Raw genomic sequence first — 141,771 nt, forward strand, 5'->3', positions numbered from 1 at the left:
AGTCAGCCTCTAGTGAGAAGGGTCCAGCCGCACCTGTAACACACTTAGTTCATCTGCCCCAGTGGAGAAAATGATCCAAATCACATGAGAGACGTGCAGCTAAACCAGGCCTTTCCTGGTGGAGAGAAGGCAGAAGGGGAGACTCCAAGTACAAAGCCCTTGGAGTTGGTGCTTGGTAGCGAGCAGGGAGAGGCGAAAAGGGAGCCCAGGGATGGGGAAAGCTGAGCGCTGAGGGTGAACTGAACAGCAGACAGACTAAGAGGAAAGGGCAGGAGTGGAAGACTCTGTGTTTGTTTTAGCCTTGAGTGGGTTTTTTCTAATGAATGATTTAGCTGGAGGGCCGTGTCACTGCAGCAGCCAGGCCAGGCTGGCAGGTCAGGAGATCTGATCTGAATGAGGAGAGACAGAGGCGGCCGCTAGGTAGGCAGTGCTGGACGGGGACAGGGTAGGCAGTGCTGTGCAAGCCTATCGTTACCCCTTTCTGATCTGAGTGGCTAGTCAGGGCCCCGGGGATGTTCCAGTTGGGAGTAGAAACTGACAGTGGACTCCAGTAGTTTCTCTGAGGCAGCCTTCTTTATTTACAAGGAATATATGAAGTCCTGTCTCTGCGAACACAGGGCCGAGCATCTTGGCTTATAGCCCCAAGCTGCTTCAGCCAGCACCAGACCCAGCTGCCCTCTCCCTAGCTTCTTCCAGGATCATGCAGTCTAAAAGACAAGGTGGGACGACACAATCAAATGGGCCGGGCAGAGTTGGCGCGACGAGACAACAAATACGTTGAGATGTGCACATTTTTTAGTCAGCCTGTTGTAGTGACGCTAGCCATCCATCTTGTCTTAATTCAGGCCCTGATCCTGAATGAGCTCCACACTGATTGACCCCTGCACTCCCATAGACTCCGTAGACTGCGGTGGGGTTCCGCCCACGGAGATGGCAGGATTGGGACAACCGGTTACAAGCTCTTCAGGGCAAGGATGGTCTCTGATTGTGTTTGTGCCCAGGACAATGAGGCACCTGAGTGGATTCTCTGGAAAACGAATAGTAAGTGTCAACCAGTATTGAACAGTCTGACTAAAGATGCGTCCCAGCTGAGTTGCTCAACTTTCACTTTGTTCTTGGTACATGCGATCTCATAATCTCTCTAGTTCCACAGTCATCCATAGTCTTCCAGGAAAAACAAGATCTGAAATTCGAATGTTTAACACAAGCAGTCTTTTTAATTAACACCCCCACCCCAAGATCTTCTTTCTATATCATAAAAAAGAGCTACAAACGCAGTGTTTTCCCTTTATAGATTTCCCATCTAGGAAAAACTGGCAAGGAGGTTGTGTAGTGGCTAGTTCTTCTGTTTGCCTTGTGACTTTTTGACATCGTATAACCCATCTTTCGGTGCTGGCTCAGTCCCTGTATGATGTGTATATGGGAGAGAGATACCTCGCGGTCTTTGGACAGATCCAAAGCTTCTGTCACCTGCACTCACTTCGCGGTGTTGCTGGTAGTTCACCCCTCCTGGTGTGCTAAAGAAAAAAGCTACTTTGACGATGCCTCCAGTGAGACAAGGGGATAACCACACTGAGGCCGTGGGCACCGGACAGGAACTCAGAAATCATTCAAACCCACCCATGCAAACAAATTAAAACAAGAACTATAAACTCCTTGTAAAGATTTGACCACAGACACCTAGACAATCAGTAAAAATACCCACTGGTTAAAATGATTAGAGATATGCATATTGCTTTTGAACGACTAAAGGATATGCTGGCAAGTGTACCTGGTCATGCTTTGAGCAGGGGGTTGGACTAGATGATCTCCTGAGGTCCCTTCCAACCCTAATATTCTATGATTCTATGTGACACCCCCTGGATGTTCCTAAACAAAAGTGTCTCCCCCCATCAGTTCTGTCTGCCCCCAATGTCTCAGGTATCCAGGTGGTGCGCATGGAGAGACGTTCCTGGCCTGTAAGGAAATGCTGTTAAAAACACACTTTGTTATACTGGGAATTTGCAAGCAGGTCCCCCCCGGGGATTGCTGGAGCAGGACTAACTGTTTGCCCACTTCTGGGATGGTGCTGACAGTCGTTAAAGCTTGGAACCCACGAGCTCAGTGGCAAGGAGGTCGGGTCTCTGGATCTCATATCCTGGATCTGGTGTGGGCTGGCTGCAGGGCAAGCAGACTGCAGGCAGTGGCAGAGGAGCCAGGCTGTCTCCTGTTCCTGGCAGGCTGGCGGCAGGAGGGAAAGCTTGTCCTCTCCTGAGGCATTTTTTGCAGGCTGAGGTTCCAGCAGGCCTGTTGCTGGGCCTGGAAGTGCTGTGCAGGAAGGAAAGAGGGAGACCTCCTCTCCTTTCCACTCCCCGGCTGGTCTCTCCCAGATAGGGGGAAAAGCTGGACTATTCACAGCTTCCCTCTGCTTTCCCAAGCACCTGGGGCTCTGCACAAGGCCAGAGACTGCCTGTCTGTCTTCTGCCCTTTCCTTGGGGGCAACAGGGTGATGGGGAGTGGGGGAGTGTCACATCCCCCTCCAGTTCACTTCTGCTGCCAGAGAAATCACCAGAACAAGGCTCTGTTGTAGACCCCACGGGGGCCCCAAAGGCATGTCTGTTCCCTTCGGGCACCGTCCTCTTGCTCCAGGAGTGGGGGCTACAATTGTAGGATGCAGCTTAAAAATACCCATAACATCCCCTCTCTGTAAGCTAGCACCTAGAGTATGTTATGTCCCGTGACAACTCTCACTCCACTGAGATCCTTGCAGAGTTTAAACATGAGAGTGAGTGGCATCCATCACACCAAGTGTCCTTGACCTTGAGTCACCGAAAGTTGTGCCCTTGTTAATACCAATCTCTCCAAGGCTCGTTCTCAGACAGAGCAATCACTCCGTAAATATGACATGATGGGTTCCCACTCACTTTCCCTCTCAGTTTCAACCAAGCTACGTTTACTCTTTCCTAAAATGATTTTTCTAGCTGGCCACTGCTGCAAACTCCACCTGAAACCCTGACCATGTCCTTCCCCCTTCATCTATCAGCAGGAAGGAAGACTTTGCTGCATGGGGAATGAGGCAGAGTAGAATCCAGTTTAGTCACCTGTAGCTGGGTTGGCTCAGCAGGGTTTTGTTTGTGTCACTAAGTGAGCAGATGGGAGTGTAAGTCACATGTTTGAGCCAGATTTCATTTTCAGTTACACCATAACCTAGAGTGACTCAGTTGACATCCACAGACAATCAATGCACAGGGACTTCACGGAAGCAATGATCTTGGTAGTTATGCGGAGTCAGTGCAGGGAAATACCACTGCACTCAGCATGCTGAATTCTGGTCTCATGCCGAGTTTATGCCAGTGCACTCTTATTGGCTTGATGGAGTTAGACCTGATTTACGCTGGTGCAAAGAAGACCAGAATCAACCCCGATCAAGTTACTTCATATTTACACTGATGCACAATAACCGCGATCAGAATGAGGCTTGCAGAGAGCAGAAAGAGGACGTTTTAATTGCATTCACGTCTCTGACATCAATGGAGCTATGACAAATTACCCCAGCTCAGGTTCTGACCAAAAGTATCTAGTGGCATTTAGTTCCTCTCTGAGTTTTTTTGGCCGTGGATAGCGTTTTACTAGTGACCATGATGATCTCCTGCAGGAAACATGCTCACCTTGCACTGCACGTGCCAGATGGACATGTCTGCGGACCTATGGGCAGGATAGGCCTGGAAAGATTGTCTTGCATGCTGACTGTGCTGGCATTGCCTCTGACAATTAGCATGCCCCGAAGGGAGAGAGAGATTCTGGATGCCTTACAGGCACTTTACAGCCAGAAACATGATGCCCAAAATTTGGGGGACACACTGTGGTTTCCAGGAATAATACCCTGGCAGGCACGTTCTGATTTCAATACCTGGCCATCCTGTACAGTGAGACACTGGAGAAAACTTTGGCTTCTCTATGTAATGAGGGGAAACTAAGCGCTAATGGTGCTGCAGCCTTAATACCATGAAGCTTGATTGCTGTAATGCTCTCTCAGCTGGAGCTCACAGCAGGGACTCTCCTCGGCTTGAGCTACCATGACCAGTAATCAGCCCCCTCCCCGCATTTGATGCTGACTGCTGAGGAGGAGATGGATTGGCTTAGAGCTGGCCCTGTTTCTTATGGCCTTTCCTGGTGTAGGAAGGACCTCCTAGGGGACGTCCACTGAGCGTCCCAGCCCAGTTTGACAGTCTGGGGCTCACACTAGTGCTCTAAAAAGAGCTGTGTGAAAAGACCATGCTTTGACGTTGTGACTCGGAGTGGGGCTCGGCTGTCTGTAGCCGCGGTGGGCTTCAGAGCCCGAGCTGCAACCTCAAAGCACTGTCTACACAGCTATTTTTAGAGCACCAGCAGGAGCTCCACAATCCCAAGGCTGTCGACCCAGGCTGGGAGACTTGCTGCCACGGGCCGTGTAGATGTACCCCTAGAGCCTTGGCTCGACGGCCCAAGCACCACCTGCTATTTAAGGATCCTCATGTAACTCCTCTAGGCTGGAAGGCGGGTTTTTGTTCTGCTCTCTGATGACCCCCTCAAGAGGGGCTGTGAGGCAACCGTCCGTCCGCTGGGTCATGGTGTACGCGCAAGACGTGTAGCCAGGCGTGTGATGAATCCACGTGTGACTGACAAGCCCCATTCAAGAGCAACGCTGCTTGTTACAAGTTTCCCAGATCCAGGTATGGTCTGAGTTGTCCAAAATTACAGCATGTGGCTTTCTTCTTTCTCGCTTGGCTTCCATCCTCCCCGGCTGACCAGGATTCAGTGCGCTCCTCACAGCTTTCCACATTGGCTTCGTATCATTTCTACACACATTGTGATACCGCCATAAAGGGTGACCCTGCTTTCTAGAGCCGTCACGAACCTCACTGTGCAAAATATCCTTAGGGATACAGTCTCCTTCCATTCTTCTGACATGACCAAGCCCTCCTCTTCTTACTAAGAGGGTATTAGCTTAATAAAGGGTCTGATCCTGCTAAATTACTATCCACTAAGACTGAGCTAAATCAGGGCCAGATGCTGAGCTCAGCTACACTGATGTCATTTCAGTTGGATCGCTACGGATGGAAACTAAATTTACACCAGATCGGAATTTGATTTTACTCAAGCTAAACTCCCAATGAGCAAAAGACTAAGAAAAAATGAAGGGTCAGATGAACTGCCCAACACTCCAAAAAAACCAAAGAAAGGAATTAATAATAATGCCTTAGGTAGGAGGTTAGATGTGCGATTGTCCTGTGGGATTGTCCGGGATATGCTGTCATTTGTAGATATGTTATTTCTCAATACATTTATAAAGCCACTAATTATCACCGGAGCTATTTGCTGACGGTTCTGAAGTAGCTCCATAATGAAGAGGAAGCCCATGTATTTGTTAGCCTATGGAAAATAATTGCCTGTCACTTAACCAAACATCCTTTGCCCCGAAACACTTGCTCTTTAGCACTTTTTTAGCTGCACTTCTTGAAATGCCACTTGCAATTTCCATACCCTCAAAGGTCTCTTTCTCTGCTGCCGTGACGTGAGCTGAAAATTATACTCCTCAAGAGGAGACAAAATGTCCTGCCAGTTTTGCTGCTGTGAAAGGAGAGCAAATAATAATAAACATAGTTGTATTGGTTTAGCAAGACTGCACAGGGACAGATCCACTGAAGTCAGTAGAGTCGTGTTGATTTACACCACTCCCGTGCCGGCCCTGTAGCATTTGTGGCAATGTCTCACACCGTCGCACTAGGTGATGGTAGTTACATTACCCCCTCGCATGCTAGCTCTGTTAAACTTTTACTGATTCCGGTGCCTGTGGCATTAACACGGATCACCATCCTCAGCCTCTGTTGATGCGGGGCGGGGCCCACACCTTTGCTCAGGTAATTGACTCAGATGGTAATTTAATGTCAAGGCAAGCCAAGGAACGTGAGATAAATACTACCGCCGGACAAAGCCAACCTGTCAGATGTCCCAGGTTAAGGTTCGCTGCTCAGTGTGTACACAGTAAGCCGTCTTTCTGGATGGGTGGCTTGGAATGGATTGGCAACGGGGATGTAAACACTCAGAGCCGAAGCAAATGCGGAGCAAAACAAGTTCCTGTCACACGCCCGGTGCTGGAGGAGGAGGGAAACTGGATTGCCTCATGGGCGTGCCACTGTTTTGCCGTGCCTCCCTCAGGGCACTCCGCCTCTGCATCAGGAACCAAAAGGAAACTGAGGTTATGGGAATACACAGTCCCAGAAGGAAACCCACAACAGACTGGCGCAAGGTATTGTACACTTTTGAGGCATATTAACAATTACCAGAATTCTTCTCTGGCTCAAGAAGGAACTTTATGCACCACAATGCTATTGTCTTTGCGCCTTGTGCTCCCCTGTTAACTAGGGTGACCAGACAGCAAATGTGAAAAATCGGGACGGGGTGGAGGGTAATAGGAAAAAGACCCAAAAATCAGGACTGTCCCTATAAAATCGGGACATCTGGTCACCCTGCCTGTTAACAGTGTAGGGTAATAGACAGGCCAATGTAAATCAGTGTAGCAATGCTGATGTCAACTGAGAGCTGCCAGTTTTCACCAGTGGAGGGTCTCAGCCCTGCATATGTAATTGACAGTCATTATACTTCAGTGAGTTGGAATCTTTTGTGGCTGAAAAGCCTCTTTTGGATAATAGATTTGGTTGATGGTTTGTTTATTTTTGTTTTGTTTTGTTTTTTGGGGGGTGGGGGGGGGCTTTTCCTAGGAAGCCTTATACAAATGAGGCTTATTGGGGAAAAGTAATTGATTAGCAGCCTGCATTTCCAAGAAAACTATCCTCAAAGCTCTAAGGGATCTTGAGGTGTTAGCATATTGGCACAGAGTGGGGTAGCTGTGAGTCAGCCCATGGTGTAATGGGGATTGGATGGAGGGGGCCAGACAGAGCACAGATCTGAAGAACTAGAGTGCTGCCAAAAATGGCTCCTTGTAGGGAGGAGAAGAGCAGGCAAGCACTGCCTTGGCACGGCTCAGCTCCCCGGCAAGAAACACTTCCTCGAAACAAGCAACGGACCCATTTGCAATCAGATGGAACGCATTTCAAATAGCAACCTGGCATTTCAATAGAAGAGCATAGATGCCAAGGGTGTGTTCTCGTTCTTCAGGGAGGGCTCCTTCCAGAGCTGAGGGTCCCCGCAGGGGGTTAGCAAGCCTGGCCTTGCATCCCATTCCCTGAGCCAGCAGACTGCCATTTGTAATGTTCGGCTTGGGAAAAGCCTGCCCTGCTCTAGGGCTCTGTGAGTGTGTGAGTGGGCTACTTTTAGAGACGGTCACACCTGTAATGGAGCAACAGAGGAACCTTTCTTTTTAGCAAAGGGCTGATCCTGAGAAGTGCTGAGCAGCTGAGCCCCACTCTGGACCATTCCTGAACTCTGTTGATTTGGGGGAGACTCTTGTTTTTATTTTGTGGTTTCTGTAGTGCCTTGCAGCCCTGCTCATGTGCTAGGCGCTGTAGGTACAGAATTTAATTCAATGGAAGCTGCAGCTGCTTGGCATGTCTCCAGATTAGGCGCTTATGCCCAGCATAAGATAAATGGATCCAAATCTCACGCACAAGCGTGCACTACAGTTGCCTGCCAGGGCCAGGAAGGAAATCCACCCACTTGGTCGATTGTCTAGCGTTGCCCAGTTAGCAAAGTGCATTCTGGAGCTGGAATGCTGTGTATTCAATGGGTATTGGGGCCAGGATACTGGCTTTCAGTGGCCTGCTTGGCCGTAGCCAAGTCTGTGTGCCTGAAGACTACAGTCACCGTCCAGCCCTGGTATCCTCAGGCACAACTGTGCCAAAGCCAATTGAATGGTATCTGCTTATGTCCAGGCTGGATTTTGCCCTATGTGCTGAGAGGCTGGTTCTTTGGCGTTTAGAGCCACCCAGAGTGCCGGGATCATTGTTACTCACCTGGGGAGTCTGAGACAGGGTTTCTAAGGAGCGTGTGCACGTGTGTGTGTGAATGTGCCTGGAATGCATGTGCCCACTGCGCAATGTGCAGACTCAAGCAGGGGCTCTGCATTCAGGGGTGCACAAAAGTGTGCAGGCTCTATTGAGAATCCAAGCCTCTGTAGCAGTCTCTCTAGAGTCCGTGGCAGAGCCCGAACCCGGGGACTTCAGCACAAGACTCTTCTGTCTGCCATAAGGGAGCAGCTGCACAGTCAGGAATTCTTCAACAAACATCTGTTAGTTGGAAAAGGGGCAATTTGTCGGAACAGAATCTTTTCCTCAGCAAGGTCAGCTGATTTTTTTTCAAGTTTCAAAATTGTTTTAAAACATCCCCCTTTGAAACCAAAAATTTCATTTTTAGGATCCAAAATGAGTTTTTTTTTTCACAGTGAAATTTAATTTATAGTAAAAAAAAAATGGAAAAGGCTGAAATGGGAATTAAACACTTGGATTGAGATTTTGCGGGTTTTTGTTTCGGGATGGGAAACACTTTGAAATATTGAAAATTCTCCTGGGACAGGAACAGCATCTCCTGCTGCACTCTCCATTACTGGGCCGGAGCCATAGACCCTTCTCATTCTATGCAGGCAAACCCCCCGCTGGGGTAGGGTAAGTTACAGGTCATCTTTGCTGCTGGGAGGGAAGCTTCCAAATCTGGAATAGAAACCAACTGGATCTCTTATTATTAAAACCTGCTGGGGACTGAGCCCCTGAAAACAAGGGCTGAGTCTCTTTGGGCTACAACCCCCCATTAGTGTGTGAGCTCTGGCAACGCGCCTGACCCAGCACTCTGCCATTTTATCCAAATCCCCCTGACCAGTCACAACCCAGACATGGGTTAGGTGGTATCCGTGTTACATGACTTTGGGAGGAGGAGAAGTAGCCACCGGAGACTGGACTGACAGAGCAGCTTGGAGATCTTTGAACACTGGCATTTCGGTCATGGAGCTAATTGGAGGTGCCGGCGTTCAAGCCGGGGTGCACTGCTCCAGTGCCACTCCCTTCTGACGTAAATGCAGCCTCTATACACTATGGGTTAGTCCAGACATAGCTACAGTGATGCAACCTCCCCTGCCCATCTTGTGCAGACAAGACCTTATTCTTAGCCAGTGAGGTGCTAGGGAAGAGGTTTTGTTGCACTTTGAATCACCGCAGTGAAAATCTTCTGTGCAAGTGTAACCCACTCTCGAGTGCATGTTACCTGATGGCCCCTCTGTGCCTCATTTGCAGAGTCTGTTACTGCTCTCCTTCGAGTGGCTTGGCTCTTTAGCTCAAGCTGTAGCAGCTCACACTGAGGCTCGGGAGGTCCCTGGGTCGCTCCATGATGTGTCCGCCAAGAAGGTGGCCCGGCTGTCTCACCATCCCATGATGGCCTAGAGACTTCCCCATTGTGAAAAATCAAGCCAACATCTATGATAATGTGAGAGTGACCCACCCAGCAATTTACTCCCACAGCTTTATGGTCTCACACTCCAGGAGCTCCCAGCCCTCTTTGCTTCCTCCCTCCACTTCGAACCAACAGCTCCGGGCAGGTCTTAAAGGGCTTCAGATACACTCCTTATTTCTCCCTCCATGCCTACAGCTGGTGAAACTGAGGCAACCCATGTAAGTGACTCCTCCTTTGTCAGCGGCACAGCATGTTAGGAATCAGGACTGCTGAGGGCTGGTTTCCTGCTGTCGCCACTAGCCCTGCTCCCTCACCTTCATTCTCCTTGTATTGTTTGAGCAGCAGGCAGGCTGCAGCAGATGTTTCAGGGCAGTTCCAGAAGCTGGAGGATCTTTGAATGTGTTGGATTCCTTTTGTTCCTTTCCCCAGCGGAGAGGGCTACCCTGAAGGCAATGGGAGCAGGAGCCAGATCCTGCTTGGCTTGAGATTGACAGGATACAGGGCTGCACACCCATGAATGCAGAAGTCCTGCATGCCTGCCAGAGTCCTGAGATGCACCAGGTGGCCAGTGGCACTGACAGGATGTAGTGAAAGAACTGGAGATACCAGCTTGCCACACCTTAGAGCAATTACAGCTCCCTGACAAACCCAGGGTGATCTATGCCTGCTCCCCCTACCAACGCCCAGAGACAGCTGCTTTCCCAGGTTCATTCCCCAGATCTTTGCAAGTCAGGCGAGTTAACTCCGTCAGTGCCAAATATGTACGTGACAGGCTCCCTAGATAAGGCAATACTAATGCTACTCCCTCTGCCTTGCTATCCGCATTTAATTCCTGTTGATGGGAATGGAATTTAGAAGCTCATATTGAGTGGTCCGGGGTCGCTATGTGCTGTTTGATTTGACGTCAGGTAGCAGAATGCAATAATAATTAAGAGCTTATATTTATATATATATAGCAATTTTCCTTCTGAAAGATCAGGAGGCACCTTGCAAACTGTACAGAAATCACCTGAATAATAAAATGTCGTCATAATACTTTTCCTGCTGCTGAAATGCAGCTAGTTCTGACGTGGAACACTGCAGCTTTTGGCAAAACATAAAAACAGCACGCCGCAGTTTAAGGCAGGAAAGAAGGCTGAATCCCAAACCTAATTTGTACTGCAAGCAGGGAAAAGTAAACATGCAAATTGGCCAGGACGTATGGCCCTGCTGTGGAGAACAGTGCCAGGGGATCTTTAATGACTGCAGGTAGTTAGGCCCTCAGGTTTGTGTCTCATTAACTTGGGTGAATTTGCCAACAAGACTCTGCTCATAAAGGGCCTGGAAGAAATTTGTTTACCGTATCTAAATAACAGGTGCTGGACTCTCATTCAATTGAGCTTTCTGTTCTCTTCTTTGTGCACCAGGCGGCACTGTGCCATGTATGAATACGTGCTGGCGGCGCTCGGGTACGTTTTTGTTTCACCTTCCAGTTATTTTAAAAAAGAAGTTGATGGGGTTTGTGGGTTTGGTTTTTTTTTTAATGCTAAATGTAGGTCCTGGACCCATATGTCGCTGTGTCACCACCCAGGAGCCTCCCAAGGTAAGCGCCTCCCTGCCAGAGCCCGCTCCCCGACCCCCCTGCCCCACCTCTGAGCCCCCTCCCACACCCAAACTCCCTCCCAGAGCCTGCACCCCACATCCCTCCTGCACCCCAACCCCCTGCCACAGCCCGGGGCCCCCTCCCACACCCAAACTCCCTCCCAGAGCCTGCACCCCTGCAAACAACCGCAGCATGTTTGGGTTTGTGTGATTAGACAATTGGCAACCCTAGTCGGAACAGGCCCTGTACAATTTATTCTTTGTATTGTGATGGCACCTCAGAGTGCAGAAAGTTGGTCCCTGCCCCAATCTAAGTATGTTGTGGGAAGATCTAGTCCCAGCATGTTGTAGGTTCAATTATATTTCCCCAGCCCATATTCTCACAGTGATTCCTGTTTGGTACCCATCAAAATAAACGTGATGTCCTAAGCCCATTTATTTGTTAATTTGAGGTTTTTCAAGTCCCTTTAATCCTGATTCCCTGAACTCGCTTATCTGAGCCACCTTCCAAACCCTGTGAGGGTTTGCCCATCCTTAGCTTGGCAGATTACGAGGCAGGGCTGAGATGACTGACTCAGTACAGGATGCCTATGCATGCTGCAGACGGGGATCCATCAATTGCCAGTGTGCCAACAGTGTTATCTGCCACCCTGTGTTTCTCAATTTCCCCCACTGACACTCTTCTAACCCTGTTAATTATTAAAGGAGAATAATGAAGGTAAACGTGCATCAAAGTCCAGTGTGAGAGAGAGACAATCAGCTGTTCATTTGCAGCCATGAGCCAGCCCACCCCGGCCACCACAGAGCCACCTGGCCAGCCTGGACAGAGGAACTTTGCCTTCGAGGTTGTGGACATCGTGGTTGTCATCGTTTATTTTGTCTTCGTCCTTGCCGTTGGGATATGGGTGAGTCCAGGAGCTCAATGATTTGTTTTCATTAGGGGACAGAAGACAGGCAGGGTGTGTAATCAGCTATGCGTGCAAAGATATCTGCTTATAATCAGCCTGCTTTTTGATTTGTAAATAGCACGTATGCAGGGCCAGACAGTAGCAGGCCTTGACTGGCATGCTAGGGGGTTGAGAGTAGGAACATTTCCACCACACTCACGTGCAGCACTTATTCCATTCCTTGCAATGCCCTGAACAGCACTGAGGGAATTGCTAAGTATCCCATAATGCACTGGGGAGAAGGGGTGAGGCTCCCCGTGGAATGGCTGCAGAAAGGCGAGCTGGGAGACTTTCCTGGCCTAAGAGGGCAAATGAAGAGAAAAGGACAGAATCGGGCATTGGAAAATTTGGAAAGACGATTATTATTTGATCCCTATTTTCTGTGACCCAGCCTATTTGGAAGAGTGGCCTAGCAGCCTGGCTGGGAAGTTGTTTTGTTCTCCTAACATGGGCACTCACTGGGAGGTTGTTAAATGGATTCAGAAGCCCCATCACCCAGTCAGAGGGCAGCTTCTATCCAAGCCAGGCAGCCAACATACATAGGAATGGGGAGAAGGAAAATGGAAGAGCGAGGCCATCCCTCCGCACCCCCAGTCTCCGGTGCCCCATTCATCTGCTGCAAGCATGGACCAAAGCTTTTGACTCCTCCAAGCAGCAGGGCTGCTCCGTATTCTGGGTACCAAGATGCAGATGAGAGTGCTGCACAAATCGGAGCGGCGCAACAACTCACAGCTGGTTGGTAACTTCCGGGTACAATGTCCTGACAAACCGAGAGGCCTTCCGACTTGCAAAGTAACAACCAGGCCCCCGGATCAGAAACCAGAGAGGCTTGTTAGCTCAGCATAGGGTTACTAATGAGCTAACAAGAAACGCTCCCCTTCTCACCGGCCAGAAGCGCTGGCTGGGAACATGCAGGGGGCAAGCTGTGTGTTTCTCCCATGCAATGGGAAGCTCAGGAAGGACTGGTCCTCCTAAGGCTCTGTTCCACTCATAGTTCCCCCTAGAATGGGGCATCTCTTCGCTGCCCCGGTGCAATCCCATGTGCACACTGTGGTACGCAGTCTGGGGTCTCCGACAAGGTGAGCGCTCTGACGTCCCAGGAACGGGTGGGCTACAGCCCGAGGTTTCACCCCACTGGCCTTGCTGGAGCACGGTGCATTATTTCCCTGTTTTAACTATTGTTGCTGCACCTTGAGCGTCTGCAAAATGGTTTATCGAATCCTCCAGAAAGCATTGGATAGCCTGGATACGGGGAGTTAGCCAAGTCTAGCAGCAGCTGGGAGGGCAGAACTGGGATGACTCCCAGCATGTTGCTGGCAGGACGGATGGAGAGCGGGGCCGGTGTGATGGGCGGGAACCCGTGGGGGGAAAGGACTTAATTTTTTTTCTGTTTTTCAGTCATCCATACGGGCAAGCCGGGGGACAGTTGGAGGGTATTTCCTGGCTGGACGGTCCATGACATGGTTGCCAGTGAGTCTGATGCTTCCACTTGTTACTTAAAAATTGGGTTTCAAGCAAATCCAGGTACCTGATAGAAAGGTCTGGGGACAGGCACAGCAAGGCAGTACCCAACCCACACAGCTCTACCCAGGAGCCTAAGCCCTGAGCTACAGAGACTCCTACCTGGAGGAAACAGACAGTTCAATCTCCCTGGTCTTTTCAGTTCTTAGCTTTTTTGCTCAGGTCAGAGGCAATGGGTTACCTGGTGCTGTGGCTTCTATGATGCAGCCCCACCTGCCCATTCGGAGCTGGATTTAGATCCTCCCCCTGTTCCCAACTCATTTCACATACAGCTGCAGAACAGCCATGGGAGCATTAAATGACTCAGGTCTGCACAATGCCGTAAAAATCACGTAGAGACGACAAAGAAAACAATCGTATGGCAGAGCCCTTTGCCTCTACCCTCCCTGGGTGGGGGAAAGTCTCCGCTATTGACTGTGTGAGGACTAAAACTCGGCTCCAAACCACAAAAATATAAATCTTCAAAATGATTCATGCGAAAGGAATAAAGCTCTTAAAGGGCACGCTTTCGTGGGAGCGAAAGTCACACCTAAAAATAATGTAAAAGTTTTAAAAGAATAAAGGTGTCACAGGAATAAATAGCCTTCTCCTCCAATTGCAAAATATACAGCCATATCTCTCTCCCGTGAGTCGCTGGTAACGGAATACAGTTTTCAACCAAAAACTTCTTTCTCTGTATACACAGTGCCCATAAATCCTCTAGGCTAAGTTTTCAACCTCTTCTGTCGGAGAGGTGTACATATATATAACAGCTGTTATTGCTTTAATGTGCCTGGTGCTCCAATTTCTCCCAGGTGACATTTAGGGAAAAGCATAGGGGGTGTTTCTGTAACTAGAGCGTGGAAGGTTTAAAAGATGTTGAAAGGAAACTGGCTTTTCCCAGGATCCCTACTCTTCTTATTTTTCATTGCGGCTGGTGGCTGGGCTACTCCAGGAGGGAATATGGCCGAGTGGTTAGAACACATGATTGGGTGCTTTGGGGGCTGGCTTCCAGTCTTGGCTCTCCTACTGATTCACTATCTGGCAAGTTGCTTAGGTCAAAAGCAGCCTCTGAGTTTGCCTGCTTCTGTTTTCCGGGCCCAACTTGAGATACTTTGGGCTTGATTCTCAGAGGCGCTGAGTCCAGTTATGACTGTTTTAGCATTGACGCCTGAGGAAACATATGATGCAATATGGGAAGAGGTCTGCTCTGCTGCTGAAGGTGCCATCGTCGGACCACTTGTGATAACTGAAGTAGCCTGGCACTCTTTGCAGGAGTTGGGAGGTTAATCCCAGCATCCCAGCAAAATTCCAGTTTTGGTGGCAACATTCTGGCAACTTCATAGTTTCAGCTTCGAGCTATAACACCCTAACAGGTTTGGTCATGAGAGACGGTCTCTAAGGCAGGCCTCTCATGTGATACCACAGCAGCTGAGGCGCCAATAGCCCCTCCAGTTTAACCAAAAGGGTTGACAAACAGCATTTCCAACTAATGACCCCCCCAACTTTGGAACTAATTTCCCCTCTTGATCTGACAGAGCCCATATGTGTGTACAGTATTTCTGTCCCATAGCCAACAGCCTGAAGGGGGAAGAAAAATGGCAAACAACCCAAAGAGAGGCTCCTGAATCCAGATTAAGGCATTTAAATCAACGTGGCCGACCTTTTTCAGAGCCTTAGAGGCCCTGAAGTTCCCATTCACTGAGGTCCCTTCCAACTCTGATATTCTATGATTCTGTGACTGTGGTGAGAGCTTCAGGTACCCTGACGGTCACGTCTCATTTATTTAGATGTCTAAATATGACCTTAGGAGCCTGATGGTAGGCAGCCAGATTTGAAGATTTTGGCCTATAGCTTTTGTTCCTTTTCACCAATATAAATCAGGAGTAACTCCTCTGAAGTCTGGAGTCCTCTCTGTGTGAAAACCACCCTCCGTGAACGCAGTCAGGCCTACTGAAGCTGCCTTTCCTCTATCACTGATTTCCCTCCCCCGCTCCCCGGTGTATCTCCATTGAGTTTGATGAAGTTACTCATGATTTTACATTAGTGTGTAACACAGGGCATGATCCCTCTCCCACTGAAGTTTTTCCTCCATTGACTTTAATGGGAGCTGGAGTGGGGTCTGAGGATAAACCAGGGATGAGCAAACTACAGCCCGCCGGCCACATCCGCCCCTCCAGCCAATTTAATCTGGCCCTCGAGTTCCCGCTGGGGAGCAGGGTCTGGGGTTTGCCCCACTCCAGACAGGAGCAGGGTCGGGGGCTGCTCCCGGAAGCAACAGCATGTCCCCCCTCCGACTCCTACGCATAGGGGCAGCCAGGGGGCTCCACACACTGCCCCCGCCCCAAGTACAACTCCCAGTGGCTGGTCAACATAGCCAATCAGAGCTGTGGGGGCCGCGCCTGCAGACAGAGCAGTGCACAGAGCTGCCTGGCCGTGCATCCGCATAGGAGCCGGAGGGGGGACATGCTGCTGCTTCTTGGAGCTGCTTGAGATAAGCGCCGCCCAGAGCCTGCACCCCCGGCCGTGCCCCCAACCCCCTGCCCCAGCCCTGATCCCCCTCCTGTGCCCTGAATTCATCAGTCCCAGCCTGGAGCACCCTCCTGCACCCCAAATCCCTCATCCCCAGCCCCCCCCAGAGCCTGCACCTCCAGCCAGAGCCCTCACCCCCTGCTGCACCCTAACCCCAATTTCGTGAGCATTTATGGCCCGCCATATAATTTCCATACCCAGATATGGCCCTCGGGCCAAAAAGTTTGCCCACCCCTGGGATAAGCCATAGAGTAAATACAGTGGTGACAGGGGCCAAATGGGCACCCTCCCCATGGTGGGCTGTGGAACCCACAGACAACTATTTCTATTGCTTCAAGGTTATTTTTCTGGGAGCATCTGTGTCTTAATTTAATAATTGGAGATGTACCTATCTCCTAGAACTGGAAAGGACCTTGAAAGGTCATTGAGTCCAGCCCCCTGCCTTCACTAGCAGGACCAAGTACTGATTTTTGCTCCAGATCCCTAAGTGGCCCCATCAAGGATTGAACTCACAACCTTGGGTTTAGTAGGCCAATGCTCAAGCTACTAAGCTATTCCTCCCTTTCCTGTGAGTTGGACACAGGCACTACCAGAATAAACAATAAGGCCACTGTCTCAGTGCTCTACACCTTCTGCGTTTCGTACATCTGTGTCCGATACAGTCGGATGTGTGTCTTAGAGAAGGTATTTACATTTCTTGGGAGTCAATATATTTACTCAAGATATGATTTCACATTACCGCAGTCAGCCTTTTAATCAGCAGTTTACTGTATGGAGAAGTAGGGCTGGTAGCAGTGTTAATTCTGACCACAGCTTCCAGCTTCATGCAATATTAATATTTTTGCTTTCTCGGAAGGTGAGAAGCAGGTCAAACTCCATTACTCTTTGCTCAGAGCTCAGCAGTGGCATATTAGGAATTTGCTCTTCAGACAAGGTGTGGTTGGAAAGTGAACTTTCCGTAGGAGGGAAGCCAAAGCATTGGTAACACATGTCTAGATTCATCCCTGGTGTATATCCATTGATGTCAGTGGCCACCTGGGATGAATTTGGCCTGTGTAGAGGTGTGGCAAATCTTTGTCCCAAAGGAGAGTGATACGTAAAGCCAGAGGTATTTTATCCTGTGGGAAGAGCAGTGTACCTTGCTTTCATCTAGTTAAGAGATCACTGGACCACACTAGGGGCAGTGTTAAAATTAACCCGAGGCGTTAGCATTTTCCAGACTGCAGCAGTTTTCCATCCGTATGTGTTTGAACCCACATTTCTGCATGGGCTGCAGCCTTCCCAGGCTCACACGTTCTTTAAGATACATGCAACATTCTTTCCATGCAAGTGTTTCTTGAACAGCTCAAGGTCCAGGCTTGGAGTGTAAATATTTGCCTATAGAAAGGCACTGGATTCGCTCAGGTTATAAATGCAAAAGTCCTTTTTTTCTTTTTGCATGTCTTCACTTCCTGGCTACCCCAGAGGGAATGCTGGCATGATAACTACTCAGGGAGCAATTGTCCCCATTGAAATCAGTGAGAGTTTTGCCGTTCACTTCGGTGTAGACAGGATTTCACCTCCATTCCTACTTGGTCAGAAGTCAATTGGAGTTTTCCTGAGGAAAAACTAAGGCCCAGATGATCCTCAGCTGCCCCATAGATGGAGAGCACACTCTGGTTGAGGCTCCCCGCCATTCTTTCAACCACCTCCTTGGTGCCATCTCCTCCTTTCCCCCATCCTAGACCCTGCAATGGCCTCTGCGTGGGTTTGGGGACCATGGAGGGACAGGGTGGAGATGGAGGGGACCTGTGGAGAGGTTACATATAATGTCATCCCTCCAGCCCGCTGGAGTTTAAGGCTGAAGCTGTGTCTTTGCACTTCATGGAATACCCGTAGATTAGAATAAGCCATAAAGAGGCTCCACAGTAAGTTACATGTTTACAATACATAAATTTAAAAGGAAACAAGTGCTTGTTTCAAACAGGCCCCATCCTGAATCTGTGCTCGGAGCGTATCCATCTATTTTCCTATGTAACTGCTATGGTATCTCTCACTGGCGTATCTGAGCTCCTCAGAATTCATGAAGACAACTCTGCAGTGGTGTCTGTCAAAGGGGAAACTCCCACTGAAGTCAATGACTGAATGAAAACTGACCGGATGAGGGCTGGCACCAGGGGGCAGACTCACATAGGTTAGATTACTTTAATAAGTCAAAACACGGTATCCTTTTAAAAAAAAATCCACCAGACAACAGCCTCGGACGTGACAGCAGGACAGGCCATAGGGAAGTGCTTTATGTTGCTTAGAAACTACTTGCAATAGCTCTCTGCATTCTCTTTCTGTGCCTTGTGTTTCAGATTGGAGCCTCCCTGATGTCAAGCAATGTGGGCAGCGGCTTGTTCATCGGTCTAGCAGGCACAGGAGCAGCTGGGGGCCTCGCCGTCGGGGGCTTTGAGTGGAATGTAAGAATCCAGGCTGCCCTGGGGTTACAGTTTACAAGGGGACGGGGTGTGGGTTCCATGACTCTGTTATTAACAGTATTGTCAACCCCCCCAGTGCTCACAACTCCTGAATCAAGCCCCCTAAAAATCACGAGATTGTCTTGAAAATCATGAGATTTAAAATATGTACATGTGGTGGTTCTTTTTCTTTACCTGCTGCTTACTGGACCTTCAGGTCACATTTTAAGGCTGTGCTCTGCAGCCATAAAGATTAGAAACTGTGTTTTTAGAAAATGAAAGTTGAGAATCTCAAATAGTAACAGGATTCCAGGACCTGGGGCTTTAGAGAAAACAATACATCTTGGAAAAGTAGGGTTGCCAACGTATTTCAAAATAAGTGTTCTTAGCACCCCGTTCCCACCCTTCCTCCTGATATTATTATTTATTGTTATTTTAATTAATAATAAACAGTACTTGCCTACATTTGCCAGGGGTATTTATGCCTGCTTTTTGCAGCGCTCAGCAACTCCCGATCTTGTACAGAGATGAAAAAATAAGGGACATCCCTTGTAATAAGGTAGTAGTCCTCAACCAGGGGTCCAGAGCCCCCTGGGGGGGCATGAGCAGGTTTTAGGGGGCTGCCAAGCAGGGCCGGTATTAGACTCACTGGGGCCCAGGGCAGAAAGCGAAAGCCCCAAGATACAGGGCTGAAGTCTGGGCCCCCGCTGAAGTCCGGGGCTCCTCAAAGCCTGAGCATCTTAGTTTCGTGGGGTCCCCTGTGGTGTGGGGCCTCAGGCAATTGCCCTGCTTGCTAACCCAGAACACTGGCCCTGGCTTGTATATGCAGAAAAACAGTTGTGGCACAGGTGAGCTGTGGCCTTTTAATAGCATGTTTGGGGGGTGGGGAGGGCTCAGAAAGAAAAAGGTTGCAAACCCCTGTAATAAGGGACTGTGGGCAACCCTACACACAAGACTCACCGTAAAGCCACAAGAGCCAGCAACACTGTAATAACATTTCAGGTTCCAAAATGTGTGTTTCTGTGTTCAACAACTTAGTGTGAACTGGGGCCTATTGAAATCAGTTGGAGGTTAGCCGCTGACCCTTCTAGGAGCATGAACACTAGGTGTAGCACGTACAGCTCAAGAGGCATTACTAGCTGCACTGGGTAGAAGTGAATCTGGTGCTAGTTTTCCTGCAATACACATCCATCTGATAACTCAAAATCTCTGCTGTCCCATTCCAAGACCTCCCTTGAGTGGAGCCTGGTAATGGTGCCTATTTATCCCCAAGGGGCAAGTAGGAATCCATCCAAGCTCAATTTTCTTGCATATATTTTCACTGCAGCTGGTATTTTCAAGGTGCCTATGGGAGTTGAGATTTGGGTCCCGTTGCCAATTCCAATTTGCACTAACAAGCCCTTTCAGCAGAACATGGAGCCTACATGCAGCCCATGCGCCATCAGACATATTGATATATTTTTATGATCACGGAGAGCAAATGTGACTCCATCAGTTTTAACATCTCCATTTTGGCCTGGGCTGGATTTTGGAGCAGCAGAGTGTGATGGGAGAGAGAACTTTAAACTCCCGAAAGACACTTCATGCAAAAGAAATGATCCATTTCATGCTGGATCTGCATTGCCACTTGTTTTACCATGTGCAGGTGCAAATCCAGTTCAATCACACAGGCAGTTGTCCAAGACTCTATCAGAGTCTTCCTGTTGCTTCTATTTCTGCTGTGCAGAGAGATTCTGTTCATTCAGCATCCTCATAGAATCATAGAATATCAGGGTTAGAAGGGACCTCAGGAGGTATCTAGTCCAACCCCCTGCTCAAAGCAGGATCAATCCCCTCGTCTGCTACCCTAGTCATACTGTCCTGCAAAAATCATGAGATGCTCGAAGGCTTCTCCGGAGCCAAGAGCCTGAAGGTCAGTTAGACCCTGATCCTCAAAGGTATTTAGGCTCCTAACTTCCTGGGCCTTAGATCCTTGGCACGAATGGCAATGCCGCTGGTACCAAAGGTCAGCAAATACTACATCTCCTTTTATAGACCTAGTGCAATGAAGTGGAATTTTGCCAAAGAGGCAAGGAAGTGGAACAGAATCTGACATCCTATAAAAAAGAGAGAGATGAGAGATCTCCAAAGGCTTGTCACGGTACTGACAGCAGTGTTCATCCTGTTCTCATTCACCCATCTTCCACCTGGTCTTCCAACCATAACCCCCAAGTCCCAGGATTTTCCTGTCTGTATGGCAGAGCAATACTCTGCTTTAGAGATCCCATATTCCCATGCTGTCTGATACTGTCCATGGCATGTACAGAGAATTTCCAATGTGCAGAGTCTATCGCATGTTTTTAATTATGGCCTTTTCTTTTCCTTCCTCCCCATTGCCAGGCTACCTGGGCGCTGCTGGCCCTCGGCTGGATTTTTGTGCCTGTTTACATTGCTGCAGGAGTTGTCACAATGCCCGAGTACCTGAAGAAGAGATTTGGAGGACAGAGGATTCAAATCTACATGTCCGTACTGTCCCTCATTCTCTATATATTCACCAAGATATCAGTATGTATCCCATTGGAAAGCAACATTGTGTCTACACAATGTAGCCAGACACAGAGTAATCACTCTATGAACCTTACAGTAACGTGACAAATAATTAAGGAACATATTATGCACCATAAATGCCCTCTTGCCTCCCCCTACTCCTCTCCATGTATCAGACAAGATCTTCAGCTGGTGTAAATTGGCTTAGCTCCATTGACTTCCATGTACACCATCTGATGATCTGATCCATTGCATCTCGTGTTGATTAAATTCTTTGCAAAAATAATCTTAGCATAATAGCATTTCTATGATTATTTTCTTTACTGAAATTTCTAATGTTAAGAATTGTATTTTAAGGAAACAACTAGTGTTATCTCTAGTCCCTCCACCTTCACGAATTGCTTCTATTGTTTCAATCTGTAAGATGAATGGGAAATGTATTCCACCTTAAGGCAAAGCACAGCGTTCTTAAAGCATTGTTAGTTGCAAGCCAGTAGCATTATATGGCACATGAAGAAATGTCAGCTTCTGATGATTTGAATGCTGCAAAGAAAGGAGCGTATTATCTGCTCAGTGTATTAATGGGAGTTACCTGTGTGCCCAGAGGGAGAATTATGGTGCAAAGTCTTAGGCACAGGAGATATTCATTACCCAGGGGACTAACTAGTTCAAGGGACTGATCATAAAATCATAGAATATCAGGGTTGGAAGGGACATCAGGAGGTCATCTAGTCCAACCCCCTGCTCAAAGCAGGACCAATCCCCAACTAAATCATCCCAGCCAGGGCTTTGTCAAGCTGGGCCTTAAAAACCTCTAAGGAAGGAGATTCCACCACCTCCCTAGGTAACCCATTCCAGTGCTTCATCACCCTCCTAGCGAAAAAGTTTTTCCTAATATCCAACCTAAACCTCCCCCACTGCAACTTGATAATGGGAACTACAGTCTTTTGTCTCTAAGCCAATATCTCTAAGGGCTGGTCTACACTGGGGAGGTGAGGGGAGATCGATCTAAGATACGCAACTTCAGCTACGCTATCCACATAGCTGAAGTCAAAGTATCTTAGTTCGACTTACCTGGCCGTCCTCACGGTGGCAAGTCAACTGCCACGGCTCCCCCGTCGACTCCGCTTACTCCTCCTGCCGAGGTGGAGTACGGGCATCAATTCGGGGATTGATTTATCGTGTCTAGATGAGACGCGATAAATCGATCCCCGATAGATCAATTACTACCCGCCGATCCGGCGGGTAGTGTAGACGTGGCCGAAGTTTACTTCCAGCCCACATCTGTAGTGACTAAGGCCTGGATCCTCACAGATCCTTCCACCAGTGGAAGTTTGCAGCCTTAATACCTTTGAGGATCTGGGCCCAAATGCCTTTCTGGCATGATGACTTCTGGTCAGCTTCTGTGAGAGGAGTTGCTGGCACAGGAGGGTACCAGATATTGGGAGGGAGGGAGCCTACAGCTACTCAAGACTCAGCACAGCTACAAGGTGGCTCTTGGGGAAGCAGCATTTTTCAGTGCATTTCGGTTCAGTGGTCTGTGCTTAGTATTCACTGCTTATTCTCAGCGACCTCTCTTCTCAGGCTAATTCATACGCGTCTGACAGGTGTGTCTGGTTTAGCTTATTGGCCTCGGAGGTGTTTTCTCTAAGGTAACACCTTTGTTTTCAGAGTGCGTATTTAATGGCTGGCTCGACAGCAGGAGGTTTGGTTATGAGGGGGATTTTTCACGCTGCAGTTCCTGCTGGAAAGTAGGTTAATAACTTTGCTGCTCAGTTTCATAATCCTCCTGGCTTGCCAGGAAGAGCGGAGAGCTGAGTGAGTGATGGGGTCAAAGTGTGTGGATGCAGTTCTCTTTATATTTCCTGCTGGGAGGACAAAGCTCATACTCCATTATGTACAAGAGGCTCTTCACTCCCCCCGCCCGCCCCCCCGGGCTGTAAAGATCACGAGGTCTAATGGAAGCTGGATTTTAGGGAGATGATTTGGGGGCAGAGAGGAACACTGTCTTTACCACTCCATTCTGTCTCGCTTTCCCATGGACCGTGTCTGCATCTTTCCACATCCCAGGTTTACAGATTTCTTTTGGGTTGATTAATACAGAACGAAACGTCCCCACTTGTGATGTGCCACCTTCTGTATTTACAATGGATCCACCTCAATTTTAATGCTGCTTTTTTTTTTTCAGTCTGGCCTCGTTTACTATCCCCCTCAACAAAGTAAAACCCAGGGAGCTTCTGCAGCTCTAGGTCAGATCTGCAACCTGCATAAATAGGCCTAATGTTATTGAAGTTGTTAGAGCAACCCTGATCTGCACCAGTGAGGAGCTGGCTAGGGTCCATTTTCAGATAGCCAGGTGGAAGCACAAGACATTGGCCACTCACTCACGGTCTTTCCAGCTGATAGTCCATCACTCTGACCATTAGGGCATGTAGTATCCAAAGCCCAGAGTGATACCAAGATGTTCTGCTTTAACAGATGCCAATGACCCCATCTACTAGAAAAGTGAGCTCGGACTAACCATTCACAACACTCACAGTGCTTGGGACCCTCCCTTGTTTCCCAGTGACTCGTGCTCTTGTCTGTGCATTCATCTCATTCCCCTTTCCAATGTCAGGAGCCTTTTCCCGCTGAGAGCACTGGGAGTTCTGACCCTGCCTGAATGAGGTGCCAATCACTTACATCCCTGGCAGGCTGCTCTAAGCTGTGCTGTAATGGCTTCTGCAAGCTACTGCAGGGATATAGAGTTGCTGATGGACAGGCCTACTTGATCTCACCCCAGAAGGCCCCCTCCACGCTAGGGGTATTAACCTGATGGGGAGGGTTTATGCGTATCTGGGGCCTGGCACACGGAGCCACAGTGCAACACCGAATCAGGCCCCATGCGCTCCACAGCCCAGTGCACCTTTTTGATCCTATTGTGTCTGTCCTTTTCCCCTCTGCCTCCCCCTCCCTCGCTTTCATAGCATCCTCCCTTCTGGTTGCCCATCTAATGGGTTTTGAGCCTTCCAGTGGGCTGGAGCTTATGTCAGAGACGTGCTAATAAATGCAACCCACTAGAGACTCAAATTCTCCTTGCTCTTATTCCAGACAGATATTTTCTCTGGAGCGCTCTTCATCCAAGTCTCCCTGGGCTGGAACCTTTACCTGTCCACCGTGATCTTGCTAGCCGTGACAGCTGTCTACACTATAGCTGGTAATGATACTGCCTTAAAAGCAGCACCCGAATCTGGAGTCTGGCAAAGACTCGCTTCCCCCAATGCATTTTACTTCTCTGCATTCTGGGCCCAAAGCTCATTGAAGTTAATGGAAAGAATTCCATTGACTTTGAGCTTCGGGTCGGGCTCCCTAGTAATGGAGCATCTGAGCAAAATACTAGGTGGGACAGATAGTTAAGCATAAGGGTTTCACACACGCGGTAGGACATTTTGAGTGGCCCGTTCCATAATGCAATCTACTTCTCTGGTAGAGTGTCCTTGTTTAGAGAAGGTGGTTTAAGCAGGTTTTGGTGTATATCCTGGATTTTCTCTTCAGAGCAAATTCTGTGATAGCTGAGTGCCTGGCTGTAGACAACAGATTGATTGACTTGTCTGGGGTAGTTGCTGGATCTGTGGAGGTAACCGTGGGGATCTGTGGGTTTTTGGTATATAGTCTTTTGTGGGGTTCCATTTTTAACTAAACATGGACTTAACAGAGAGACTAGTTGTATGGCTTTTTACAACAATTTGTAACACACCCTACTGCCTGCTAACCCTGAAGTGCCCACTTCATTTTAAGCAGTTTTCTATGGCACGTGTGAAACCTTTATGCTTAACAATCCGTCCCACCTTGTATTTAGCTTGGACTCTCTGGTTACCTTCTCCAGACCTGAGGAAGAGCTCTGAGAAGCTCGAAAGCGTGTCCCTTCCACCAACAGAAGTTGGGTGGATATTACCTCACCCATTTGGCTCTCTCTTACTCTGTGGTTTGCCGTTCTCCCTACAGGTGGTTTAACCGCTGTGATGTACACAGATGTGCTGCAGACTGTGATCATGGTACTTGGGGCTTCGGTTCTCGCCTTTATAGGTAAGAGGAACAAGGGACTGTGTTACCTACAACCTGAGTCAAACAAGGTTCGAGATGTTGGGCAGTTGGAGCATTTTTCCCTCTTTCAACAGAGGCCCGTAATTTAATATTAATAACAGGATTCACAGCTACATTTGGCATCTGTCCCCATAAGCCAAGCTAGTTCCCCTCTTCCTTGTTTATTCCAAAGTGCTTATTTTAGTTGTGCAAGGTGCTGAACGCCTTTTGCTGCCTTTGGGAGTTGACGGAGCAGCTTGCTGGATCAGCTCCTAAGAGTCAAACTCTGCTCTGCCCGTAACTCCTTTGAGTTTCAGCCGCCTCTACTGCTTTCCTCCAGTGGAGTTACTCTGGATTTACAAGGGAATCATTGGGAACAAAAACAGACCCTTAGCACTTTGCTCTAAGCCTGCCTGCCAAACAGTAATCCAAATGCTGTCTCTTGTGGTTTCATGTTTTCCTGCCGAGGCTCTTCCAGAGGGTTTTGATCAGCAACTCTGGGTGCTAGTGGCACTTTCTTGCCACTAGAACCCAGTAATGGTAATGAACCAGAACCCTGGTAATGATGCCACTGCTAAGGGAATTCTGTGGTGCTGGTGCTGTCTCACCCAGAATGCACTGCTGGGTGCAGAATTACACAGATCCCATTAGCATCCCAGCGTTTCTGGGTGCAATCCTGCTACCCCCAGCACACACACCAACTGGGCCACCAAAATCTAGGTGAGAGGACAGCAAGGAAGAGAGGAGGGGGGAAAAAACAAGAAGGAGAGAGAATAAGATGGATGAATGACCTTGTAGCAGGGCATCAAACCTAAACCACTGGCTGCTTCCTTCTCAGGGTTTGAAAAAGTCGGCTGGTTTGAAGGACTTAAAGAGAAATACAGCACCATGATCCCCAGTGTCATAGTCCCAAACACCACCTGTCACCTCCCACGCGCCGACGCCTTCCACATGCTCAGGAACCCTGTCACGGGGGACATTCCTTGGCCTGGCCTTATCTTCGGCCTCTCTGTGCTGGCTACTTGGTGTTGGTGCACGGATCAGGTAAAGTCTCTTTTCTCTTTCTCTCTCTCCCCTTCCGCCTTTTATCCCAGGATCTTCCTTTCCAGGCTGCTGCACTGCTCGAAAAGTCAGTGAAATGATGAATGTGTGTGTCCATCTGTCTGTCTTTGCGGGGTGGGGGCACCGCCTCTGCTGACTGGAATAGACCAGACCTGCTCATTCTTTCCACAGCTCCTGTTGCAGTTCAATGCTTCTTAGTATTGGGGGTGGGGGGCTTGTTTTGATGCTGGGGAGCAGCAGGGTGTGATGTTTTCCCCTATGTGCACAGCTGGCTTGTGAGCAAGGGGGGTCTCTTTATGGAGGTAGGCAGTTCTGAAGCCTCGTTCGGAAAGCCAGGAGGTCTGTGTTCTGTTCCCGGCTCGGCCAATGATACAGCACGTGACTCCATGCAAGTCGCTTAAATCTCATCTATAACCCACATTTTTTAAATTCCTTCACACAAGGTGTGGTGGAAGCCCGAAGCATTGCACAGCGGCAGATCACCGCCAACGTGCAGCCCTTCATCTGGTCACCAGCTAGGAGCCTAGTGTGAAATGTACTGAGCAAATACAAAACCCTAGGGTGGGCTCAGAGCACAGAGAAATGGGCCTCTTCTTGAGACAGCCCGGCTCTCAGTGTTCAAAGGTGGGAAATTCAGGTCTGCTCACCGCAATCCAGTGGGGGATTTTTAACAAAATGCCGTGTTCTTTTTCATTGCCTACTCTGAGCTCTTGTCTCATGGTGCTGAGTGCATTGTTGAGCAGCGGCTGCGTTTCACCCTAGAGGTGGCTGCACTGCAGTGGTGGAAGTGATGCCTGTAAAGGGCAAGGGAAAATTTCCCCACTGCAGTCAGACCCTCGCTGGTGTCAGCAAGAGTGACCCATGCAACAGAGATCTGCAGTGCTCAGAGAGGAGAAATTTATCATAGGCTTGCACAGTGCTATGGGATCCGTTGAGATGAAAGTATCCTGCATTAGATGATGGGTCTGTTTTCTCTTTCCATTTTTATACTGACTGCAGGTTATAGTCCAAAGGTCTCTCTCTGCCAAGAACCTCTCCCATGCCAAGGGTGGATCGGTGCTGGCGGGTTATTTGAAAATGCTCTCTATGTTTTTCATTGTCATGCCTGGTATGATCAGCAGAGCTCTTTACCCAGGTAAGCTGTTGTTCCGTACAGTTGGACTGTTCATGGATTGTGAATACAATTTCCTTGCGTCAGTGCAGACCTGCCAGAGCTCAGCAGTCTCGCCCCAGGGTTTATCTCCATACAGAGCTACTGGCAATTCAGATGGAGCTTCCCAGCCCCTGACTCCACTTCTAGGTTTGGGGTGCTGCTTTAGGACATCTGTGGCAGAAGCCATTGGGACAGTTGCAAGGGACAGGTGTCAGAATATCATCTTGTGGACACTGCATGTATCTAATAGGAGACAAAAGGGAGTAGGCTAGAGAGAGAAACATGGAGACGTAGGGTATGTTTAGACTGCACCCTAAGCCCAGGCTCTGACTCAGGTTTGAGCCCAACTTTCCCTTCCATCCACACAGAAATCTGTCTGACTCAGGTCAGCAAGTACTCAAGACCCGGGTCCTATAAACCTGCTAGGGGGGTGGATCAGAGCCCAAATCCTGCTGTGACTTGGGTCCTAGCCCTGTCATTTTGCAGTGTGGCGGCAGGCCAAGCCACAAACCCAAGCCAGAAGGTCTGCATAGTGCATTATGGACGTGTCAGCACACCCAGCAACGGCAAGCCCAGGTGTACAATGCAGTGTGGGTGCTCTAGCATGGGCTTGAAAACACCGAGTCCACAAGCCCAGGTCCCACAGACCTGAGTTTACAGTGCAATGTAGACAGACGCATACAGACTCGAGGGGTGGGTCTTTCGAGTCAGACATGGAATCTGGTTTGTTCCGTTATGACGTTGATGTAATAGTAAAAATATTTCACCTGAGACACCCCTCTTCCCGCAGCTTTGTCATGGGTTCTGCACAGAGCCGGCTTTATGAAGGGTGGGGCCCAATTTGAATACCTGGTGGTGGTCCAGGGCTTCAGCAGGGCTTTGGCGGCTGGGGGTCTGCTCTGGGTCTTCCATGGCACCGAAAGACCCCCCGCCGCCGAAATGCCACCGAAGACCCCCGGAGCGGGGCCCCCGCCACCGAAATGCCACCGAAGCCGCCAGGTATTCAAATCAGGCCCCGCCCTTCATAAAGCCGGACTGCGGCCGGGTAAGTAAACAAAAAAATGTAAAAGGTGCCTAAGGCACGGGGCTCTCTTAGGCACAGGGACCGATTCAGGGGAATTGGGCTAATCGGCCTAAAGCCGGCCCTGGTTCTGCACGGTAGGCAACTGCCAGGCTGAGATTCTGCTTGTGGAAAGAAGCAAGATCTCCTCTCCTCTCCGCCACCCAGAGCGAGCTGTGTTAGACCCAGCTGAGTCCTCAGAGTCTCACTGTTGCTTCGGATCAGATTGCTGTGAATGTGCTGTGATTATGCACTAGGTGCGGCGGGAGCCAAGCAGGGCTGCAGTGCTTGTTTCCTCTGTCCCCCTCTAGTGATGGCTGGGCCACAGAGGGAGCTGGGTGAGCCTGCTGCAGCCTTAGCTAACAGCACTGGCTCTTTTAGCACAGGCAGTCAAGACTCATGCGTTTAGAACCTGAGGTCCCAGGTTCAATCCTAGCTGCCACTGACCCATCTAGGGGTGAAGCGTTCCATCTGCTCTGAACCAAGTTTGCAGTGCGTCATCACGAGGCTCCACCTTTATTTGCAGACCCGAAATGTTCTTTGGCTCCCATTGCGATAGCTTGGAAAACTGTGTTCTTGCTGTTTTGCTGCCTTATATTACATATATAAGATATCAAGAATCAATTCCTTTAAGACAGTTTCCAATAGCTGGAGTAGATATGCCACAAAGGAGTTTTAAGCTGGCTGGTTCGGTTTCTAATCTTTCCTCTCTGCTACAGATGAAGTGGGATGTGTGGACCCGAAAGTCTGTGAAACCGTCTGCGGAGCTAAAGTGGGTTGTTCTAACATTGCCTATCCTAAGCTTGTAATGGGACTCATGCCTGTAGGTGAGATAGCTGTATTCTTAGGGGTGTGGTCTTGTACTAGCACTGAACAGCTGTGTCCTCAGAATGGAGTGGCCTTTGGAGCTATCCATATGAGGAACTAATGTCCTGCAACTATCAGTTGGATTGGTAAACAAATTAAAAGATAGCAAAGTTTTCTTTCCATTATGTAGCAGGCAAGTGTGTGTGTGTTTGATAAAGAGATGGATAAATAGAAGTAGCCGCTCTGAATGGAAAAGTATTTGCTATGGCAAAATATCAAAAGAAACCAAAAAACCCAACATATTTTTCAAAAAATGTTATGGAAATTTTCCAATTTTTCAGCCAAAGTTTTTAGTTTTCACGTTTTTAATTGAAACAGTAAAATTCTAAAGAAAAAAATGTTCCTGGAGAATTTTTATTTTGAAACAAGGACATTTGGGGGGAGGGGGGAAGAATTTGACCTTAAATGTTGACTAGCTCTAAAAAAGTCGAGATGGTCCCAGACCAGAGCGGCAGATCCAAAGAGCTCTCTGGACTCTGTTTACATTCATATGCAGCACACGGTGCAAGCGCTAAAAGACCAATGATCTGAACCAACTTTTCCTGTTGGTTTCCCAGGACTCCGGGGTTTGATGATAGCTGTGATGATGGCAGCCCTGATGAGTTCCCTCACCTCGATCTTCAACAGCAGCAGCACGCTCTTCGCCATAGATATCTGGCAGCGGCTCCGCAAGAAAGCCACAGAGCAGGAGCTCATGATTGTTGGCAGGTCCTCTCACTTCCTTATGGCTTCACTGAGCATTTTCGGCTGAGACTATTTGTTGTCGTTATTTTGATGGCAGGTCTTAAACTCTCCAAAATGTCCCATCTGGACTCTAGGATTCATAGATTCCAAGGCCAGGAGGGACCACTGTGTTCATCTCATCTGATCTCAGAGAACTGCCCTGAATCAATTCTTGTTTGAACTAGAGCATATCTTTTAGAGGGAGGGGAAAAACAGGTGAAATTAACATGGATTTTAATGAAAAAAGTAAAACCTGAGATGAGTTATGTTTCCTAACTTTAACTGGAGTAGATTCAGTTACATAGACAGGCTCAATTTGCCACTGACCTGGAGAGATTATTTCTTCTGTGTTCTCTAACTTTGTCATAGACGCCTGTCCTAAGCAGAGTCCATAGTGAAATCACGGCACCCTCTATTGACAGACTCCAATACTGCATTACACCAAGGTTGTAAAACAGTTCCCTTCCCACTAACACTGTTAATAATAATCTGCACTTCTGTAGAGCCTTTTATCTGAGGTCACACATATTAAGTAAGCTTCAAAACATCCCTGTGAGTTAGGTGAAGGATAGAGAGGGGTGAAAGCATCAGCTGTTCAATAGTACACAGCAATACGGCACACCGGCTCAAGGCAGAAATGGAGGAGGATATTGAATGCCGCTGAAACTTCGGTGGGAATTTTATTAAGTAGGAAGTAGTGACTTAGTTGGAGTTTGGTGACGGCACTAAAGACTTCTACTCTTCTAAAAGGTGGCCGAGGGATTTTAATGATCACAAGTTGTCAGGGTCTCTGTCTCATCCAAGAGACAGTGCTTCCGGCAGTTCCCACTAAAAACATGATTCAGCTAGCCCTGAGATTGCCACGCACAGAGCCACCTGCACCACTTCTTGCAGCGCTCTGGATTCTCCTTGGATCTCGCCCATTCAGGTCCTTACAAGGCCCCACACAGCTTAATTTGAGCACTCTGACCAGATCTCAGCGAAGGGTTGTTATCTTAGGAGAGTGAAATTTACTTCCTGCCTGGTTGCAAGGAGAAGCCTGTCCTAGATTTCACTTCAGATGAGGAATTCCCTCAAGGTGCACAATGGTTTTCCCTAGAATTCATTGAAAACACAAGGACGTGTCTCTTGATTGGGGATTGCATTTCCAGGTGGATTCTGAAACATGCAGAGCTAATACTCTTTGTTCCAATCTCCGGTTTTCCAGAGTGTTTGTTCTCATCCTCATTGTCATCAGTATTCTCTGGATTCCCATCATTCAGATGTCCAACAGCGGCCAGCTCTTTGACTACATTCAGTCCATAACCAGTTATCTGGCCCCACCAATTACTGCCCTCTTCATCCTGGCAATCTTCTGCAAGAGGATTAATGAGCCCGTAAGTAAGGAATCAGTGACTGGGCCGGTATGAATAGTAGTACCACCTCAGGGTGTGTGTGTGTGTGTGTGTGTTCTTAGTAAACATTCAAGTGGATTATTGCATACCACTATCTGGGAAAATTAGAAATCAGAGGCATTAGAACTGGCTCCAGTTGTTTGGGACTAACAATAAAATGATTTTAAACAGGAAATTTCACAGGACAGGAAGGTTGGGGGACTGGGACTGGTCTATGGAACCTTTCATCTCCAGGTCACCCGATCAAACCCAGCCCAGCAAAGCTGTGACCATCACAAAGTGGCTTAGTGGCATGAGTTAGTGGGCCTTACCCCTGTTTCTGTTGGATGGGTGTCAGCTTCGCCGAAACCATCACAACTGGGGCAAATTGGCAGCCTCAGCAGAGGGGCTATGGAAACTCAACTGGTTTCACACTCCTAGAAGTGGTCCCTCTAGGTCGGTGAGGGGCAAACGTGCACTCCCACTGTCTGTGCTGTAACTGCTCTATGTACAGAGAGGGCCTCAGGCCCAGGTACCCAGGTTCCTAACTTCCATAGCTTTGAGGATCTGGCCTTAGTCTCTAGGAGACAGATCCTCAGCTGGTGTAACTTGTTTTGGCTCCATTGAAGTCTGTCCATCCAACACCTTCCATTAGCTCGAAATTCATGTATAAAACACCTATCACGTTTGGCTTCCCTCCAGTCCAACATGCAGAGGTGGAGACTCAGACTTCTATCATTCCCCTGCATCTCTCTGTGCCCTCTTCTTTCCTCTGCCAGCGAGAAGGGGGAGCATCACTGGGGCTGTTTAATCCCATTGTTTTGAACCTTCCACTGGACCCTGGTTCTGCTCCTGACACAGGCTCAGCCTTTGAGGCAGGAGCAACCCTATAAGGGATTTCTGACCCTATTTCAGAACCTAGCTCAGGGTCCCAATTATTTCTGGAAAATCAGACCTTTTTGCTAGACCCCTTGAAAACAAAGTGGCAGTGAAAATGAACCCCACTCCCTTTTCCAGTAATAAAGGTAATAATTGGAGATATACCTATCTCCTAGAACTGAAAGGGACCTTGAAAGGTCATTGAGTCCAGCCTGCTGCCTTCACTAGCAAGCCCAAGTACTGATTTTGCCCCAGATCCCTAAGTGGCCCCCTCAAGAACTGAACTCACAACTCGGGGTTTAACAGGCCAATGCTCAAACCACTGAGCTATCTCTCCCCCACCCCATATACAGCTCAAACAGTCTTTCTAACCTTTCTTATGGATCTGTCTCTCCCCATTTCTGGTGTGGCCAGAAACAAATGTCTCCCCCCTGGGAAGGACTACAGAGTCTTCAGAGGGCTTTTACCCCTGTCTTTGAAGCATGTGGGGTGGCCATTATCTGAGACACGCCGTTGGACTAGATGGACCAATAGGTCCCAATCCTGCAATGAGATGAACCTCAGTGGAACCTTTTGCTCATTGAGAGCCTCACTGAAATCAATGGAAGGACCTTAGCTCAGTCAGGTCTGATGTGTCTGTCTTGCAGTTAGAAGGGTGGGAATGAGTAGATTACAAGTTCTGAGGGCCATTAAAGGTATCTAGCATGAATGAATTCCCGTCCCTCGCTGTCCTGCTCTGTTGACTCCATCCTGGAGAGAAGGGACCATTCCCAGAAAAAGACTATACCCGCCCTCACAGATGTTTTCAATGATCCCTCACTTCCTTATGCGTCTCTTCCCATGTTTTCTTTGCAGGGTGCTTTCTGGGGCCTCATGTTCGGGCTGGTAGTAGGTGGCATTCGAATGATCATGGAGTTTTCCTATGGTGTGCCATCCTGTGGCGAGGAGGACCCAAGACCAGCTGTGCTAAAGGATGTGCACTACCTGTACTTTGCCCTCATTCTCTGCGTGCTCACGGGCATCGTCATTACCCTAATTAGTCTCTGCACCCCACCAATCCCAGAGGAAAAGGTAAGCAGCTCTCCAGTTCAAACCTTTCAAGCCCCTTCCCATCATAGGGTCCAAGAGGACTCCCTGATCTGTACGGCCCTGTCTCTCCTCTTGCTGAGATCTCAGGGCCTATAATGCACGTCTACAAAGAAGCGCCTTTCCCAAGCCCTTCTGTTTTCCAGGGCTCAGAGTGTTAACGCTGCTTGAGACTCAGTGAACTATTGAAATGGAGTGTGAGTTCCCATGCTGTGTGTACAGCTCTGCACACACACACACCACAGCACATCATATCTGGGAGAGAAGGAAAAGAAGTGTGTGTGGGGGGATCATATTGCAGTGTGTTGTTGAGAAGGAATTAAATGGATCTAATTGAAGCTTCTGTCCTATTTCAGCAAAGCCCCCATCAGTCTTGCAAGCAAACAAGATTAATATCTTTGCAACACTGGCATTTAGAGAAATAACATTCCATCCCAATGTGATCTCAATTACATTTAACAACATAGTGTCATGGTACAGAAGAAAGCAACTTTCTTTTACTTACTGTATTAAAACAGAACTGTGCATAAAGGTTAAGGTTTTATTGAGTGTCAGCTTAAAGAGCTACTGTCAAGTAGTTTAGGGTCTAAGGAGGTTTGGTTTACTGAGTGGTTGCATAAAAACTGGGGGCAGGAAAAGGAAAAAACCTTCAGGTGCAACCATGTCCCATGAGTGTTTTTTTTAAAAGAGCTTCCGAACGGGGTATGGGATACACCTCTACCCCAATATAACGCGACCCGATATAACACGAAATGGGATAAAACGCGGTAAAGCAGCGCTCCCGGGGGGGCAGGGCTGCGCGCTCTGGCAGATCAAAGCAAGTTCAATATAACGCGGTTTCACCTATAACACGGTAAGATATCGGGGAAGAGGTGTATATAGATTCTCTGGGTGACATGTAGCCCTGGTGTATCTCTGTTGACTTCAATGGAGGGAATAGGTTTAAATCCAAGTGATTGAAATCACCAACATTACTCGTGATTTAAATCAGCGGGCAGGAAACTTTGATTTAAATCATCACTTTTATTTGAGTCTTGCATTTATATGATTTAGTTATTTTCGTATTGATTCTCATTGGTTGATAACCATTAAAACATGTCGATTTGCAACTACATATAACCTTTTCATGAAATTTGATTCTTTTTGCTAACCAGGAAGATGCACCAAACTTACACAAGCTGTGATTATGTCATGTGACATTGACCACCGTGACATTTTCTGCCCTGGGGCTGGAGCTCCCACCCAGCCCCCAAACTGGTGGGAGGACCCACAGCTGCCCAGCCATGGCCCATAAATCATAGAATCATAGAAGATTAGGGTATCAGGAGGTATCTAGTCCAATCCCCTGCTCAAAGCAGGACCAACCCCAACTAAATCATCCCAGCCAGGGCTTTGTCAAGCCTGACCTTAAAAACCTCTAAGGAAGGAGATTCCACCACCTCCCTAGGGAACCCATTGCACTGCTTCACCACCCTCCTAGTGAAATAGTTTTTGCTAATATCCACCCTAGACCTCCCCCACTGCAACTTGAGACCATCACTCCTTGTTCTGTCATCTGCCACCATTGAGAACAGTCTAGATCCATCCTCTTTGGAACCCCACTGCAGGTAGTTGAAGGCTGCTGTCAAATCCCGCCTCATTCTTCTCTTCTGCAGATTAAATAAGCTGGCCAGGGCCAGCGGCTGGGGGACCCTGCAGCTGCCCAGGCAAGGGGACTCAGCAGAAGCCCAGGTCCAGGGGCAGGGGAACCCCAGAGCCCCCAGGCACCGCATGGGTGGGGGACCTGGGAGCCCCAGTAGCAGTGGGTGCTGAACCCACCTCTCCCTTTTGTCAGGGATCTTTTTAGTGAAAGTCAGGGACAGGTCACGGGCTGCCGTTAATTTTTATGCCCCCAGCCTGGCATGGGTTTGAACCAATAACCTTGTGATAAAAGTGCTTTATATCTCTTTATCAGGCCCAACCCAGCTAGTATCATTGGGAGGCAGTGTGAGCCATTAGTGAGAGCTCTCGCTGGGATTCAGACCCCCCCCAGAATTTTATTCCAGATGCTGAAATGGGCAACTCATGTCTCAGCTCTGTGCCTCAGTTTCTCCAGCTATAAAATGGGGATAATGCTACTCAGCTCCTTTGTAAAATGCATCGAGATCTACTGAGGAAAACTGCCAGATAAGAGCTAGGAATTATTATTATCCTGTCAAATGAACTAAACAAGAAATGCCACCACCAAGTCCAGGCAAAAGACTGACGGGCCAGACCCTCAGCGGGTGCACATTGGCATAGCTGCATTGACTTAAAATACTAAGACCAGCTTTTCAGTGGAGCGATGCCGATTTACACCAGTGGAGAATGTAACCCAGACGTCTTCAATGACTCAATGCTTTATACATAGAAGGGGAAATAGCCATTTGTAGCTGATGTTAGACAGGGCTGCCCGGGGGGGGGGCAATTTGCCCCAGGCCCTGGGCCCCACAGGGGCCCCCACAAGAATATAGTATTCTATAGTATTGGAACTTTTTTTTAATGGAAGGGGCCCCCGAAATTGCTTTGCCCCAGGGCCCCTGAATCCTCTGGGCGGCCCTGATGTTAGAGTGGTGCAGTTAATGTGCTGAGCTTTAAATGAATTACAATCCAAGAACTGCCAGCAGTAGCGTTTCTCCCTGCTGTTTTGGACGCTCGCCCATCTCTGTGGGTGATTGATGCTGTGCTGGGAAACAAATATGCAAAGAATTTGTTTGGTATGCTCCAGAGTTCATATGTCTTCATTGTAGGCAGTCCATATTGTGTCACGCCGTCCTTGAAAACCTTGCAAAAGAGCTTACAATTAAATTTGAGGCTGTGAAGCTGAAATGCAACTGTCAGGTGCCAGATGGCATTTTGGAACAGAAGGATTTATTCTCACTTTGCCTAGTTCTCTCAAAGTCCCTCGGGCAAGGAGTACGGGGGGAGGGGGGCCGCAGAGGGAAAGGAAGTGGTATAGTAACATGGCAACTGTTCTGCAGATGAACCAGGTCACCTGGGCTGATCGCCTGCTACGCTCCCAGGGCCTGTGCTTGTCTTGAGGCCTAGTGCACTAGGAACTTCAACTGTCCTGCTGCAGAGAGTCAGATTAATACATGAGGTGGCTTGTTTTCCAAATTGCTGAGTTCCCACCGTGCCAGGTGCACCCAATGGGAGCTGGAAATGCTCCTCTCCTCGAAAATCAGACCTTCAAAGCGTGCAGAGGAGACAAAGGCGCAGACTAAAGTCTGGGATCCAAATTCGCCCAGGCTGGAGGTGTTCCAAATAGACCACCGGAGAGAGAGATCCATAGGAGAACACGCTATCGCCCACTTGTTAGGGCACTCGCTTGGGAGACCTGGATTCAGGTCCCTGCTCTACCTCTGGCAGAGGAAAGATTTGAAGGCAGGTCTCCCCTATCCTGGGTAAGTGAGTTAACCACTGGGCCATTGGGTATAAGGCAGGCACCACCACCTCGTCCTCGTTGTTCGTGAGAGAGGCCTGACCTGGCTTAGGATTCACAACTGTGAACCTTCGTGGAGTTAGGCACCTAAGTGGAGAGAGGCGCCTCCTGGTAGGCGCCTAACTCCCTTCAGTCAGGCCCCTCTCCTAAGCATTTCCTGTTGGCTAGCTTAGGCAGCTTCCAGTGCTGCATTAGCGAAGCTGGGGTGGGAACGGGGCAGCAGCCGCTGCCGCACTGAGCATCTTGGCACCTTTTTAATTTTTACTCACCCGGCAGCGCTCCGGGTCTTCGGCGGCACTTCGGCGGTGGGCCCTCACTAGCTCCGGGTGTCTTCAGCGGCACTGAAGGAAATGCCGCCAAAGACCCGCGGAGCGAGTGACGGGCCCGCCGCCGATGACCCGGAGCGCCGCCGGGTGAGTAAAAGCACCACCCCGTCACTAAAAGTGGGTGGTGCCTTTTTTTAAGGCTCCTCCTGTTCCCGCCACCTGGCGACGCCACTGCAGCGCTGGCTTTTGTGAATCCCATTCTTAGGCACCTAACGCCCTCCGTGCCTTGTGTGGGGAGCCTGGGCCCCTAACGTGGGGCTGCAGCTCCCACTAGGGGGCAGGGGGCCTCAAAGTGAGGCACTGCAACACTGAATCTGGGTCCGCTGAATGGATCTGGACCCTGCTCTTTGTGCACTTGCCATGATAATAAAGCAAAGTGCTCATTGTAGATCTACTGATTCATGCACTGCTTCCAATCAGAAATACCACCTGCCTTCAGCGGCTGCATTCCAGCTCTTCTGCTACATCCAGTCCATTGAGTCAAATACTGTCCAAAGGCACACGGAAAAAACAACTGCTAACTTTCCCCCGTCAGCAGTTGTTTTGCTTACTCCAAAATAGCTGTCCTGTTAGCCATGAGCTCCCTTTAGTAACTCCCTGCCGACTGAGCTTAATGAGCTCACAGCTCACGAGATATGCCATGGCTGTGTCCTTGGTTTGTCAGTGTTGAAGGCAGGCTGCTGCAGCTGTAGTTTTTAGGCCATTGCTGGGTGGGGAGGACACACGATAAGGCTTCTCCCCAACATGCCAGCCCGTCGACAAGCTCCTGAATGTAAAGGTGAGAGGTGGAGGGGGATTTGGAGCACAAGGTTGCAGGGGACGGCATTTCACGGCAACTCAGCTGAAGCTGAAAGGGAAGATTTTCAAGGTGCCTAATTCCAAATGACTGTCCATGGGAGTTAGGCACTGAACTCCCATTAGTGACTTTGTAACTCTTGCCCCTTAAAAACTTGACTTCTGAAAGTAAAGGGTTTTTTTGGGGGGAGAACCTTGAGTATCTGGGCTCTGCTCTGTAACTCTCCCTTCCTTCCCCTCTCTGCTGAACTGAGTTTATCCCCTTCCCAAAATTTGAGAATCACATTTCTCAAGTGTTCAGCACCAGCAGCTCTCCACTAAGCTCCGGCTTCATTTAGGCAGGGAGGTAAAGGTCAGGAGTGAAATCTTGACGTCAAGGGCAAAACTTCTCTTGACTTCAGCAGGGCCAGCATTTCTCACACGCACCCACCCTCCATCCCAGGCTTTCAAAAGAGGCATCCAGCATAACCAGAGCTCTGCCAAAGGTAGGCGCTGAACTTCACGGATTTCAATTAAAGTTAGGAACCTACCTTTGAGGATCTGGGCCTTAGCTCCCAAATTCATTTGAAAATCTGGCCATATTATGAGGCCTAAATTGGAATGGGCCTCTTTTGAAAATCAGCAATGAGTTCTGAGCTCTTAGGAAAATTCTGGCCTTAATACATTAATTCCTGGACAAACATTATGCACAAGCAGCCATTTGTGTTTGAGGAGGGAGTGGGGATGATGGGCTCTGCATAGTTTCTTGAATTCTTTTGTGCTCAGTAACTTTGCAACATTCTGGTGACATTTCCTAAGCGATTTTTTTTTTTTTAAATCCTCAATAAAGATGAGGATCATCAAATAAAGTAATTTAGCAAAATGTGACAAGAAAGATTAGCCTTGCCTGATGCTCACCTTGGTTGAAAATGATTTAAATAAAGCTATAAATCTTCTGGAACATGTTGTATCAGTTGGAAATTGCCAGCTAGACTTTGCGTGTTTAAAAAAAATCTACATTTAAACTGGTGAGCCTGTGGGTGCGACTCAGTGGAGAACTTAATTTCCATGGCGGCAGAGAGGAGAAATCTGCTGTTGGGAGAAATGAGCTGGAGCAGGCTGGCAGAAGTGTTGGTCTGAGGGGTGTGGTTGGCCAGTGTCAGCTGTTCCTGGTGGCTTCTGTTCCCCTCACAAACACATGGGAATTCAGGCCAGCATTAACTTAGCCACCTCACGCTCAATAATGTGACGTGGGACGGGATGCCAGAGGAAAGCAGCAATTCCCTCCCCCCAGCACCTCAGGACAGAATGGGAAGGAAATTGCAAGTGCAAACACCAACATTTCCCACCGCCAGCTGGGAATAGGCTGTGTAGGGTATGACCATATCAACCACAGTGTGTTAGTAGTTATGGATCCAGGTCCATTAACATCCTAGCCCAGTTCAAGGCCACAGTGTGCACTTCCCTGGCAGGGCCAGGCTTTTGGACTCTTGTGCTTACACACCACACAGGAGCCAGGCGTCGCGTCTCTTGCTACTAGCTCAGTGTTTTGGCCCATCCTGGCATGGCCGTGTGCTTCGAAAGGGAGGGTGAATGAGAGCGCATGTTTCTGGAGTCAGCAGCTGCTCTGCTCCTTGCAGAGGACGAAGAAGGCCACCCAGACCTGCCGAAAGCCAGCGAGAAATGAGGCATTGGCAAGGCCTAGGCTGTGAGTGTAAAACCTCCCAGCTTTTAATAAAAAGGAGAGGTGCGCAGACAGAGCAGCTGGCTCTGTTGGAAGCAAGAGATTCCTTTGCTGAATGTCACTTTTGTTCGTGCCAAGTCAATGGACATGCAAAGTGCCAGGCCAAGACGCTGCTCTGTAAAGTTACAATGATGATGCAGATTTTGCCTTTATCTGCAACTGATTCCTATTGGCTAGTAGCACTTTTCCAGAACTTAGCACAAAATGCCAGGGTGCCTTGCATCCCGGGTGCATACTGGGCCTGGGTGGGTGCCACAGACAGGTAGGGAAGAGAGGGCTCCTCCACACCAGGTTGTCAAAGAGCAGTTGCAGCATCCTCTGTGATGCCAACACTGTCATCCTTTTGCTGGGGCATGGCCAGTGGACCTGTAGAGTGCCAGGTCCCTGGCCCTGCTGCCTAGTGGCAGATATGGCAATTTCCTACAATGTTGCTGGGAGATGTGACTGTCTTACATTGGTGTATCGTTGTGGGCCAGGGACTGTATATAATGCCAAGGAAGGCAGGTGACCACAGTTCTTGCAGGAAGAGAGAGAGAGCGAGAGAGAGTGTTTGTGTGTGTGTGTGTGTGTGTGAGAGAGAGAGAGAGAGAGACACGCTCTCAACTGGGCAAGTTCACACAGGTTGTATCACCTCCAGAGACAGATACCTCCTGCTGGGGAAGTTCACCTGTACTAGTTCAAACCGGATTGTCCAGAGGCCAACAGACCTGTGGCTAAATAGCCAGCATTTAAACGGCCACAGGTCCTGCTGTCTGATCCAGCAAATGGACCTTTTGTCCAAGGACAGGAGAACCCCAAATCCTTAAGGAAGGGTTGGAAGCACTGACACCTGCCGGGGCTTGGAGTGGGGGAGCCAATCGCGCATCGGTTTTCTAGCATGCGTGTAGGGTCTTTTGTTGTTTCTAATATGAGTTCTCTGTAATGCTTTCACCTTGAGAATAAAATCTGCTTGCTTAGAAAAGGCTACGTGGCAATTTATAACTGTGGGCATGTATGCTGCCCGTAAGCCTTCGAAGAGCAAGCTAAGTGCAGACGCTGGCCCGGTTTGCTAGTGTTGCTTGCTGGGAATAGTGCAGTGTAGACAAGAAACTGTGCAGCTTGGAAAAGTCCCGATCAGGAGGGAGAGACAGAGACACGCAGGTCTCTGCCCAAGAGAGGTGATGGTGAGGGAGCCGGGTGCGCTTGCTGGACCATGAGGGATACAGGTGAAGTTACCCTGAACTGTGCCACCTAGGCTGCAACATTATAATCTGCCTTGCATAAGGGACAGCGCGTAGCCTTAGCAGAGAGTGGTGTGGTTCAGGCAGTCCCACTTCCTCCCCCGTGCTGTCCCCTTGCTCTGGGGGAGGAGTGCACATAGCCAGCAAGAAAGAGGGGGAGGCCAGGGCTGGCCCCACTCCCTCCACCCCCATCCCAGCAGGGCGTATTGCGGCTGGGGGGTCACAATCCATGCAGGGATCTGAGGGACTTTCTCTCCTGTGTGCCCCCAAAAGGGCTGGAACAATCTAACCCTGAATGAACATGATGTTGTCAAGGTCTGGCTTGGCCCAGGGCCCTGGGTGTGGGAGGGGTTGAAGGTCCTGTCTCTGCCATGCCCTAGCCCGCCTTTGTTGGTTGTTCCTTTGCTATAACCTTGAATTTCTGGACCTTTGTGCCTAGGATTTGGGCTTGGTTCCTTTGATGGTGTTTCACTGTGAAGTGTCATTCCATAGCAGCAGGAGTGAGGTTCTGGATACTAACGTTGTCCCTTTGCAGCTCCATGGCGAGCCATCTGTTTGTGTGAGTGCACTGGAAGCCTGCTTCATCAGCAGCTAATAACCTGTGATGTAGACCGTGATTTGGCAGATTGCAAGGGGAAATCAGCAACTTAATTAATTAAAGGTGACTATTTCCCCGGCTTTAACTGGACCATATTTTTTAGGGAAGGGAGTGTGTGAGAAGGGGGCACTATATATGACTACAAAGCATACTGGCCCTGCCTGCAACGTTAACACATACAGCTTTCGGGCCCCCAATCCAGAGCTCTGCCTGCACTGATCCTGTAATTTCCCAAAGAGAGGAGCCGTCACACAGAGGTGTGCTAATCTGCAGACGATTAAACTGGCACCAGCCAACGGAAAATACAAGAACTGTTGAAAAGAAAGCACCACAGATTTTTGTGAAGTCAAACCGTCCCCATTCTAATCACGGCTCCCGTTTCCAGCCGCGTCACCAACACTGGTCTTGGTCTACGAACTGACAGCTCTTTAAATTGCTTTCCCTGTTTGTTTTGCATCGCTGCATCCAGCTGGCTAGCCTGACCTGGTGGACTAGACACAGCAAAGCTCCACCAATTGACCTGGTGAGCTACAAGAGCGAGTCGGCGGAGGTAAATCCTTCAGTGGGCGAGAGTGATGGGGATGAGCCGACGTGGGAGAACACGGATTCAGGGAGCAAAGAACATGGAGGTAGGTTAGCTGGGTCTTCCCAATATGTGCATGTGTGGGTGTGAGGGACCTGGTCCAAGGACCTCCGGCAGCCTTCCAATGACTTCAATGGCATCTGGCCCATGGATCTAACGATACTACGTTTGTGGAGGTGATAGCTACGTGCTAAATTAATTTATCTTTGACCACCGTACCTGCACTCTGCCTGCTACCCCGTCCCCCCTTGGGTTTATTCTAACATTCCAACCCTCTGTATAGTGCCAGAGAGCTGCCATTTAAAACCAGAAAACAAACCAACTTTCCAGAGAAATGTTTCCTCCGTCGCCCCCAAATGTGGAATTTCCTTCTCCCACATGGCCCCAGCCAGGTTCAGCAACAGCATTTTTAGACTTTAAAAATATCCCAGCTTTAACTGCCTCCATCGGCCAGGCAAGCTGGCTGCAGAAACTTCCCAGCAGATCCTGAGATATACCAGCGGTGGCGGGCAGATAAGCACCACGATAGACCAACCAAGCACCTGCTTTTAAGTCCTAGAGGGCCTGAGATATGGCCTTTAAAGTCAGGACATTTTTAGATGTAGACAAGCTATTTTAGGTAATTTGTTGAAGTTTTTGGGGTGCCGGGACTTGGGCCACCAGGCTTCATCTGTGAGGGCCCATGGCCCCCCTGAAATAGCTCACGTCCCCCCCCCAGTTGAGAACTGCTGAGCTAGACCATCCCAGACAGGTGTTTGTCTAACTTGCTGTTAAAAGCCTCCAATGATAGAGATTCCACAAGGTAATTTGTTCCAGTGCTTAACCAACTACTTAGCTTAAATAGCTCTTCACTCTCCCTGGTATGTACAGCCAGTAATCACAGTCCCTTTCAGTCTTCTTTTTGCTAGGCTGTAAAAGCCAAGCTTTTTCAGTCCCTTCTCATAAGATAGATCCTCCATTTCCCTCATCATCCTAGTAGCTCTTCTCTGCACCTGTGCCAGCTTGAATGAGTCTTTCTTGAACATGGGTGACCAGAATGATGCACAGCATTCCAAATGAGGTCGTACCAGTGCCTTGTACAATGGCATTAACCCTGCCCTGTCTCTCCTGGAAATGCCTCGCCTGGTACATCCTAGGATTGCATTGGTCTTTTTTGCACCTGCATCGCATTAGTGGCTCATAGTCATCCTGTGATCAACCCCCATACCCAGGTCGTTCTTCTCCTCTATCACTTCCAACTGATGAGCTCCTAGTTTATATCAGCAATTCTTATTATTAGACCCTATCTTTGCACTTTGTACTATTGAATTTCATCCTGTTTCTGTTACTCAAGCCTTCAAGGTCATCCCGATCCTCCTAATATTCCGATCTGCCTCTGTATTGACAAGGCCTCCCAAATGTATCAGCAAATTCCTTTAGCACACGTCTAATTATTAGTTTATTAGAAAGAAAATAGCGCCCCCGCCCCTTCTCAGCATGGTCAGTGGTCTCCTTTGGAAAACCATCCAAAATTTCAGGTGCACGTTTTGAACCTAACCCTCCTGAGTCCACAAAACTGGAGAGCTCGCAAGATGGGAACGCACTCGTGAGATTTTCTACATCTCCTTAGTCTAGACTGGCCATGCTTGAATTCAACACAGCCTCAGAATGAAGAGGTGAGAAACAACAACAAAAGTTTTCCTCCATTTTTTTTTTAAATGGAGGCAGTTGGGATTCAAGTTTAGTGTAGCTGCTCAGGCTGCTGCTGTTGTTTCTTATCAATTCTTATTATACCTGACCCAGCTCATCTTTTTATAGCCTGACGGCATGGTAATTTGGTAATTAGCAATGATGGGGAAGGAAATGCAGAACAGCTTATATAACAGTTTAATGAGGTTTTGGTAACATGTTTTTTCAAGCTTTTATGACATGCTACCTTTCAAAGCGTGGAAGGAACAGCCAGTGACAATTAAAAGACATAATGCACACAGCGCTTCACTCCTGCTAAACAAGCCATGAGTTCTGTGTCAGCGACCATGAAATCCGACAAGTTTTGTGGAAGTTGGGCGGTGGAGAAATAAGAAGGGTTTTTATTCATTAAGCAATAAATGCTTCATATGTCAATGAACTGGGATGATTTAACCTCTTTGGAGGACAGATTTTCTTTGTCTTTTTTAGTTACATTTTAAGAATGCCTGGCTGAAGAGAGGCAGATTAGATTTGGGGCCTGAGTGCAGGGCTGGGATCCAGGGACATCTCAGTCCTAAATTGTAGCTGGGACACTGATTTGGGACAACTATTTTCCAAAGTGACCACTGGTTTTGGGTGCTCACCTTGAGATTCGTTATGCCTGATTGTCCAAGTAGCTGAGTGCCTGTAGCGCCTGGTCAGCTTCTGGGAGATATGGGAGCTTCTGGAAATGGTTCAAGCGGCGCATCCAAAATCGTAGGTGCAGAAAATCAGCAGCCACTGTGGTAAATCACCTAACCTCTTTGTAGCTCAGTTTCTGTACAACGTTATGCTCACTTGGCTACCTCCAGCCAGGGGCAAGGACTGATTCATGCTTGCTCAGCACCTGGAACATGTCAAGTGCTACTAATGTAACTTGCTCTTTTAAATGTTTTTTCATCTGGGTTTCAGCTAGCTTAGTTGTGCTGTGAGGGTGGCCTGGGCCATGCTGGTTAACCAGCTTACCGGTTCGTTTCCTCTGCAGCACTAACAAGGAGGTCTGGCGTTTGCTCTGTGCTCTTAGAAGAGAGCAACTTTTGAACCACACTCACGGTCATTTTTGGACTATTAATTCCTCTGGTTGGGGTGAATCCTTTAATGCAGAGCCAGGGGTGCTGGAATGTCCCTAAAAGTGGGGGCGGGGTCCATAGACACCTGAACTGTGGCCCCACCTCCTTACGCTGCCCCTTCCCCCCCGGGTCCCCACCCTCACGTTGCCCCTTCCATAGAGGCCCGGCCTTCACACCACCCCTTCCCTCAAGGCCCTGCCCTCACCCGGCCCCTTCCCCCTGTGGCCCCACACTCGTGTCACCCATTCCCCCAAGACCCCACCCTCTTGCCACCTCTTTCTCCCAAGTTCCCGCCCTCACCCTGCCCCGTCCTCCTGAGGCCCCACCCTTTTCCCCAAGACCCCGCCCTCTTGCCACCTCTTTCTCCTGAGGTCCCGCCCTCATGCCGCCCATTCCCCGCGAACCTCGCCCCCACTCCTCTCCACCCCCTGCCCCTGTCGCTCGCATTTACGGCTAGTAAAAAGTGGACGGGCATAGCCCCTGCGCAGAGCCATTCCTGAGCTGCAGCCAGTGGTTCCTGGACCTACCCTCAACTGAGAGGGTGAAGCCTTCCCTTCCATTGAGGATGTGGCTCAGTGTGGCTGGTTTTCACCCCGTACACCTCAAGCAGTAGTGCTGCATGGGAGATGTGAAGACAGGTGACACGGTGTATTTACGGCATGGGACAGGGGTGAGGCAAGCGGAATGCCCCAGCGTTTAGAATATGGGACTAATTCCCCCTCTGTCTGTATTTCCTGCAGCAGGGAGCCCTCCTTGCTGGAGGAAGTTATACTTCTGGTTCTGCGGGATCTCCAGCAGCCCGGGACCCACACTGACCAAGGAAGAGAAAGCAGTCCTGGAAAGGAAACTCACCAGCATTGTGGAAAAGCCCCTCTCAAAGACTGTTTGCAACATTAATGCTATAATCCTGCTAGCTATTAACGTCTTTCTGTGGGGATACTTCGGCTGATACTTGGGCTGGTTTGGCTTTGATTTAGAATATCGCAGTAATGCTTAGAGACGTCCAGCAGGTCAGGGCCACATTGTTCTAGGTGCCGTGCATACAGCACCTGGAATTCCCTGCCCCAAAGAGCTCACAATCTCGAAGACCAAACCTAGCGGGCAGGGCTAGCATAGTATTTACCAGAGAGGGTTTTTAGCAGGTAAAATCATGTTTTTTTTGTCACCTAGGGAAAAATTAGTTAGCCCCAGTTTACAACATTTTCTATTTTTTAAATTGTTTTATCATCCCCCATCACACTTAGTTGTAGTTACATATTCAAATTGCATTACATAGTCAAATAAGGCACTAGATTAGGAGATTAATTTAGGGATGTACAAATAAACAAGTCAAATTTCAGTGACCATAATACTAATATATGTAATTATAATAGGGTCAGAATGTCTGTAAACAACTTAGTTTGGTATTTTCTCCAGGAAGTTATATAGGCCATGACTCCTTTCAGTTTTCAACATTATATACCCCAAAGTCAAAACCATTCAGTAATAATAACACAGAGTTGTAGCCATGAAACATTAAGCAATCAGAAGCATGCAACCCTGTGGACAACCTGAACCTTTTCTCAGTTTTGAATGGATGTAGCCAAAGTCTGAAAAGATTCATGCTATGCTTGCTGAATTTGCACCACCAGTTCTGTGAAGTCAGAGGGAATCTCAGCCTTCTTCAGATTTTTTCCACCATGTTAAAGTGGAAACTTTTTCCTTGATAGCGGATGAAAATATCCATTTTGGTTACAGTGAGTCTTCTGTGTAAAATGCAAGTAAATATGGCAGAAAGTCAGGATTTTTGCTCAGCAGCTCCTGCTTGCAATTTCTTCTTGTTCCAATGACACATTTCTTGCCTGCGTATTTTGGATGCAGGAGGTCGGCCAACATTTGTAATTGCCTCAGGAACTCTCTTGGGTACGTCTGTTTTATGTGGGGCAAGATCTTCATTTATCAGTAAATCCAACCATCCGTCTCATGCACCAGTATGTCAAGTGCCACAGAAACTGAATTGAATCGACTGATCAAGTTATTTGCTTCTCAGTAAATCCTTTACTCATTAATTACACTGAACACTCGATCTTTAAATTCCGCCTCTTGATCACTCATAATCCTGAGCTAACGGGGCCAATTTTTGAACATACGTTTCCAGGCATGTTGTTTGACTGTTCCATTGTGAGTTACCAGGGACTTGGGGGTTTACAGAACTTGACAGTCTTAACCAGGCTCCAGGTGATTACGAAAATACTTTTGTAAATCGACCACAGGTTTCATCAAAGCACTCGGCGTAAGGGCTTGTCCAACTAGATTGAGCCAATGTGATGCACATCCATACGTAGCCAACGTGTGGTTATCTTGTTCCAAATCACTGCCCATACTTGGCATTGTTTTCTCACTGTCTGCCGAGTAGCTCTTAACACAACCGTACCGTTCATTGCTAATGCCTTGGCTTCTTTTGTCCGTGTAGCACAATACTTTCCAGTCTTCTTATTGCTTCTAGTATCAACTGCTGATACACAAGCCACAGTTAGCTATCAATGGGACAATGTGCACGTTACGCCAGCCACCTTGTATTAATGGCCCCGCTTTTCCATATCTTGTTGTGTGCTTCCACCTTTAAGCCATCAGTAACTGCATCTAAGCGTTTACCTGCCTTGTAGCCTGGCCTTAGACAGCTGATCAGTGCTTGAAAAAATTGGCTGTTCAGTAACTGAAAAGGGAATATTACAGCCATAGAACAGTTCTGCAGTTTTCAGGGCTACCTTTTGTTTCAGGTCTGGCTTTTTTTTTTTTTTGTGTGTGTGTGCCAAACAGATGCATGTGTGATTGAAAAAAACGTGACACTTCCTCCTCATTGTCTTTGGCTGTGGAGCTGCCTTTCTCTTGCTGCTCTTGGCAATGGCAATGTAGTATTATCAGTTCCTTCTGTGGTTAGATGTTGATAGATGTTTGGCTGTGCGTGTGTGGTCCCTCTGTGTGCCGCCCCAGCCTCGTGCAGACAGCTGGCATGGCTGACCTCGAGCGAACAGCCCAATGACCACAAGATCCGTTAAAGGATGAAGGCACCCTGGACCACTAATACATGTATGCCCATAACAATGGACCAGCTCAGTGAACGGCAGGACTTTCCATTCCTGTGCCAGACAAAAATATGCCGTCTGAGAGACATCTTTATACCCTGATACAAACAAGTTACATACTGCCCTTGTGACATAGTTAGTTACTGCCCCCTGACGTGGCAGATTTTACCCATTACCTTTAGTTCAATCAAAACATCTCTGTTATGTACTGTCATCCTGACCTTATCTTTTGGGAGGGGGTCAGTGTGTGCCTATTATCCTTGGGGAATGTTTTTGTACCATCCTTGATATCGGGATGTGTTTGCATGAGTTCGCTGTGACTGGCACTTCTTAGGAATGTGTATTTCTACAATATCAGCCCTTTTCTTGCCAGATTCTGAGAGCAGGTCCTCATACCGGGCCTCTATCGCAGGCTCTCTTCCTACTACACATACAGCCCCAGAGGCTGATTCTAATACTCACCTATAGTGTGGGGCAATGAATGTGTCAGCCTGATGTGAGTTACAGTATGGGGCTCTCAGCCAGCTGGTATTATGGGGCTTCCGGGGAGGGGGCTTGTCTGGGGCTGCGTCATTACTTAATTACCAACACGTCCTATTGGCAATAATGATGCTTTAAAAATTAAGAGGGCTTTTAGAGTGTCTGTTTCCTGCTGCTGTCAGCACTGGGTTAGTGAATGAAGCGACTTATCTGGTCTCGCCTCGCAGCTAAACATTCTGCAACCAGTGTGATATAACCAGACCCCGGGCCAATCCTCAGCCTGACAGTCTCCTGAGCTGCCATACTTATCACAGGCAGGTGGCCTAGGCTTTTCATATGAAAATGAGCATATTTCTCTGCAGCTGGTGAGCCAGTGTGCGATGCTTGCTCTGTGGAATGGGCACACAGGGACTTTGCCGCTCACTGGGTGCCTGCACAGCCAGAATGCCAACGGGGGAATCAGGACCATCCGCTCTGGGACTCATCGAGCATTGTGATGTCCTCCTAGCGGCTGAGTGCCAGTTCCGCCTCTGCGCCAGGTCTCTGTGTTAGGGCCAGGGATGCCACCACTGGTGCCAATAAGCCCGTGCTATCCCTCTCAGTCGTACTAGGCGCTGGATGGAACATGCCATCCTTACTCATGTCAGCATTACCATGCAATGGTGTCTTGTCTTTCCTACCTTATCTGGTTTCTCTGGGGCTGGTACATAGAGTACCGGCCCTAGCATGAGCTCAGACAAAGGCAAGGTAACAGGGCCGGGATTCAGATATGACCACATAAGGAGTCAACGATGAATGTAGAAAGACTTTTACAAACCTGTCACACGCTCTCTTACACTGCACAGAACAATTCCCAAGCATGGCTTTCACTGGGGGTCATGATTATTAAGTGGGAATAAATACGATTGGGAAGCAATAGAGGTTCTCAGCCTCACCACAAGCCCAGGTGACATTCCGACACGGAGGAGTTCTGCCTCTCAGAACATCGTACGTCCAAGAAAACAGAGATGCTTTTACGCTGTGACAGATGAAGACGTATGAGCACTTACACTTCCGGGGCAGGCACTGGTGGGCGCTTTTTGTGCTCGACACGTCGGGGCTAGCACACAGGACAGTGTCTTTGCGAATACTGAGATCTGAGCTATTTTTACCTAGGCGCTGGTAGCTCAACTGGTGCAAATTGGTAACGCTCCTCTACCATCAAAAGAGCTATGTGGATTTACACCAGTCATGGATCTGGCCCAAGCAGTTGTGGTTTTGCAGCATGGTGCCCAGATGAAGCCGGTGGGTGCTTCAGAAACACTTTAACAGAGAACTGCTCCAGGATAGAGAATAATACAATTGGACCTTTGTATGTAACATGTTCACAGGGCAGAGGCAAGGGGTAATGGTGAAAAAAGGAGAGATGGAAAATACACACAGATCCACCCACGAATGGGTAAAGCTGTTATCTTCCATGCCAGCATTTCTCACAGAATAACTTGTCTGCATTGCAAGGCCTCGTACCTCCTTGTTGCCTGTGATAAACGGCAATATCCTAACAAGACTGCATTGCATTCAGAATTGTAATTGATACACAAGTCCATTGGCAGCAGACATTATTAATGATGCCAATGCGTATTTTCTTATTTATCGTCCCGCCTAGGCTTGTGTCTATCAGCAAATGATTAGCATTCATTTTCCTGACAAATCTATCAAGATCATTCATGATTGTGCAGCAAAGAGCGTCTTTTAAACAAAGATTAATGACTTGGCGGTTTGGCTGGCTGGCTGGCTAAGCAAAAGGAAATGAAATTAACAATGAACCCTACAAACATGTCATCACTTTAATTTACCAGAAAATATTTTAAAATGTACGCTATGATAGGCACATTTTTTAAATAAAAAAAGGAAACTCCATAAATTTTAAGGAGATGGCCAGCAAGTTAGCAAACATGGAGCCATCTTTACTGTAGTTCTTTACCTAGATTTTCTAAGAGCCAGAAAGATCTCCTCCCATGGCTCTCCCCTTAAGTCACTCTACACAGACAATCTTACGAAGAACTTTGGGATGAACTCTGGCAAGGGGGTGACAGATGAGGATCAAAAAAGCATTTAATGAAGCCAACCAGAGCTCAAAGCCCTTTGCATCACTGGGGTGCCACAAAGGAGCCAGCATCCGGCTGTAAGTGGCCATCAGAAAAGTCCCTGACACAGAGGAAGGGCGTGCTGGTGCGAAGCCGCTGGAGGCATCAGGATCATGTCAGGAAAGGGAGGGACAAGGTGGGGGAGAGAGGGGCTGTGGCAAGGAGAATCCCACCCCGGCTATCCTCCAATAGCCTACTAGAGGCTCTACAACGAAAGGAAGTACAATGCAGCTGGATTAGTGTTTTCATTTTCCTTTCCTCCACGTTCTCTTTTAGATCGCTGAGATGAAAGGTTAAAAAACTTTGGCCAGCCAATTCGTGTGAGGCCAGCTCCTGCAAACACACATGCTTCAAGTCCCAGTGGAGGCTTACTTATATGCTTGAATGCTAAACACATATATGTGGGGCTTTTTTTTTTTAAATGGTGCCCAAGTAAGGACTCTAGGATTTGGGTCATAAAAGACCCACATGACCAATCAAACCAAATGTTTCCTGGCTTACAGGAAGGACTAGTGTAATTACAAATCCAGTTCCTCTCTGATGTCATCACAAAATGGCTGCACATTAGCAGCTCCCATGGGAACATGAGCATATGCAAATATTATTATTTAGCACTTATGTGGTGCTTTATCTCGCCAAATCACTGTACCAGCGGTGCAGCTAAGGCATAGGGTTGCTAACGTGGTAGTATTTAAAAAACAGACACTCCAGCACGGGTGCTGGAACCTCCCCTGCTCCATCGCTTCCCCCGAGGCTCCACTCCTACCCTGCCTATCCCCCCAAAACCCCTCCCCTGCCCCCCTGCTTCCCCCTGAGACCCCAACCCCCCCACCTTCCCCCCCCAGCCCCACTGCCTCCCTGAGGCCCCAACCCACCCCCACCTATTCCCCTCCCAAAGCCCCACCGCCGGGTACCAGCGTAGGAAGCAGGTGCTTGGGGCAGCCAATTGAAAGGGGCAGCACGTCCGGATCTTCGGAGGCAATTCGGTGGCAGGTCCCTCATTCCTCCTTGAGCTGCCGCCGAAGAGGAAGAGAGGAAGGACCCGCCGCCCAAGTGCCGCCGCTGGTTTTTTTTTGTTTGTTTTTTTTTTGCCGCTTGGAGCGGCAGAAAAGCTGGAGCCGGCCCTGCCCACCGCCTCCCCAAGCCCCTGCCTCTGCCCCAGCCCCACTGCTTTGCCAGAGCCCCTGTCCCAATCCACTCCTCTTCCTTCCTCTCTCGCCCGTTGCTCGCTACTTTTCCCCTGCCTCCCCCCACCCACGCCCAAGTCAGGAGGGACTTGCCTGCAGAGCCAGGCCTGGGAGCTGAAGCCACCCAACGAAGGTAAGAGGTGACCCCGGCTGAGTAGGGGCTGGCCTGGGTGATGACCTCGGCGCCTCCCGGCTGCCCCCACCTGCAGTAACCGGACTTTGAGTAGCTGGTCAGTAGAGCGCACCAGACACTGTCAGGTCCCCTTTTTATGCAGACTTTCCAGTCGAAAACCAGGCACCCGGCCACCCTCCTAAGACAGCCATGGGATCTGACTAGTAAAGGGAGAGGTGAGAAGAATCAGGGCAGATACATACACTAGAAAGAGCCCCTGCCCCTACAAGCGTTCAGCCTAGCCCAGGCAGACAACGGGTGGGAAAGGAAGCAGCGAGTGAAGACTGCCAGCTGGGAAGAGACCTGGTGTTTTTCCTACTCCACTGCCCCCGTCAGCAGAAAGCCCTTCAAACGAAAACACCCCAAGCTTTGGCCCCAGTGTAAAATCTCTGGCCCAGGAGATTAGATGCTCGAGAGCCAGCCAAGCACAGCAGGAGACTCTGATCTGCTGTGGCTTTCTCCATTGGGCCCCACTGACGTTAACAGCGAAACACCTGCTGGCATGTGTGCTGAGAACATCACACCCTGGTGTGATCTCACTCTTCCTCGCATGCATTTGTTTTTAGGATTTGGAGGGTGGGGGCTGTCTGTGGGTTTTGGTTCATGCTGGAGGAGGTGGGTGCTTTTGCTTTGCTAGTCAGTTGGTAACAGTCTGATAACTGATGTGGATTAGAGAAGGGATTTTCAACCGCTCTGCTGTCCAAGCAGGAAGCCGGCCCGCACTGGGCTAGGTGAGATGGGGATTCCCAGGGGATGGGGCGGCTGAGATCGCCTGGGTTTGTTTATGGGCATGACCCGAGACAATTAAGGCGAGATGCGAGGACAGCCAGCTGGGTCTTTTCGGCCTTCGAGGGGGGAGGTGCATGCTGCCAAATACAACTGTGTCCGTGGGCCTTTTCCCTGCCAACGCAGGCTTGCCCTCGGTAGATCAGTTGCGCAGCTGTGCCTAGAAACTTCAGGGTCCCAGCAATGGGGCTTCCACCACTGCCCGTCTGCCTAGTCCCCTTTCTAACAGCTCTTCACCGTGGGAAGTTTTTCCTGATTCTGCACCTGCCCTTTCCGTCTGATCGTGGCTGCGTCTCAGCTACACAAGGACATGAGGAACTTTACTCACACAAGTAGTCCCCTATAACCATCTGTGCCTGTGTCTTCAGGATTGGGCCCTTAAGTCAACCCTATTACTAGCTTTAACAATGCTCCATCCTTGCTGTCCCTGCCCTGAAGGCAGGCGGGGAACTGCTCTCATCCTCGCCGTGGAAAGCAAACTCTTTGGCACGGGCCTGCGTATTCCGTGCTAGCACCTCAGGGGTTTGGTTAAAACAATTTTGTATTATGTATTGGCAAGTGTGTCTCATCCAGAAAATAATAGAAATCCAGCCTTCCTTGTGGGTATGCACCTTAGCTCACTGAGCCGCCTGGTTAGCAGCACTATCGTAAACCCAAGTCAAAAAAATAGGGTTTTTTTTGCTGACCTCCAGCTGCTGCAGTTGCAAAGCGATTACATGGTCGCAAGAGGCGTTCGGCCTGTGCTTTGCTGTAGCGCAGAAGGCCAGCAACACACACACCAGCTCAGCTGGCTGGCGTTTAACAGGCCATTTCATCTCTACAGCACGACACATACGCGTCCATCTTCAAGGGAAAGCTAAAAAAACACCAACCCATCCTTGCCCGGCTACAGAACAAAAAAGAAAAGCTGATCTAGACCCACCAGCAGACCTTGAGGGCCAGTCCTGGATGTGGCTGCAACCGCAGCGAGCCAAGAGGCTTAAAAATACCAGCAATCATGTGCGTCAGTTACTGCGGTATCATAATGTGGTAGGCTGAAAATGACAGAGCATCACGTCAGGTGCAGAGTTAAGGGTGGTTGTCCGGCTTAACAGCGCACCCGTTATACAGCTAAATATTTGAGCTGCTTGAAAAATTAACCTGAACGCAGTTCCCCATAATACATTATTTTAACTCATCATTTGCTGTTTTGCAGAGCGTCAAGTATTGGTGCATTTCACATTTTAGAGGGGACAAGGCCCTGCTTCACCACTGGTTTTTCCTCTCTGGGCCCCGCTGTGTGTCCATCACTCGCCAAGGAGTCTAAGGCAATAGAGGTTGCAGCTATGAGCATTCTGTAAGCAGACTTGTTAAAGCTTCTAGAATGCAATAGCTTTTGCAATATTGCTAATAGCCTCCTTAATACCAGCCTACAGCAGCAATCAAGGGCACTGCCTACTATACATTTCATGAAGGTCAGCTCCTTAGATTGGCCCTGCTCTGCACCAAAGAAGTTATAAGACTCTGAAAATGTTGTTAGCAGCTCATTGAAATACTGAAACCAATAGAACTGTGGCTGTATTAGACTATTAAGGCTGCTGGTTCAGATTTTCAAAATAACTCAGTACGGTGGGTGCCAAAGTCTTTGGAAAATCTGCTCCAATTGTAAGTACAAAGTATTTGAAATTCTGTCCCCCGCTGAAGAAGCTACAGTTGTCATGTTGCATAATCCCTATTGAGAAAACAAAAAGTTCCCATCTCACTTTAACTAGTCTGTGCAGAAATGGATCACGCAACATGCAATCAGGAGCCAAATACGAAATCTGAGCAGTGATAAACAGTGCCGGAGGGCACAATTTGCCCACTTGCAGAGGCTCAGAGGTGTCTGCACTGTTCAGAACCTACTCGAGCGAGACTCAAGTGGTGCTGCCTGCAAGGACAGGGAGGAATTTCATCCTAGAGAGTGTGCATGTGCGTTTCAGGCTGCAGTCATCTGTAAGTGACTGGTTTTAGGGTAGTAAAAACATCATGTGATTGAGGTGGCAGTGGCCAACTCAAGCCAGTATATGAATGAACAAAAAAGTACAGTTTGCATCTTCCCCTTAACTTGACTGTTATCCACACAGAAAAACCCCTTGTGGGTGGCTGGCTGACACACACGTGAGCATTACGCAGATCTTGAATAAGTTCACCGTGTTACCCGTTAACAAGGTATCCATAGTGTGGACACGGCGCTGCAGCAACCCCTGAGGCGGTCCTCCAATGCCTTCCCAGGTTTCCTACGGCCCCCACAACCCTATGGTATTTTCTTGTTAACTAACTGCTCCCTGCTGCTTGACGGGAAGCCATCCACCACTACATATAGGCCTGTTCTTCTCAGTGTCCAGTCCTCATGCAGCTTCCATGCATCAACTAGACTCATCCATCCCTGGTACAGAACTCCTTTTTTTTTGGAGAATGCCCCTGCTCCACTGTGACAGCTCAAGCATGATGCCAGATGGCCAGGACCGGAAACCACGGTACTTGTGGGTCTCTGGAGCAATGCAAGCAGGGCCCATGGTTTCAGGAGCAAGAACCAAAATGCCAGCCTGTATGATACTTCACATAAACTGCCTGAGCACAGGCTCCATCAAACAGGCCCTCAGCGCCAGGAGAAAAACAAAGGGATTAAGATGGCAGTGGATCCCAAGCTGGAGCATGCCAAGCCAGAACTAGCTTATCTGAGGCATTGCCAGGATCATGCCATTTCCACCCAGGTTCCCCAGAAGGGCCAGACAAGTTCGCTCACAATACACTGCAAAAGTATTCACAGAGAGGCACAGTTTATTGAAGTGCTACGAACCAAGGGATGTGTCCCCAGCTACCTTAGTGCCCCATGAAAGCAAACAGAGCACCGCTATGGGCACAAGACATTTCAGCAGTCTATCTCCTGCAGCAGTCGGCTATTACCCTGTAGTGTGGCCACAGCCTCGCCTGGTTGGCCAATATGAGGACTAACGCAACAGTAGAGTCTGCAATGTGGTCACTCCCTCGATGTTAGGGGCAGATTCTTCTGACCACCTTCTGGAATTGGCACAAAGACGGCTTATTTTGAAGAGAAACGTGTAATTTTTATTGCATCCGTTAAAAAAAAAACAGCATTGTTGAAAATGTTCACATGTGAGTTGCACGAGGCACATTCAATTTAGTAGGAGAGACTCAGACTTGTCTCAGTGCGAGAGTTCACATCAGTTTGAAGAAAAAAATTCCGCTGGAAGCACGGGCAAGTAACAGTGTCACTTTTTTCATTAACCTATAGCCACTGTCTCTGTAGGTGTGCAGCCATAAGTAAGATTACTGCTATAATTTTGTCTGGTCCCCCGGGAAAAAGGTTTCGAGAACTTTAAAGGTTACTAAACAAGACTTAAACTGGAGGTAGTTTCAGTTTACATTCAGATTTCAAAATTCAAATCACAGCTAGACCCACATCAAAGCAGAAACATCAGTAGTTTAGCTTTGTTCTTAGATGCTGTAAAACCTACAACCGCCATAAATCAGATTCCCTCATACAGAAGAGCTGAATGCCAAGTCAACAAGCTTTTTAAAAAGCTTATTCTTCAGGAAAGAGTATGGCAATAGAGTCCATGGGGTAGATTCTTCTGTCACTTATGCAAGCTCTACCCGGGTGTATCTCCATTGGCTTCAGTGGAATTAGTCCTGACTTACATCACTGTAAACAGGATCAGAATCAGAGTGGGCTTCCACTGAAGCCCCCTTTATACCATCTGAACAGAGGGGAAGCACTTTTTCAAAGCCAATGCTCCCTACGCTTGCTGCTTTGTAACATCACTGAATCTTGGGAGATGGGGCTTGATATTTGGCTCCTCTTATCTGATTATGTTATGCAGAAGCTAAAATGCTTGGGTCAATTTCTAAAGGCCAGAATTAAACAGAATAGAGCAAGAAAGCTCATCAGTGGATGTAACTTATGGATTCACAGCCTGTAAGAGCGGTAAGCCAAGGTTGTATGGTGGGAATGGATTGCTTATCAAGTGGAAGATGAAGGTTTTCTTACAGGATGAGACAATCGAACCCATGGGGATGAAGGACCGTTCTCCAGTTGCAGACATTTAATGGGGAAATGTAGCTTTCATGAAGACAGAAGACACCAAAGCAACGCCTCATACCTTTACCCATGTGCTGCAAAACTCAGCTTTTGTACTTTTACGTCATTATTCAATGACAAGTGTCATTTTCTTTGGGTACAAGTAGTATCTTCATCTCCAGCATTTAATTTCTGATGCAACATTGGGCTGCACTGGAACATTAGTATATTTTATATACTCTGCACAAGCCACAATTAAATGAAATCCTCATACAATTTTTTTTTATTTTGATTGGCCAGGTTACCATAAATTATTTATAATGCAAGTCACTAGAGTATAATTCAGGGTTTTCTTTCCCCTGCTATTTTATTTCCTGACAAGTTTTACAAAAGAGAAGAATGGAATCTAGCTTAGTTGCACTACATCCAAGATGCTGCCTACACAAATGCCAGAGAGAGACGCTAAATGAACCCCAGAACATATGGCGCTCTGCTGACAGAGCTCAGAAACTGGTTCTGCATGAGCAACACGTAACATCTTGAAACGTACGAGACATATGTGTTTTAGGAAGAAGATTGAAGTGTTTCATAATAAAACAGGACAAAGTGAAATACAAGCGCTGTATAAAATTTTAATTAAAAACTGGTTTTACCCTTCAATGTGCATATACAATATGCTTCACAGATGGATTTCATATTTAAGTATTATCCAAACCAAAAACGTAAATGAGACAAATAAAGCCTTCAAAAAATGGCACAGAGGCTAAAATGTATGTAAATACTCCATGATTGTGGTGAAAACAAGGCAGGCAGGGAAAGCAACCTTCTGTCAAGTGTTTACTACTGGAGTGCTGAATGAACCAGTTCACAGAGCTATCGCCTTTGAAAGAACACATTGAGCTCAAAGTCCAAAAAATTCCAGTTGGTTTAATGATCTAAACATACGCATCCAATCTACAGAAGTTCGGTGAACTGGATATTGCCTGTGTTACTTTCAAGCGATTTATTTAAATGACTATTTTATAAACCCCTCATCCGTGGCATCTGGGTGCGTTGATGCATATGGAAAGCAACACATTAAACTGCCCCCAACAGACTGAACAAAGATCTCCTTCTTTTGTGTCACCCCAACCCATTCTAAGAAAAACCTCCCCAGCAATTCCACAGAGTTAAGTAAAAGCCTGACCAAAGAACAGCACCCCACCCTATGCCCTAAAAGGTGGCAAACTCTGAGGAACAAAGAGAGAAAGTTGTAAAATCAAAGACTCTCCAAAACATGTCGGCCTCTAGACCTAAAAGCTTTCAAAGCTAGGGACCATAGCAAGAGTAGCTCAGCTGATAGCAGCCATCATAATGGAGCATCGTGGGGAAAGTGGTTTCAGATGGCTAGGTGTCACAGCTCTGTTAGATCAAAACCAACCATCCTGACTAGATGGGAATCCACAGCAGAAAGCTTGCATGACCTCTGAAGTTGATATGCCAAAGGTAAGGTTTAATTTTCTGGATGAAAACCTGTAGGAAATGTATCCTGGATTTCAGAATAGTTTTCCCTCACAAAGCAAGCACATGAAACTACAAGGGTGGTAGGTGATTAGAGTGCGTTTGTTATGGGACATAGGACTTGGTCTAAAAAGGCTTCCCTCTTTACTGCATCATCTCCATCAGTGAGGTAGTTAATTCAAGTCATCCCCAAAGGCTGGCTTCTAGTGGTTTTATTGCTGTAGAAGAGCTTGGTCACTGACTTCTAAAGTTTCAGGGTTTTCCCCATAAACTTTTTAGAGAAAAAAAAGTCAAAAGTCCTTGTCACACTCCACAGCTAATTCCAACTTTTAAATCTTCTCAATAATAATCTCTGATAAAATTTTTTGCCAGTGGCCTCAGTATATAAATACAATCATTTAATAGAAAGTCTTTGGATCACGTGAAGTCTAACAACTGTCTTAATTAAGACCGTATGAGTTTACTTGCCCGACTAAGAGAGTGATAAAATTTGTTTTGAACGGTTCAATGTTGCTAAAATAACATCAAGTTTAGGATTTAGGAAGACGAAGATTATATAGTGACAGAATGACTCGCCACTTTCCACTCTAGGTGCAAGGCACATTTTGACCTTGACTCTACTAAGATAAATGAATAGCACAGCATACGTATGCATACATATATACACATAGATGAAGTATAAGAACCTGTATAGAGTAGAAGAGACTCCAGTAGGAACAATGCAGGATTAGACATGCAGGATCAAAACCTAAACCAATGAGGTTGGCTAGGATTTTTATTATAATGATTAGACTCTAAGCCACAAGCTGTCAGAGTTGTATATTCTCTTTCTCAATGGACTCAGCCAGATTTAACATCAGGCTCCCATCTCAACAAGAATAGTGCTTGTTTAATTTTGAGAGTTACATGATTAAAAAAGTAAGAAATTGGGAAATCTACAGTAAAGCCCTTTTTATTGAATAGGAGATGGGACTTGGTGAGGTTCCCCCCGCCTCCCCGTAATAAATCACTTCTGTAACAAATTCTATCTCAGGATCTTTAAGCACTTTTCTCTGTGTAGGAGAGGTATAGTCTCCCTATTTTATGGATAGGGCAACAAAGGCACAAGGAGGTGAATTACTCTGCCACAGACTTCCCGAGTCTTCTTGCTCCCAGTTCTATAACCTAACCACAAGGAGAGATTACTCACCTTGTGCAGTGTCTGGAGTTTTTGGAGATGGAGCACCCCGGGGACACATTTCAGGTCCGAATGCGCTCTGTGCCTTTATCGGAGAAGCGCCCGTTCATCCTACGCATGCACCCTGTGACCGAGCCTATATATGGCTAAGTGGGCAACTGCCTTCTGTACTACAAAGTCCCACAAAGGAAACTCTGAAGCAGGAGGGCGATTAGTGGAGCTCTCATAGGGGACACACATTTCAAAGAACTCTAGTTACTGCACATGGTGAGTAACTTCTTCTCCTTCATTGAGTAGTGTCTTATGGATGCTCCACTTCAGGTGACTTCCTAGCCGCAACCCATTAAGGAAGCAGAAGGTTCATAACAGAGTCCAGCACTGAAGAAAGGACTGGGTTGTCTACTGTAGCATCTGATCTTACAGCATGACCCAAAGCATAATGGTTGGGAAAAGCAAGTATTGAGGTCCACATTGCAGCGCTGCAGATTTCCACAACTGTAACGACCTCCAGCAGGGCTACAGTTGTAGACTGTGACTGAGTAGAATGTGCAGTCACTTGTAGGGGAGGTGCCAAACTGTAACAGGTAAGAAAACATTAAGAGATCCATTTAGAGAGTCGCTGCATGGAGATGGTGGATCCCCTAGGCCTGTCTGCAATAACGGCAAAAGTCTAGGGGAACCATGGTTCATGGTTCAGTTTTGTCCAAGTAAAAGGTCAATGCCCTTTTAACATCTCGTGTATGGAAGGTAGCTTTGGGTATTGTCTTATGCAGCTTAGGAAAAAACTGGAAGGTGAATAGTCTGGTTAATGTGAAACTCAGAAGAAACCTTAGGTAAAAGTTTTGGATGGGGTTGTAATGATACCTTGTCCCTGAAGAACACAGTAAATGGAGGGCCTGCCATTAGAGCCCCAATCTCCCCAACCCTTCGAGCAAAAGTGATGGCCACCAAAAAGGACATCTTCATAGGCAAATGTAACAGAGAGCATGTAGCTAGTGGCTCAAAGGGCTGTTTCATGAGACAGTTAAGGACAAGACTGAGATCCTAAAGCAGAACAGATCTTTAATTTACAGAAAAAGTTTCATAAGACCTTTCAGGAACCTCCTTGTGGTTAGATATGTGAAAAATGAGAAACCTTCTACTGGTGAGTGGAAAGTTGTTATTAATTCTAAGTGAACCTTGATGGAACTCTCAGATAGATCTGATATCTTCAGTTCCAACAGGTAAGTACAAGACTGTGGAAAGAGATGACTGGACAGGTGAGTGATGAAAGTGGTTACATCAAAGATGATATCTTCTCCATTTCTGGAGATAAGTGCATCTTGTAGATTTTTTCCTGCTACTTAACAGTACAGGTTGTACTCCTGATGGACAGGACACCTCTAACCCCAAGAATCATTGAGGAACCGTGCCTGGAGTTGCAGAACATTCAGATTGGGGTGAAGTGTTTGACCTGCATTTTGAGATAATAGTTGAGAATTGAGGGCAAGAGGTGAGTTCGATGAGGTAAGGAAGCCAAACTTGCCTTGGCCAAGTTGGTGCAATCAAAATGTCCCTGGCTTGGTCCTGCTTGATCATGCTGAAAACCTTTAAAAGCAGTGGAATCAGTGGATAAGCATCAATAAGACCTTTTGTTCATGTAATGAGAAAGGTGGTTGCTAGAGATAAAGGCTTGAGTCCTCCTCTGGAGCAGATTTTTTTGCACTCCGTGTTGGCTGCAGTGGTGCAAAAGTCAACCTCTTGAAACCCTCAAATTAGGAATATTTTGTAGAGACTCAAGTCCAATTCCCATTCACAATTTAGGGTAAAATGTCTGCTGACATCATTTGCCACGGTGTTTTGTATACCTGGGAAGTAAGAAGCTGAAATAGCTGGTTGACTATTTACCAATTCCAAATCTTTATTGCTTCGGTGCAGAGCGAGAGGGAACACGCTCCCCAATGACAAATAATATAATACATACAAGAGATGTTGTCCATCATGATCTTGATTGACTTGTTTTTGATTAGGGGAAGAAAGTGGCGGCAAACATTTCTGACCGCCCTCAATTCTAGTAGATTGATGTGCAAGCACTGTTCTTGTTGTGACCGTTTGCCTTGGGACACATGAGGACTCAAATGTGCTCTCCAGCCCAAGAGAGAAGAGTCCGATGTTATGACCATAGGAGGATGCTGGATGAACAGGATTCTTGCACAAACCTTGCAAGGATCCTTCCACCAGGTGAATGGCTGAGTATCTTTTCAGACTCTTTGTTGAATATATATGCTGTTCTGAGTCACTTCTGGACACACTGAAGATGTAACCTAGTGTTCTATGTTACAAAAACGCAAGCTACCAGATGACCCAGAAGCTGCAGCCATGTTCTAGCTGGTATTTGAGGCCTGAACTGCATTCTTTGGATAGAGCGAGGAACCCGTCGGGAGACTTGCTCATCATCAACCCCAAAAACACTGCTATAAAAAATATACGCTGTATAGGGGTCAAGGCCATTTCTCAATATTTATTTGTAGGCCTACATTGTGGAAAAGTGAAATTGTTATTTGAACTGCTGACTACACCTCCTGATAAGACCGCCCTTCGAGGAGCCAGTCACCGAGGTACAGACAGACATTCCTAGATGATGGAGGTAGGCGGCTACAACTACCATTATTTTTGAGAAAATCATTGGGGCGGAAGAATGGCTGAAGGGTAGGAATTGGTAGTGAATGACTATGAAATGAAGAAATCTTTTGAGAGAGGAATAAATTGCAAGACATAAGTAAGCATCTTTGAGGTCAAGAGTTGCAAACCAGTCCCTGGTCTTGGGGGAGGAAATTATAGCTGCTAGGAACAACATTCTGAATTTCAGATGTCTTGACGTATTTAATCAACTGTTTGAGATCTACTTTTGGCCTCTAACCCATTTTCCTTGGGTAACAGAATATACCTTTGACAAAGCCCTTGTCCTTTGGGCTGAAGTGGAACTGGTTTTATAGCCCTCTGACTTCACAGGGATGTGATCTCGTGTCAGCAATTGATCGTGAGAAGGTCCCTGAAGAGAAAAGGAAAAGGCAGGTGGAAGGGCAGGATGGAGATAAATTGGATCATATAACTAGAAGTAACAGCGACTGATACCCATTTGTCTGATGCATGGGAGACAGTAACCTGTTGGTATAGCGAGAGACAGTGTCCAAGTTAAGGGAAAAGGGTGGAATAGTGTAGCCAAGAAACCCTATCAGGTGGTTCAAACTCCTGACCAAACCCACAAAAGTGAAGTTTGGGAAATGTTGATCGGCTCGGATGAAGTATTCAAGTTAGTCACTGGTTCCTTTTTAGAAAATCTTGACCTCTTAGCCGGCAGTTCAGATGGTCTACGGAGGGTGGAACATTAAGCAGGATGGGATCTTTGCACGGATTGAGTCCTGTTGAATTTCTTTTTATTTGCAGGCATGTACATCTCCAGGAACTTAAGTGTGGACCTAGAGTCATTTAGGGAATGAAGTGAGCTGTCTGTGTAGTCCACACATCACTACTGCAGTGGAAATAGACCTGGATGCAGTGTCGCCCACATCAAGTAAAGCCTGCAAAGATGTCTTTGCCACGAGCTGACCCTCCTTTATTATGGCGCTATACGGATCTCGGTAAATGGTCAATGAAAGCATTAAACATCTCATAATTCAGGTAGTTACATTTCAACATCAGTGCTTGGTGATTCACAATCCCAAACTGTAATGTTGCCAAAGAGTAGCTTTTCTGACCAAAAAACTCCAGCCACTTCTGGCCCTTGTTATACGGGGTAGCTTTAGAAATATGCTGACTCCCACTTTGATTAACTGTGTCCATGACTAGAGAATTTGATGCCGGATGTGAAAACAAAAACTCAGAATCCCTGGCTGGGGACATAGAATTTTTTATTGGCATCCTCGCACGTAGGAGGTGCCACTGCTGGAGTTTTCCAGATGGTCTGGGCTGGCTCAAGGAGAGCATCATTAATTGGCAGTGCCACCTGTGCTGAAGTAGAAGTCTGCAATATGGCCAGGAGCTTGTGAAGGGAAGGTGGGTGAGAAAGGACCGAAGGCGCTGCACTCATAGTCCTATATAGACTCAGAATGGGGCATGTGGATGTGTATGGTGCAGGCAAAATCTGACTGGGCACTGCTACCAAAAATCTCCGATCAGAGGCACAGGTGCTTGTGCACCTGAAGTGAGGCACCCACAAGGACACACCTCAAAGAAGACTAGCTTCTTTTAACAGATGTCTTAGTTTTCTGATGACTCACTGAAAACTTCAGGTGAAGAAATCTTGGAGAGCTAGTCTATAAAAACCCAAAACACATACAGTACAGAGAACCTGGAGCACTTTCCTCATCAAATGAGTTTAAAGAAGTTCAAATTCTGAGCCTAAAAATTCTCAGTGTCTTCATTACCTGAAGCGTTCCACATCATCCGCTCCATCTGACATTCTCAAGGGACCAAGCTGAGGCTTCTATCCTTCTAGCTGGGAAGCTAGATAATGCTGATCCTTAAAGAGCTTGACACTTCCACCTCTTAATAACTACAGGGCAATGCTGAGGGATTTTTAAAGTGACTGCTATTTAGCAAAGAGCCTGACTCGTGATTGCGACTCACTGTTTGTATTTGCACAAACTAAGTTTCTGCCCCAGTGGGAGTTGAGACAAAAGTAGCCTCAGTTTGACTTACTAAAAGAAAAGTGATTAAAATATTACGCTGATTACATTTTGTGTCACACACAATACCAAAAAGGCAAATAAAGTCTGGTTAGAATACTCCTGGGCTATGACAGTCCAGGGGAGGGAAAAAAGAAATAAAAAAGACTGATGCAATAAAGTCTAATTCTCTCTTAATCTATCCCATTATTTCTAGATTTGAGTAGGCAGTTTTCCTTTAGGAGGTAAAATGGTGGTGGTGGAATTATGCCATCCTACTGTCACTAACACACCACTTTGTGGATGGCAAAAGATAAGGACTGAGCAAGAAAATGCTATTTAAAGCTCTGCTCAGGAAACTAGAAATTTGCATTTGATAGAAGGGATTTAAATTGTATTAGAAGGCAAGGTGCACTAAACAATCACAGTTTATTACTATGTTGGTTCACTGCCTGAGACTATACTTATCGCACACTGCAGTAGCAGAGGAAAGTGCAGAGAAGACTGATTCGAGCTACATGCATATTAATAGAAGGTTAGCCAAGCACACGAACAGGAGAGGGGGCCAAACACTTGTTTTAAAAGTGGCTTGCAGATTTCAAATGGACAGAGCTGTGTAACTTGACTCTTAAGTCACATTTTGCATACAAGTTTCCCCCTAGCAACAGAAATGGATTCCAATACAGGGTTTGGAAGAAAACCCTTAGCTATGTCACGGTGTACATATTACAGGCCCAATCCTGCTATCAGAGAGGTGGTTAGCTGATACTGATGATACTAGCTGATTCTAAGAGGCAAAACATCTACACACGATAGGAGTGGGGCCAAAGGGTGGCCATTCAATTTATAGCACAAGTTACGTTATATAGCAAAACTTCATATGGAGAATATTCCTATCCAGCAAAATTCAAATATGAACGCTTCTTTTCCTTTCCCGTTCTTCCTAAAGGAAGCCCAGACTAAGCAAGCCTGTAGGTTCCCCCAAAATTTAAAGAACCAGGATTGCCACCTGTCAATCAAGCTAAAATGGAACTTAAATTACAGCCTCGTCTTTCTCACCAAACGCCTGCCCCTTTAGCCCACACTTTCTTTCTATCCTCCAACTCATTATCCTGGCTTCTCATGGTGGGTCTCTCTCCCGTCTTCCCCCATTCCTCAATTCTCTGGCTGCACATGTGGGGCTGGGATCTCCAGTCTCACACACAAGGACATGGCACCTCTGTATGTTCAGCACCTCCCATGTGTTTAATTGGGCTCAAATTAGTAACTAATTGGCTGAACCACCAGAGATGGGTAGTGGTGAGTAGCACTCCTATATCAATGGAGAGAGAATGGGCCAAGGTGCAAAACAAAGGATAGCAGGTGATATCCAAAATATTCTTAGTCCCTACACCACAATTACCCCTGTCCTGCTGAGACTGTGAAGGATGCTTGCGGCTGCTAAAAATTTTTAGACAACAGGAAGCAGTCAAGGTGAGGCACACAGAGTGTGTGCATACACAGCACACGCTTCATGTCCTGCAGGTCTAGCATGCCTAGGGCAAACACCAGCTTTGCTCTGGTTATCTGAACAGTAGTAAAGTGTACACTTACAGTTTTCACTCAGCTATGACACTGGGGTCAGGCCAGGAGGGAGTACTGAACATGGGCAGGAAGACAGGACTCATGGCTGAGTGCTCATTCACATCAGAAAATCATTTCAACCTGCACTTGCATTGTAGATTTTGGTTGGGTAACTCTAGGTCACATGCTGGCAGAGAGCCAATCAAATTCTGCCTTGGCTTTTTATGATAAGTGGCCTTCCCGGTTTCTTCCTGCCATCTTTTCATTGGTCAATTTTATCTATTAAACTATTGTAGTACAGACCAATAGGGACTGGAGCCACAGAAAAGCAGCCCAGTTTAATGGCTGAGCGCAGGGCTAGGATCCAGAAACTTGTACATTCTAAACCCTGCTGTGCTGGTGAGTACCAAGCTTTGGATAAGTCTGTGCTGTACATGTCCATCTCTAAAAAGCGACTTAATAATGCTTCTCTACATTATAGGAAGTTGTGAGGATTAAATAACTGGTTAATCTTTATTTTGCACTTTGAAAATCTAAAGCACTGCAAGGGCCAAGCATGATCAAGGCCAGGAACACGGAGCTGTTAATCCAGCAATTGGTTTAGCTGTTACCAGGAGCAAAAATGCCTGTATTCAGTACATTTCCTTCAAAAGCCCCCTTTCCTGAAGCTGCGTTGCACAGCTTTTCAATATGTTCTCTACCTGACTTACTCATTCACTGGCTGCTTCCTTAAATCAATTAGGTTATCTTAGTATTAAAGCACGGATTGCAGTAGGCCAACATTTAGTCTATCCCCGTATGTTGGCAGGTTACAGTCCTAGATTTCTGCCATCTGTACAACTAGTTTTATCCTTTGTCCAAAAGCAAGATGTAAGATGGCACTAGTGTAACTGAATCTGTCCCAGCTGCCTGCTTCTGTAGCGAATGCGCCAGGATACATATTTCCTTTTGAAATGGGAGAAACAAGCGGGAGATGGACATGCTTGCCCTTTTAAATCACTCAGATGGGCAGCTTGCCCTGGTCTGTTAATGTGGGAGCTGTTCAATGTGAGGCTGAAAAGGTTCCCTCTCCTGGGAAAGCTTCCAACTACTGCCGAACATTTGGTGGCCTTTAACGAAAAATGCAATTTCTGCCAATACATCCCCAGCAGGCTAGTAAGGATGGGCTCCAAATGTGGTGGGATTGTGATGCAGGGACTTCATAACGCTTGCATGGGGCATCTGGCTTTAGCTGACGAGCTCCGAAAATGATCCTGGAAACTTTTAGAGATCGTTACATTGGGATGCATGAAGAAGAAGAGATGTTTTCTTACAATATATAGATAGTTATTTTCAAAAGAGCTTGACGTTAATAGAAATTTCATGGCTGAGACTGCTGAGAAACACTTTCAACACAGCTACAGGGTCACTATCAGAATTTTTCCCTTCTCCATTTCTACACCTGGAATGAGCAGACATTGTCCTTCTAAAAAAATCCCAAACAGACAGTATCGTACTATGATCATCTCACTAGCTCTTTAAGCACTGGGGCAGGTTTCACTTTCAAGCACTTATATTTAAATTGCTAATAACTAAAACAGAGTTGGCTGCAATCAAAGCCTGCATTGATGATGGATAGGAACATCCACTTTACTCAGCGCCTGCTTCAGAACTGAAAAGGACGAAGAGGGGGTGGGTGAAATAGCACCATCCTAGCTTCTTAAGGGAACAATGCGCCTGCTTAACTTTAATTGTTTTGGATTTTCTTTTTATTTTAACATTTTGCTTTTGGGGTCCCAGCCTCAACACCCCACTAGCCCGTAAGAGTTCTTCCCAGTGAACATTCCCTGTTAAAAAATAGAGTACAAATATTTGTTACACAAAAATAATTCTCATTAAAAATAGTAACCTTGTGCACTGTACACTTCTGGTTGTATTGCTATCAGGAGTGTATTTTTCTTTTTGAAATGGTGCCACAAGCTTTTTTGTACATGTTTCTGTATATTTTCTCCAGGCTGTCTTCAAAGATAGCTCTGTGGGGTTTTCCTTTATACACAGCTGCACGGTTGGACCAATATTCACCATTATCCAAGTGAACGGTGGTGTTCTGCTGAGCTGATGAGCTGTTAACATAAGCAAAGCCAAAATGATCAGTCTGAGGAGAAGAGGAAACGTGAGTCTGCAAATGCAGTGTGAACCCAGATACAGTGCTGAGAAACAGTGACATTTTACAAGTAGAAATATAATTATACCGCAATTATTCTAAGAAACAGAAGCCCATGTTATTAAAATACAGAAGACTTAGTTCATGTAACCAAGTACACTTTATAAATACCTCTGCAATAGAGGCAGAATTCGTTCTGGAACAGAATGTGGTTGCTTTACTGTGTTTTGATTGGCAGTGTGACTAGGCATTGAGCCCTATGCAGCAGCTACATAGGATGTGTGTGTCCTTTGAAGGTCAAAATGTAACCATAAGCAGCTATTTCAATATGAAGACAATCTATTCAAGGTAAATTAAATGACTGCATTTGCAGCTATCATGTGTTATATCCTCACCATCTCAGGTTAAAAATATATTTTACCAAATACATTATGATATAATGGCAATGGAATGTTACTTGTTTCTTCCCATTATGTGTCAGTGTTTTAATATTTGTAAGAAAAGATTTTCATATACCAGTAGCTTCCAGAATTCATTTTCCTAGAACCATCAAGTAGAATTTATCCTCTGAAAGTCTTCATTACCAAGCACTGACAGATTTTAATGCATTTATATATCCAAGCTTCATGGATTGTTTGCTTTATGTTAGAACCTTTGAAATAAATGATTGCATTATAATAAAACCACCAGTTTGATTTTGTATTATATTATATTTGAAATTAGATCATCAAAAATTAAAAAGGTAACAATCAGTTCTGGGGTAAATTTTTCAAACACGTCTAAATGAGTTAGGTGTTTTTGAAATGTTTACCCCTGTTCTCTAAAGGTTCAGATCCCAATCCTACCATCTTCTGGATGGGAAAATAAACTGGACATGTGACGTTTACTGGTGGCCATTTTTGTCTAGAAAATGGAAGTAAGATTTGATTTTACAGGAAAATTTCAAAAATGTGTTGCTTATGCATATATTGATCAAGTCACGAAACACCACTCCAGCAGGGTGACAGAATTTCCAGATCTTAAAATTCTGTCTTGAAGTTAATATGTATTAAACAATGAGTGAACCAACGTATGTGACATTATTCATGAGGGTATTTTTAGCTAGCTACAGCATCTTGTACTGAGGTTTCCACTGAAAGGTACACTTAAAACAACGGGAATGAGGTGGGGAAGGATGAGAGATTTAGGGCCAGATCACTAAACCCTGGTTTCGCTTTTTGCACATGATAAACCAGAGGTATAATCTTCCACTTACAGTTATATGCTGGGGCACAAACAATGTAATTTGGAAGCCAGTCTACATGCTATAGAAACAGGGAGTTGAGTGAAAAATGGCATCAGCTGTGCCCACAATTGTGGGCTCAAGGCTGAAAATGCATAAAGGCCATCTTGACACTTAATCCCCCCCCACAAAAACAGGCCCAGGTAATTTAAATCAATTGACTATTTGCAGTAAATTAAACATACCTTTCCTTACCATCCAGGGAGAACTGCACTTTACAGCTTTGACTCGTAAGAAACCAACACACAAGGAATGTCAATCAACAAGAGATTCTCATAGTCCCATACTGAATTTGGACAGTTCTATAGAACTGGAGGCCTCCAGGATTTGGGGCTAGGTCATGATACCAGATTTGTATTTTCTTTTCCACAGCCCATCCTACTATCTACCCCCCCGAAGAGACGTCACAGACCGCAGTCCAGCCAATAAATATGCTATTAGGACAATGCATCCACCTTAACCAACAGTTCTACTTCCTTATTTAGACAGATTGCTCCCTATAGTCTGTATTTGCACTTCCTTCTACTACAAATGTAATTTGGGCCAGAAAAACTAAAGTTCCTCACGTGCCTCCATTCAAAAACCATCACAGTGTCAAACATGGCTGACTCGTCAAGAATGAGAGTAAAGTGGCAAATTCCATATCAAGGTCATGACAAAGCCTTAAAGCTTGTCTATTTTTGGTACATTTCCATTAGTCGCTCCTTGCTCATGAGATATTCAGCATTGGTATGGACAAAGACAGCCATATTACAGAAAAGCCAGTCGCCTGTCTTAACTGGAAACTATCCTGACAATCTGAGCTAAGTGACCTGGGAATTACACACACAAATCATTAACAGCAGGATTTCTGCACACAACTCCCCACTCTGAAATACCTGTCATGTGCTTTTATTCCCTCATACATTTCCTTTAAGAGTCCCAGAAGTTCTTTTCAGAGTGAATCATACACTAAATATTTCACACAACGTGGACCTTTTCCATACTCCCAGTGGTTTTCAATCATCTACTTTACTGCAAACATTTTGTCGGCAGTACCACGTCCTCCTCTGAACTCTGTCTTTCTCCTTGTATCCTGTTGACAAAAACTGTGCAAACCCTGAGCAGTCAGATCATCCTTGAGTTCTTATGTCTCTTTGCTTTTTGTGGAGTGGAATTAGTGTTGCCAGTGTCTAACCTCAAAGATGCAGTACTTTCTCAACTTGAGTGCCTCATTTCATATCCCGTCATTCCTTGATGCTAGGAATTGTATAGTACTGGGATTAATTTTTTTTCCCCTCAAGGCTTGAAGTTTCAATACCAATCTTAAAGTCTCAAAGCTGCCTCAATACAGAAATGTGTGTACACAGACACACAGATACTTTGTTTGCTTCAACTGTCAGGGCAAGGAAACATAAGGGATACTGCCACTCCTTTATCCTAAGTATAGAAGTATTACCAACAACTTACATAGCAATTGCTCTAAAACTTAATAAAGAGAAAAGTGCTCTTTGAAAGAAGCGAGTATGATTGTATTTGTAACCCTTAGTTACACCCTAACTGCAGAAATTAAAATGTAGGGTTTTTTAAACAATGTTAATAGCAAACCACTAAATGTTACAAGTTCACTACACTGCACAATACGAATGTTCTTCCTGTCTGCACATACAATGACGACTTGGCAGTCATTGTGAAAGTTTGCATCGCATTTAAGTGTCAAAACATAGCTATTTTAGGTCAAATCCGCCTAGATTTAGCACTGCAATTCTGGAGGTTTTGGTTTTTTTTAAACAAAAAGCAAAGGTACATAGACCTAATAATGTTTTATATGTGCATAGCAGCAAAGAGTCCTGTGGCACCTTATAGACTAATAGACGTTTTGGAGCATGAGCTTTCGTGGGTGAATACCCACTTTGTCGGATGCATCTGACGAAGTGGGTATTCACCCACGAAAGCTCATGCTCCAAAACATCTATTAGTCTATAAGGTGCCACAGGACTCTTTGCTGCTTTTACAGATCCAGACTAACACGGCTACCCCTCTGATACTTATATGTACATAGTGCCTTTCATCCTCAGAAATCCCAAAATGTTTCACAAACTACCACCAACACCCTTTCCTCACCCTTCCACCCCTGCAACTGCAACCATCTCTAGGATACAGGATGGCAATGAACCAATGCTCTATGAGCAGGAATGCTGGAACAAGTGCTTCTTCAGATGAAAAGTGCCAGAAAATACCAAGCCAATGTAAAATAAAAATAGGACCTCAGTTTTTGAGGTCTCATCTGAAATACATACACTAAACTGTCTAATACGGTGTTTAATCCACCCTATCACAGATGAAGCATATAGAGTACAACACGATCTTAAATTTAAAAAAAAAATCCTCTCTGTTACATGCCTGGGAAAAGCTGTCTAGCTACTAAGCATCAATTTTCACATTTCTATAATTTAAAAGATAACCAGATACTTTTTTTAAAAATGGAAAATTTGCTCTCTGGCTGAGATTATAAAATCCAAATTACTGCCCAAGGATCATTTTTATGACCATGTACATCCTGAAAATAGGGATTAATGAAGGTTAGACTGACAGTGTCAGTCATAGCAGTATGGAAGACACAATGATAATTAACTGTATTTTGCTTTTAGGTAAAAAATCTTAGTAGGACTAACCCAAAGAAGCATTTGGCCATTTTACAGCATAATGCATAATTTAAAATAGAAAATGAATTATTTAAGTATCCATTTTGCAGCTAGATATGAGCAATGTGGTGTACATGTTGTTTCTATACCAATTAACAGACAGGACAGCATATATAGTAGTAACCAAACTTCATACCTGCTCTGTAGTTCACTGCCACATAATGAGTCTTTACACGAAATGTCTCTTGTCTTACTTGAGTCTCCTTTCGATGAGTTACTCTCATCCTAAAAAACAGAAATCAAATTCTCATTAGCCCGGTTTCTGATTACAATAGTTTCATTTAGAAATAGTTTCCTTTCATTTAGTAAATGACTATGAAACTGTTTACATTTCTTGAGGGAGAGAAAGAAAAAAGTGTAATGAACCACATACTACTTATGATCAGTTTTAATTAAAATCACTGGAACTCAGCTAATAATTTTCAGGTAATAAACCGGAAAAAATTTCTGGGAGTTGTACATCCAAGGGCCTGTGTAGATGATGCTAGTCACTGATGCTTACTATACACACACAGGGTTGCGTGCTAGGAAGCATGCTGGTGGCAGCACTGCATTTGTATCTCGCAGGAGGGGTATGTGGGGCTCAGAAGAAGAGTATGTCTTTAGTTTAATGGACTTCAAAGTAACTATGATGTATTTACTAGGGTGACCAGATGTCCTGATTTTATAGGGACAGTCCCGATATTTGGGGCTTTTTTTTTTTAATTTATTTTTTAAATATGGGCTCCTATTACCCCCCACCCCGTCCCGATATTTCACACTTGCTATCTGATCACCCTAGTGTTTACTGACTCTGTAGAGAAAGTCTTAAAAAGTAACTACTTAGGATTCTCCATCTTCCGAGTGCTTAACAAACATTAAAGAATTAGTCCCCTGTGCAAAAGATAAGTAGCAGAATACCCACTGAAAGTCAGCAAAAAATCCTGTGGCACCTTATAGACTAACAGACGTTTTGCAGCATGAGCTTTCGTGGGTGAATACCCACTTCTTCGGATGCAAGTGGGTGACACTGAAAGTCAGTAGAACAACCAAGACTAGAAGGTAGGAATCTCTTTGTGACAGGTCCCCCGCCCCTCTGGGGTGCCACTTAGAACTGGGATACCACTGGCCTGCCTGACCCACCAGTCTGGGTTCCCACTCTGCTGTATTGCTGAACAGCCTGCCAAGCCCTTCCTCAGGCTTCAGACTGAACTTTACCAGCACATGTACAGGTAGGGGCATACCCAGGTGCAGCTTCACACAGCTGCAGGGGAAGGCTCAGCTAAGGAACTGCCCAGTACTCAAGTGCACCCCACTCCCCTCTAGAGGGTAAATCCAAAATTATACCGTCTTGCGCTGCACAGAGATTCGTACAGCGTAAGCTCATGAAATTCACCCCCTCCTTCAACGTGGAGAGGAATGTATACAGCTTTCTGCCCCACCGGTATGTTTTCCACCCACCGGTCTTAAACAAAACAAGTTTATTAACTATAAAAGATAGTTTTTAAGTGATTATAAGGGAAAGCAAACAGATCAAAGCAGATTACCTAGTAAATAAGACAAACACACAATCTAAGCTGTGTATACTAAAGAAACTGGAGGTGTGTAGCAAATTCTCACCCTAAATGTTGTTTTAGGCAGATTGCAGATTGAAGGCAGGCTGCACTTGCTTGCAACTTAAAATTCCAGTTATTCCTTGCACAGGCTAGACAGCCCTCTAGCCTGGGTTCAACCCTTCTCCCCAAGCTCAGTCTTTTTGTTTCTTAGGTGTTTACAGCAGACATCTTGGGCGGGGAGCCAATGAAGAAGGAACCACAATGATGTCACTCCCCTGCCTTAAACAGTTTTAACATATGGTGGGAACCCTTTGTCACCCAGTTTGATTCCCATGCGCGGTCAGTGGAAAAACACTAGTATTATCATGGAGTCCAGTATCAGGTGACTTGGTCACATGTACCTGTAGGATCCCACAGCCATGACTCAGAGGCTGTTTGCAGTGTCCCCAGGAAGGCTTCCCCTTCTAAAACCTATTGTTCTCCCTAATGATCCTTCCCAACCAGCCATCTAGACTGATTGCATTCTGCCTAATGGGCATTCCCCAGGTGCAAACACATTTGTAATAGATGCAAAAACAATATTCCTAACTTCAGATACAAAAATGATACATGCCTACAAATAGGATGATCTTATTCAGTAAATCATAACTTTTTCAGTGATACATCACATGACCTATCTTGTATAAAATAGATCACAGTTGTGCCATAATCATATCATAACAATATCTTTATGAAGAATATGGGGGTGTAGTGTTGCACCCTTCCCTTGCTTAGCCACACTTACTGTGCAGGTATAGAAATAAAGGACTGTACAGAGTCGAAGCTAGAAGATATTTTCAGCAGAAGCTAACTGCTGCGAGGATTAGTGAACAAATTACCTTTCACGTATGCCGTTAATATAATCAAATTGGTCCAGAACGCAAAACTGGGAAACAGGACAATGAATATAAAGGAAAAGAGAAATAAAATGCAGAGCAAGCTGAATGGCCTAGGACTGTGGAAAGGCTAACACTATTTATCACGGAGAAATAGAAGGTAATGAGGGTGCATGTGTAAACAGGAAATCTGACTCTGCCCTCAGCAGGCACACTCTACAAAGCACCAAGCAGAAGGAATCAGATGCAGTGATAAACCCTGAAATGTTTGCCAGAACCAAATTAAATTTTGGAAGGCATAAGATGATGCATCAAATGTAAACAGGAATATGCTGTCCATAGAGCTGTCTGAATAACTGAGTTTTTGGTTTGCTAGTAGGTCCAAAAAAGAAAAACAAAACAAATCAAATATTCATAGAAGCAGAGACTGGAACACCCAGGTGAGCGCCGTAACCACTAGGATTATAGTTTAGAGTTATTCTCACTCCCTCTGGCCCAACAGATATACTATGTGGAACAGCTTCAACAGGAGATGACTGAGAGCCCCACCCAGAATACTTTATAGCCTGGTGATTAAGGCATTCACCTGGAAGGTGGGAGACCCGAGTTGTCCTTCCAGAGTGGGGATTTGAACCAGAGTCTCCCAGGTGCCTGCTCTAACCACTGAGCTACTCCGTATAAGTGGGGCATGACCATTGCCTCCTCTTCCGTTTTGTGAATGGTACCTATGTCTCCTGGTGAAGCCACCCCCCACCCCCCAGTCTAAATATTTCAGTTCAATTAAAGCAAAATAGTTCATTTCAACACTTTCTGTTTTTCTCTTGTTCTCAACTGAAACAATTTGCCAAAAATCAACAAATCCACAAAATGTTTTGGTCCACCTAAATCTCCATGTTTTGGCGAAAGAGCGTCAGATTAAATATTTTGCCCAGCTCTAGTTTTCCCACACGTTATAATTAGAGCCGTAGTAGCCCGCTTTGGAATATTCTCCAGAGTTTTGGTCACAGTATTTTAAGCAGGCACTACAGATATAAAAACTAGCAAAACACAGTTGGCTGATGTTGCACTTGATCTTAAGGTCTGTGGTTATTTGGAAAGGTTAGAGACATTAGGCCCTTGCTCTCTGGAATAACAGGAATTAGATTCCCTTCCATAAGTATAACAAATTTGGACAGGAGTGGAGACCTGAGCCAAGACCTCCATTTCCTGTATGCTAATTTGCTTGCAGTATTATTACCTTGTCCTCCCCTCCTCATCTGCCTCACCTGCCTGTTGCCTCCTATCACAACCTAGAATTTGAGCTCTCTAGGACAAGAAGTGTCTTTCTACCGGGTGTTATAGAGCACCCTGAATTATGGTGCCTCAGGTAATAGTGCAACACAAATTAATGATACATAATAAATGTCAAAGCAATTCTCTGCTTACTTAAGTGAAGAAAGGTGATGTGAACATGAACAAAAGAGAATAAGAAGCAGTGCTTTTATCTGAAAGCCAGTCAGTTATAAGTGTACCAAAAATAAAAGATCCCATCCTGCCTGACGTCCTGCCTTCCTGTTTCTTCCCAATGGGTCTCACTCCCACCTGCCCTCCTAAATGCGATAGTCTTTTTGGGCAGGGAGAGGGGGGGTCACAGAGACTTGCCTTACCATTGTTCAACACAGCCTGTGCTAGTCCATCCACTCACCTGCAGAACTAGCAACGTCTGCTAAAGCCAACACAGCACATCCTGTCAAGTCTGGGTGAGCGTCTGAGGGAGAAATGGCTCAATATGGTGGGAAGAGACAGGAAACCCCTTGTGCAGAGACAGCTCAGGAGTGGCATGAGGCTTTATTTTTGTGTTCTCAAAGGATGACTTTTCAAGACAGGGCCAGTGGAAAAGGGGAGCTTGGAGGAAAAGATTCACATTTCCCCATTTGCAGTTCCTCTAATAGTTAAAAGTAATTTATGGCTTCATGGGAAGACAATGTAGCCGGCCATCAGGCTGTTTTAGCAAAACTAGTAAATCCTTTTATCTTAGAGTCATGGTCTGGTGTTCAGGAGAAACAGTCAAGGACTATTGGAGCTGGTTTAGGCTGTGCAAACTTTCATTACACATAGGTGCTGGACCGTCACAAAATTCAATTTGCCATCCTAAATTCATTGGCACATCAGAAGAGACTGACCTGAGCTGTACCTGTTTTTCAGTGCCTAGAACACGGAAAAATGTTACAAACATCTTGTATTTAACAGGCCGCAGGGCACCTCACACAAGGTCATGAAGTTCATGTACAATTTAGGGAAGGTACAGCGTCTTCACTTACATTTAGTCAAATAGTCTTAACACGCTCTTCCCCCCCAAAGTGTCTCTAATAGCTTTGAAAAATAGCCAAGAGTTGACAGAAAAATCAGATTGGGAGACTAGGTTCTCATACCTGAATATGAATCAGTGGGTACAAACATATGAATTATATGAATGTTAGTTACCGTCTATACTGTAAATCTGGGGATTCAGACTGAATATTTTTCATTTGACAAGAATTTCAGTCTGTGTGTACACCTAGTTTTGTAAATAAACTCATAGATTAATAATTTGGAAAGTCAAAATTGTTGTCCTTCCTCCAAAAGAGAAGTCACAGGAGCTCATGGATGTGATTTTAGGCTAATCAGTAACAATTCATTCCCGTCATGTAAAGAAGTCATATATAGCACCATTAGTGTCAAACTGTACCTTTCAGTCAATATGAAAATCCAACAGTCTAATGTCAGAGCAGGTACAATATAGCACACAGCTGGTAGAGGGCGCTAAAGATACACTTCACAGAACAAGTATCGTCCGACGAAGTGGGTATTCATCCACGAAAGCTCATGCTCCAAAATGTCTGTTAGTCTATAAGGTGCCACAGGATTCTTTGCTGCTCTCAGAGGGTATGTCTACACTACAATTAAACACCCATGGCTGGCCCATGCCTGTTGACTTGGGTTAAGGGACTGAGTCACACAATCCAGAGCCAGCAGGTGCTGAGCCCTGTGGTCCGAAGCCACTAGGCACAGGCCAACTGGCAGTGTAGACATGCCCAGAGAGGCTGGATGGAACTTGGAGTGCGAAGCTGGGGAAACATGAAAGGAGACATGAATTTTAGCGTGGGAAAAGGAGACCAGGGAGAGTTAACAGGAAGTATGGCAGAACATAGTGAGGAGGCTGGGTTGGGGGTAGAGATGAGGGAAAGTATAAAGGCAGAGTGGAGCTATGGAGAGCTTTGACAACATGCGGCTCTTAGATACATTTTGGATGCACTAAAAAAGGAAGAGAAGAGGGGAAGGCCCATGAGGAACAGTAACCTAGGGAGGAAGTTACTAGAGCATGGACTATCACCTTGGCAGTGGCTGTGAAAAGAAGAGACTAATTTTGGAAGTATTGTAAAAAAGGAAATGACAAGTTTTGACAAGGGTTTGGCCATGACGGAAGAATCAAAGACTAATAAAAAATGACACTAGGCATGAGTGCCTGTAATACAGGAAAAATGGTGGTGACATGAACCAATTCAGGAAAAAGCAAAGACAATGGGGGGTAGTAGAACAGCCAAGACTGGGTTCACTATCGTGAATCAGATGCAGAATTGGAAGTAACGATAAGAAGCAGAGAAGTAGATTTATGGATAACTACTACTGTAAAGATAGTTATGGATGAGATGATCCAGAGAGAGTGGGAGGATAAGAGCCAAGAATAGAGTCCCAGGAACTCTGACAAAGAGGGAGGAGGAGGAGAAGATAGTGCCATAGACTACAGAGCTAATTAGAAAGGAAGGAGAAAAAACAAGACACGGTACATTGAATTGGAAGACCAGGGACAAGGAGGTGTTATCAGTCCTTTCAAAGGTGAAGAGAGCTAAAACCATTAGATCTTGCCAAGATATTATCATGGGTTTCTTTAGCAAGAGTGGTTTTGCCACTTGACTCTACAGAAAGCTAGTTTACAAGGTGTCAAAGAGAGAGTTGGTAGGAAGGAATTGTCCATATGATCAAGAGAGGAGGGAAAGTATGATACAGTACTTGGGATTCAGTAAGATTTTCATGAAGGGAGAAAAACAAGGGAATGTTTTATTATTAAGAAAATGTACAGGATAAAGATGAGGGAAGGACGGAGGCTTGTTCTCATGTCCAGTGACAAAAAAGTGTGATAGAACCAATATCTCAAATCAACCTTTGAAAGGACTGATAACACCTCCTTGTCCCTGGTCTTCCAATTCAATGTACTGTGTCTTGGTTTTTCCCATACTCCATTAATCTATCCATACGCACAGTGAAACCTGAGTACAGGCATAATTGCTATTTGTGCCAGAGTGCTGAAGATGTATTTGTGAAGTTCTCAGTAAAGAATGGTTTAAGGATACTCAGTGTTGCAGTAAGCTGGTATGGCCTATAACATGCTTTGCTCACCCTCAGCTATGTTGCATGCACAAGTGGAGCAACAAGAGAAGTCTGTGCTTTGGAGATAAGAGATCTCACGAAGGGAAACTTCTCTACAGTATTCACCCCATACAATGGTAGAGCTTCAAGAGGGGAATTATCGGACTAAATGGAACATCACAAAAGTGTTAACAGATTGCCATACTGTTTAACTTGTGAAGAGAGCACAAAACTTGAGAGATGAACTTAAGCAACTTGAAACTTCAGGAAATAGGTTCAGACTAAAGAGATTTCTGGCTACACAGATTTGAGATTTTTTTAAGCGCAGTTCTACTCTGAAGAGTGTTATGAAAAAAAGAAGAAGAGATTCCTTCTTGTCTTTGGATAGGGTAGCACAAAGGTGGATAGCTCAGTGGTTTGAGCATTGGCTGGTTAAACCCAGGGTTGAGAGTTCAATCCTTGAGGGGGCCATTTGGGGATTGGTCCTGCTTTGAGCAGGGGGTTGGACAAGATGATCTCTTGAGGTCCCTTCCAACCTTAATAATCTATGATTCTATGAAGTCAGGAGATCAGTTTCTATTCCCAGGTGTGCTACTGGGTGACTTTGGCAAGTCACTTCACCGTTCTGCACCTCAGTTTCCCCCCTCTAACACTAGCGCTCTTTCGTAACCCTTTAAGTTCCATGGATGAAAACACTTAAGTATTATCACTACTATGTAGATCTGTTACAATTTGAGTTTTACTAGTGTTTTTACTCATTACCGCTGACTAGCCAACACAGCTACAGGAGAGAGTGACTTGGATTCCAGCCTAGGTTACAGATCAGCAGCACTGTTAATTGCATTTCAACTACAGAATTATTGTTGGGGGACCATGAGCCAGAATGAACACATACTGACTTTCAGATTCCAGGTTGAGTTAGGCAATTATAATAAAACCTTTTTACTTGTAAATTGATTTGACCTGGAGTCACCAAGACACAAAAATGGAATCTCATTATGCCAATTTTACAAAATCATTTTCAGAGCAGAATTGTTTTTATGGCAGTAGAAGCTTAACTTTTTTTAAAAATCTCGGTCTATGTTTCTAGGACTCAGACACACTAGAATATGGGTTCACTTATCTGACTACACATGTCCTTAACTTCTAACTGAGAGAAGAATGAAATATGCTGATCTAGGGCATAAACTTCTTATTTACATAAAGAGCACTCTCTTCCTCCACCATTCATAGAAGGTCAGGTAATGAAGAAAAAATAACATGCATCTGAGGAATAAAGATACCTGTACAAAACAGCTGAATACAGCATCCCCGGCTAGGTGACGTTCAGGCACTTGGGAATTAAGCTTTCTGAAGTCACAACACATTTCTACTAAGTTTATTTTAAATTGGAGGAGGAGAGAGAAATGTAAAGATTAACACAATGTCACTATCCCTCGACGCTCTGTGAGGGTGTCACCCACAACCCCATCCATAAAGGCTGCACAGTGCCTGCCACACTGTCCATGACTTCCACAGAAAAGAAACCTTTTATTACACAAAACCTATAGGAGGCACAATTTTTTTTCCTTCAATATTTTGTGGCAAATAATGTTTTTAGCTTGTAAACGTAAAACTTACAAATGTTAGCCTTTGCCTAGCACTGTGTGTCCTTAAAATGTTTTTCACTCGTTTATGGATCTCTTCTCCATTTGCTGGTGTAGACCAACCAAAGTTAAATCTGTAGGAGGGGGGGGGGGGAAATATAAGAAATATCCTTAGTTTAAAGACGGCCAACACTTTTTGCTGTGAAGTTTTTTTAAATTAAGAAACACAAATTACTACTTTCTATTTGGAATGTATAGATGGTTCAAGTTCAATCCTCTCTTTCTCCTCTGGGATAGAGCTAAAGCAGCGATACTCAGACCTTGGTGGTATTCAGGAGCCAAATTAGCCATCAACATTACCCAAAAGAGCCACAGAAGTGTGAATTCATTGTTTCATTTACTATATATTCATATTTAAGCAGTACAACAGGGGAAATACTTAGCATATTATACCCCTATATATCACAACCTGATATAACACAAACTTGGATATAATGTGGTAAAGCAGCACTCCGGGGGGGGGGAAGGGGGGGCTGGGCTGCACACTCCGGCGGATCAAAGCAAGTTCGATATAACGCGGTTTCACCTATAACACGGTAAGATTTTTTGGCTCCCGAGGACAGCGTTATATCAGGGTAGAGGTGTATATAATATTCTCACAGCAAAATGACTGACCAAGTATTATTATTTTATCAACTACAATTGGTTAATAACATAGAAAAAGCATCCTGATTGGTTAATAACTTAGATTAGTTAATAATTAAATCACACAGCGTTTTAATATCGTGTGCTGCAATGAGCCACCTGCCCTGGCAATACCTTTGGTTTTTTTAATAAACATATTTAATCATCATCAGTTTAACCTTCCTTCTTTGCAAACTCTTGGTCAGCAAAAGAACAGTCCTTTTTTTCCCCCTTTTATCTAGCAACTGTGCTTGAGCAATCAATAATAATTATAGGCTGGGCTGGTAGCCCTGCCTATTATTAAGGTTGCCCGACATGTCCCATAAGACTCTATTTTCAGTAGTTTATAACTTTACCAGACTTCAGCTGTTTGGGCTGAAATTTTCCATGCTGGGTGTGTGCCTCAGGCTGATTTTGGTTTTGAAAATTTCAGCCAAAATGATTCTCCTCAGCTCTGAAAAAGAGGCTAGTGAAAGGTACATTTTGTCCATGTTTAAGAATTCAAGTGCCCTTTTCTTTAAACAGCTCTAGCATCTCTGTGCTTTTGAGCAGGGACTTGACATTTCTCAGGGTATGGCCCTGTGTTGTCCACATTGAAATCGCCCAAATTTGGCCAAATTTTAAGCCATTGAAAAATTGCAGTTCACACATGCTCAGTAGAGACTTCTTAAACTGGGACTTGCTGGACAAAGAGACTGGAGCTAGGAATCAGTGTGGGTGAATGCTGGGGAAAGTAACCGGGGGGGGGGGGGAGGCATGGGGGAGACTGATGGGATGAGGAGCCTGAGAGTAGAGACTGGGAGCTACTGTGTGGGGAGCAGAGAGAGAGATCAGACATGGAGCTGGAAAGGGGGAAGTGGAACTGGCTGGGCAAGGTGACGGCTTGGGAGGAGAGATCTGTGAAACCTGCTGGCAAAGGTCCCATACCGCTCTCCTGCTGGTCCACACAGAGGTTGACAACCTACTGTTGCTATCAGTTACTCCATTAGCTCAAGTAGCAGAGGACTGTGTAGTGGATCTAAAGGTTCCATCCTAGCTAATATGATGCAACATGGTAGAAATCCTGTTTTGTCAGTTGGTTATTTTAAAAATCGAGGAAATTACAGGCAGAAAAACTGTTAAAAGTACATTTTTTTAAATTGTGGCTATATTTTCCCAATGCCCCCCTTCGAAAGGTTTCTTTAGCTCAGTGATTCTCAGATTGTCACCCTTGGTAGGCAGCTCACCTAGGAGAAGGCAAACTCCAATTTCAAACCAAAGGTCGCAGGTTTGGATAGCTGACCTATAAAGCTAGTCCAGCAGACATGCTCATGTGAACTGATATCTATGTCAAGTACCCCAGAGAGCTAAGATGTTCCCTGCAAGCTATGTACAGAAACCTTGTTTGACTACTGTAACTGGGAAAAGGCTGCTAAAAAGTTAAAGAAGCAAGCGAGTAAGCAGACGTGCAAGTTGGAACGTAGAACATTCACTGGAGGAAGTCTGGAACTATGCGAGGTCTGAAAATGAGGCGAATATTAACATGACACGTATACAAGAGATCATAGGGAAAGTTGTAGATGCCAAGATGCTGGTGGATGGTTACAAAATCCATTACTCAGGGAATTAAACTTTCTGAAATAGTGTTGGAAGTTGTTCCAGATGAAACCATTCACAGGCATATGATAGAGATTACCAGAAGGTTGGACTGACTAATGGATGTTAAATTGTGTTGGGAAGATGTCACTATCCATATAATAAGTTGATGTGCACCACAGTTAGGAGAGGATCAAAAGAGAAGTTTTTCGATGAGTTGCTGTGCCTTATTGGAAACATACCATCCAATGAGAAAACATTTACTGAAACAGATCTAATATGCTCACATTTGAACTGACAAGGCTGGATATGAAGCAGGCCGTAAGGCACTGGAACCATGAACTTTTGAGGGAGGAAAAGGTTCTACAGACTTGTCTGGCATTGGAATTGGTGACTGCACTTGCAGAAGAGGGAAAGCCATCTCATAACTTGTGCCAGTGGAGGACAAGTCCCAAACTGATTTCTTAGATAGATCACAAATAATGGTAAGGAAATACCCAGAGGGCGCACTGTCAGATAGCACAGACTTCTCCTTATGGACTCCAGAATGCAGAAACATCTAAGCCCCCTGGGCACCAGCAAGGCCTAAATGATGGCAACTTAAAGATGGGAATGAGAAAACCTTCAAACAAAGAGTAATGCATAGACTTCCTGACTACACACAGGGATGGGTGGAGGACAACTGATTCCAATGAAAGTAAACTGTTAGAAATGGCAAATGAAGTCCTAGAAATGATGAAACCAATGCCAAAAAGGATATGAAGGGAGATTTGGGTGGTGGACTCCTCAAGTTAAAGAATCTGTTGGGGGTGAAAAATAGTAACCTTCAAAAACAAAATGTCTGGTCAGTGGCTTGAGGAGAGATAAGATGGCATACATGGAGGCAAACAAAGCAGCCAAAACAAGTGTTGTGGGGGCTAAAAGTGTGGCCTGTGATGTGCTATATAACCAACTAGGAGGACATGAGGGAGAGAAGACCATCAAAAGACTTGCCAAGGCAAGAGAGAAAATGCTGAGAGACGTGAACAAGTTTGCTTACTCTAGAAATGAATAATTCTCCGTTTATTTGCAATATTCCTTAATCAACAAAGTTTGGAGTGATTACTGTGAAAGAGTGATGAATGAGGAGAACCCAAAGTAGGAACTAAGAACATGTAAGCTGAACTGGGGCCTGATAGATTGCATACAGAAGGAAGAGGCTACGGGGCACTTAAGAAAATGAAAAAAAGCAAAGTACTTGGGTCAGATGAAGTACTAGTGGGTGAAATTAAATCACTGGGAATGGAAAGTACTGAGTATCTTATACGTTTGTTTAATTATATTCTTAAGAAAGGGAAAATGCTGGATGAATGGCGTGAAAGCTTTGAGGTGCCTATTTTTAAACATAAAGGAGATATTACATTGTGTGCTAATTATCAACCAATTAAGCGGATATCACCTGCTGTGAAAGTATGGAAGAAGATTATTGAAAAGTGTCTATGTGGAATGCTTGAAATTTGGAAGGATCAGGCTGGATTCATGCCAGGAAGGAGCACAATTGATGCCATATGTGCACTATGAATCCCCACAGAGAAGTTCAGAGAAAAAAGATGGCAATTGAGTCTGGTCTCGGCGTATAATCATGTACCATAAGAAATAGTTTGGTATATAGTGTGCAACAGAAGGGTGTCCAAGAAGGATACCCCGTCTTATCCAGGATATGTATGACAGGGTGACTACCATAGTCAAATTGAATGGGGCCACAGTAGAGATTTTTCCAGTAAATGTTGGCCTATGTCACAGGTCAGTTTTGAGCCCCTTTATATTTGTGGTTGTCATGGATGTGCTAAGTGAGAATATATGAAGGGAGGTGCTTTGGAACCTGCTGTTTGCTGATGACTTAGTGATATATGTGAAAGATTGAGAGACTCTGCAAGCCAACTCTGAACAATGGCAACATAGTTTTGAGTGGTTGGACTTCAAGTGAATGTTGGTAAGATCAAGGCTAGGATAATTGAAGGAGGAGGACTCATCAGAAAAGATGATATATGCAGAGAGCTTAGAAGAGTGAAAGTGATTAACTATCTAGGATCAATGGCTCATGATAACACAAAAACCAGGGGTCACCCCATGAAATTAATAGGCAGCAGCTTTAAAACAAACAAAAGGAAGTAATTCTTCACACAATGCAGAGTAAACCTAGGGAACTTGTTGCCAGTGGATGTTGTGAAGGCTAAAACTATAACAGGGTTCAAAAATGAATTAGATAAGTTCCTGGAGGATAGGTCCATCAATGGCTATTAGCCAAGATGGTCAGGGAGGCAACCCCATGCTCTGGGTGTCCCTAGCCTCCGACTATCAAATGCTGGGAGTGGAAAACGGGATGGAACACTCCATGACCGCCTGTTCTGTTCATTCCCTCTGAAGCACCTGGCACAGCACACAGAGGAAACACACGCACGCAGCTGAGTGATATCAACACTGAACAGAGCAGAGCACCACACCGGTAGCATCTGACAACACTGGCCACTGTTGGAAGATAGGATAGTGGGCTAGCTGGACCATTGGTCTGACCCAGTATGGTCGTTCTTAGGATGATGATTCCCCTCTGAGTAATGCCTGGCACTACTCTAAAGCTCTGTGGTGCAAGTGGCAGCAGCTGACCTCAATAATGTTAAAAGGCAGAGTATCTAAACCTGTAATTCGATCCATCTTAACATATGGAACAGAGACTCAGCCAACCACAAGAAAGGAAATCAGTATGCTCTCCACCACAGAAATTAAGACACTGAGATAGTCAAAGACAAAACAAGAAGCAATGGTCTCAAGTTACAGTGGGGGAGGTCTAGGTTGGATATTAGGAAAATCTATTTCACAAGGAGGGTGGTGAAGCACTGGAATGGGTTACTTAGTGGAATCTCCATCCTTAGAGGTTTTTAAGGCCCTGCTTGAAAAAAGCTTTGGCTGGGATGATTTAGTTGGTGTTGGTCCTGGTCCTGCTTTGAACAGGGGATTGGACCGGATGACCTCCTGAGGTCTCTTCCAACCCTAATATTCTATGATTCTATGAAATGGTTGCACATTCTATGATAGGAAACAAAATGAGGTTGTAAGGAGCCTAATGTGGGTTTCTCCAAGTGAAGACAAGTTGAGGGAGGCTGGTCTACATTGGTATGGGCATATCAAGCAGAGATCAGACAGCTACATTAGTAGGATGGCTCTTTCATGGTTGTGCACAGATGACCCAGGGGAAGACTATAGGCACTGCACATTGACCAGATATCAATAGACCACAGAAAGGCCAAACTGCACAACAGCCTCATGTATGATCATGAGTTTTGGAAGAAGACTCAAAACCATCAACCCCCAAAAGGGAAGTGGCAAGAAAGATGACAGTGATAACCCAAAGGTTTTGATGTGATCTAAACTCTTATTCTTCAGAGAATAACCAACCTCTAACTGAGCAACTCCAAATATGGGCAGGTTATTCCATAAGTGTTCTACTTCAAGATTTCTGTTCTTTCCTCCATTTTTCTGTATCCATTTTACCTGTTCTAAATTATTCATTATTTGGTATGCCTCCATGTCTTCCCTGTAAACAGTCCCAATCTTTTCAACCTATCCTCCTACAGAATATTTCCATGCATCTAATCATTTGTCATCCATTTTTGACCCCCTCCTGTTTCTACTATCTCCCTTTGGAGAGAGAATGCACAGAATTCACACAGTCATCCAGGTGAGGGTTATCACTGATTTATATATCGGCATATTTTCAGATTCCTTATATAGTTTAAGATTTTGTTTGCTCTTTGACCATCACTGAGCAGATTTTTTTCATTAAGCCAGACATAATGTCTTTTTCTGGAATGGTTACAGTTACTTTAAAACCTAGCAGTGTGTACGAGCAGTTCAAATGACTCTTTTGTTCTCCACAAAGAACCTAAAAACAAAACAAATCTTGTCAGAGTAACAGATTTTCAATAACCATTCTTAGAAAACGCAGAGTGGTCTGTTGACTTTTCTTAATTGATCTGACATCAGAGAAATTATGAGTGAGAGGGCTGGATTCTGCATTTTCATCATAACACTGAACTAGGTCTGAACATTAGAAGGAATACATTGTATTATTATCCAATAAATTGCTAGAAACCTGCAGCTCTGCTGAAATGCTCTGACATAGAATGAACTAGAGCAGGTAAGAATGAAATAACTTCCCCCTTCCACACACACACACACACACACCCCTGAAAAAAAAAAAAAGAGCAGGGTTAGTAATGTGATCTTCCAACTTCTGATCACTAATTTCAAACCCTAGCACTGGGTAAATTGCTGCTGAACTTGTGCATGTAAAAAATGTAGATTTGCAAGCAATTCAAGTGTGCCACTTCCTATTGCCACAAATGAAACATAGTCCATGAGAGCATGGCACTTTGTCTCATGTATACAGCAATTTCAATTTGTCAGATTTGCTTTGTGTTGTTTAATACTGGAAACAGAGGTCAGACATGTTGCTGTAGTTTATAGTATTTGCTTTTTTGAAACAGGAAATAAAGCAGCTAAAGTTTGTTTGGAGGATTTCAAAGCACTGTTACTGATCTTATGTTTATAAATATCCATTGGGGTCAGATGCTTTATCTTGGAAGATATAAAACCATATTTGCTATTTTAGTCGCACATATGAGATGTATCCATGTACCACAGCAGAAGAATACGAATTTAGTGCAAAAGCTATATGCATTTTGTCAGTGGCATTACTGAACAATCCACTAGTCTGCACTGTGGTATAAGAAATGTTTGTTGATCACATAAGCCCTGAACTTAATTTACAAAAATCAAAACCTTAAGTATGATTAAAAACAGTATCAGCTCCTTTTTAATTAGTTTTGCCAGTATCTTTACTGTCTAATTTTAGTAATAACTATAAAGCCTAATCCACATTTTAAGTCAATGTTAATATTTACACCAATCAAAACTCATCCGAAAATAAAATGATGCCAGAAAATGTAACACCCATAATCTAAATTGAAACCATCTAATGAGGTGATAACTCCTATAGGAGATATTTTATAAAATGGCTTTCAGAGCACAGCTTCTTAAAATATAAATAAAGGATTTTCAGTTGCCCAAAACCACTAATAATGCATTTTAAAAACCACTAGCTACTTATTTATGTGATTAAGGTGTCACTATTCTATTGCAATGTTGGAAGAAAAGTCATTTCATTTCAATGGCTGTTTGCCCTGGTAAACTTCTATCGCTGTATTTTGTCATACTTCCAATTTTCCTTGGGACTTGCAAACATTCTGCAGTTACATCAGTTTAAATTGTTTATTGATTCCAATAGATTGTATAAACACTTTGAAAGTATAGCTCAGTGACCTAGAAAAAGCCAGATCAGAGAAGTTCTCATCATTCATTTCAAAGATGCTATGTCAAGTATGATCTAAGGTACAAAACTATTTTCCCTTGGAATGTGACTAAAGACATTTATTTTCTTTTACGAGGTAAGGATTTTTTTTAAAGTCATGCAAACAGACAACATTTACCTTAGTGCAAAAAAAAGAATCAAGTCTGGGTGTTATAATACAGATTAATACAATTCTCAGACATCCACTAGGATGGAACAGACTATTAGAAATTCAAATAGATGTGTGTATACTATTTAAACACCAGCTTACAACACTCATCTTTATAAGAAATAGGTATTTTCAAATATCAGACAATCCAAACATTCATTTGCACATAGCAAGAAATCCTACACCATCTTGGATAGCAGAGTTAATGCAAAGCTTACTGCAAAACGTTTGCATCAGGTATAACCCCTTCCCCACCAGCAAACCTTCCAACTGTGTGTGTAAATGTGTGCATGTGGCCTCCATGAAGAATTTATCAACTTCAAAGCAGAAACTTCATGCTGAGAAGAAACTACATAGAAGGACAAACTATCACAGAACAGAAATCAATAAAGTACTGTAGCAGCAGATTCACAACTGGAGAGCTCTATTGCAAGACAGAAAAAGAAAAAAAAAAAACTCCTTAGATAACTATAACCAGACAAGCAACTAAAAGAGTCTTTGAGAAACTACCCATGTAACATGAGATCATCCAGAAAAACCAAATACAGGTACACTTAATTCTAAAATGGATAGAACTTGGATACTTTGTATCTTTGCAGTACTCATGGTAACCAGAAGTAGTAACTTTATTCCCAGTTAAAGGATAGGAAGTGGCTACTTACCAAAAACAACCTGTTCTCAGCATGTATTGCCAACACAGAGAGATGCTGTATGGATTGGTCTTACTGGCATAATTATGTCAGTAAGAGGTGTGATTTTTTTTTGCTGACATGATTACGGTAGTAAAAGCCCTCCTGCAGATATAGCTATACTAATAAAAGCTATATGGTTTATAGTATATAGCTTATTTCAGTTTCCAAATCACAAGAAACTGTACTGGTATAAGCACCTTTATACTGATATCGCTGCTCCCAGACTATGCCGATTTTGCTGCTTTAACTGTGAAGGAATAGCTACAACAACCACATTTTTTTTTTAAAGTGTAGACAAGTACTAAGACTCATACTACGGCAGTACATAATTGTTTTGAGCAGTAGCTGGTGGGTGCACTCAATTCCTCGAGTGCTAAATTTTGTAGACAGGGAATGCATCATCCCTTCTAATGGTCCCTCAGTTCCTTTCCACCCCCAGAAGCCCTGTATAGAGCTGGGCTCTGAAGCAGAAAAGAGGTAGCTCTATGGAGGCACACAGAGAACAAGAGCTCTTGCTGATAAATTTGTTAGTCTCTAAGGTCCTACAAGGACTCCTGTTCTTGTTACGTATACAGACTAACACGGCTCCTACTCTGAAACTTGCTGATAAGTAAACTTGTTTAATTTAAAGCATGAAGGCTAGCCAATCACCTTCTAAGGAGGTGGGTCTTAAATAATGTCCTTTAATACCACCATTTGCTCTGGCTGTGGTGTCAAGAAAATAGCAATTCATAGGTGTGAACTGACCTCTAGGTAGCAGTCCTACAAATTTCACATAAGGGTACACTGCATGTATACACCATCAACTTTGCAATGCCCTTGTTGATTGAACCCTTAAGGATTCAGGCACAGCTGGTATATATATCATAACTGGATGCATTTTCTTATCCACTGTGACAGTCTTTGAGCTCAGGTGGTTGATCCCCAAATTCTTCTCCAGAGACCATAAATTGACGTCTGAAATGGCTTAGTCCTGTTTAAGTAGAAGCCAGTGCTCTTGACATCCATGGTGTTCAACTTCACCTCCTCAGCATAATTATGGGGCATTGTGAAAGAGACAGGCAAAGATATCAGTGATTGAGATGAAAAGTCAGATATAAATTAGTCTAGATCGGGGTAAAGTAGCCACTGATCTTCGTGGAATATGGTATAAGATGACAGATCATCAAGGCCTGTAATTCAAACCCTCCTGGCCAAGTTAACTGTGACAAAATAGGAGATCTTCACTGAAAAGCAATGAAGAGAGCAAGACCCTAAAAGCTCAAACACGCTCCCATGAGTTTATTTAATACCAAGTTCAAGTCCCAAAGTTGAGTAGGTTCTCGAACAGGAGTGTACAAGTTTGTATGACTTTTAAAGAAGTGCTTCACTGGGGAACAGACAAAGCCAGAGCACCTTTTCACAGGACCAGGATCAGGGCCAACATAAGCAGTAATAGCAGATGGAAACTGCAGATGCTTACCTAAGAACAGCTTTGATAACAGAGAGAGAAGAAAGTCTAAATAAATTGGAACTGGACAGGAAACCAGGTCACAGCCTCTACGGTGAGCAAACTTTTAAAAACAGTTATATTTACCAGCATTCTGCTTTCTAGTGGAGGTGACTTTCTGGACTCCATTTTAAGACATCTCTATAACATGAGACGAAGGACCTTGAAGTCCGGATGCATTATCCTGCTGGGACAGGGGATCTTGACTTAGGGAGAGAGTGAATAAACAACCTGGGGACAAAACTAGAAGCCAAGAACCTGGGATGGAATCATGACTCCATTGAAGTCAAAGGCAAAACTTCCATAGACTTCAATGGAGCCAGGACACACATGATCAACTGGACTCATATTGGATTAACTAAGATCATCCAACTCTATGCTGCCAAAACTTTCCCAGTACTCTGGGAATGAGAGAAAACAGAAGAAAGGAGTAAAAGAAATGCAAAAGAAAGGAGTCCTACACATAGATCTTTGACTGTTCTCAAGCAAACCTGATTGTGGTTTGTTGTTCTGACTGGTAGCAAATGAATCCATGTTCCAGCGATCCCACCTGGCAGGAATCACACAAGCACCTGAGGGCAGGAGTGACCACTCATGATGCTCCACACCTTTCAGACTGAAATCAGCAGTTAGGGAGTTTTTACACCTGCCAGTTGCAGAATGGAAAGGATTACTTCAAACTGGATGCATGATTCTCAAAGCCCGATTTGTCTCTCAGCACACCAAAAATGACCAAGTATCATGACTGTGCATTCTCTTCTCAGCTCCAACCAAAGAACTTAGATCTTTAGCTGGTGGAACCCATTTCAATGCCTGGCACAGCCTCCCCTAACTGGCCCTCCATACAATTTCAGAAACCCGATGTGGCCCTCAGGTCAAGTTTGCCCACCCCTGTCTTAAACCCATTGTCTTAGATGTCTCTAAGACAATGACACAATGCGACCTAAAAATTGAGAAAAATTAAAAACAGACAAAACTTTAAAATAACAAGCAAACTTTTCAGTCTTAGCCCAACATCTAACTATTTACTATTTGATTTATTTATCAAACACTGAAGAAAAAGGGAGCAGTTTTACGACCACTCTGGCTGGCAGGCAGGCAGAAACCGAGGGACTATTAGAAAGGGCACAGTATTTATACCGTTGGGCTATGCAATGCAGGATTCATGGAAATTATGCAAACCCTCTCCCCCCCCCTTCCATATATTGCTCAAAAAGGTTCTGGGACTGCATAGTTATGCAAGTAACAGGAACAGTGGGGCTCTGGGGAAGTAATATCATGAAGGACACTCACTTCACACCTATTTAGCAAAGTTTTGTTGTTGCTATGTGCTGACTAGCATTATATAGCCTAGGCTCCATTCTAGTCTAGATGTATTGTGTTATGCTTTCAGCAATACTGACGTTCTACAGAGTTAGGTGATTTGAACAATGGTATTTTAATACATTTCGAAAAGCTGACACTAGCTACATGTTTGCCAACTTCAAATGTAACTTTCGGTATATATTCTGTTAAAACCTTAGTACGTTTAGCAGTACTAATATTAAGGTCAGATTTAGACTACGTTTTCATTGCTCCTGCCTCTTTGCTTTCTTATTTTATGATTTTGCTTCTGCCAAAAGATTTCTTTTAAACATTTACATTTTTTAAAAAGTCTTGGATCTCAAGTAAGGAAACAGTGGGTATTTATTAACAACACTGGTGCCCCCTACTGATAGGAAGGGGACACGACGTCATTGGACACAATTCTGAATCTCTGCTGGGGAAAGACCTGTGAAGTGAAACAGCAAGAATGTTGACCTGATTTTGAGCTGGACTGGCAAAGATGAGTACCATGCAAAAAAAAAAAAAAGCTAAAGGTTGTTTTCGAAGTGTTGCTCTCTCCCGTCTATGGCCTGTGAAAGACCCACACAAAAGAATAGGGGGTAAAATCGATTAGGGTGGCATAGTGACCTTAATTACACACAGATAGTTATCAAATACACAAACAAGGAGAAAAAAAGAGAAACATTAACACACAATACACATTAATCTCTCAGTTATAGTAGTCAGAACGCTGTAAAAGTGTCAGGCAGAGGGCAACGGTAAGGGGACACCAACTTAAACTCTCACAAGGATTTAAAATCCAGCCCACATATGTCCCACTAAAACTATATTTCTACATATTTTTAAAGAAAACCCTAAAGTAAAGTTTCTATTTATATAAAGAAGCTGTAAATAATTGTATTATAAATACAAACAAATACTGGGGTTGAAAAACAATCAGAAGTAAAAAGTTGAAAACACCTTCAGAATATTTTACCAATGCAATCACCACATTTAAGTTCCTGATGTTTATGTCAGTCTTTGGAACATTAGCATTTTGCTTGAGATATATAATAGACTTTCAGAGCCAAAACTTGGACTGAGTTATACCAAATATTCAAAACATGCAATTGGAGAAGAGATTTTTATTGCCGTGATGTTGGGACCCATGTCAGTTGGGCTGTACTAATGCAGCTGAGAGAAGATTGACACCCTAAGTTTTGTACGTGTGATCCCTTGCCGACAGTTCAAATGACTACATAAAGTAACAGGAAATCCACAGTCATTTTAGCCTGTATAACCCCAAACAGTCAACCTACAGTTATGCAAACATAACTGTTAAATCACTATTGCCAATTCTTCTAAAATTTCACAGACAACAAATGAAAACAAGCCTTTACCTTTCTCTAAGAGAAGAACGGTTTAGTACAGGACTTGTGGAATGTTTCTGCAATGAGGAGGGTGCTGAATGTATTAATGAACTAGTAGAACGAAATTGCCTAGTAGCAGTACCCGAGATAGGGTGCTCATCACAGCTGTCAGAAGAGCCATCTAAGTCTTTCCCATGATGAGACCTGATAATCTGTCAGAGAAAAAACAGCAGCAGAACTTCAAACAATATATAAGAAGTGCCTTGGCTATGCCTGTGCATAAGCTAACAGGGAGCAGAGATGTACACTATCCACTTTTTCTGTATGTAAAACAAAGTGTAAAAATTAGACTTGTCTGTATTAAGCAATACTCATAAGACAATTATTTACAGAGATTTGCATAGAACATAGGAGTGGGAACGGCAGCACCCCCCATAATTAAGATTGCATTCCAGTCTAACCCCCTGTTTTCAGTCACTGATATCTTTTTTGAAGTTTTCACCTTTTGGGCTGAAATTTTCCAGGATTGGTTTCTGCACAGGGACTTTTTAGTCTCAGCAAAAGCTCTTCAGTCATACTGGATATCAAACAAGATGGTGGTGGGGAGGGAGACAACATTTTCCCCATTATAAGAGAATTTTTTTTGCAACTGTTTTGGACAAGCTACAGAGCTGAAAAAAATTAGAAGCAAAAATCTGAAACAGCCCTCACTGAAGAAAGTGCCTGGCAGCTTTCTAGTGAAAAGAGTCTTTGGAGATTTCCACTGGAAGTGTTCTCTATTTGCCCAAGTTATGACCCTTTAAAAAACTGAATACTACACTCACACAGTGCATTTTGCATGGGTTTTCTCTCTAAGCTTGTAAAGTGCTAAGGAAAGTTACAACTTGCACGCCTGAGTGATGGGGTTTGCTGCTAATGAAAAATGTGTAAGCAGTGCAAAAGGGATTAGAAGGGTTGCTATATTCCTTAAGTTTCACAGAAAGGTGTCCCACTGTGATGAACCTTTAGTATTCCGCCATCTTGATCCAGCATCTCACTCCCTGCTGGTCCCATCAACCAGGGCCAAATTCTTGATCTCTAGATACTGCTTCAACCCCATAAGGGAGACCTTTGGACATGATAGAGATGCCAGAAAAGGCTCCATGACAAAGATGTGGGGCAGGATAAGGATGCACGTTTTCCAGCTATGGGGAACAGGCCACGTCTCATCTTGTTTGCCATGCCCACTTATACAAAAATAGCATTTCTAGATCAAGATTCGATCTGTTCTCATATATTCCTACAAAGAGATTCATCATAGCCTTATTCAAATGTAACCTTGACTAAAGCTTTACACCATTGGCCCTTTAAAGCTTCCTGTATCCTGTGGGAGAAAGGAATTTAATTTGTTATTTTACACCACGCATGTACAGGAACTCAATAATATTCCATGGGATTCTCCATGCTAGCCAGGAAACCCTCGGAAAAGCAGGACTGTATCTGACCCCATTGTACAAAACAATATTTTTAGGTGAACTTTAACCAAACTTTAATGCCCCAGTCACACCACACAGAAGGCCTAAATTAACAAATAAAAGCCAGGGGAGTCCTAACATTTTGGCCCCATGAGCTAATTCACCTAACAATTTTAAAAGAGGCATCTGATGTTCGCTACAAAATTAGAATCCCATTCAAATGTAATCTTCAGATTAAACACACAAACAGCATGCCCAAATATCATCTGCTTTATTAAATTTAACAATGATTTCCCCTTAACAGCTACATTACACCAATAGTAATTCTCAGGTCCTCTTACTCTACACAGTATTAACACCATCTAGTTCAGAGCTATACAATTATTTTTGGCAACAGAAAAGGTATGTTCCCTTTTGCCTGTATTTTTTTGTTGGAACCAGGAATGCTTAAGGGCATCAGGAGAGTGATGAATTTAATCTGTCTCTGTGTTATCTATGTGTTCCAAACAATGACTGCCACTACTATCCTCTTCCCCATTTGAGAAAAATGGATTTGAATTAAAACATCCATCATAAAAGCATATTTAGAAGTTCTCTGTACAGTTTATCACTTATCACTATGGAACAATCCAGAAGCAGCACAATAGATTAGATTTACATGCTACATAAAACTGCAGTCCTACATAGTGAAAGTTGAGAGGCTGACAAGAATGTTTGGCCTGAACCAAAGTTCTATCCTTTTCATTCACTTTCCTTCTCCCTCCCTGCATCATCTCTCTTGCCAGCCATTAGGAAATCTAATAGGGCACACGTACAATAATTAATGGTCTACAGTCTGCTAATAAAATTTCCAGGGTATTTCAGGAAAAACAAAAATTAGGGGGAAAAAAAGGATAAACAAGTTACATCTCATTTCACACGTCTATCAGGTGGGTGAGATAAACAAGCCCCTCCATCCCAACCGAGAACATGTGAAAAGCAGCTAGCTGAGAAAGGAAAGACAAAACTTGAGAATAATCACAAGAGCCAAACATTTGAAGTAATGAGCAGCAGCTTCAAAACAAAACAAAAGTAAAACAATGTGGGCCTGGCTCTCATTTACACCAATGCTCTGGTGATACAAGAGATCCTCTTGAAGTGAATGTAAATATAATTTCGCACCCACTTTAAAGTGCCTTGACTCACCCTGGCATCATAAAGTGGAAGTGACCTTACTGTAAATAAAAATTAGGTTCTATAACTGCAGAACATGATTATTTACTATGAGTTTATGTCCATAGTGTTAACAGTTTGTGCAGAATGTTTTGAGAACGCTTTATAGTACAATAAAACAGTATCTATATTTAAGTAATGGTCCAATATACAGCATCAAACAAGATGAAGAAGTTGAATACTTGATTTCACTCAGGCACCTTCAACAGAAATCCTACACGCTTTTCTATTCCACACTCCACACTCTCCAAAACAGACAAATTTACATGCAATTTTATTTGCATTACTTACTTTAGTATGCTTGGGTCTATAACTGCCAAGAAGAGAAGGATCTGGAAAAAAGTGAACCCCAGCAGAATTTTTAAACAAGTTTTGAGACTATAGGTCTAGAAGCTACATGCAGTTTAGGAATTTTTTTTTAAAAAGTCTTTCCCAAAAATCACTTATAACTCACCTTTCAAACAGTAGCCAAAGCAATTTACTGTTATATATTTACATGCATTTACATTCTTCAGATGCAATTTACATGCATCTGAAGAAGTGGGGTTTTTACCCACGAAAGCTTATGCCCAAATAAATCTGTTAGTCTTTAAGGTGCCACTGGACTCCTCGTTGTTTTTGTGGATACAGACTAACACGGCTACCCCTCTGCTATGTGATATTTTGAATTACACAATGTAATGTCACGGCCATTAGTGTTTTAGGGTTTCAGTTTCTTCATCTGACAACAATAACTTAAGGTTTGACTGCAGCCTAAGGCTATGTCTACACTAGAGACCTTACAGTGGCACAGCTGTACTGATGCAGCTGCACTGCTGTAAAATCTCTCATATCTGCTCTATGCCAATGAGAGAGAGCTCTCCTGTAGACATAACTAAACCACCCGTAATGAGCGGCGGTAGCTGTGTCAGTGGGAGAAGTTCAAGTGCTGTGCACAGTACCATTTATGCCAGAGAAACTTATGCTCAGAGGGGTGATTTTTCCACACCCCTGAGTGACATAAATTTTTCCGACATAAGTGGCAGAGTAAACATGGCCTAAGTTAATGGGAACTCATCACAGAGGATGAAGACAGTTTTGTGAGTGGACTGAAGTGGCTTATGTTGTTATTCATTGCTTAAACCAATGTAAAGTAAAATTATAACCAGAATATGGACCATATTTTCTACTACCCTATAATAAGCCACTTTGAAAAGGATGTCAAATTTCCACCCTAAAAGAGAAGCCCACTGTGTATCCACAGGACTGGAAATGTCCCAACTATTCTCACTCTGTGCTGCTATGCCTCGAATGGGGTTGGTGGATAGCACCTACAAGGTAAGAGTGAGTTCACCTGATAGTATCTAATGCTTAGTTCTTCTGTGCAACTTTAGATATCCAGAGAGCGGGACAAACAGAAAGGGGCTACGATTCTATCTACAGATACATGCACAGAAATCCCACTGATATCAATGGCTCCCAAGTTTTGACACTATGTGCTTATATCTAAAAAAGAGGCCATATATTTGGGATCCTTCAGGATGAAAGTTTCTCTAAAGCACTGGGCCAAACCCTTCTTTAATTAAAAGTGCCATAGTATCTATAGAGCCAATTTTTCAATAACCGTCTCTGATTCTGCAGGCACAAAATGATGGAATTTAGTATCTAATTTGGGGGTGCAACCAAGTAACCAAATTTCTAAATCCCCCCCGAGAAAGCAGACAGGACCTCCAGTTTTTAGTCTCATCCAAAAGATCAATATATACCGGCAGTAAATTGCGTGGACTCAGTTAGCTACCTCCAGAAGGATGAACGAGGACTGAGCTGTCATTTCTAGGATTAGAACATTTGATTCCAGGAATCTGTATTTTTCAGAAGTCTGATCCTTATAACTGTTACACCCCAGGACACAGGCAGGGGGTTGCTCTCTACCAATGAATCTTATGACTGTTAGAAGTGACAACTCTTTTCTGAGGTAGATTTCAGTCTCTAGTGACTGGCCCGAGACCACTAACTCATTTCATATAAGTGCTTGATGCCTGTAAGGTGGTAATGTGGCTTCGATATTATCAAACTGCAACAGATTCAAGTTTATGACCCTGAGGTGAACGCTTTGCATCCCCAATGTCTACATCTGGAGCCTTCAGTCCTTCCACTATGGGCAACGTGCAAAGTACTTTTAATTCATAGTGAATTGCAATGAAGGAGTCACAATAAAATGTAAATTAAAGTACACCTAAATACTGATGAAGTTCACTACAATTCATGCTATCATACATGAGGAATACTGGACAAATTAAACCATGTTTTAAAGTACCACCTTCCCCAATTTTACTTGAGACAGACAGGGAATCTCCAAGTCTGTGGAAATGTACTATATGGAAGGAGGATTCAACATAGTTCTCCACTAAAGGATTCTAACTTTAATCCATGGATTACTGGAAGCAAGAAAGCAAATAATCCATGTCATGCATATGGGAAATAAGAGACCAGAAGCTAAATAAAATGGCAAAGCATAGCCAACACTGTAAGAAGGCCAGTATTTTTCAGTGCATATGAAAATACGTAATTATTGTCCCTGCCCAGTACACCAATCCTGCAGGCTAACACTAGCACGCCGGGTGTACTGAAATTCAGAGGCAAGCATTATAGGGGCTTCAGCAGCTAGGCCTTGTAGGCACTAGCCCTGGTGGATCCCAATAACCAATCAGACACATGGCTAAGTGAAAGGGTATTTTACTTTGGCTGGCAGGAAAGGGAAAGGTTGCAGATATCCTAGGTACAGAGGCTTAAAATAATTACAGTTCAAAGTGAGTATTAGGAATTTTTGTTCGGGTTGTCAGGGCTCCTCAGGCCTCGTGATTGAAGTGCCCTCTCCAGTGTCATCTTTGTTCAAGCAAATAGGCATTTGCAGGTTTCCAAGCCAGGGTCAGTTAGTGTCTCACCGGGTTCTCCGTGCCTTGCTCCTTGCTAGCCGAGGCTGTACTTTACCAATGCACCAGCCTATGTTGGGGGACACTATTTTCAGATGATACAGAACTAAGGCCCCAATTACTGGAGTAATTAGATACCCTAAGACGCTTTTTTTTATAACAGTAGTTTCATTCATCCCAGCGTCCTGGCTAAATCCTAGGAAGAAAGGACAGTCTTTCCACACTAATGGGTTAAAAAGTCTAACCTGCTGTATGGAACAGGAGTCTCTAAAACGAGATACACAAGTCAATACTTGCCAAAAGATACCCTGGACCAACCTTCTCGTCCACTGTCTCTGGTAGGACGCCAAGTATGAACATCAACAGTGGGGCTCGGATGTTCAATCTGGAGCCAAAACATTGTTAAAATGTTTAGTGTTGGAGATAAACTTTTTATACCAACACACACACACACACACACACACACAAATTAAATTACCTTTCCTTCTCCTGCATGTCCACCTCTGCTCCTTTCTGGTTCAAATTATAAATTTAAGATTTTTGATGATAATATTTTGGAAGTTATTCTCAGAATGTTGTCCATGTAAATATAGTATTATTACATATACACAGACAATAATGTAAGAATATAGTTATAAAAATCCTTAGATGAGAAATTATAAAGCAAACCAGAAAGGAGGTGAGAGGGTGACACGCAGCAGAACAAGACGTAACTTATTGTCTTATATATTGATGCAAATCCACTAGATCCTTCTTACAGTAACTCAAAGTAACCAATACATACAAGTTCTTTTAACTTTGCCAAACATGCAGCTTTGTTACAGATAGTCTGCTAAAGACACCAGTTACATAACAGGAAAAAAGGAAAGGCCTTTCTTTTTGCATTCACTACAAATTAGATATCTAATATTTACCAGAAATAGTTCAGATCTCACCAAGATATTTAAAGCGTTGCTCTTCTTCCTAATTAAAGAATAATGTTTTAGCAAGTTCAAATTTTGATCTTAATGTAACACACAGAATTCCCAGCCCAAGAAGACCTCAGCATTAAAGATACCCATAAGGAGTGTTATCACATCGGAAAGGCAATGGAAGTCTGGATGTGGTACATTAAAACAATGTAGCAGATACACATTTTCTTTTTGTAGAAGAGGCCCAAAAGTAGTCAGTAATCAGAATCAGCAATTGTCATGTAAAGGTGCTGTAATTACACTGTGAACATCACCTATAGATCAGAAACGGAAGAATTGACTAATTTGAGTTAAAAGAAAAAATAATATCCATGGGAGTACGATAAGCGGTAAGATGAAGATTAATGGTTGCTTAAGGCTCATCTGAATTTCTAAAGGGTATCTAGGAGTAAAAGAAAAAACTTGTAAGTGAATTCCAGAGTTTGACAACATATGCTAATGAATTAATTAGTAATAAGCTTAAAAAAAGGAATAATCAGAGAAGTAACTAAGATAATCAGGTAATGTGGCAGATAAGATCGCTGGAATTGCACACAAGTCCTGATATCATAGCACAGAAACAAAAGAGCCCCATTTCTCTTTCTCTCTGCAGTCTTTCGAGGTTGGATTCTTAAGGTAGATGTTTATAGTGATCATGGGAAATATTAAGAAAAAAGAAAATTAACAAAGTACATATCAAACAACATGATCCTTCAAGATGTTAATCACTCTGGCCCCAATCCAGCAAAGTACTTAAGAACATGCTTGGCTTTAAGCAAGAGTAGTCCAGTTGACTTCAGCAGGATGACCCACATACTTAAAGTTAAGCAGATGCATAAGTGCTTTGCTAGATCAGGGTCAGAATGCTCAGGAACTTGAAGCATTAAGTTTATATTTTAGTAAAGGGACAATTTCAAAGACAAGATCATAATGTAAAGAAAGGTACGAAGGAGGAAGTCTGACTTTTCATAAAGTCACCGCACTCTTTTCAAATCCTATTCAGCCACTTTTAATACTAATACCAATTACTTCCAACTTGAATTATGCACCTATTATGCTGTCCAGTGTGCTAGAAGAAAAAGAATGGGCACTCAGAATTTAAACATGGTATTCATGAAAGAGTTTGATCCTTGTCAGTTACCAACGCTGACAAAAGGACTTTTATTCTAGTTAATTTTACATTTAAATCACTATGTAGCAGGCTGTTTAGGAGAAAAAAGATTTTTCATATAAACTAGGATTTGGGAAGTAATATTTAGCAAAAGAATAATGTTTGATCTGAGCTTAAATGGGAAACACTTTGCAGAGAATACATACATGTCTAACTACAAATGGAGGTTTATCAGTTTCTCTTCTGAATTCAAAAGGCCCCAGATTTAAATGGGCCAGTCGTTGTCTGGCTTCTTCTGATAGCTCACACATTCGTCTTTTTGTGTATGGAGATGGAGATCGTGATTTAGAAGCTATTGTGGGCTGCTCATAGTTCTTTGTTGCTAAGCAGTGCCTGTTTTTCTCAGGTGAAGGGGTGTTTTTCTTTGGTGACCTTGTTTGTAATCTTCCATTTGGTGCTGAATGATGCACCCGATCCAAATTATCCTAAAGTGAAAAGAGAAATTATGTGGCTTGACAGCATGCCGAGCAAAGATTGCTAATGATAATACAACAAACATCTGCAAAGCGGGAACCAACATCTCCGACAGAAATAGACGTATGTCAGTTCAAGTTACCCTAACAAAACTATAATCACACAGCAATTTAGAAAAAAAACAAACAGAAATGGTCCTTTTAAAATAATGTGCTTAAAACCAGGAGGAGGATAAAATGCACATTGTTAAATGTCAGACTTTAAGGTTAAGTGCCTGATATTTATCCAATTAGCTTGCTCACACAGTTGGTGCTAAAGACACTATATAAAATTAAGTTGAATTATGTCACTTTAGTTCATTTAATGACAACTCTGTCTAGCATATATGATTAAAAGTTTACAGATTCGAAAATATTTGCTCAACTTGCTACCATCTTTTTTTGTAAAATATTTTCAAGTTTTTACCTTTCCGAGTGTAAGGTTAAATAAATATCTATTTTTTTAAAAAATAGTGGATGGCAACAGACTGAATTCTTGTTTATGGTTAAATTATATGCATTTTAGAAGCTGACCAAAGATTCATAATTAGTTAACTGCTTTGAAAAATGCATTTTCTTGAAGGATGAGGAATTTACAGGGGTATTTTGTTAAAGAAAAGGCTATTAGCAAAAAGCTATAATAATACAACTTTAAGGACCCACTTTCCAGTGTTCCTCTTCAGTTATGCCAATAATATAATGCAAATGCAAAACCAAAACATTTGCCTGTAAAAATGGCATTTTTTGCATCCACAAATACAGGGTTTGGAAGCAAAGTTTGGAGACCATTTAAAATTCCAGCATAGGGGTCTAACTCGGAGTTGACACAAGCTTTAAAAATACCACATTGTGCACATGCATGGTATATTAACAAGCCACAATTCTTTTGTAACCAGCAACACCAAACTAAGAGTTATTTAGTTTGACTAAGAGCCAGCCCTAACTATTAACTTCTTCACTTACCAGTTTAAAAGTCAACTGTCAAGATTAATACTTTCAGTACTGAAGTTTAATTTGAAATACATTATCACTCTTTTGTAATTTCAGCACAAAGCCATCTTTCAGCTGCCTCTACAAGCTTTATAGTTTGAGACACACTAGGAAAAAAGGCTATGCTTTGAATGCTTTCTCAATGGCACATTTTGGCTTTGAAGTCGCAATATAATGAAGTGGAATTTCAAGTAAAGTTTGGCTCCAAATACCTTATTTTATTGGTATTTAATTTTGTATATTTTTATGACTTTCCTTTGGAAATTACTTTTCCTTTTAAAATAAAAAGAGATGACAGACATTATTCTGGTGCATATGCAATGCAACTGCACTACATCAATGCATAAGAACTGAAACAGAAATTGATTAGAGTAACTGGGCTGTATTCAATGTTTATTGCTTGCCTTTCCATCTGCATTCACGGTTACGTGTTTAAGACTATACATGTTAAGAATCTCAGGTACCTTTTAGTACATTAAAAATTTCAAGTACATGCTATATACATTTCAGAAAAACACCAATATGACAGCATCTCTTTCAAGTGACAATGTCAACTTGATTTTTTTTTTTTAGGTTTATCAGTTTAGAAGCAGTTTTCTAAGAGAATGTGCTTTTTAAAAAAAAAAAATTAAAAAAATCCTCCTTTAAAAATGTTGATAAGGCTTGCTCCCAATGTTGCTCCCCTGCTTAAGGATAGACCCAACATCACCACCACCACCCAAAAATTCACAGGCTACCCCTTTCTCTCTCTCTGCACATTCCTGCCTATCACCTGTTCATTTTCAGTTTTGCTGTCGCTATTACTAATAAACACCATTTTGAACAATGTGGAAAAGAGTGATGTCATCAAATAAGTGCATAAGACAGGAAGCCCAAATGAGGCTCAAAACAGTGAAACTGACTATACACAAAATGCTGTCAAACACACAAAGTAAACAAATTGCAGGAAAAAAAAGAGTTTCCTCCAGTCTGTTCAGTTAGGGCATCTAAAGCATGACTTATCATTGCTTCATAATTTCCAGATGGATGTTTGACTGACAAGTTGATGGTCGCCTTTTAAAATGAAGTCTTCATCTCCATTACAAAAATAATTTCTCAAGATAATTACAATTATACTTATATATTGGTTTGTTTTGTTTTTAATAATTTGTCATCTCCATGTTCACCCTGCTACTGTTAGATAATGACGAGAAGGCATCTTCCCAACTCCACACACACCAGGGACTGGCACCTCAGCTGATCACAGGATATGGCAGCTGTTAATTGTTTCCTATTCGAGGAACTCTCAGCACCTACTGTCAAGCACCTAGCCTTCTCTTTACTCATGCTTGATTAAAAATTTAATCAAGTTGTCAAGCACCTCTGACAACTGTTTTACCCAAAACAAAAGGATGAAAAAAGTTTGTAGGGAGTAGCACATGCAAACATTTGACAGCGTAGCTGTCAATTTAAATCTGGGAATTAAATCACAAACAGTTAAATTATGCTAACCTGTACATGAATCCTTCCTGAACTTAACAGGCTTTCTGTAATAAGGGAGCTGGTAGAAAATCTCAATTTTGGTGCAATTCCCTAGAAGAGAGAGACAATAATTGAACATCAAGCTCCAACTAAAGATAAAGGGTATCAAAGAAATAAATGTCACCTAATGTAACAAACCATTCCTAATTTTAAACCATTTCCTTTGTTAATTTCAGCCTTTAATAAAGATAATTAGAAAAGACAGAACAGTAATGGTAAATGTCAAGAAGATAACATTTGCATTTCTGACAATTCAATTACAGATGATTACATTGCTTTTGTACAACAATTAAGGTCTGACTTTTATTTCAATATATTTCTTTGTCAAAAGCAGTTTTAAAGATTTTTCATGTCATGTTCCAACATCAATAAGAATTCAAGTAATGCTTTGCAAGTTTCATTCCTACCGACTTTGCAAACTTTATTTATAAACACATTATTACTTGTGGTTTCTATAGCTTATGGTAAACTAATGTTTTTCTATTTACTTATCTGTGAACTTTTGGTATTCACTGACTGTGTATAATGTTAGTAAAAAATGTATACAGAATTAAGGGCCATACCATGTTCTGCAGATCAAGGGACAGAGGGATCCATCTATACATGCATTTTTCTCAGCTGTGCAGAAGAGAGCTAGGGGTAGGCTGTCCCTAGGGAACCTCATCCCCCAGCCCCTCCAAGCACCACACCTCTATCCATGTGCAAATCCCCAGACCTGCAGAGCACACTGTGGTCTAGGTATCTGAACATGGAAATGGCGGGGCAAGGGAGACAGGAGGGTGAGGGCTGGGACATTCTGCAGGACAGCCTGGGGGTCCTGGGCACTACCACAGGTGGTAGAGAAGGTGCACTACCACGGAAAGACAGAGGGGCTTTGGATTCAGTATGGAGGCAAAGGACCTCTTCCCCAGTAGATCTCCAAGATCATCTGAGATTTCAAGGTAGCCTTCTTCTATTGTGAACCCTGCTTCTGTCACCCTAAGAATTATGGGAGAACTCCATGAGCGAGACTTTTCTTTGCCCCTTCTTCCCCCATGCTTACACCACTGATTTCCCTACCCTCCATGAGATGGCATGATCTGGCCCCCAGGTAGAGTACTAAAATCAGAAGTGCAAGAGACAAAAAAGCCCAACGTGATCTTCGTTACCTTTAGCCGTGACAATCATCAGAGCCCTGGATGGTGACAAATTCAATCTAGTGGTTAATTTTAGTGAAAAAGTCAAACCACGGGATATAAACACATCTTAAAGCTGACCTTCTTTAATCAGCACTCATTTTTATTATCTACATGAATTATCAACTGCCTAAACAGGAGAAAATTAGAATTAATACATCTCCTATGAAAAGCCTCAGTACAGTGCCTACTGTTCTTAAAGAAACTGTTACAGAAACTTTAGACATTTGTTCAACAGAGAAACAGTTTCTTGAGAGTGAGTTTCGACTAGCACCTAGGTATTATGGCAATGGATGCCTCAGAAAACCTGACAGACTAGCAGCAAGAGAGGACAAAGAGTCTCAACTCCTTTGTTCTACTCACTACTCTGCCACTGTCTTGAGGGTGTAGGCATCCTTGGGCAAATTACTCAGCCTCTCTGTGCCAACTGTTTACCCAGCTGTCAAATGGGTATAAATTGAACTAGATCAAGGGAACACCGTAAAGCTAGTTAATGCTTATACAGGACTTTGGAAGCATCAGAAGACAGGTTTGAAACTGTTAGCAGTAAGAGGGAAAGCAGTCTGTGTTTTTTTGTTGTTTTTTTAAATAGCAGCTTCCCAATTGGGACCCTAATGAAAGATACTGGAGGGGAGAAAAGGTCTGTTTAAGTGATGCTGCAAGTATTTCACAGCGGAAGAAGATAGTACATTATATAGGCAGTCACAATCAGAGCAGGTTAATCATGTTCTTAGAGGTAAGGTCTGCACAGAAATGTTGAAGAGTCAGCAAAAGCATGAGCAGGACAACGCCGGAGCAGGAAAAAAGAAATAAAATTGTTCTGAGAGAACTCCAAGAATGCCTTGTATTCTTATTGTGTGTTGTGAGCCTTGTAAGACATTTAGCTAGAGACATTATCAGCCAAGCGCCAGCTTTCTGGAGGAGTTCTGATTTCTAATCTTGGGATTCTTTCCAACTGGCAGATTAGCAGTGCTAATCAGACACTGCTTGTCACTGCCTAGCTGAAGTCCAGAACAGTAACCTTGCTTTTGCTACCTTTAATTTTAACACAAGAAAAAGTTACTGGGCATCAAAGCATTATTGTAGCACAGTTATCAGCCAAAGATACTGTGACGTTGCACTCCGTATGTTTTATGGAAATATGCTTATAAGTGTGAATACGACATAATTGGAATATGCTTTATGCAAAAGGTCTCTTGTGGTTTATCATAACAAAGGTTATAAACTACTGAATATATTCCTCCTATTTGTATGCATGTATCATTCTCATATTTAAAGCTAGAAATATGAAGTATAACTCTGAGGTCCTATTGTAATTATGCAAAGTGTGGGCCACTAATGGTGTTTTAGAATCTTGATGGCTCCCCTTGACTAGGACAACTGGTTATAAATGGTTTATTTACCTGCAAGCCTTCCTGTGTAGTGTGGGCCAACCCAGGAAGAATGGAAACTAAGGGTCTTACACTGACATGTGACCATGTCACCTGATAATGAAATCCATCTTAAATCTGGTACTTTTCCATTTAGTAGGAGGGGTGGGGACCCAGAGAGACAAAAGATTCCTGCTTTGTGCTAAAGCTATAAAAGAGGGTGGAGCAGGACAAAGGGGGCTGCCAGTCATGAGAAAACCCCTGCTTACCACCTGAGATGTCTGCTGGAACTAACAAGCACTGTACTTGGGGAAAGGCTTGGGCCCAGACTAGGAAGGAGTCTAGCCTGTGAAAGAAGCTTACTGGAATATTTCTGAGGGTGAGATATTACCTGTAATCATTTTCTTAATGTATTAGGCTTAGACTTGTGTGTTTTTGCTTTCTTTTGCTTGATGACCTACTTTGTTCTGCCTATTATTACTTGAAACCACTTAAATCCTACTTTTTATAATTAATAAAATCACTTTTGTTTATTAACAAGCCCAGAGTAAGTGATTAATATCTGGGGGAGCAAACAGCTGTGCATCTCTCTCTATCAGTGTTAGAGGGCAGACAATTTAGGAATTTATCCAGTATAAATTTATATTTGGGGTTTGGATCCCATTGTGAGCTGGGTGACTGGTGCTGCAGACAAGTAACTTGCTGAGCTGTTTTTAGTTCAAGTCTGCAGCTTTGGGGGTGTGGCCCAGACCCTAGGTCTGTGTTGCAGCAGGCTAGCGTGTCCAACTCAACAAGGCAGGGTTCTAGAGTCCCAAGCTGGCAGGAAAAAAGGGCTCAGAGGTAATTTCAGCATATCAGGTGACAGTCCCAAGGGGATCTCTGTGGCCAAACTAGTCACATATACTTATTACGGCAGCATGTTGTAACTTTTCTTGTGGGAAGAACTCAATTGACTAGTGTGGAAATTAGGTGAGTGCTTTTGGTTCTCAAGATCATGATTAATATTTTACTATTTGCAATAAAATTTACATACATTGATTGCTGCCCACCGGATTAGCAAGTATATCTTACTGGTGCAGCTTAGGAACACCCTTCACTCAAGAGGGAAGACAGCAGAGGGGCGGGGCAGAAGCACCCATCATTCCAAACCTCAGGAAGCTGAAGCAGTTTAGAGAGTAGAGGGAGACCTACCCAAAAGGAAACACAGCTGGTATGATGGGGATCTGGGAAGGAACATTTGAGACTCTTTCATCTTGGTTTGGAAGGGGAGGTTGTTTCCCTCATGGCTGCCCAAACCATCAGCTAGAGAAAGGAGACGCAAATTGTTTAAATTATTCTTGGGGTTCAGTCATTACCCTTCTAAACCATTCCATATTTCTGGGAGGGAGGAGGCACATGCTTCTGCAGGAACGGATTTCACCATCTAAACTGCTCCACATACTTTCCTGGGGGTGAGAGAGACTGGAGCACCTTTTTCCATTCCATCATTCCAGTCTTTTTAGGGCTGCCACAGCTTCATTATGCAGCTGCCAATGCCCCAGCTGGCTCTTCTCAACACCTCAACAAGAATCAAAGGCCCTAAAGCACAGCTGAACTACCATGTTCATTACAGTGATTGTTGCAAAAAGCCAACTATCTGGACACTTGTATCACAAAGAGGTAGACAGCCTTTCAAAATGAATACAAATAAAAATGCATTTGATTTACCATAAAGAATTTGGGGAGACATGAACTAGCTTTTCAATGGAATTAAAGAATTCAAAATTTTAATTAAAAAATTCTAATAAGCTTCATATTTATACTACTCTACCATCAAATATTTACTGCAAGTCCTAAACAGCAATGTATAATAAGACTATATTTTCTTTGGGAAAAAGAAACCTTCCTATTACTATTAGAAGTTACCCTGATGCAGTATGATTTGCTTTTATATTGTATCTATCATCAAACTAAATATATTTGATAACATGCACATAGGATGCTAAAAGTAAGGTATGTATAGAGCAGTTATTGTGGAATCTTCGAAAACAAGGTGCACCTGTGTATTGAATTTTGACATAAAAACACTCCTGGTCCAGATCTGGATTGGTTATAAGCAGGCTTCAAATTGCATCACATGATGTTACAATTTTGTGGTACAAGAGAAATCGCTTACACACACCTATTTGGATTCCAACTCACCCAACTAAATGTTCATTTAAACAAAGTTCATTCAAATACAACCTATCATCATAAGCCCATCTCTGCTACTCAAGTCATTCAAATGAAGTATGCTCAGACTCCAATGTGAAACTGCAGAACTGGAATTAATTTCAAACTGGACACCACCAAATTAGGCCTGAATAAAGACTGGGAGTGGATGAGTCATTACAAAACGTAATTTTACCATACTAATTTTCCCCTACTGTTACTCACACCTTCTTGTCAACTGTTTGAAATGGGCCACCATCATTAACACTACAACAGTGATTTTTTTCCTCCCTTGGTATTCCACTGTTAATTGAATTGTCTCGTTACACTGACCCCCCCCACTTGGTAAGGCGACTCCCATCTTTTCACACACACACACACACCTGCTACTGTATTTTCCACTGCATGCATCTGATGAAGTGGGTTCTAGCCCACAAAAGCTTATGCCCAAACAAATGTGTTAGTCTCTAAGGTGCCACAAGGACTCCTTGTTGTTTTTGTTGATACAGACTAACACAGCTACCACTCTGAAACTTGTCACCTCTATTTATAACTGACAGAGTGATTTTCAGGTTGCCCTTATGAGGCACAGTGTACCAGCTGCAAGCCATTTTTGACCTTTAATCATGAATTTAAGAAATTCAGTAGTAACTGACAGGTCAATTGAGCCCCAAATCATCCCAATCTCAGTGTTCTGTCACTTTAATGATATTTCCTTTAAAGTTGCTTTCAGGACTATCCTGTTCCCATCTGACAATCGTCAGCTTTAAACGCCTACCAAGGTGCAGGCTGAGACCAAACTTATTTTCATTTTGTGTACATTTGAGCCCGCAACTACAAAAGACCAATGCTAATTCATTCTATTCACTTTGCCAATCACCCCTCAGCTATTATGGCTTTTTTGAAAGCCTAAATGTGGCTAGTTTCTAAAATGGCGAGGCCAGTCAATGTGAATGGAGGCTAAAGAGAGTTTGACAAGTTCTAGAAGGGACAACCAAAGCTATAACAGCGTCTAAATATAGGTTATGATGATGATTTATTCTTATTTTGTGAGATCCCTTAAGCCCCAGTGAGTGCTGGAGACACACTGCATGCAATGTTGTACAAACAGATGGATCAACTGACCTTGACCCAGAGGGTTTCCAATGTAACTGGAGCCAAAATGTAACAAAAAGAGTAAGTGGGGGAGAAAGTTACAAAAATAAGATTGCCCTGTTGCATAGTTCAACTGCTGTACAATTTGATGGTTCCTGCTGGCAGTAAATCTAGCTTCCCTCCCACTGGATGAGTGAAAAGAAGAAATAAAGGCTATGGTACTATATATCAAATCATTCTAGAAACTAACTTGTTCACAAGTATCGTTTGCACATCAGGTTAAAATAACATTTCCAGCAGACATATTGTATCTTCACAAAGTTCAGCCTTGGATTAGGACTTGCCATTTCAGGTATTGAATTATCTGTCAAAAGTAATCACTTTTGGCTTGAGGTAGTTCACGAAGCTGTTCCTGTGAAACATACTGTATCGTAAGTACAATACACGGTATGCACTTACTGTAAAACTAGAAGACCGCTTCATTAAAACTTCACGATCTGAACCATGGTGCCCACGAGTAAGCTTAGGGTCAGGGAACAGGAAATCTCTTGTATTTTCTTCATAAGTGGCTAGAATTTCTCCCACTAAAAAGGAAATATGTATTGGGAAACAGTTATACAGTGTAGAGAAACATGCATGAGACTATGCTGAAACTAGTATAACTTTTTACCTTTAAAAATTAAGAGTAAAAACTCTTATTACACTAGGCCATAAGACCACTGACTAAAGTGGGACTATGCCCGATAGTAAGAATGCACAGGATTGGGCCTTTAAGCACCTTTTACTCAATACTGTACCAAATTTATGTAAAGCAGACTGCCTTTGTTGCACTAAGAGACATGTAAAAGGTTTTCCTACAACATTTCTTCAATTTCTTTCCTTCTTCCTCTCCTATGTACAGCCAACGGTTTTCTAACAGTAGCCAACTTCACATCTGTTATTCTGTATTATAGAACTATTGTGGTTGTTAATCAGAGATTTAGCCAGCTGCCAGAAAGGATTTTAGGTACAATCAAAAAGAGTATTTCAAGATCCTCAAATCTTGTTCTATTTTCTTTAAAGAAAAAACACAAGATAGATTATATACAACTTTCAAGTTGTTCTACCACAGTGACTTTTCCAAACGTCCATTATAAGCAATCTCAGAGCCCCTGAAATTAACCCTGTCCTTCTAAAAACTCCTACGCTCCCACAACAACAAAATCCACACTCAGTTTGTTTCTTTGTATAAATATCCCAGTGAGCCACTGAGAGAAACAAGTATTTTTCTTGCTTGCAGTGGTGTTATTAAGGACCTGTAACTATGGGTGCTTTTAATTCCACAGTTCTCAAACAAGTCCTCCTTCAAACTCTATTTTACTCCAATAAAATGCACATTTATACTATCCATGGGAACATTTGAATTTCATTAAGATAGATTTTTTTATAATCACACAAACCTATAACAGAAATATGACAAATCATTATTTATTATCTTCACCTCTCCCCAGAGACCTGTAATATTTATAGCGTGGATAAGGGTTTTTCCCAGTGGTCACCATTAAAAGAAAAGTGTCATTTTGAGAACAAGATTATGCACTTTGAAACTTCACAGGCAGACACACCACAAGTGAATTTTGATGCCTTTAATAAGTGTGCATTGAGTGATTTCGGTTTATTTTCAATTTTTGAAGTATTATCACTTTCGTAAGCCTGAGAATGGAACATTTCAATATTAGCTTTATTCTCTTTCAAAAATGAGATCCTCTTGATCTATTAACATTTTATATTCAGAGGACTATTTGTTGAAGAGCTTTCCACATGGTTTGTATGTTGAGAAAAATGATTGTACATCCTCATGGAAATTCACCTATTAAACTGCATAATTTATGAAAAGATTGATACAATACCTGGAGGAACAAGTTGTATTAGTTCAAGTACTGCTGTGTCAACTAGAAAGGAAAAAAAAGTTTTCTCATAAGTCAAAAAATAAACTATGATCAGAAGTAATTTTAATATGCAAAGTAAAAGAGCAACCCATTCACTGATTTAACCATCTCGACAATGTATGGGCTAATGTAATAAATACAATTATGATGTACCAAGAGCAGATTATGAACACTTCATTTGAATACTACAAACCTAGGCTAACACAATGGAGTCTTTAGGCACTACCATAATGCAAATAATAAATTATTGCTCAAGCTTATAACAGACACTGTCAAGTTTGGCAGCACATGGATTCAATCCTTTGAAGAGACTACAGAGAAGCCATGATGTTTGGATCCTGTTTTGGACTATAATTCTCACAATGTTTAAAGGGACCTAGATTTGGAGTTTTAGTTCATGCACAATACTATTTTAATATGATTCATCATGCTCAACGTATGGCAGCACTGTTCATTGTGGAGTCACTCTGTTTAAAAAAAAATCACAATCATTTGACAAGGTAAAATGCTCATTGAAGTTCAAAGTATTTGAACACAGCTTGCTATATAGGGTCAGTTTGTTGAGTTCATGAAGTCTTTGTATATGAACAAGCTACGTTTTCAACTGTTTTAAATTTTACTCTCTTGAATACACTAGAAGAAATGTATAATTTAGAGATTTCTGGAAGTGACCTCTTATTTATCTGTATTCCTGGGAAGTTATTACTATCAAAAGAAGCCATCGCATCCTCTAAAACTTTCTTAGGCTCAGATTTGAAGGATCGCACTTTGAGCAATGACTGTTTCATTGAATGATCACACATATTTGTAGCAGATCATTCTTAAGCCACTAGTGTTTCAAAGAGATAGTAAGAATGTTTTCCTGTTCCCAGTCTAACCCCTCAACTCTCAAAAATATCTTTAGATTCCATATTATTAATATGATATTAGCCACCAAGGACTAGATCCACAAAGGGATTTGGGTGTCTAAATGCCATTTTAGGCACGCAAGTTTCAAACTTTAGATCCTCTTAAACCCCTGCTCAGTGGCCACATAATCCCGTAGGAACCTAAATTAACCAGCCTCCTACGTTTCCACTGGTAAAGTCCCTTAAGCATCTAAAGTTGTGACTGTGGGCATGAGCAAAACTGTTTAAATCCTGACACTGCTGAGCTGCTCGGAACCCAGCTCACACTGGGCTCTCAATCTCTTCTGTTAAAGCTGTTCTACTTTGTATGAAATACTTAAATATTCCTTGAAGCAGGGACTGGACCAGAGTCTCCCAGAAAGAGCACTAACCACTAGGAGACAGAGTCTCTCTCTTTTTCTTTTTGCCCCATGATTATTTTTAAGGGACTTAACTCCTCACTGCATTCTATACAGAGTCCAAGCGCCAAACTCGTGGCCATGAATTCTGCTGGGAAGCAGAATGCCTACATATTAGGCACCACAATGCTGAGCCTAAGCCCTCTTTCTGAGGATCTAGCCCTAGGTGCATACAATATAATATATATAAAAAGCAAAACCTACATTCAAGTAGCTCAACAAGTTCTCCAGGATCAACTACATCAGTAAATACCTAAAACAAAAGATTAAAAACAACGTAATGGACACATTTGATCAGAAATAACAGATGTGCTTAGAGAAAACTAAAGTTTGCCTTTGATTGATTATTGCAAACCGTACTATTCCCCAAAGGGAAAAAAGAACAGAAAACTGAAATGATAACCTGGCACTGAGACAGAATCTATTTCTTAGAAAGACGGCACTTTTGGTCAGCTGATTTCTAACCATTTCAAGATTTTTTCCTCTCCATCTAAATTATGTGATCTACCATAGATAAAGAGGCAATCACATGAATAACATGCAAGTGCAGTCTGCACAAATGTCAGCAATATAAAAGACAAATAGCTAATCTTGTTAGAAACGTTCATTTTTCATCTTTAACTGAAAAAGATTAAAGGGTCTATGTCAGCAACTTTTTAAATTATTGGGTTTTCTACACTGAGCAATCCCACAATTTTCTTAGATATTTGAAAATAGAATTATTCTCCCTTTTGTTTTGTCTTCTTTCCATTTGTATAATGTTGCTAATTCTTCTGGCACTTGTAACTCAACTTAAAATAACGTGGCACATTTCCATTACATTCTTGTTTGTGCATAACTATTGCTGATCATGTCAGCACCACCCTGGGAATACCGTTCATTCACTAACTACTGCTGGAGAGCCAGAAAGGGCAGCTCTCTACAACATTTCTGCAAGTCCTGCTAAAATAGTGACTAGTTTATTATAATTTCTAGGGGGAAATAGATTAATACATTATAGTTAAACTGCAGAAGAAGAACTCTGCTGAACAGTTGCAAAGTATGCCTAAATTGTACTCTATTGACAATACGCTAAGTTTTCATCTTCAGAATATGGACGGTAACATTACAGTATCTTTCAATGAGATTTTTAAACAAATATCACACCCAATTAGAGGGCAGACAGTAATTTTAGCTGAAGACAGTAGTGTTCAAAGTTCAGCAGCTGGCAATCTTCCCACTGATTCAATACTGAGTCACTGCCTCAGCATGCTGTTGAGGAACATCCTACTGCTGGAGGTACCAAACTTTTGAAGATGTAAAAGTAGAGAGCCTGAATACCTCAAGCTATTAAATGACACTATTTCTAAGAGCCTGGATGTTATTCCCAGTGCTCTGGCTAAATTCCTACTTAAGAAATTGCACTCTATAAATACACCTAGATTTCTCCCTCAGTTTCAGTTGAATACAGTAATCAGCACTTCCTGTCCTAAGTTGTTTTGTACTCTAGTTGTGCACTGTTAAATAGCTGCTATGTTCCATTTCCACCTTGCCTTTCAGTGGTGGGTGAAATTATCCCTCTTCATGCCTTACCTATCTCACAAAGGTGTTGTTGAGGCTTAATTAGTCAGTCTTTGAAAGTGCTTTGGGATACTTGGATGAAAAGCACTAGAGACATGCAAAGTATTGTTATTCATGAGTAGTCAAAAACTGGAATCATGTTTGTAAGGTACAGAATTTCATTATTCCTATGGCACTCACAATGAAACTAGTAGGGACACAGAAGAGGTGATAGGCAACGGTAAATTACAAGGCTATAGTGCCATCAAGGGGGCTCTTGCAACATCAAACCAGGAAACAACTGCTCATATGGAGAGAGCTGTCACCAGAAAGCCCAAGCTCATATTCCATCTTTTTGCTACCAATTGTTTTTATAATCTAACTTTGTGATTTTTAATTTTCATTCTTCTCCCTATTCCCTACTTTTATTTTCCATTTTGACCTACATTTAAGAAGCATAACACTTGGCAGGAACTAAGAGGAACTATTGGGGGGAAAAAAAGGTCATTTCGTAAAAAAAGAACGAACAAAACCCTAAAAATCCTCATGATATACTATGGTCATATGCTCACAAATTTATTTTAAATTACCATATCTATATTGAAAAAACAAATGTCTTTTGTGTTGAAGAGCTGCTGAAATTAGTATATAATACAATATCATTTTCACTGTGATCATTTGTGTTTGGGGATTCTGTTCTTTGTTTTTTAAATGCTCGTGTCCGATGTTAGGATCATACCTTTTCAAATACTAGTTTCTCTTCTAAGAAGAGTGGAAATGCTGCAGGGACACATTGAGTCCTTTTGTACTGTCCAAAAACACAGGCGCTGAGATAGAGCTCACTTTTGTCTTTCAGCAATACTCCAGGGCAAGTTATCTGGAAGAACAACATATTTATTATACAAACTTGAGCTTCAGCATTAGAATTAATGGTTATATTTGGGAGAAAAAATAGAATGGGCTGAGATGAAAATAGTTGTTTGCTTGGGAACAATATGGTAACATATTTCAGTTGCACACCCTCCTTTTGTAAAGTAATTCTAGCTATACTTACTTATAGTAAGGCAAATACTTATAGTTTTAAAATATTTAGGACTAAGTTCTCCCCTAGCATAAGCAGTCACAGCTCCATTAACTTCAGCCAGAGCTGAACCAGACTCCCCAATCTTAAGGTCACACTTTATAATAGTTGCTGGTGTTCACGATCCACATAATTTAATCACTAAGGGTTATACTGAGCAAACAATGACACACGAGATATACAAAACACGTCCCAAGACCCAAAAGCTGTCCAAGTCCTAAAATGTAGCCTCCCGGCAGTGAGGACTCAGCTGATGAACTGGTAGTTTTTATTGCTTGTGAACTAATTCAATCTGCCTAAGAAAGGTACATTTGTTTTAGGGTTGGATTTTTTTTTTAAGTTTATGTAAGTGTATGTGGGAATTAGGTGTAGCTCTTGGGCTCCTGGAAAGTTTCTAATGCAATTCCTGATGTTGCAAAGTTTGGGTACCGCCAGGGCCGCCCAGAGGTGGGGGGGCAAGTGGGGCAATTTGCCCCAGGCCCCGCAGGGGCCCCCACGAGAGTTTTTCAGTGCCCTTCACTCACTCCGGGGCCCCCGGAAAACTCTCACATGGCCCGGGCCCCCAGAGCTTCTTCCACTCCGGGTCTTCGGCGGCAATTCGGCAACGGGGGGTCCTTCCGCTCCGAGACCCACCGCCGAAGTGCCGGGTCTTCAGTGGTAATTCAGCGGCAGGGGCCCCCCGCCAAAGACCCCAGGCCCCCTGAATCCTCTGGGCGGCCCTGGGTACTGCAGGAGTACCAAAGGGACACTGGACTTTTTTACTAGAGCGATACTCCTGGACATTGCTGGGTGGTGGCCACTGCATTGTCTTTCACATCTATTTCTAACCCATAGATTTAGTTCTCTGGCTAGTGAGCATCTCATACCTTTTTTCAAGCTGTGATGTACATCACACAATTCTCAGCTGTTCTCTCACATTAAGAACACACACAAATCTCTTCCCCACAGCTATATGTTATTTTCTCCAATTCTGATGGTTCTGCTGTGTGATCCAGCTAGAGAATTCCCAGTCACCTTTCACTTCCGTTTATGCTGCTCTCATATTATCACAGTATTATAAATGTGAGGTTGCCTCTTGCAACACAAGGTTGCAGGAGAAGCAGTGCTCAGATTTTCAATTGTCAGCTAGAGGAGAAAGGGAGCAGAGTGACAGGAATGAAGTGAGGTATGTTTGCTACAGTTCTCCTTCTCTCAGATGAACATTTTGCATGAGGAATGCCTACTGGACCTAAAGAAAGATCCTTCATATATCACAGACAAATAATCCTTGAATGAAAGAAGTTATGGAGGCTAAATCCAATGGATTTGTGCAGTGCTTAATTTATAATGAAAGAGGTGCCGGGGCTCAAGCAATTTTTTTTATATTCATAACTGATGCAGGAAGCCCAGATGTGCTGGAGCTATGAATGGCCGACCCTAAAGGTGCCGGGGCTCACCCCTGGCACAAATTAAGCATTGGATTTGTGGAATTTAATGGGGATCTGTGGTCTGAACAAGAAAGTCTGTTAAAACATATATTAGCTAAGCAAAAGGTTTCCCCCTCCAAGAGCTATTATCTCTGATGAAAGGCACCAAGCTAATAGTCCTAAAGATTGACGCATACCTGCCAAGTATTACACCTCTTGCATGAAACTCATGCATACGTAAGTATGAATGCGAGAGAGACTTCCCCATGCAACCCCTTGTAGCCTAGGGGAAGATTCCCTGAACCACAAACTAAGAGACAATGAGTTTGTCTCAGCTCTTCAACTGAATGTTCTTAATATTTCTGTGCACGTCACAACCCTTATAACCAAGGCCTCATATCTTTACCTTAGAGGAGGCAGCTAGCATTCCCCCATTTTACAGACAAAAAACAAAAAAGAAATCTTGAAGGTCACTGAAGGCAGAGCTGAGAACAGAATCCAAGTCTCCAATCCGACAGACTCAAGTTTCATCCAGTTTCCCATTTTGCCTTGCCAGAAAAATGAAGTTCTTCCCAGACCATCCTTCGGGTATGCTGGAAGCTTGCACTTCTGCTGCCCTGTAAACAAACTAAGGGCTTCATTTAGCAGAGCTGCAAAAGCACTAAATCTACAATTTTTAAAGCCAATTTATGGGTATATACCAGTGAATTACAAATATACATTTTAACTCACTAAATAATTTCCATAACGTGTCACATGGAGCTGCACAGACCTTGACGACTACGCTGAAGCCCCTATTTGATTGCATCTCTTAAGGACAATGGACAGTTTTACTCTATGCTTTGTGACATGCTATGTACAAATATGGTAATATTATCCCCAAGACAAGTACAGTTAGGGGAGCAGCAGTGCTATCAAACTGATCTCAGAACAGACCTGGAGGGACTACCAGTAAGATACAAGTATCAGAGGGGTAGCCGTGTTAGTCTGGTTCTGTAGAAGTAGCAAAGAATCCTGTGGCACCTTATAGACTAACAGACGTTTTGCAGCATGAGCTTTTGTGGGTACGAAAGCTCATGCTGCAAAACGTCTGTTAGTCTATAAGGTGCCACAGGATTCTTTGCTACTTCTACAGTAAGATACAGTAACAGACTAGATCAGCATCCTTGCTCATTCAATTTGTGTCTTCTGTGCCAAGCTTACCAAAAATGCGTGGTCACAGTGATGCAATAAGCATCCAATAAGAAATGGAATGAGACCCACCAAACTCATTTCATATAAGGGGACAGCATATTATAATGAACCATGATCTCCTTTCAAGGGGAGTTCTGCTCTTTGAGTTTACATGCAGTTTTAGAACTGTGGTGTGTGTGTGTATTTAACTAACTCCAGACTCAGGGCTTCAAAAATCCACTTGCCTACTAACAAATAAGATGCTCTCAGTGTCAAGGACAAACAATGCCCATCAACTCCTACAGAGTTTTCACTTACAATAAGGTTTTAGCCAACACGGTTGCAAAGGTAACCTTCCAAATGTGAATGGAATGTAAACAGGTGCAACACTAACTTCCTTAGCCTGCAGACACACAGCTCTAGTAATTCAGCATGTTGCTGCAGGTAAGAACTCTAGTTGGCAGTGAAATGAAGAATCAGGTGAATTTCACTCTGCGGCTACTTGGGAAAGGTAGCATCAAAGGCAGGCACTGGAGCTATTCTCTAGGAAGGCGCATTCAGAACAGAGGCTGGTGGACATAACTAAAAGGCCTCCTTTGACTGCAACCTAGAACTTGAGGGTGGGAAGAGTAGCAAATATCCCTACCTGCAGCAGCCAGAGGCGAGGGAGTAGGGGCTACCCTTCCCCACACCCCATTACAGCACCCAGAACCCAAGGTTCAAGGAAGAACCGAGAGAAAATACTAGTTCTTCTTTCCAGCAACCAAAAAGGGCTTTTTGGGGAGAATGGGTGGGAAGGTCATCTTTAATCAGACAGCCATAGATACAGGCTGATATGAAACTTACCAAGCTGCCATCCCTGAACAACTGTAGGAAAGCTAGTATCCTCCCCATCCTTCATCTCATAATAAGTGCATGGTCATGCCGCTGTTTTAGAGCAAACATGCAATTGCCAGCAGTAGGAACAAATCAGAAACCAAAAATACCAGCTCCATTTCCATCATAGGCTGTCACTGACAATGTGAGGACAATGGGTTTTCATATTTTAGATGGCATCCAGGATTTTTCTTTGTGCCAAGTGCATTCAGGAACCAGTGGGCTAATATAACCTATATATCCAAGCGAGCACTGACCATGCAGAGTCAACCACAATCCCAACCTCACTTTGCCAGCTGGCACGCAAGGCGTCTCCAAAGGCGTACGGATTATGGTTGGGGATCATGGGAAGAGCCAGTAAATCAGAATACAGGTATGCTACTTTGAGCAGTCCCCGGGACGGTCACATGACTCCTCCATAGCATCTCAATTCACTGTAGTCACCTCCCTTTTGGGTCCGGACCCCCAATTTGAGAAGCGCTGGTCTCCCCTGTGACAGGGAGGGTAAAAGCACCCAGCAGACCGGATTCCACAGAGGGAGACCGGATTCCACAGCCCTGAATTCGGTAGGGCCTTAGCCCTGAGAAATACCAGCAGATGAAACTAATTCCATCCCCACCCACCCCCGGGTCTGCGCGGGTTTCGCCCCCCTGGGAAGACTCTGACCCTCGGGCCCTGCGCTCAGCCGCCTCCCCGCAGGGGGCCGGGCAAGGCGAGGGCGGCCGGAGCAGGAGGCTGAAGCTCACGGCGCCGCAGCCCATCACCAGAGGGACCCGGGGGCTTTTAACGCAGCGCCCGGCGAAGGTGGCGGGCGGCCCAGGCGCTGCCCCGGTGGGGGGGTGGGCGCGGCTCGAACCACAGCCCCGGTCACCGAGCAGCTCGGCGGCAGAGCCCGGCCGGTCAGAGGCTCCATCTCCCGGGGCGTGCGGCCGCGGCCTTCCCGTGCCTCAGTTTCCCCTCTAGGCAGCGGCGGCACATCCGGGGCCGCAGCGCGGGGTCCGGCTGGGGGCAGGCGCCCGGCCCGGCCCGGCCCGGCCCGGCCACTCACCGAGCGGAGCTCCAGCTCCAGGGCGCAGACCAGCGCCTTCCGCGGCATCGGGGGGCTGCCCGGGGCGCTGGCCGGAGGGGGAAGGGCGGCTCCGGGCCCGCACAGGATGCGCCGCGCCGCTAGCTCGGCCCCGCCCGCAAGGAACGACGCCGTCGTCGTGGCAACCGGAACGTTTCCGGACGCTACCATGTGACCAGGGCGGGGGCGGGGCTAATGGCATGACGTTAGCGCCACGGGCAGGGGCAGACCGAGCAAAGCCCTCGGCAGTGATGCGCATGCGCGATAGGCGGAACCCGGTGGTACTAGCGCGCGGGGCGGGGCGCGGCGCCACGTCACTCTGTGCTCACAGCGTCCCCCAGCCCCTCCCTCACCGTGCTCCCGTCTGCAGCCTCTGGGGTGACCTCTCCGTGCAGCCGCCATCGCCCCGCTGCTGCGAGCGAGCCCCTCCCACACGGCCCCCCGTGACCCTGCACAGCCCCTCACCCCCCTGCACCCCACTGCCCACAAACCGCCCCCCCAACCCTCCCCCCACCGCTGCGATCCCCACCCTGCACCCACACAGCGCCCCAACCCCCTGCGCCCCACTGCCCCCAAACCGCCCCTCCCAACCCTCCCCCCACCGCTGTGATCCCCACCCTGCACCCACACAGCGCCCCAACCCCCTGCGCCCCACTGCCCCCAAACTGCCCCTCCCAACCCTCCCCCCACCGCTGTGATCCCCACCCTGCACCCACACAGCGCCCCAACCCCCTGCGCCCCACTGCCCCCAAACTGCCCCTCCCAACCCTCCCCCCACCGCTGTGATCCCCACCCTGCAGCCAACCCCCTGCGCCCCACTGCCCCCAAACCGCCCCTCCCAACCCTCCCCCCACCGCTGTGATCCCCACCCTGCAGCCAACCCCCTGCACCCCACTGCCCCCAAACCGCCCCTCCCAACCCTCCCCCCACCACTGTGATCCCCACCCTGCACCCACACAGCGCCCCAACCCCCTGCACCCCACTGCCCGCAAACCGCCCCCCCAACCGTCCCCCCACCGCTGTGATCCCCGCCCTGCACCCACACAGCGCCCCAACCCCCTGCGCCCCACTGCCCCCAAACCGCCCCCCAACCCTCCCCCCACCGCTGTGATCCCCACCCTGCACCCAACCCCCTGCGCCCCACTGCCCCCAAACCGCCCCCCAACCCTCCCCCCACCGCTGTGATCCCCACCCTGCAGCCAACCCCCTGCGCCCCACTGCCCCCAAACCGCCCCTCCCAACCCTCCCCCCACCGCTGTGATCCCCACCCTGCACCCACACAGCGCGCCAACCCCCTGCGCCCCACTGCCCCCAAACTGCCCCTCCCAACCCTCCCCCCACCGCTGTGATCCCCACCCTGCAGCCAACCCCCTGCACCCCACTGCCCCCACACCGCCCCTCCCAACCCTCCGCCCACCACTGTGATCCCCACCCTGCACCCACACAGCGCCCCAACCCCCTGCACCCCACTGCCCACAAACCGCCCCCTCAACCCTCCCCCCACCGCTGTGATCCCCACCCTGCACCCACACAGTGCCCCAACCCCCTGCGCCCCACTGCCCCCAAACCGCCCCCCAACCCTCCCCCCACCGCTGTGATCCCCACCCTGCAGCCAACCCCCTGCAGCGCCCCACTGCCCCCAAACCGCCCCTCCCAACCTTCCCCCCACCGCTGTGATCCCCACCCTGCACCCACACAGCGCCCCAACCCCCTGCACCCCACTGCCCACAAACCGCTCCTCCCAACCCTCCCCCCACCGCTGTGATCCCCACCCTGCAGCCAACCCCCTGCAGCGCCCCACTGCCCCCAAACCGCCCCTCCCAACCTTCCCCCCACCGCTGTGATCCCCACCCTGCAGCCAACCCCCTGCACCCCGCGGCCCCCACAGCGCCCCCCACCCCTCCCCCCACCGCTGTGATCCCCACCCTGCAGCCAACCCCCTGCACCCCACTGCCCCCAAACCGCCCCTCCCAACCCTCCCCCCACCGCTGTGATCCCCACCCTGCACCCACACAGCGCCCCAACCCCCTGCGCCCCACTGCCCCCAAACTGCCCCTCCCCACCCTCCCCCCACCGCTGTGATCCCCACCCTGCAGCCAACCCCCTGCACCCCACTGCCCCCAAACCGCCCCTCCCAACCCTCCCCCCACCGCTGTGATCCCCACCCTGCAGCCAACCCCCTGCAGCGCCCCACTGCCCCCAAACCGCCCCTCCCAACCTTCCCCCCACCGCTGTGATCCCCACCCTGCACCCACACAGCGCCCCAACCCCCTGCACCCCACTGCCCACAAACCGCTCCTCCCAACCCTCCCCCCACCGCTGTGATCCCCACCCTGCAGCCAACCCCCTGCACCCCACTGCCCACAAACCGCCCCTCCCAACCCTCCCCCCACCGCTGTGATCCCCACCCTGCACCCACACAGCGCCCCCACCCCCGCCCCACTGCCCCCAAACTGCCCCTCCCAACCCTCCCCGCACCGCTGTGATCCCCACCCTGCAGCCAACCCCCTGCGCCCCACTGCCCCCAAACCGCCCCCCAACCCTCCCCCCACCGCTGTGATCCCCACCCTGCAGCCAACCCCCTGCAGCGCCCCACTGCCCCCAAACCGCCCCTCCCAACCTTCCCCCCACCGCTGTGATCCCCACCCTGCACCCACACAGCGCCCCAACCCCCTGCACCCCACTGCCCACAAACCGCTCCTCCCAACCCTCCCCCCACCTCTGTGATCCCCACCCTGCAGCCAACCCCCTGCAGCGCCCCACTGCCCCCAAACCGCCCCTCCCAACCTTCCCCCCACCGCTTTGATCCCCACCCTGCTCCCACAACGCGCCCGCACCCCCTGCACCCCACTGCCCACAAACCGCCCCTCCCAACCCTCCCCCCACCGCTCTGATCCCCACCCTGCAGCCAACCCCTGCACCCCACTGCCCACAAACCGCCCCTCCCAACCCTCCCCCCACCGCTGTGATCCCCACCCTGCACCCACACAGCGCCCCAACCCCCTGCGCCCCACGGCCCCCAAACTGCCCCCTCCCAACCCTCCCCCCACCGCTGTGATCCCCACCCTGCAGCCAACCCCCTGCGCCCCACTGCCCCCAAACCGCCCCCCCAACCCTCCCCCCACCGCTGTGATCCCCACCCTGCAGCCAACCCCCTGCAGCGCCCCACTGACCCCAAACCGCCCCTCCCACCCTTCCCCCCACCGCTGTGATCCCCACCCTGCACCCACACAGCGCCCCAACCCCCTGCACCCCACTGCCCACAAACCGCTCCTCCCAACCCTCCCCCCACCGCTGTGATCCCCACCCTGCAGCCAACCCCCTGCAGCGCCCCACTGCCCCCAAACCGCGCCTCCCAACCCTCCCCCCACCGCTGTGATCCCCACCCTGCAGCCAACCCCCTGCACCCCACTGCCCCCACACCGCCCCCCAACCTTCCCCCCACCGCTGTGATCCCCACCCTGCAGCCAACCCCCTGCACCCCACTGCCCCCAAACCGCCCCCAACCTTCCCCCACCGCTGTGATCCCCACCCTGCAGCCAACCCCCTGCTCCCCACTGCCCCCAAACCGCCCCTCCCAACCCTCCCCCCACCGCTGTGATCCCCACCCTGCACCCACACAGCGCCCCAACCCCCTGCACCCCACTGCCCACTAACCGCCCCTCCCAACCCTCCCCCCACCGCTTTGATCCCCACCCTGCAGCCAACCCCCTGCACCCCACTGCCCACAAACCGCCCCTCCCAACCCTCCCCCCACCGCTGTGATCCCCACCCTGCACCCACACAGCGCCCCAACCCCCTGCGCCCCACTGCCCCCAAACTGCCCCTCCCAACCCTCCCCCCACCGCTGTGATCCCCACCCTGCAGCCAACCCCCTGCACCCCACTGCCCCCAAACCGCCCCTCCCAACCCTCCCCCCACCGCTGTGATCCCCACCCTGCACCCACACAGCGCCCCAACCCCCTGCGCCCCACTGCCCCCAAACTGCCCCTCCCAACCCTCCCCCCACCGCTGTGATCCCCACGCTGCACCCAACCCCCTGCACCCCACTGCCCACAAACCGCCCCTCCCAACCCTCCCCCCACCGCTGTGATCCCCACGCTGCACCCAACCCCCTGCACCCCACTGCCCACAAACCGCCCCTCCCAACCCTGCACCCCACCGCTGTGATCCCCACCCTGCAACACCCCACTGCACCCCACTGCCCACAAACCGCCCCTCCCAACCCCCCACCCCACTGCTGTGATCCCCACCCTGCAGCACCCCACTGCACCCCACTGCCCCCAAACCGCCCCTCCCAACCCCGCACCCCACCGCTGTGATCCCCACCCTGCAGCACCCCACTGCACCCCACTGCCCCCAAACCGCCCCTCCCAACCCCGCACCCCACCGCTGTGATCCCCACCCTGCACCAACCCCCTGCACCCCACTGCCCACTAACCGCACCTCCCAACCCTCCCCCCACCGCTGTGTTCCCCACCCTGCTGAGCCCACTGCCCCCAAACCGCCCCTCCCAACCGTGCATCCCACCGCTGTGATCCCCACCCTGCAGTGCCCACTGCCCCCAAACCGTCCCTCCCAACACCGCACCCCACCGCTGTGATCCCCACCCTGCAGCACCCCACTGCCCACAAACCGCCCCTCCCAACCCTGCACCCCACCGCTGTGATCCCCACCCTGCAGCACCCCACTGCACCCCACTGCCCCCAAACCGCCCCTCCCAACCCCGCACCCCACCGCTGTGATCCCCACCCTGCACCCAACCCCCTGCACCCCACTGCCCACTAACCGCACCTCCCAACCCTCCCCCCACCGCTGTGATCCCCACCCTGCAGTGCCCACTGCCCCCAAACCGCCCCTCCCAACCGTGCATCCCACCGCTGTGATCCCCACCCTGCAGCGCCCCACTGCCCCCAAACCGCCCCTCCCACCACCGCTGTGATCCCCACGCTGCAGCGCGCACTGCCCACAAACTGCCCCTCCCAACCGTGTACCCCACTGCTGTGATCCCCACCCTGCAACACCCCATTGCCCACATACCACCCCTCTCCCCCACTGTTCACGTAGGGCCCTGCCTCTCACTGCTGCAGTCCCCACCCTGCACCCATACAGCGCCCTGCCTGCCCATAAACCACCCTTTCCAAACCTCTACTCCAGAGCTGTGATCCCTACCCTGCAGCACTCCACTGCCCCCACACACCCCTTAGAATCATAGAATATCAGGGTTGGGAGGGACCTCAGGAGGTATCTAGTCTAACCCCCCACTCAAAGTAGGACTAATCCCCAACTAAATCATCCCAGCCAGGGCTTTGTCAAGCCTGACCTTAAAAACCTCTAAGGAAGGAGATTCCACCACCTCCCTAGGGAACCCAGTCCAGTTCTTCACCACCCTCCTAGTGAAAAAGTTTTTCCTAATACCCAACCTAAACCTCCCCCACTGCAAGTTGAGACTATTATTCCTTGTTCTCCTCACACCTTCTATGGGCCATCTTAATTATCACTTCAAAAAGTTTTTTTGCCTCCTGCTAACGATAGCTCATCTCAATTGATTAGACTCTGCCTGTTGGTATGCATACTTCCACCTTTTCATGTTCTCTGTATGTATAAATATCTCCTGTCTGTGTGTTCCATTCTATGCATCCGAAGAAGTGAGCTTTAGCTCACGAAAGCTCATGCTAAAATAAATTTGTTAGTCTTTAAGGTGCCACAAGTACTCCTGTTTTTTTTGCGGATACAGACTAACACGGCTGCTACTCTGATTCCTTGTTCAGTCATCTGATACCACTGAGAACAGTCTAGATCTCACACACACACCCTGCCCCAGTCCACACACACTCCCTCACCACCCTGCATCTCACTGCTGCAATTCCCATCCTGCACCCACACACCTCCTCAATTCTGTCTCAGCCTGTAAAGTCCCCACTCCTGCACCCTATGGGTATCTGAGTCCTACTGCAGAAGCAATTTTCCTCCTCCCATTTAGCTGGAGGGATGAGAGCCATTTGGATCTTTCAGTTATGATCTGGTCCAATGACTGCACTATAGACCCAAGCAGCTCTGTTAGATAGGCTTTTAGGGAAGGAAACCCCTCTATCAGCACAAACGTTTACTGATTAGCAACACTGGTGACCAGAGGTACAAGAAATACATGCTAGTTTCAAGGATTCGGGGTTTAAAAGGATATAAGCTTCCCCTAGTATGGAAGTGCCTCTTCAACTCTGAATTCCTTTGCTTCTGCAGGCATTAATCTTCTCTTAGCATTATTTCCAGTCTGTTTTATGGAGGTGAATAAAGAGGTCTGGGTGGCTGCCTTGCATAATATTAATTTTTTGCACTCAGCTCCATCTAAATGATCAAGAACCCAGTGCACCTTCTGCTGCTGCTCCCCGTATTTGGGCAATGTACAGAGAAAGTGAAAATCCTAGCAACAGGGAAGTAAATGGAAGAATTCGTCCTCCTGATTCTGCTTTCACTTCTAACCAGTGAGAATTTGAGTAACCACTAAACGAATTGGAGTTACACCAGTACCAGACAAACATTAAGAGAATCATGACCCTATTTTCTTCAATGGGAGCAGGATCAGGCTTTAGATCTGTTGCGGCAGGACATTTTCTAGACTATTCATTTAGTCCTGCTGATGGGGCTTCAGGGATCCAGAAATGTGGGGAAGGGAAGAAATCACATACATAAAGCAGTAGATGATAGTGTGGTGATTAAAGTCTTGGAAGTATCCTGCATTAGAGAGAGGCAGAGTGATAGTTTAGATCAGAGAGCAATTGTGCCTTGATCCAATTATTTTCCATTTCATTTAATTTGTCTCTACCTTTAAAGCCTCTATATTGACAGAGCAGCATAAAAGAGCCTTAACTTAACTAAGAATTGGGCCTCTTTTCTCTTGAGATTTCATCACTGAGAGTAATTGCCCTAACAATAATTGTGGAAAGTTCAATGAAAACATCTGCTCTATGTGCAGTCCAGGAGCAAGGCAACAAAAAAATTGCTAGGCATGGAAAGATTTCCATATGAAAAGAAACAAAAGTTTAGGACTCATTTTATAGAGGGTAAGAATACAAGGTAATATGAAAATTAAAAGGCAACCTGTTCAAAAATTATAAAAGAAAGTGCTTTATAAAGACACAATTAACCCGTGGAACTCACTGCTACAACAAATTAATGAGGCAAAGATCTTCGGAGGATTTGGAAAGCTAGATATTTATATGAACAATAGGAATACCTGCAGCTGGGGCAGTGATTGTCTTTGTTCTGTGTTAATACAACACCTAGCACAGTGGGGTCCTGGTCCACGACTAGTGGACCTAAGCACAATTGCAATGCAAATAAATAAATTATAATACACAAAGGGATGTGCTCATGCTGCAAGACCAGACTTAGGGTTAGTAAGAAACTTCTCCCATAGGCATCTTATTGCATAGTTCTTGCGGTTTAATATTTGCCTCAGAAATTTCTGAAACCGAGCACTGTGTGAGAGAGGATACTGAACTCGATGGACCTCTTGTCTGATCTACTAGAACAATACCTGTGTTCACATCTCATTTCTATCTTGATTCATTACTGGGATAACGGTACCTTGCATAATGCAGTCATATGGCGAAATTCTGCTTAGTACAAAGGAGCTCCCAGAAAAAGCTAATGTTAAACAATCCCTACAAGTGGTGGAGTAAAGCAAAGAGAATTTTGTAATGCAAGAGATTCCAATGGGATCAAGGAGAAGCAAAGTAAATTGTGTTATCACAGGCCTGGTCTACACTGAGGGCGGGGGATCGGTCTAAGATAGGCAACTTCAGCTACAAGAATAGCATAGCTGAAGTCAATGTATCTTAGATCGACTTACCTCACGGTACGGGATCAATGGCCGCGGCTCCCCGTCGACTCCGCTTCCACCTCTCGCCCCGGTGGAATTCCGGAGTTGACGGGGAGCACATTCAGGGATTGATTTATCACGTCTAGCTGAGACACGATAAATCGATCCCCAATAGATCGATCGCTATGCGCCGATCCGGTGGGTAGTGTGGACGTACCAACAGACACATATGCCAGGGAAGGTAGAATGATAGGCTATAGATGAGAATGGAGATTACCTGAGAGTATCAGAAGACTTCACAAAAACGTATTTTCATATAATCTTTCTCCTTCAAAGCAAAAAGAAAAAGCTCCCCACATGTTAGTGTTCATTAATAGCCATTGCTTTAGATTAAGGCCACATTTGTTTAGTTAATTTCATCTCAATGCCATGTATTGCATTCATCTTGAGCCTTCCTTGTCTACGGGGACATAACCGGGCAAAGCTATTGGACTCCCAAATCAACTTGCTGTACCTTAAAATCATTATGGGCAAAAGTCCCCATGGACATTGTCACTCTCTCCATTCTATACCAAGCACGAGCCTCTGCTCTCTGTTCCTCTCCAATCTCACTACACTCTGTTAGAGAGAGCTTTCTCGTATGGAGCGCCCACCACCTGGAACAAGCCTGACTTCGGGTATGTCTACACTACCAGCCGAATCGGCGGGCAGCGATCGATCCAGTGGGGATTGATTTATTGCATCTAGTCTAGATGCAATAAATCGACCCCTTAGTGCTCTCTGGTCGACTCCAGTACTCCACCTCCGCGAGAGGCACAGGAGGAGTTGACGGGGAAGCGGCAGCAGTCAACTCACCACGGTGAAGACACCACAGTAAGTCGATCTAAGTACGTTGACTTCAGCTACATTATTCATGTAGATGAAGTTGCGTAACTTAGATCGATCCCCCCGGTGTAGACCAGCCCACAATCTCAGATGTTTCTTCTTGCTTTTTTACAGCCTCTCTTTCAGTTCTGATTGGGGAAGTGATCTCTATTCTGCTACTAAGCAGATACTGACTTTGGCTGAAGTGAATATCAAGCTTTGACTTTTGAAGTAAATTGTAACTGAAGTAAAGCCAAGGTTATATTTTCATGGAGGGACAACATATCTCGATAGTCAGCGTATGCATTGATACCTACATTCTGCATGTCTTCAACAATTGCATCGTTACAGTGACGTTTCAGCGTGTAAACAGTTTCTCCATTGAAATGAACAGTCTAAGAGAGGAGAAGAACTGGATGGATCTATTTTAACATGCTTTCATTACTTAACATTTATTCCAGATCTCAGTGTTATTGGCTTTGGCTGAAGTAAACTATAGAAAATTACTCAATCATTTTTCACTCAGTCACAAACCAGACACTGTTTTATGAAGTGCACATACCAATAGTCATCATTTAGGCCCTGGTTCTGGAAAACAACCCTTACTTAGATCACCACTTAAGGGGGATATGATAGAGGTCTATAAAATCATGAATGATGTGGAGAAAGGGAAAAGAGAAGTATTATTTACCCATTCATATAAACACAAGAACCAGGGATCACCCAATGAAATTAATAGGCAGGAGGTTTAGAACAAACGAAAGGAAGGACTTCCTCACACCACATGCAGTCAACATGTGGAACTTGGCAGAGGATGTCGTGAAGGCCAAAAGTATAACTGGGTTAAAGAAAGAATTAAATACATTTTAGCCAAGATTATGAGGGACACAACCTACATCTCAGACTGCCAGCTGGACCACGGGTCTGACCCAGCATGGTCATTCTTATGTAAGGTGTAACAGAAACAGTTCAAAACAATCATCAGGGGCCCAAAATAAAGCCCATCGCCACAACACAAACATTTTTATTTAGCTCTAGCATCTTCTGTTCAACCACAGCACTTCTTCCATCCCGATCTCTTCTCACAGCCGCTCCTCCTAGTTGAAACTGAGCTCTCCAGCTCTGACCTTCAGGGCTAAACTCAGTCAGGGTTTCTCTCAGGACCCTCCTCCTCACTGGGTTCTGGCATCCAAATTACCCTGATGTCAAAGTCCTTCCTGCAGTAGCTTCGCTCACTCCCTGCAATTTCCGGAGTTTGCACTCTTTGCAGCTTCCTGCTGCTCTTTATAGGGAATCACCTACTCCAACCCAGGTGTAATCAGAGTTGTCTAGCCCCAGGCCCTCCAGCTTTTCAGAGGCAGGCCAGCCTGTAGCAGGTTTTTTGTTTTGGTTTTTTTTTTTGGATGGCTCCCATCAAAGTACTGATTTATCTGGTAAGTTTTGATGAGACCATAGTCACTGGAGGAATAGGCCAGCTGTGCGAATCAGAACTCAGTGGTACTCATCAGAATCTTGCCATATGACTGAATGTCAGACACATTGGTCCATATTCATCCTGCAGGTAATTCCAGTGAAGTCAACCCTATCACAGCTACAAACGGTACATTCATTCCTTCTCTGGCATATGAAGGATGATTTTACACATCTAAAAGGTCACAGCTGCTCCCTTTAATCAGTTCAAAACAGGTGACACTTTTTCATAGGTTATGTAAAAAATGCAATTAGAATTCTCCTATGTGGAGACACTGCACAAGTGAAGTTTCAGCCTGAAACAAAATTCTTCCAACCAAGTTATAAACCCCTGAAAATGGGGGTTCATAATGGGCCTGCTGATAGACCCTTAACAATAGCCGTGTGAATTGAGCTGCTACAATTAATGATACTTCAGGAAGATTTATGGTCCTTAGACAGGGATAAAACAGAAATATCATTTCTCCTCTTTGCCTCCCATCATTTTATTCTCTATGAAATTTTATGTGAAATAAGTCAAATGAAAAATGTAAGCTCTTAATCTTTTCCAAGAGTCCTGTCTCTCACTTGATGAGCACTTTTGTAGAATAAATTAGGGGTTTTTATTTCTCATGTATGTACTGCTTTGTATCTGAAAAAGCAACGCAAAGAACAGTGTCAGGCTGGCAAAGTGACTCCAGATGATTGTGGTGGAGGAACTAGAAAGTAGCACTTGAAAGTGGAATTTCATTGTTGTACCACCCCAATGCCAATGATCCCGATTTGGCAATAACTCAGTGTAAATGGCTGGGAAGGGTAGAAAAGGGAATGGATGTTGTTCTGCTAGCATATAAAGAGCTGGACAATAAAGTACTATATTTTAGGGCTTCTGGTAAGAAAAGTGTGCAGTGATGTCTCTGTCCACAACAACAATAGCTAAGTGGCCAATCAGGGAAACTAAAAGAGGCGACTTGATTATAGTGTATTAGTACCTTTGCAGGAAGAAAATATGAGTTACTAAAAGGCTCTTTAATCTAGTGGAGAAAGGCATAATAAGAACCAATGGCAGGAAGCTGAAGCCAGACAAATTCACATTAGAAACAGGCATACGTTTTTAACAGGGAGGGTTTTTACCCACTGGAACAAACTCCCGAAGGAAGTGGTGGATTCTCTATTTCATAGATTCTAAGGTCAGAAGGGACCATTGTGATCATCTAGTCTGACCTCCTGCATAACACAGGCCAGAGAACTTCCTTACAATAATTTCTACAGCAGATCTTCTAGAAAAAAAAATCCAATCTTGATTTAAAAATGGTCAGTGATGGAGAATCTGCCACGCCCTTTTGTAAATGGTTCCAGTAATTAATTACTCTCACCGTTACAAATGTATGCCTTGTTTCCAGTCTGAATTTATCTAGTTTGAACGTCCAGCCATTGGATCATGATGTCTTCCAATCAAGACTGGCTGCCTTTTCAGAAGATATGCTTTAGTCAAAACACAAGTTGTACTTTAGTCAGACACAAGTTATTGAGCTGAATGCAGGATTATCTGGGGGAAATGTAATGGCCTGTGACATACAGGAAGGCAGACTAGATGATATAATGGTCCCTTCAGGCCTTAAACTCTATGAATCTATGAAGTATGTTAATAAAATGCAGTAATAAAAGATGGAGGATTGTGCAGAGGCGAACGTAGTGGGGGCTGGGAGTCGAGAATTTTTGGTTTCTGTTTCTGAGTTGCTGAGAGTGATTTTGGGTAAGTCACTTAGCCTCAGTGTGCCTCAATATTTATCTAATTCATGTGGCGCCTTGTGACTTTTTTTTTTTTTTAAAGCCAGTGTTTTATATTGCATCTATTTCTGGAGTTTGTACTGCTACCCGTCACGTCACATCTGAGCAGCTTCCACATTAAGCAGAATGGCAATTGTAAAGTCAGTCGTGAATTTCATGAGGTGTCTGGCTCTTTTCCTTAGTGTAAGATGTAGTGTTTTGCACCATTACAGTAGATACAATTGTACTTTCTTTAAATAAGGGCTGAGGCTACATTAGCTAATATACAGTCCTGAAATTGTTGGTTGAATCTTTCGTCCTTTAAAATTGCTCCAATCCAGCAGGAACAAAGAGTCCTTTTTACAGGAACACAGTGTTTTCAAAGGAATTCACTCCACAAAGCAGGAAATTCACTCCTGGAAAGAAACTATTTTAAAGGGCCAGCACTGTGTTATGGCTATTATTGGTGCTTTTCCTATAAAGCAACATAAAATCATTCGCGGCAATAGGCAGAAGTGGGGGTGAAAGCATAGAACAGCTTGCACAGGAACAGAGAGAAAATGCAGCCACGAGAAAGAGGAGAATTGAAATCCAAAGGAAATGCAATTGTCAGTTAATATTCTGGCTTGCGGCAGCAAGGGGTGAATATAAGAGGAGGGGGAAGGGGAAGGGGGAGTGAGGATTTTTGTTAATCACAGGCTAAAGGAAGAAGGAAAGCTTTAAAATGAGCTTTAAAAAAGCAAAAAGTGACCTAGCAGCCTGAAGGGGAGAATTCCAGATCAGCACAAATGTAGGAGTGACAATAAAATGTCTGCGGGAGATAGAATATAGGGAGACACCTTGTGGTCTGAGCTTTCCGATTAACATCTCATGGTGGGGTCTCTTCTCAGCTTTGTCTGTATGACATTTGGAAAGTCACAATTCCTCCAATCTGCAGTGTACAACAGTGGGGATATTAATATGTACCCACCTTTAAACATCAGGCATAAAACGTATCCCCTTTGCAAAGCACTAGCTTGTCATCTGAAAGGCACTACTTAAGTACAAAATATTATCACTACTAAAATCTATTTTTAATTTCTGCTAATTGCAACATAAGAAGGAATGGTCCTTAGCACAGAACTCAGTTTTTCAGGTGGCTTGCTGATTAAATGTCGACATGCTAGAAAAAAAATCTATACGAAAAGCAGTTACTTCCCACTGCCTGAGATCTTTCCAACTGAACACTTTGATTTAAAAATACTAAAACTCACTAGAACACATTGCAGACTAATCACTTCCCAAACACATTTGTAATCAACCTTACCCTCTCCCTCTTCTCCCCCCCCGCAACTTCCATGAAATCATTTTAGATCAATAAACCCTTAAGAGCTCAATTCAGTTACAGCAGAATAAATAAGAACCGATTCCACTAACTTAATAGACATTCATTCTGATGTGTCACTGGGTGCAAACAGACCTTAACTGGAATTTAAGTGGTTCATAATCCTTGGGTTGACCCTCTGCATGCTGGTGAATTTCAGTCTTTGAGAGCAGAATTTGACCTGTTATGTTTTACCTGACTGACCTTAATTTAAAGCCCAAACAAACAGATTTGTTTTGTTTGGGAAGACGGGGAGGGCACTCGTATGGAAGGGGGAAAAATTTGCTAAACGTGCTGGCTTTACGCCACTACACTCCATACCAACTTTCAGCCCTGCGTGATTTTTAAACAACCAAAGTTACAAAAAACCTTCCGAGAACTGGGCTTTATGAGGGTAACGCCTACACAGCTGTAACAGCCACTTCACAAATGGGCCGCTGCTTATGAACCACAAGAATAATATGGCGAAATGTGCCGACTTTTGCAGTTTTCTCCTCTTTTGTTGAAACTAATGAGTCACGATTAGAGTAATGCTTTTCTGTGACTCCAAAACCATTTTGCTTAATGAGGTACTAACTCTTTATAATTAGGCCCAGAAGGGAACTGGGACATGGCCCCATAAGAGCAATAATTATTTAGGTTATTTATGGTAATAAAAAATTGAAACTAGGAATTCTTCCTCAGAATGTGACTATTTATTCTTTTACATATTGCCTAAGAGGCAATTACCCTATTAAGGCAACGTTTTGTTACTAAAGACATTAATTGAAATGTAAATTAAATGTAAATCGACTAATTAAATTGATATGTAATGAACTTGTCATGCAGGCCTCTGAGATCAGATGCATTCTGCTAATAAACAACTATTTCAGAAGCACAATTGCCCCACTAGAGGTAAGGGTTTTGAAGTGCTGCCTTTATGTACCCCCTGTACTCAAGGCTTTGGATTGCACGATTAGAGGCTGACATTGTAAGTTTCCAGATTTATTCTCTCTCAGTTATGCCCAAGGTCAATTTTGTTCCACCACAAGATAGTTTTCCTAAATGAGAGTGCCCCAAACTGCAGCTGGATTCTGGTTTCCTCTTGCAGACTAGGCTCTTTCTGCCTTTTACGTGATCATCAGAGGTTGCAGAGCGTCCCATACAAATCCATATGACCACTACCCTATCCTCCTTCAAGTCTCTCCTTACATCTCAGCTCTGCCATCATGTTTATAAGCTGCTCCCCAGGCAGCTGGTGCTCCATGCCTGCTGCTTCTTGCACTTATAATGGTCTCACGGTTACCATTCCCTATGAGTTTGTTGCATCCGTTTCTCTCCCATCTCATATGAAGATTGTCAGCTCTTTGGGGGCAGGAGCCATCTTTCTGTCGGGTGTGTACGGTGTCTAGCTCCAGGGGTGCCTTGCAGTGCAATGCAATACAAATAAAAATAATAATAAAGATTCTGTAATCAGAATGGCGCTGGCAATTGCATTCATGATGCACAAGGCAGAAGAAAGTCTGGTTAGCATTGGCGGTGGGAGGATGAGCGGGAGTAACATCTTGCTTTTCTCAGTAAAGAGAGCACGCAAGGGTGAAGGCACACAGGTTAACCGGTCCAAGGCCCTCTGATATGGTGAGGTAGCAGAACATCATGAATAGAAATGTAAAGGAGAACCTCAGCTCTCCTTCATTTACTTATTTATTTTGTGACCTGTGGGCTAATGCATCTCAAACAAATACATGTCCTTGTGAGAACATAAGAGTGGCCATACTTAGTCAGACCAAAGGTCCATCTAGCCCAGTATCCTGTCTTCTGACAGTGGCCAATGCCAGGTGCCCCAGAGGGACTGAACAGCACAGGTAATCATCAGATGATCCATCCCATGTTGCCCATTCTCAGCTTCTGAGAAACAGAGGCCAGGGACACCATCCCTGCCCATTGATGGACCTACGCTCCATGACCTTTTCTAGTTCTTTTTGGAATCCTGTTATAGTCTTGTATAATAGAAACCTATTTCCACAAATAGCAGCTGATCCCCTAACATTGGTATAAATAGAAACCACTCGTCCCTCTGGGTGAGGGAAAGCAGATAAAGAGGGGTCTAGACATGGCAGAACCAAGGTGTGGCTTAGAATGTGGTAAATTTTTGCCAATAGCTTTCCCCAGAATTCACCCAGCTGTAGCCACACCTTGACATTTAAGCATAATTGTTTTGCACTGACTAACTCTTTCTTTCCATGCATAATTTACTCCACCCTGGTGTCCTTTGTGGGTAAGGGTATTTAATAAACATGTCGACTATGGTTTCTTTTTAACTTTAATACAGCATCTTGACTCATACTATTGAAAAACACTCCAGTCTGAAGTTTACAGAGCAATTAAAGCCCCTCCTGGGGCCTCTGCTACACAGAGAGTGTCAGCGTATGTAGATTAGAAATTGTGAAGATTCTCCCTCCGGCTGAAGAGCTCCCAGACAAATTCCAGAGATCATCAAGTATTCATATTTCAGTGGGCTTTGTGTCGTACACAACATACCAGTGTAATTAAACTACAATGTGCCTCATCTAATAAACTTTTGGATCTGGCTATGCTTCTATTAATTTCTTTTAATTAGCTACTATCAAGAAATAAAATGAACGTCAGTCTAAACCTGCATCTTTGCTGCTGGAAAACATGCGCTCTGGGAAGAGCTTTCTGTTCTAATCTGGGTTGTTGTACCCCACGTAGAGGTCTAGGAGGACTTCGCAACGGCAAAAAAGCCTGACTAGGGTGACCAGATGTCCCGATTTTATAGGAACAGTCCCGATTTTGGGGTCTTTTTCTTATATAGGCTCCTACTACCTCCCACCCCGTCCCGATTTTTCACATTTGCTGTCTGTTCACCCTAAACCTGACAAAGTGAAGAGCCTCTCTTTAATTCCTACTGCTTGGGTGAGGGGGTGTCATTGATGGATGTATATTACCATCTTATGGAAAAGACCAGCTGACGAGGTGGGTTTCACAGTTAGAACGGACGTGGAAAGCTTTGATCCCTCTGACGAGGAATCTCTAATTTTATGCGTCTTGTCATTGATTGTTCCATTGACAGCCACGAGCTGCAGAGGCAAAAACATTCCCTGAGGTAACTCAGTCTGTGCCATTTAGGATTTGGGGCTCAATCCTGCAAGCTTCTGTCTTTCTCTGGTACTTATGTAGCCTCCATCACTGCACTGTCTGAGCATCTCACACTCTTCATAAGACCTCGTGAGGCATTATTATCCCATTTTATAGAAGAGGCATAGAAACACTAAGGCTTGGTCTACACTGGTGGGGGGGGAGGCGGAATGACCTAAGATATGCAACTTGAGCTACAAGAATAGCGTAGCTGAAGTCGACGTATCTTGGTCGACTTACCTCCCATCCTCACGGCGCAGGGTCGACTGCCGCCACTCCCCCATCGACTCTGCTTCCACCTTTCGCAGCGGTGGAGTACCAGAGTCAACAGCAGAGCGATTGGGGATTGATTTATCGTGTCTACATTAGACGCGATAAATCGATCCCCGATAGATCGTTCACTACCCGCCAATCCGGCGGGTAGTGTAGACGTACCCTAAGGGACAGATTTTGAAAGGTATTTAGGTGCCTAAAGATTTTCAAAAGGATCTAGTGCTTCACTGCCAATGGGAGTTAGGTGCATTTGAAAATCCTACTCAGCACCCATCTGCATCTGTTGGCACCTAAATACACTTAACATTCAGGTCTTAAGTGATTTGTCCAGGGTTACACAGAGAGTTTGTGGCAAAGGAGTGAATGGAAAGCAGGTTTTTCAAGTCCCAGCACTCTAACCCACTGGCCCATCCTTGTTCACTGAGCTTTTGTTTAAGCATGTGACTTCAATGGACTACTTACATGATTAAGTGCTTTGCTGTATCAGGATAGAGTGTTCAGCACCATGCAGGATTGAACCCTTGAAGATCAAGACCACAACCCAGAGTCGATGTTCCGTGGAAGCCAGTGTAGCGATGAGCATACCAGGACTATGTGTTCACAGCAGCTGGTATTTCTTAGCAGATGGGAGACTGCACATCGTACCACGTTGATACAGCCAATTACTTGACTACACTCTCAGTTCAATGTTAAAATTATTCACCAGATCAAATAGCCAAGCTTAGTCAGGTTATTAGCCAAAAACAGATCAGTACACAAAAAGGCAGAAGCAATATCGGGAAGCAATTTCGCAGCGTTCACTTTACATAGAAGGTCTGCTTCAAAAACATGCTTCTAAGACTACTCATATTTATAGCACACTTGATTCCAAATTAGAGAGCACTCTACAATCATCTGCCAGTCTGTACCTGTTTTGCTGTACCATCCTGTACCTTTCCTTATATTATTTTGAATACCACATCCCAGGTGTCAGGGGGTCATGAAGGCACCCCTCACTCTACTACCAGGACATACTATTAATATATCTAGTCTCTGACAGGCTTTGTTTTTGCTTCTGCAAAAAGCCAAGTTCAACTGTTGCCAAGTGTCATGGGACACCACTCTGCCATGTACATTGGCCAAACCAGACAGTCTCTATGCAAAAGAAAAAATGGACACAAATCAGATGTCAAGAATTGTAATATTCAAAAACCAGTAGGAGAGCAATTCGGTCTCCCTAGTCACTCAATAACAGACTTAAAAGTAGCAATTCTTCAACAAAAAAAATTCAAAAACAGACTTAAACGAGAAACTGCATAACTGGAACTAATTTGCAAACTGGACATCATCAAATTAGGCCCAAATAAAGACTGGGAGTGGCTGGGTCACTACAAGAAGTAATTTTCCCTCTGCTGATACTCACACCCTCTTGTCAGCTCTTGGGAACAGGTGATGTCCACCTTGATTGCACTGCCCTCATTAGCACTACAAAGGTAATTTCCCCTCTGTTGATATTCACCCCTTCTTGTCAACTGTTGAGAATAGGCCACTTCCACCTTAATTGAATTGGCCTCATTAGCAATGACCCCCCCCACTTGGTAAGGCAACTCCTATCTTTTCACGTGTTGTAATATATATACTGCTTACTGTATTTTTCACTCCATGCATCTGATCTGTGGGTTTTAGCCCACAAAAGCTTATGCTCAAATAAATTTGTTAGTCTCTAAGGTGCCACAAGGACTCCTCGTTGTTTTTGCTGATACAAACTAACACGGCTACCACTCTGAAACCTGTCATCATAATACAGTTCACACTTATATGAATTTGCATAACTACATAACATTAATATGTAATAATAAATATAATATAATATACAAAGCAATGCAATGTTTTATATGCACAACATACAGGTTGGCTAACCAACAGCTGGATCTTTTTTTAAATGTACCTGCTGCCATTCCTATGTATGTTGTGTTACAGTCGTCAAGCTTGCTGGTCACAAAAGTGCATGTTACTGTGGCCAGGTCCATATCTATCGCTTGACCCCTCTGTGCCTCACTCTGCCTGCCTGAAAATTAGGAATAATATTCACCTACTTATCTAGCTGTAGCCGAGGCCTGTCATGAGAGCTAATTAATCCCGGATTGCACAGAGTGTCCAACACACAGACTGAGGTTTTCAAAGCTGCAGATTGGCTCTGAATGCTGAATTCCTACCAACATGAATGGGAAAGGGGCATCCAAAGGAGCTGGGCAGCTTTGAGAATCTCAGCTGTAAGGTGCTACACGAGTGCTGGGCATTAATGATTTATTAACAGCATTACGCATAATGTACTTCATTTCCATGCTGTTCACGTGGGCCAGACTTAGAGGGGCGGCTGTTGTCATTCTCAGGAACTGAAGAACAGACCTTTGGTTTAAGTCGTACAGGCTCGTGTACACGCACACACACACACGCTGTCTCTCTCACACACAGGCCCACGCACATGCATAAATGCCAAGTGACACTATTTTCTCACTTGCTTTATGAAAGCCAGTTGCAAATGATATTTTTTCAAAAGAACAAAGCGAGCCACCTTCTTTTCCTAGTACAACGTCCAAGCTAGCGCCGAGGAAGCAAACTTTACACTGGTGTAATTGGGAGCAGAATTTGTACTTTCTTCTTAACTCCACTTCAGCAGTAGTTCTGCTGACCGTGGCAATTTTGCATCCTCTTCCTTCACTGTTTTCTTCCCTTCTTTACAGATGCAACACTTGTCTCACTTGCTTCGCTGAGCCCCTGGGTGGCAAAATTTGACTCCGTATGTTTAGTACTGATGATTGAAGCCCGAGCTCTGTTAATCCTCAGACCAGGTAGTGCAGGCTTCCCCAGCCCTGTCTGAAGGGATGAGAGGTAGGAGGGTAATGATCTCCATCACCTATTCAAGCCTCAGCTCCTCCTGTCAAGAAAGATGCCCTGGCCTTTCTGATAGTAGTTGTGTGATGTAGCTACCTGTCCACTCAGAACTGGAGTGAGAACAAATGGTAGCTCTCAGTCTCTACGGACCTAGGCTGACTTTGAAGTAAGTAACTAGAGGTGAAGTCTATAACATTATTCCCAAATCCCTGAGGTCTCATAGTCCCAAAAGCTCATTTAGGGCCAAAACCTGGTTCCAGTGAAGTCAACGGAAGTGTTGTCATTGCCATTAATGGGAACAGGATTTAGCTGGTCCTGCTCTGTTGACTCATCTGGTAGTAGAAGATCCTGCTGCTGCTTCTTTTATAAAGACTTGTCCATTTTTTAGGCTAGACCAGGAGAACTGGATCTGAGCAGAATATCTCAAGGTAAAAGAGCCATGATAAAAGAAATAAATAAAATCCAGCTGACTGTACCTATGATGATAGTCTAAAAGACATTCAGTTTAGTAATTTTGCGTGTCCTACATCCTATCTTAGGGCACCTACTTTCCAGACTGAATTGTGATATGGAATTTTGTTCGGTGGATTTAACTGGAGCATGGCTAGCTGGAAACGGTAGCATTATCCGTAATAAAGTAACTGCTTCCATTTACTTTCCTTGATCTTGTATTTTACATTGGGCTGACGGAGTCCTAATACCTGGAAAAATACCCATCACCTACAGGCCCTTATTTGAAAGGAAACCATGGCATGAGGTGCAGGATTTCATCATTTCTCTGCATCAATTTTGTAAATATATTTCTGAGAGAGAACCAACCTGAGCTGCTTGTTAATTTCACATCTCATCTTACTCTAATGATAGTGCCCAGCTCTGTAAGAATTCATTTTCATGAAGTGGATTCTCCTCTCCCAGCCCCACTAAGCTAAGAGGATGAATTACTTTTTGTAGGCTCCAATTCTCCCAGCCCTCTCCTTAAACAGAGATGAAATTTGAAAATTAGACCTAGATCCAGATGGTGTGATGGTGAAACATAGATTAAATTTTCAAAACTCTTTCAGTTTTAATAGCCTACAGTGTTATTAATAAGACAGGTAATGGATATATTGTGTCTGATTATATGTGTGTGTGTATTATATAATATATACATACATATAGCTTTCTATATACACACATAAGGGTTTAGGCTGGTGTAATTATCATCAACTGACCCCATATATGGATGTCAGTGATATTAGTCTAAATCCAGAGTAACTCTAATGACTTCAGTGGAGTGACCCCAGATTCAAAATTACATCAGTGTATTTGAGGTCAGAATCTAACCCAGGATTTTTATTTTACTGCCAGTTCAGCACCGTAGGAGGTCCAAAATGAACATAATCCAAGGATTTGAGCTAAACTCTGCATGAATTGTTATTCTCCCCCTGCCTCTGTCAAAGGAATACCTGAATGTGCTTACAGCTGCTGTGCTAGACAACGTCCTCTCACTGGATATAGTTTGCAAAAAAGGATTAAGAATAAAGACCCTGATCCTGCAATTGATTGTGCACAGGAAAATCCATGCACCAACATGAAGCTCTACTGAAATCAGAAGAGGTCCACAAAGGCTGTGTAGGACTTCATAGCTAGGACAGTACAAAACCCCTGGCCAGAGCCCTGACACAGAGACAATTAAATGATCCAGACAAGGATAAATCTTCTGATTCTGTCCATTAACCAGACTGTGAATAATAATGGGCTTGATTTATCAACACAAAGAGTAATCAAGGAAGTGCATTATTGAACAGGCAGCTCAATCTTTAAAAGTTCTTGGTTTAAAGCAGTTATGTACAAACTGTGACACAAAATTGTGAGCTTCATTTGCTTAGCACTAGCCACGTGCATTTAGGGAAGTGCGTGTAAAACACTGCCACATTAGAAGTCACCGAGTCACCTCTCACACTAGCAGTAGCATTCAATGTAGCTAAATGGGACATTGGAAAACATAATCCCAACTATGCATACAAAGTGATGGGGTCTAAATCAGCTGTTGCCACTCAAGGAAGAGCTCTTGGGCTTACCGTGGATAGTTCTCTGAAAACATCTGCTCAATGTGAAGCAGCAGTCAAAAAAAGCCAACAGACTCTTAGGAACCTTTAGGAAAGGGATAGATAATAAGACAGTAAACATCATCATGCTGCTACATAAATCCATGGTACATCCACCCTTGAAAAGTGCATGCAGTTCTGGTTGTCTCATCTCAAAAAAGATATATTAGAATTGGAAAAGGTACCGAGATGGGCAAAAAAAAAAATGATTAGGGGTATGGCACAGCTTCCAACTGAGGAGAGGTTAAAAAAACTGGGACTGTTCAGATTAGCAAAGAGATGACTTAATGGGAATATGACAGCAGTCCATAAAATCAGGAATGGTGCGGAGAAAGTGAATAGGGACGTGTTATTTACCCCTTCATAGAACACAAGAACCAGGGGGTCACTGAATGAAATTAATAGGGAGCAGGTTTAAAGCCAACAAAAGGAAGTTCTTCCTCACAAAATGCCGTCAACCTGTGGACCTTGTTGCCAGGGGATGTTGTGAAGGCCAAAAGTATCACTGGGTTCAAAAAAGAACTAGATAAGTTCATGGACGATAGGCCCATCAATGGCTATTGGCCAAGATGGTCAGGGATGCAACCCCACACTCGGGGTATCCCTAAACCCCTGGCTGCCAGAAGCTGGGACTAGACAACACGAGCTGAATCACTCAGTAAGTTACCTTGTACTGTTCATGTCCTCTCTGAAGCATCTGGCCCAAG

At 45.0% G+C, this 141,771-nt stretch overlaps 2 protein-coding genes across 8 annotated transcripts; one reads left to right on the top strand and one right to left on the bottom strand.

Moving 5' to 3' along the window:
* The first annotated feature begins 10,250 nt into the window (after positions 1 to 10,250).
* On the top strand, positions 10,251 to 46,007 carry SLC5A9 (solute carrier family 5 member 9). 2 transcript variants are annotated; one of them, XM_045026754.1, is made up of 15 exons: positions 10,251 to 10,939; positions 11,644 to 11,843; positions 13,284 to 13,355; positions 18,257 to 18,361; positions 20,738 to 20,902; positions 23,975 to 24,080; positions 24,869 to 24,949; positions 25,785 to 25,990; positions 27,008 to 27,143; positions 28,941 to 29,048; positions 29,646 to 29,796; positions 31,019 to 31,187; positions 32,919 to 33,134; positions 41,741 to 41,900; positions 45,372 to 46,007. In XM_045026754.1, the coding sequence occupies exons 2-15, from the start codon at positions 11,715 to 11,717 to the stop codon at positions 45,578 to 45,580; spliced, it is 2,013 nt and encodes a 670-aa protein (XP_044882689.1). In that variant the 5' UTR covers positions 10,251 to 10,939; positions 11,644 to 11,714; the 3' UTR covers positions 45,581 to 46,007. The 2 variants fall into 2 exon arrangements, with proteins under 2 accessions (XP_044882689.1, XP_044882690.1); XM_045026755.1 differs by lacking the exon at positions 10,251 to 10,939 and having other exon boundaries at positions 11,299 to 11,843.
* A 754-nt stretch (positions 46,008 to 46,761) lies between these two features.
* SPATA6 (spermatogenesis associated 6) lies at positions 46,762 to 119,582 on the bottom strand. 6 transcript variants are annotated; one of them, XM_045026758.1, is made up of 14 exons: positions 119,407 to 119,577; positions 114,562 to 114,699; positions 112,488 to 112,536; positions 110,939 to 110,980; positions 109,509 to 109,633; positions 103,190 to 103,270; positions 100,403 to 100,681; positions 98,433 to 98,520; positions 95,515 to 95,555; positions 92,588 to 92,769; positions 79,922 to 80,021; positions 71,642 to 71,730; positions 67,285 to 67,498; positions 65,875 to 66,656 (listed from the first exon to the last, which is right to left on the bottom strand). In XM_045026758.1, exons 1-13 carry the CDS (start codon positions 119,452 to 119,454, stop codon positions 67,318 to 67,320), a joined length of 1,443 nt encoding a protein of 480 aa, XP_044882693.1. In that variant the 5' UTR covers positions 119,455 to 119,577; the 3' UTR covers positions 65,875 to 66,656; positions 67,285 to 67,317. The 6 variants fall into 6 exon arrangements, with proteins under 6 accessions (XP_044882694.1, XP_044882691.1, XP_044882696.1 ...); XM_045026759.1 differs by lacking the exons at positions 65,875 to 66,656; positions 79,922 to 80,021 and adding an exon at positions 46,762 to 47,750 and having other exon boundaries at positions 98,454 to 98,520; positions 119,407 to 119,582; XM_045026756.1 differs by lacking the exons at positions 65,875 to 66,656; positions 79,922 to 80,021 and adding an exon at positions 46,762 to 47,750 and having other exon boundaries at positions 119,407 to 119,581.
* Positions 119,583 to 141,771: the final 22,189 nt, after the last annotated feature.

Source organism: Mauremys mutica, chromosome 8 (genome assembly GCF_020497125.1).
Source record: "Mauremys mutica isolate MM-2020 ecotype Southern chromosome 8, ASM2049712v1, whole genome shotgun sequence".
Taxonomy (NCBI): domain Eukaryota; kingdom Metazoa; phylum Chordata; order Testudines; family Geoemydidae; genus Mauremys; species Mauremys mutica.

Excerpts from the sequence above, each read along its gene's own strand:
- SLC5A9 (XM_045026754.1), top strand. The coding sequence starts at position 11,715 with ATGAGCCAGCCCACCCCGGCCACCACAGAGCCACCTGGCCAGCCTGGA. Across the intron at positions 13,356-18,256 it reads GGTCCATGACATGGTTGCCA|ATTGGAGCCTCCCTGATGTC; the intron begins GTGAGTCTGATG and ends CTTGTGTTTCAG. Across the intron at positions 27,144-28,940 it reads CAGCAGAGCTCTTTACCCAG|ATGAAGTGGGATGTGTGGAC; the intron begins GTAAGCTGTTGT and ends TCTCTGCTACAG.
- SPATA6 (XM_045026756.1), bottom strand. The coding sequence starts at position 119,454 with ATGCCGCGGAAGGCGCTGGTCTGCGCCCTGGAGCTGGAGCTCCGCTCG. Across the intron at positions 103,271-109,508 it reads AGCGGTCTTCTAGTTTTACA|GGAATTGCACCAAAATTGAG; the intron begins GTAAGTGCATAC and ends TCTCTCTTCTAG. Across the intron at positions 100,682-103,189 it reads CAGGAAGGATTCATGTACAG|GATAATTTGGATCGGGTGCA; the intron begins GTTAGCATAATT and ends TTTTCACTTTAG.